The 144,179-nt window shown below is 44.8% G+C and overlaps 2 protein-coding genes and 2 long non-coding RNA genes across 5 annotated transcripts; 1 reads left to right on the forward strand and 3 right to left on the reverse strand.

The window, feature by feature from the left end:
• Positions 1-7,898: 7,898 nt before the first annotated feature.
• Positions 7,899-13,849, reverse strand: LOC125016991 (prostaglandin reductase 3-like). Its single transcript, XM_047599800.1, has 3 exons — positions 13,304-13,849; positions 10,170-11,089; positions 7,899-8,968 (listed from the first exon to the last, which is right to left on the reverse strand). Exons 1-3 carry the CDS (start codon positions 13,585-13,587, stop codon positions 8,790-8,792), a joined length of 1,383 nt encoding a protein of 460 aa, XP_047455756.1. The 5' UTR covers positions 13,588-13,849; the 3' UTR covers positions 7,899-8,789.
• On the forward strand, positions 11,134-48,278 carry LOC125016990 (teashirt homolog 1-like). Of its 2 annotated transcripts, none has more exons than XM_047599799.1 (3): positions 11,134-13,130; positions 15,249-15,830; positions 43,451-48,278. In XM_047599799.1, the coding sequence occupies exons 2-3, from the start codon at positions 15,791-15,793 to the stop codon at positions 46,984-46,986; spliced, it is 3,576 nt and encodes a 1,191-aa protein (XP_047455755.1). In that variant the 5' UTR covers positions 11,134-13,130; positions 15,249-15,790; the 3' UTR covers positions 46,987-48,278. The 2 variants fall into 2 exon arrangements, with proteins under 2 accessions (XP_047455755.1, XP_047455754.1); XM_047599798.1 differs by lacking the exon at positions 11,134-13,130 and adding an exon at positions 14,593-15,045.
• A 46,962-nt stretch (positions 48,279-95,240) lies between these two features.
• On the reverse strand, positions 95,241-99,541 carry LOC125016641. Its single transcript, XR_007113717.1, has 2 exons — positions 97,274-99,541; positions 95,241-95,965 (listed from the first exon to the last, which is right to left on the reverse strand). It is a non-coding gene; the product is annotated as an uncharacterized LOC125016641 (long non-coding RNA).
• A 24,561-nt stretch (positions 99,542-124,102) lies between these two features.
• On the reverse strand, positions 124,103-135,493 carry LOC125016694. Its single transcript, XR_007113734.1, has 3 exons — positions 135,436-135,493; positions 132,267-132,304; positions 124,103-124,669 (listed from the first exon to the last, which is right to left on the reverse strand). It is a non-coding gene; the product is annotated as an uncharacterized LOC125016694 (long non-coding RNA).
• Positions 135,494-144,179: the final 8,686 nt, after the last annotated feature.

Raw genomic sequence — 144,179 nt, forward strand, 5'->3', positions numbered from 1 at the left:
CCCGACTAATTATGTTATTACAATTCAGGAATCAAATACTCTTTCGAAAAAAACAGCACAGCTTGGATTTGTTTTTGTTTTTTTGCACCAGTGAGCAAAGAAACGACGCTGAAATCAAGATGCCTGGCTTCCTTCCCGTGCACCCCCTCAAACTGTCATTTATCCTCTCACCTCTGCGGATTGAGTTCGGAAAAGCCGAGGAATGGCAGAGATGGAGAGAGCTGAGGGAAGGGGGAGAATGAAGGTTTATATAAAGAAGAAGCGGCGCTTGACGGTAACTGGTTGAGATTAGCGCCTTAGGGGTACAGCGGTGGCTGTGATTTTGATACTGCGCCCCCAGCTAAACGCTGAAGGCCGCCTTGCCTAGAGGAGTCTGCCTTCACCCACAGGCAGTCAAAGATTGTTTTCTTACCAACATCTCCTCCTCCTCCTCCTCCTCCTCCTCCTCCTCCTCTCCACAGACACCTGTCATATCCAATGTCAAAACTCCGCACAGAAAAGAAAAGACAACGCAAAGAATAAACAAAAGAAACATGCTTTTCTTAAAGGCACCCTCTGCATACAGATCCGTGAGGGTGAGGCCCGTGTTCACCTGCTGCAGCCTGAGCCAACCCTGATTCAAAGTGCTGATGAACAGGATTCATCCAATTACCTTGTTTACTCATAAGTGGAGACTGTAAATTCATTTATCAAAACCAAAGTAAAATTTCTGTTTTTTTTTTACTTGTTCGTTTGAATTCAGTGTGCATTTTGTTTTTAATAAATAACAGTAGTTATAAGCAGCAAATAAAAACTAGTGAAATTGTACAGGGAATAAAATTCTTAGCGTCTATTGAGAAGATCAACCTGCTCATGATCCGATTCCTTTATCGATTTCTCCTGTGACTGTTTGGTCTAGAAAAAGTTTTGGGTTCTAAAGAAGACATAAGAGCTTGTGTAATTAAACAAATAGGAAATTGGTCACTGGATCCTCACTAGCTCTGCTCTGCTGAGACTTACAGATAGTTGCATTTATTGACCGGAGACTGTCAAACACATGGCACTCTTGTTTGAAGTTAAGTGAAGGTTTCACGTTGCGCTGTCACAGTCTCTTGTGGTGAGGTGAAGCCACTTCCGGCAGTTTCAGTCTTTCGCCATCTCGCCTTCTTCCTTGTTGCCACTTCACGTGAATGACGGGTTCTTCTTCTTCTGTTTTATGGCGGTTGGCAAACAACTTTTAGGTGCATCACCGCCACCATCCAGCCTGGGACGTAAAGACTCGATAAATAGGGGAAATCGCTATCATGAAGGCTAATGATATCGATGAATTTGACCAGTCAGTTCTCAATGCCCATCCCTACTCATGATATATATATATGGGTCGTTACGTGTGGTTACTGGAAATTCAGTACTTCTAGTTCCTATATTCATTAATTTAAATGAAAATCTCCCCAATCTGTATCAAATCTGTACATGCCGGCATCTTCTTGTGGACAAATTTAGGCAATAACCTGGTTTTGACAATATAATATAATTTGATTTGTGTGATAAATAGGCATCATGAGATTAGACAGAACATCGGGGGTGCTCCGGCTAGCCAAGACTAAATTGCCCATTTTGTAAAATAATCTGATCTTTTTAGCGGTGAGTCAGAGGTCTGCAAGCAGGCTATTGCGAAATAGTTTCTAAATACTTTTTGTGGTGTTTTTTTTTTTTTTTTTTTTTTGTTCCACCCCTTTGTATCCTTCCTTTTGTAAAAACAACACAAATGACAAAATCTCATTTGAACTCACGCTGGCTTTGGAAAAATTATTTTTTATCAAATCCACTGTGAATGACCTTTGCCACCCCGAGCAGACACAGCTGCCCGAGAAGCAAGAAACAAGTGAAGTGATCCCGGTGTGAAGTGGCCCTTGTTGTCTGTGTAGTTAAGCAGAAGTATGAGATGACGTGACACTGGCAGCCGTGCCAGGCGGTGTTGTTGCAACCAATGGGGGGCAGAGGACACAACAGAGAGTAATGGCTGCTACAAGCCATCAGCCTCACAGCGATAAAAACACACCGCCACATTTCGTCTGCCCTGTTTTTCTCCAGTTTAATTCCTTCTGTTTGTTTGTTTGTTTGTCGACCTTGCCGTGTCAGCTGACCTTCCTCTATCCGGGACCCCGAAGAGCGAGAGCGAGAAAAAAAAAAAAAAAGACACAACAATGAGCAGGACACTGACATTTCTGTATGGGAGAAGGAACAAACACCACATACAAAATGCCCCCCCCTCATCTTCTTCCACCCCCCTACGCTCCCCCTCAGACAAATTTACTCAGAAATATGTGCGTGTCTTGAACGTCCGAGGCTGTCCGGCTCTCGGCCACCATTGCCAAAGAAGTGTCACGGTGTCGTGACAACTTCAGCGACTGCGGTGCGATGGGTGACCCTCGGCCGGCAGAAGGGGGGCGCCGAATCCCCCACCCACCCCCGGATCCTGACAGATGTCATATACCTCCTCCATGGGCACCTTCTGTTTCCTGTTCACCTTTCTCCATCCTGCAGCGTTAGGGCTCCTGTCTCCACCTCGTCAAAGCGCACACACACACACACACACACATGCACACAGGCGCACACACAAAGGGAGCGAGACGGACGGAGAAGGGGAGACGTAAAAAAAATCGAGATGGACTTTTAAACACCGAACTAGCTTGACTGAAGGAGGTGGTGCCGCTGAGCGCTTTCAGACAATTATGACAAATATTTAACAGTTTTTTTGTTGTTGTTGTTGCTGTTGTTGTCGTGTGCGCGTCTGCTTGCGCCTTTTGTTTAAATACGGTCAGCTCAACTTAAAAGGCAAACGCGCTCCCTGGCATCGCCTTCTCAGAGGATGTTTCCTGTTATTTGCCAAAGGCTTTTCTCTGAGAACAGTTGGTATTTTAGTCTTAGCACACCCCACTCAAAACCTGTTTGCACAGATTTTCCCCATCATCCTTCAGACCGTAGTTTGACAGAAACACTTCAGCAAAATGAGATTTTGCCTCGTTACATTGTCTTATACTGTTACATCAAAAGTGTCACCAGCCCACTCCATGAATAACAAGTCTAACAAACCAAAAAGCCTCGTGATATTAGATTCCCATAAACCTTCTGCTGGCTGCCTCCTCGCGCCGATTGCGTATCATCCACTCAAAACGCTCTGCGAGATGGAAACGTGTGGACTAAATCTGATCACGGGGCGAGATAATGTTCACTTCTCACTCCTGAAACACAGACTTGAGTAGGAAACGGAGGGGATCCTGTGACTAACCCATCAATCACGGTGACATTTTGCTCAAGTGATGGATATTCTAATTTCCCTTTTATATACAGGTGCACAGGATGGATGGATGACGATTAATGGACGGGCAAGGCTGTTTCCACAAAACAAAGAAAAGGCGCAGCGCAGCCCGCGGCGCCACTCTGAAGGGCAGGGAGCTACATTTTTCCTTGTGTTTTGAAGACGATACCTCACGTTTGGGACTCGATGTCCCTGCAAACACGCGGAGACAAAGTATACATCCTGAGGTGACAAAGGTGTTGCTAACACAACAATTGTCTTCGTCTACAGGGACCTACAACAGGTTCTGCAGTCACTTCCATGACAGCCCTCGACACCTCACCTCATTTTCACACAACCTGCTTCGCACTTTCTGTCATTGCTATCACCTTCGTAATTATTCCTTAACTTTCACCCCTCCTCAGACTGCTTAGAACGTAATTTATTAGGAAAAAAAAAGCCTCCTTGGGCATCCCTTCCATTGCGTCTGCTCATCTGTCAAACTCTTCAAAGTCAGAGTTGTGCCAAACGTTCTTTTGATGAAGGAAATTGAATCTTCCTTAGCAATCTTTTATACTTGGTTTTTCCTCTACGTCAGGCGTTTAAAGCGAACACATCCTTCATTTTGGACCTTTCATTTCACAGTTTTCTTACTCTGAGTACACTACAATGAATAGGATTTGGTTTATTTGCACCAACTGGATAAAGGCATTACTGAAATACACTTAAACCAACAATTAATTTAGAAGTGGGAAAGTACACGAGGACAGCTTCAAATTTAATTCTAACCCCTAATTTTAGCAACAATGACTGATTCATTCTGAGATAGGCCTGGGCCGGCGAGACAAAGTAATTTAGATTCATTTCAGCGTATCAGGTGATCTAATTGGACTATTTTGAAGCGTTCCCAGTGATTTCCAGCGTTGACATTGAACATGGACATTCATAAAGCACCCGGCACTTGAGACTTTCCCTAAGACTTAACAATCCAGCCTGAGATCTCTCTTCCACCTCTGTCCTTCTACCTTTATCTCACTTTATCTCTCCCTCTCCATCCCTCCCTCCCTGTCCAAAGCTGTCCTCCCAGCCATCTGTCATGTGATGTTTATGGGCCCTTTTGCTTTTGTGTCCTGATGACCACTGTCACAGAGAGCTACCCATTACCGATGCGGCCTGATGAACGATGTTACCCAGACGCATCGCTGACACCCCTGTGTCCTTGGCCGCAGAGACGCCGCTTCACAAGCCAACTCAGGCCAGTAAAGAATGAGGACAGGAGGGGACCTGGGGGAGCGGGACTGAGGACCTGTCCGTCATCCTGCCGACAGGATGTTCATATTTCCACCGCCGTCTCCCTTCTCCTCTCCATCCAGCCAATGGGAAACGCGAGGCTGGTCAGCGCGGTGACGACGCTGTCATTAATCCTGAGGTGGTGAATCGTGCCCTTGCCTTTCACCTGAATATATATCTACATCTGAACAGACACAGCGAGGGGACCCTCACTCTGCTCCAGAGGCCACGGAAGACGCCCTGAAGGGTTAATGCAGGTAGAAAGCGATGATGAATGTTGCTGAGCGTGATTTTATCTGTCAAATAGAAATGTTTTTGATCTTTTATTCAATGTGTTTGCCGGCTGTGCATCGCGTTGGAATAATGTTGTGACAGTGGTAAATAAATGCGGTTCTTACATGATTTTTATCCGCACTGTTACGTTACGTTAAAATTCTTCGGGCTGCTCTTGAACCCGGTCACTGCCACCTGTGAAATCCTCATCTGTCAGATGCTGGCCAGTTTGGTGCGTTTGATCTGAACGTGTGGCACCGACATGCCAGTTTAAAAATACTGTAAAAAAAAAAAAAAAAGTATCAAGAGTCAGTTTGTAGCTGTTTATGTTATATACCTGGAAAGGGATGCAAGAAAAACCAAGCGCCATCATTTCTTTCAATTATCCATTAACTTCCTCCAAAATGCTACTACACTTACTGCACATTTACTAACCGAAACAATCTAAATTCAACATTTTCTGTGTCGCCTTTAAAACAGTTCTTCAGTTTTTTAAGGCACTTTGAGGGTCTGTTGTTGAGGACACAGCCTCTCTGGTCATTTAGGCTCCCTCAGAGACTCTTGTTGGGATCTTGATGTTGAGGTCAGGCCTTTGATGGGGCCCAGCTATATGTCGCAGGACCTTTTTGTCCTTCCAATCGGGAATTAATCAAGCAGCGCACGCTACTGTATATTCCACCCAAAAGCAGGATTTGCTTCACGTTGAAATACGTGTGTTGCTGAGACAACTGTCACGTAACCTAGACCACAAAGATCTGGGCCTCTTTAAGGGACTGTCAGAGGAAATCAAATCAAGTTGTAGGTTTTAAAAAAAATAATAATAAAAAAATAAAATAAATATTGTCTTCTTTAGAGCAGACACTCAAGTCTCACTTTTCCTTTGCATTTTATCACCTCGTCAGCCATTTCATTGTAAGAAAGAGTAAATAAAACAGGAAAAAGGAACATTAGTTTTTGACTGAGCGTCCCCTGTTAGCATCTAACAAGTGGTCATGAGCAGTCGCTGTTACATTAAGGACAAGTTTGGAAACCGCTGATCTCAAGAGCATTCGATTTCTGATGGAATTTAACCGTTTTCATCTAAATCTGTAGATTTACTTTGGTCCTCAAATCACCAAATACTTAGGTAGCGTCACACCAAAAAGATCAACCTCGTTAAACTCTGCGGGTCCGGACCGAGGAAATCGCAGTAAAGATAATGCTTTCACAATAGTGTAGCATAATGCGAACAATCTGTTGGACAAAATAAAAACCTCATTTAATCAGCGAGGCCTTCTCCCCTCTCGTGTCACCCTCCCCTCTCTCTTTCTGTCTCCCCGCGAACGTCTTTACTGGCCGGCGAAGCCGCTGATGAATTCTTAAGCAGATCACACTGATAATTGTATTTCATAACTGTCAGTTGTGCGAAGGCTGCCAGTGTGCCCAGGAGCTATTTGTGTCTCACTGTGTCCTCCACAAACCTTCCCCGCTCCCCCTCCCTCCCCCCCTCCCACCCTCCAACTCTGTCCAACCCCCCCAATCACCCGGGATGTGCTTACTGTCTCCGGCCCCGAATTACTCAATCAGGAGGACACATTTATGGATGACACCTTTATTACAATTAATCAGGGGAACTTGATTAAGAAAGTTATTCCTCCCCTTCATTGAGACTTACACAAGTGGCGTTGCCGCATATTGTAATTTATGTCCCACTGAGCTCCCGCGCCGCTGACAGACAGAAAAGCAGACAGATTGCCAGCCACGCTGAGACACGTGTGGACATTTGAGCGGTCGCTAGTTGTGGGCGGGCGCGCATGCAGCCCATCCAGAAAGAGAGAGAGCACGTGCGCGGGGCCACAAACAAACACGCCCCCCCCCCATCATTCTGTCACGCACAACTCAGGTTTCAAGAGTTTAATAAATGACTTTAATTGGCTGCAGAGACGTGCTCGCTAAAGGAGGCTCGAATATTCCATTCCCCTTTCTTCTTGTCTCTTTCTTTCACACACACACACACACACACGGGCACACACACTCCTGAATGAAGCCGTCTCTTTACCTTTACTCACAGTTCCTGGGTCTGCTGTGGCTAATTAGTTGAGTGGGGTTTTAGGTTTGGTAATTAGGCGGAGGTAGGAGTGATGGGGGCTCGGGGAGTTGGGGAGTTGAGGGGGTCTGACTGACTTGCAGAGAAAGGAACTGGACTGTCTGGATCCTGGCAGCACCAAGCAGCCAGCCTGTGTCCCTTAGGCGCCTGGAGGTAGACTACCGTCCCACACTATGAGGGTGATGTCTTTGTTATTTGCCACATACTCCGGCGAGGGGGGGAAACTATGAAGGGGGGGAGAAAAAAAAAGAGTTTAGTGGAAAGGAGAAGAGAGGAAGGCCTTTGAGAATTTCCCCACGGCGAATGTCTTCATGCAACAATACTGCACAGTGTTGATTTGAGCAAAAAAAAAAACTCTGAAATGGACTGGGGGGTAAAAAGTGGGGATTTCATTTAAACCGGTGATGCAAAGCTGGGAAAAAAAAAAAAAAAAAAAAAAGAGTTTTAATCTCAAAGTCAACGTGCAGCATTTACAGAGCAGCATTCGCTGTGGCCACAAGTGACAATTACAACCTAACAGTAATTGCTAAAACATAGTGGAAGAGTAGCACAGACAGAGAAAAATCATAACGTCGTCGGACTGAGTGTCAATTATGAAACAAATCCTATTATTTCCCTATCAGCGGCTAACAATAGCCGCAGCTGAACTACAAATCACTCAGCGCTGAGTATAACTGTGGCAGCGGAACTGATCAAGGATGCATTTGGAGTCAACTGCGTTGTTTCTCCTTTCAAAAGCCACAGTGTCAATTTAACATAAACTTGGAAAAAGGTTTCGCGGCATGAAAGTCAGCATGTTGCCTCTTTCCCTTATGAAAATAAAACATCCCAATTCTGCGCAATCAGTTTGATATTGCTTGTATTAATCTGCACACTTGCATTTACAGCTTTAACCTTCATCACTTTCATATACATACCTATTTAAGCTGAAGCCGTGTGTTAGTGACCCTTTCTGAGGAGGAACTCCTCTCACCAAAACGACGGAGACGCTTAGCGTAATTCCTTGAATGAAGAGTTCCTCCCACCAGTTCCGCCATCACACGGCAGTCCTCTCCAGAAGACCTTTTCTGTCTTTAATGTCTTGTTTACGCTCAGCAGTTCCCGGCTGCTTCAGCGCGATGCCAGTTAGCAGGCTAGGACTGCAACACAATCCAATTAAATAAAGAGTGTTGTCTCTCCAGGTTCCTGTGTTCTCTAATTGGGGCTGTGACTGCTCACTAATCAGCGGAGGTACAGGTAGGCCCCGGAGGACGCCGAGACAAGGCCTCTCCTGTTAATTGAAGAGATGCTAAACCTGGCCTCCTCCTCCTCCTCCTCGCAGTCCGACGTGGATGCACACAGTACTCAAGCATGCTAAATTCATCTAAACATCCGCGCGCATCACCACCTCTCTCACCTTTTTTTTTTTTTTTTTGTGGCTGGCATGTAAGAGCTTGCTTTCCCATTATTGCACCTGAGCAAACAGCATTGTTACAAAGGGGACGGCAACAATTTAAAGGTTGTTTGTCGGGCTGCTCGGTTAAACTCACCCTTCCGTGTCTGCTTTTAATTCAGTACTCTCTAAAAGCATTACAAGTCAGCAATATGCTAAACCAACTTTTAAATCTCGTGGATCACAAATGCAGCGTGTTCTACGGCGGGATGCTCCAGATCATGGATGTGACAGGGTGTTTTCATGTTTAACAATATAAGTGACTGCAAAACTTTGCACTGGTGTTTTTAAAACGTACAAGGGAAGTGATGTTGAAAGCTGGTAAATTAATTAGCAGTGTATTAAAAAAAAGAAAAAAGAAAGAGAGACACAGCAACTCACAGATGTTGGCACTCATCATAATTAAAAATAATTGTGAATGCACGCCATTAGATAGATAGGCTAAAAGGGGGACGCTGGAAGTGGCCGCTGTCTGTGCCGCTGACAGTGACTTTGACTGGTGCTCTCACTTCCTCCTCTCTGGTTTCAAAATCGCCATTGGCCTGGTGCGTTTCTGATTTCCTGCGCCGTCTGGTGAAGGTAGCAGCTTTGCATGCTGGGGTCACACCTGTAATGTATTTCACACTGAGTTATATTTCGAGTAGCCACCTGGATGAGGAAATAACATGTTCACGGCGCATGAAGACTACAGCCCTCCCTGCCAGGTAGGAACAGGTGTTTGTTTCAGATGACACGCAGTACATTAATACGACACGGGACCGTTATAACGTCTTGTCTGCTCCCACCTTCCTTAAATCCTGTTTTCCAAACTTTTCTTTTGCGCGCCGAGGTTTTTACAATCGCAATAACCACTTATCTTCTTTTGTGTGGCAATCGTTGAGCCTCACGCGGAAAAACAGCAGCGTGTTACTGAGCTATACGTTGCGCTTTAAGGCTTTGTTTCGCAAAACTAAATTAAACACACACAAAAAAAATGGAAATGAAAAAAAAAGTGTCAAAGGGCATTCTGCGGAGCATTCACTACGAGTGATTTTCTTTTCCCCCACCTCGAAAATAATGACATTTTCTAGTCCAACTCCTGGTTAGCTGGACTAATTTTTTTTTTATTATGTGCAGCTTCGGGGCATGTGAATGAAAAGATTGATTGTGTGAACGCCGCTTCTGTCAGCCACAAACAGGCAATGAAATGCCAAGCACACCTGGAGCAGCACTCACTTTTGACAAGCACATACCAACGTAAGCCCCTATTAGAAAAACAATGAAGTCTATCATAAAACATTTATGGTCGCTAAAGTGCTTGAGAGTGCTAAAAGCGAGCGCATTATGGCAGCAGGTCTAAAATAATTTCAGAGGTGGACAGAAGGTGGGGACGCCAGATTTGGAGACCCCATTAAAATATTTTCATACGTGAAATATAAAGGCCTCTGTTTTGCAGTTTTAATATGTGTGATATTATTATAAATGCAGAGTTATTTGCCAATTTAAATCATTACAAATTACAGTATATTCTAATATACTATAAAAATTACTTTATAAATACACTGTTGAAGATTTCCAATGACTGAACGCTCACATGCATGAAATCAATCACTTTTTATTGTACGCTTTTTGAAAATAAAGTATGTTTATACATTAATGTGTTTTTATCTTGGCTTCATCAATCATCTTACAAAAGTAAGGAACCCAACCTCTATTAAAAAAACTTCAATAAAGCTATAACAGTTTTGAAACTTAATCAGTCACATTCAAGTATGATTTGTTTTTTTTTTTGTTTTTTAGTGCAACAATCAGTTTAAATCACAGCTTACTATTACTAACGGAGGGTGGTGCCACTTCGACCACGACCTTTCCCAGGTTCTTCCCAGCGTACAAGTAGTCCACGGCCCGGAAAACTGCCTCCAAGCCCACGAATCTCCCCCCCTGTGCCAAGTCCCCACAGTCCACCTCGCACACCAGCTTCCCTTTGGCGAACATCTGCATCATGCTACTCAGAGCCTCCCTGTAGTCGCTGGTGAAGTGCGGCAGGAAGAAGCCTCGAACGCTGGCCGACCTCTGGAGCAGTTTGACCGGCAGCGTTCCCCCCTTGAAAGGTGGGATCCCGGACGCGGTCTGGTACCCCGAGATGAAGCCGATCACTATCAGCCGGCCTTTAGTGGCCAAACTGTTCACTGCGAGTTCTAAGACGCTGCCTCCGACGGACTCGTAGACGACATCTATGCCCTTCGGGTACTCTTTCCTCAGCGTGTTAGCCAGGTCTTCTGCGGTGTAGTTGATTGGCCTGTCGCACTTGAGGGATTTAAGAAAGCCCGCTTTCTCGTTGGACGAACAGGTCCCGATCACGTGGCAACCAGCCTGTTTGGCAAACTGCACGGCGAACTGCCCCGTCCCTCCCGCAGCTGCCGTGACCAGGACGGTCTCACCTTTGGCCAGGTCGCCCAGGCGTTTCAAGGCGATGTAGGCCGTGGCACCGCTGACCAGCAGGGTTAGGAACTCCGGTTTCACAGAGGGGACGGGCACACTTTCCTTGGCCGGCACCACTGTGTACTCTGCAAATGAACCGCTGCCGAAGTAGGCCACAGTATCCCCGATGGTGTAACGGGAGCTAGCGCTAAGGCCAAGGCCGACAACCTCACCAATGCCCTCAAAACCGGCATCAAAGGGAGGCTTCACCGTGGGGTCATAGCGGCCTGCTGAGTAATTAATATCAGAGGCGTTGATTCCAACAAAACTGAAAGAGAAAACAAAAAGAAATGAGGATTAAAATATGAAAAAATAAACCTACTACACCATGACATTAACATTCACCTTGGTATGCAGTAGGTTTAATGGGGTCGTTAGCGTGAACACATATTCCCTGAAATCCTGCGCGAAGGTCAAGACGTCGGCTTCCACCTCGGGACACGTGCGCACGGGGCACAAACACTCTGGTTTGTTCTAGCAATGATTCCCCTTTCCCTCGAAAAGCACAGTCCTGCACTGACAGCGAAAGGCTTGTATCACAGAACACATGGCATGATGTCATGATTCATTGTCTTCAGAGACACCCACAACAAACTGAACTTTTTAAAATCTTAGATAGCTGCTTCTTGCCTCAACACGGAGACGGCTGTTTTCATCTTACTTCTGTAACACGCTGGAAACAAATATGAGAGAAAGGAATGTATAAATAAATCATTTACTGTCTTTTAGAGCGGCACGCATGCTGAGCCTCATTACGGTGCATGTCACACGTGTACTTTGAGCCTGTAGCTAATGCTTCTGTGGTTCATAGATGGGTAAAGATGATATAACAAAGCACCTTGATTTCACTTCTTTACATCTGTGGAATCGGTTCCCCTCGCACAGACGTATTATTATTATCAAAAGGTAGAACCCTTTCGGATGCACGCAACTAAAAATACTGAACCACCGGAGTTTAAATAAATCAAAACAGGCAATCTGTTCAAACCTAAACCTTTGAAAAACTTTTTGGAACCGATCGTCACAAACACGGTTTTCTGTAAAATCACAGCGTGTCTGGGAAACAACACTCAGCTCGTGTTCTAACATTATAGTTTAATACCGCTAACATGTGGTGTAGTGTACTGAGGAATACTACATTGAAATGAAGCGCTAAAGTTCTAGTTTTGAGCACACAGAAATTAGGCGCCATAAAAATACTATGTCACCCGTCTTTTATGTGCATGTCATGTGCTACTACACTCATGTGAATGCACACACTGATCAGATGCGAGGCTTGAGAGCACACGCGAACCTTGCCACTGCGGGACTTACCATGTGCCACTTAGTACGTGTGACTTACTCCAAACCTGATCTTTTCGATCATCAATTTCTCCCTCTCAGATTCCTCATTTAACACTTCCGCATCTGACATTTTCCTTTCGCTGTGCAAAAGAGGAGAAAGGGCTCTCAGGTTTCAAATGACTTCCACAAAGGGATGCAGCTATTGTTGGTTTAAAACAGCTGCCACGACTGCGGTGCATCGCTAACGCATGCAACCTACCGGTCAAAGGTCTCAGTTCACGAGCAACTCATCACTGTCTCACGAGCTACTAAGACCCTAATGCAGCACGTTTTACACTCAGGTTAACGTAGAATTACATTTTATTGGCAGTAAACGCAACAGTAAACCCTCGGGCGTATTTGTGTAAAGCCATCTTAACATTAAAAAAAAAACACAACAGGCAAATACAGCTGCTAATGTGGCAGTAAATCAGAAGCAGAGGAAGATATCACCTCTAGCTGCGATCAAAAATACCACCAGCAATCCAACTCTTTTCAATCAGAGCATCCATTTATTTTTTTTCCCCCCATTGTAAACGAGCAAATGTTTACTTTTAGTGCTAGTCACCGCATTTACAATATGCCATGCTACAAAAGAAAAGTGTGTGTAATTGACTTCTGAATGCACTGCTGGCTTCGGCTGCTGCGAATGAAAGATATGATGCTGCAGTTCCAGCGCCATGTAACACCGCATCTCCTTCTCCATCATCTCCATCTCTTGATGCCAGTCTGAGCCCCCCCATGACTTTCTGTTTGCAGGTTGGTGACGTAGAGAGACAGGAGGACAGAGAAAGAGAGAGTGGGAGAGAGAGAGGGAGAGGGAGAGAGAAAAGGAGAAGGGGGAGAGAGAGAGATGCCGAGATAGATTGATAGACAAATGCAGGGAGGGCGGAACTTGGAATTACAGTACAGCGCTTATTCCTCACGTATTTTGCCATCTTGTGATGATGATGATGATCGCAGGTGCTGGACATGGGTAAATCGAGGTAAGCGCCCTATTTCTTACAACTTCTCAAGAATTCAATGGTAGATTGACATCAAATAATGATCCGCAAGCGGACTCGGAGCACGCTCCGGGTTTACCTATTGCCATTCCGAACGCGCCCCCCAGACAGCGGTGCTATCCGCTTGTGTTCACCTCTCAAAAACAACAACTTACCGATTTCTGACGAGCAAGTCCGCGTCTCCGGGCGTGGGAACGGCGACGGTCTGCACGGAAACGGCCTCTCTGAAATTGGGACTGAGCTTGGTTACGACCAGCTTTTTCATGCTGCTCGGTATGGAGGATCCTTTAAAATCCATGAAGTGCGCCGAGTAGGACATATCTATGATGAAGCGCCGCGCAACCGGATGAACTCCTGAAAGTGCGTCCGTGCCTCCGCTCCTCCCGCCGATCGCCAATATCGCTCTCCTGCCGAGCCTCGTCAGCAGCGGGGTGGACATGGCTCCGAAATGTGACAAAGTTCACGGGCAACTTGACGTGCGTTTGTGGCAGCGATAAGCCACGCTGCCATTAGCCTGCGCTGTCGGCTGTTTCCCTTTGCACATGCACAACGCGCAGACCAGACCAGATCAGACCAGGCCGGGCCGGGCTGAGCCGGGCCAAAACGCGCTTTTAAAAACAAACAAACACAACAAAAAAAACGCGATGCTTTTGCAGCGCGACTCTCTGTTATTTAGGCAGAAGCGACGAGCACTGAATCGAGTTTTTTTTTTTTTTTTTGGTGGAATTTAAACGTTGCACTGGTGCAGCCTGGTAAGAAGCACAGCAGCGCCCCAGACTTGTCGTCGGAGTCCCTCCCCTTCCCGGACTCACTTCCTAGTAAGGTGAAACAAATCAATCCTCATCTCCTAACATATCCTCAGCCGCTTCACTCCTACGAAAACAACGCCGACCTGACGGACATTTCCCCCCTCAACATATTTACAAATACAAACATAATTCGCGCGGCGTGCAGCGCAAATTCCGCTTATTTTGCTTTTATTATTATTATTATTATTTTATTTAGAGAGCTGTTGCAGAGCCGCGCTTGTGCTACACCTGTATCCAAAATACCCCATGTCGGAGATTTGTCACAGTGTGTTGCTTTAACTCCGTTTTGCTCGCATGTTTCGTGAGTGTTATCACATGGCTGTCAATTTCTGGAAGCATCCGGGCTGTTGGAAACCGTGCAACAGTATCGGTGGTTCATATTGGACCATTGGATCCTTGTCCCACCCTCAGTGGGAGTCAAACCCCGAACTCGTGCCATGTCACTGCTACACTATCTATAAGACGACACCTAAGTTGTAACAGCCTTATACTTATTGTAGTTTGTGACACATGCTCTTGTTGGACGTGCTCTCGGTCGCTCTCCCAATAAGTTCCGAAAGGCTCCTCCTTCGTCGGAGGTTTGGGATTTTTAAAGCAAAGGGAGAAGGGAGAGAGAGTGAGAGAGGGAGAGAAAGAGAGGGGGGAAAACAAGACAATTAAAAAGATTGACAGGTAGGCTCCTCTGTCAGGGGTGACGCTTGTGGAGAGGGGAGGAGTAAAAATGTAGCAGGAAAAGCCACTCGATGCGTCTGTCTATCAGTTGAGACTGTCTGAAACAGCTCCTGGATCCACCGCGTTTCCATTTTTTCTTTTTTAGAGAGACCTCGGATCAGTCCCTGGAGTTTCCCCCTCTTTTGTGATTTTATTTTTTCTTCCTCCAAAAAGAAGCGAACGTTTTTAGTCCATGTCGATCTGTTGTTGGCGAAGCTTGGATGCGCCTGCGTCTTGTTTGTTCCCCCTCTCTCTCAAGTGATATCCTCTCCAACCGCATCAACCACCCCTCCAAAAAAAAAAAAAAAAAAAAATCCCGACTCTGTCCAAGATGCGATGAGATGAGCGGCGGAAATCATTCTCACGACTCCTAAAACGTAAGTAAGAGAGAACGGCTGCTCGTCCCGTTTATTTATTTTTTCAATGGGAGAGAAAGAGGGCAGGAGGGGAGGGAGGAAAAAGTCTCCGCCGGACTGGTGAGGCTGGATCCGGGCTGAGGTGGCGTGGTAGTGACGGGATTGACATTAACCCATCTAATGCCTGTCTATCTATTTTCTCCTCTCCCCTTTCTCTCTTCCAGGTCCCTGGCAAAAGAAGAGCAAGGAACACAAGGATAAATTACTTATCAGAGGTGTGCGCTGCGCTCACGCAGGACTTATTTGTTTTGTTTCCGCCAGTTTATTTATTTTTTTAGTTTTGGTGTGCGTAAAAGGCGCAACAAAGTGTCTTCCCCCTCCAAACAGCACTGGAGATTAGGGGGATTTTTTTCCCCAGAGGGAGTGAACTGAAAACTTGGGTTCCAAGGTGCTGTTTTGCTGCTTCTTCTTCTTTTTTTTACGCTGCCATGAGAGAGATGAAGGAAGATGATTTTTAATGGACATGAAGGTTTCAGGAGCTGGCCGAACCCCTTCGTAATTTTCGAGCTTATTCTCGCCGAAGCCGACACAGCTACTAAATCCAAACAAGAGCTGCCAGTTTGAAAAGACGACTTGACATTTTTCAGCTCCGAAATCAAGCCGCCCTCCCATCTGCCCCCCGGAAACGGGATGTTTTTTCAAAACTGATAGACTTGATTTGTTTGTAATTCCTGCATGAGAAGCACCGTGGAACGTGACGGTCACTATGCCGAGGAGAAAGCAGCAAGAGCCGCGGCGATCAGCAGGTATAACCCGCCCCTCCTTTACGACCATTTCCCATTCCACTAACCAACTACAGTTTTTATTAACAAGTGTCACATGAACAATATCTCCTTCCACGCCACATTCCCCGGCTATGTTGCATGCTGCGTTATATTTTACAACTCACTTAAAATTATTTTTTAACCCAACGCGCAACTCAGCCGTGACACACGGTTGTGTGTAAAATGTATCTAATTGCATAAATGACGCACGCGTCCGCGCGGTGCCACTCCGAGAATTTTTTTAAATCCTCCTTTGCCAGGAAAGTTCTATTAGGAATGGTGAGATAAACTAAATGGCATGTTATGAGGGATAAAAGGGAGTTTTGAGGTTCAAGAGTGAGTAATGATGAATAATTGACTGGGAAAGAAGGGGGAGAAAACTGGTGAGAGCCGGTTTTTTCCTTTCTTTCTGTTTTATTAGAGGATTGCCATCCTTGATTTGATGCGTGATTGATCGCCTGTCATGTGGCAGTCTTTGATCTATTCATCCCTGATAAACATCAATAAAACCCTCCGTGAAGACAAGCCTGCTTCTGGTAGGTTTAGCCACTCAAACACACTAACCCTCCTGTTGTTTTAACCAGGGACTGAAGAGCTTAAAAAAAAAAAGTTGTGATTTACATGATGGAAAATAACCTCATTTGCTCTGATGTGCAGATGAAAGGAGTGTGTACGTTGAATCAAATGCAAGAAAACTCGACCCTAACGGCGGTTTTATTTTTTTTTAATGTGCCGTTTAAATCCCCTTGCTTTCCTTTTTGTTCTCAGAGATATATGTTGAATTTTTTTTCTCCCCCCCCCCATCCACATTCACCCCACATTCACTGTAAGAATCAGTGCTGGAATCAATATCCACCGCTGGAGGGGGAGTTTGATATTTGCGATGTGACCGGCTGATAAAACCAGGTGCTGGCAGAGGACCGACAAGGTTGACTTCTAGTGGTTTGGATATGGACTCCCCCTTTTTCCTCTCGTCTCCCTGCAGCCTTTAAACAAATGTAAATGAGTGACAGGGGTTTCTACCTCTGTGCTAATGAGGCAGAGCCTTTGAAGTTAGGCATTAACAACTGGAGTGAACAAAAGACAGTTACAGAATTTTAAAGAGATTTCTGAAATATGAGGTGCAAAGCGGGTCGAACAGGAGGGCCAGTCGACGGAGACTTTGAACTCAGCAGGTTTTATCATTTTAAGCAGGGAGCTGGTGAAGGTGGTGGTGGTGATGGTGGTGGTGGTGGTGATGAGCACAAGGAGGAGGAGGAGGATGAGTGTAGGACAGAGAGCATTCAACTGGTGCTCGCTGTTAACTTCCTTCTTTCTCCTTTGCCTTTCTAGTAAATCCTGCAAAGCAAGGTTTCCCAGACTTTGATATTGCTCTACTTTTTTTAAGTGTGTGTGTGTGAGAGAGAGAAGGAGCTGTTTTGGCAAAATACCCCTCTGCAGAAGGTTCGGCCATGGAGGGATCATAGTCGCTCCCGTTAGGTTGCTGCATGTAGATGAAGGCATGAAAAGCACAACATCGCAGTGACCCACTCCCCTCTCTTAACGCGCACACACACACACACACCGTTGATACACCGTCCACTGGGTGCCACGCACATCATGGGCTGTAATGGTCAATCACAGCTTGGCAGTTGGATGTTTTTCTCTTCCACGAACACGGCAGTCGGTCAGAGATAGCGTCCTCCACTCCTCAGTCCCACCAGTAAATAACCAACTCACAGCCACACTCATGTACACACACACACTCATACTCGCCGAGCTAGCCCGATGCTCCACTGGGAGCTGGTGCTGACCTGTGGCTTCATCACTGTGCTGCTCCTCAAAGAGGAAATTGCTCATGGTGTGACTGGGCATGGAAATCAGGAGTCAGACAATTAAAACAACAACAGCAGCAGCAGCAGCAGCAGACTTGTCTGCGCAGGTTTCTTTTTCTCACCCTTTAGCTCTCCTGGAGGATATTATTTGTTTTATTTCAGGGTTCCAAGGCCGAATCGTGCCCACGAATATCGTGTTACGTCAGGAGCAGTCAAAATTGCAATTGTGGATTTGTTGCGTTTCGCAAATGGATTTACGGTGAAATAGCACAATATTTGTACCACTCAGGCAGGTCCTTGTAAATGACATATTTATTTTCGTTTTATTGCTTATTTTACACAAACCCAACGTTTTCTTTTCAGTGATTTAATTGTTTATTTTGCATTTAAAATGTGCAGCTCCACGAGGATAAATTACACCTTTCATGAACAATTGCTTTAGTAATTTAAAAGCACAATTTTTGAAGCGAGTGTGCATCTGTGTGTGTGTGTGTGTGTGTGTGTGTGAGGCGTTAAGATGACACATAAAATAACCAAGGGATGAGATAACATTTGCTGCACACTACACTTGTTATCTTTCTTAAAATATTTTCACCAGGGGATTTTCATAGGGGAGGGTGGGAAACCAGACTAGGAAAAAACCAAGATGGACAGAAACTTGAAAAATCTGCATCAGGTAGTTTGGGGGGAAAATGTCGTACTACGTGGTGGAGCTGTTCGTGGACAGACGCCTGATCGTGTGTGTGTGTGTGTGTGTGTGTGTGATTACGACGAAAACCTTACCTCGTCACTGAACGACTCGATCTAAAGGAGGTGAGGACGTGAAGTTGACGAAAAGAGTGGTGCCGCTTTTCAACGAGGAAGAAGAGCAGATAAGATAGTCGCTCTTATTTCTGTGGAGCGTGATGGTTAATTATAAGAAAGGACGCTTGTGTGTGTGTGTGTGTGCGTGCGTGTAGAGTGGGGAAGGGGTGGTGGTGGTGGTGGGGGTAAGGTTGTTTCCCGTTGGCTTCATTAGAGAGAGCCCTAATTATCTGTGGAGCTGATGGATTTGTGACAGGCCCTAACGATTAATGCTGACAAATTCAGTAAGGTGTCAAGTCCGCAGCTGCCTTGATGTAATCAAGTTGATATTATACAGTCCCCATAGCCCCTAGTGCAGCACCAACTCAATTTGCCTGCGCAGGTGACAAATGGACTTTGCTACCTGACTAATCACGTCAGGAGACAATGCCAGTTAATGACCTCAGTAAGCCCCCCCCCCCACCACCACTCTTATAACCTTGTAATAAGCGGGCCAGACCAGCTACATCACATCACAAACGCTCCCTCTGATTTTCTACCGTCTCGTTCTTTTTTCTTTTTCTTTTTCTTTTTTTTTTCTCGCTTTCATTTGAATCCTTGCAGCCACGGCCGATAATTTCTGTGCCGAAAGAGCGGCCGCGTCCGCGTGAAGTTTCCCCATGTTGTCGGCTGGAATGTCAGGGTGGAAATTTTTTTCTTTTTTTTTTTTTTTCAACTGTTGCGAGGGATTTATTTATTTTTGTATTAATGACACGGCTCAGGCCTGTTCTAACCGCTTGATATATCGGCACTCCAGAGTAATCCCTGGAACCATTTTTAAAATCTCGACGTTCTGTTGAAGTTTTTACACTTTTGCATGTGTTGCAGCCCCTGCTAGTAAATCACCGCTACATCATAACACGGTCTCCATGTACTTTGGCTGAACGTCCTCCCGGCTCAGTGCTGCAGCCGCCTCGCCGAAGGCCTCTGGTTTACTCGGAGCTGGAGAATCACAGTGCCCAGGGATTAATGATTTTGCATGCCCGGGGCAGCTAAGATTACACAGCGACCTTTGTGCTCTTACCCGACGATGCTGTTATGCGATATTCTCCCCTCAAAATAATCAGCATGCTGAGATTTATGTGCCCCCCACCCTGCTGTCTACACCAGCGTCCTGAGGAATACAGCAACCCCTCTAGGTGTTTTTTTTTTTCATTCTTCTTCTTCTTCTTCTTCCACTTTTAATGTTGCTGGATTTGAATAACGCCCTCCTTCCTGAGAATTAGAACAGTGTTGTTTTGATGAAAAGTTGATTTTCAGTAAAGGAACTGGTGTCTCTGGCCCCGAAAAACTTGCAGCGGCTTATAACTTCCGATGGCTTAAAGGCTCCGCGGCTTCTGAGAAATGAGAAGTTTATGTTAGACTTTGATGAAAAATAAAGTGTGCGCGTGTTTATGTAAGTGTGTAAGAGAAAGAAGAGGAAAGAGACGAGAGCGGAGAGAGCGCTTGTGTGTGTGTGTGTGTGTGTGTGTGTGTGTGTGTGTGTGTGTGTGTGTGTGTTTGTAGCTTAGCACTGACCGGTGTTAGTTTTCCTGGAATGAATAACTCGAACGAGTGTAAGGGTAACCGCGCCATGTTAGTCATCCTCTTTAGCATGGCCTGCCTTCAGATCCCGTCTCTGCCCTCCTCCACCCCCACCCCCACAGGAACAGGACAGGCGGCCCGCTCTAACAGCAGCGCCACATGTTTCTCACTTCTGACTGTCATATCTTTGCACTATGCCCAATCAAACGGAAGGGTATCAGACAGAGCGGGAACACATATTGATCCACCGCAGCCTGTTTTATTTTTCCGCCCTTGGGCCGGGGCCGCATCTTCCCCCGAGCGTCTCCCCCCTCCACCCCCCTCCCCTAGTGCGCGCGTGCCCGTTTGGCGGCTGGACTCAGCTAGAGGTTGCGCTAATTGGAGCGGCAGCGTCGTTAGCGGGTGGCATCGATCGACCTCGTCGATGGCCACTTTTGCTCCCGCGCCGCCCCGCGAAACTAACAGTTAAATTTACATCTGGGATTTGAGCCGGTCAGAGGTCAAACGCGCTCGGCTCGCTCATCTAATGCCTCGAGTCGCCGCGGGTGCCCCCGAGTTTGCGTGTGTGTATTAGTATTCAATACATTAGTTGTGTTCATTATCCTTGTAGTTCTTTTTTTGTGCACAGAAACACCACTTTTTATTTTTTATTTTTTTAATTATCGGTGATTGGCTAGTTATAAAATGGGAGGTATTATGAAGCAGCTTTTCCTGTTCACGCCGATAAGGATATATTTCACACCGCAGCTCTAATGCCCCTCCTTGTCTTTTCCTCTTTCTGATTCTTTTCAGGCCATTCTCAACAAAAGCTGCCCTCGGGGCACTCTGCTACCATCACCAGCAGTGTGTTGCCCCCGCTGCACTTTAAACACATACACACTGTCAACCGTAAACACAGACAGCCAGACAGACAGACAGACACACACACACACACACACACACACACACACACCTACACCTAATGCTTAAGTGCAGCCAGCGTGTCTCTGTGGGAGGTCATAATGGAGGTGGCTTAGTATGATGGGAAATCATATCATTAAAGCAGCCAGATGTGCTTTGTTGCCTGCCTTGCAGCACATAAAAACAGCAGCAAGTCATGGGATCCAAAAAAGAAAGGAAGGGGAAGAAAAAAAAATATCCAAGTCTGAGAAAATCAAGTCTGAAACAGATAGAAAGCAGCCCTCTGGGAGTGGGCTGACAAGCAGTCTTACTCCTGACTGCCATAGAAAAACAACCCCCCACCCCCTAAAAATACTAAAAAAAAATAAATAAATAAAGCATTTTTGTTCTCATTTTTCTATATTGCAGCAGCATAACCAACTTTTTTTTTTTTTTTTTTTTAAAGTTTCATGAAATTCTGATAGGACAAAAGCGCTGATAAACGGCTTACTGTCGCTGTTATCAGCTCCCTGTTAAGTGTGCTTAATTACTATGTAATATTTGTGTTGTGCTGAGTAATTACATTTTGTTAAGGGTCCGCAGTAGGGATGTAAGGCTTAAGAGCTCATTAATGGAAAAACTGTTGATATGTTGTGTTTCTCTGCTTTTTTTTTTTTTTTTTTTTGCGCCCTCCTCCTCCTCCCCCTCTACTCTGGCACATAATTTGAGACATGAGGAAGATAAGAGGGGAAGCGTTCAGGAGAAGTAGTCATGCAGCATTTAAAGCGCAAAAATTGACATCTCAAATTTACTTAAGTAAAGTATTACATTTGCAGAGGGTAAATTTGCTCTCTTGATCAGCGCCGGGCCTCCTCGAGAGGCTATGGGAAAGTCTGCTAGAGCCAAATTTAACATGTTACTAGTATCAATAAAAGATGAGCAATTACAGAATATTTTGTCTAATAAGTATTTGAATTCCTCGGCGCAGGAAAAAAAAAACAAAAAAACAAACAAAAAAAAAAACATGTAGCTTACCCACTCATTACATCAGTTAGCAGGGGGAGTGAGAGGCAGCTCTTTGATGCCAACAAACAAACAAGACAAACGAGATGGGCCCACTACAGAAGAGCATGAAGCCCTATCCAGGGACACCCAACCCCTGCGCACTCCTCCCTCCCCTCCATCCCTCCTTCCTCTATGCCTCCCCACCTCTCTCGTCTCGTCTCTTTCGCGTACCTCTCATCTCTCCTCTCATTTCGCGGCACTCCCTCTCCCTTTATTTCTTTTGCTCTTTATTTTTTTTTCCCTCTCCCCAGCATGTTTCTCATCTCGCATCCTCCTCTCTTCTGGATAAATGCTACTACTTCTTTTTTTTCTTCTTTTTTTTTTGCCACTCAAAAGCACGACGGTTGTTGGGGGGGAGGTGAAAATGGGGATGTGTGTTTTTTTCTTTCTTTCTTCCTTTCTTTTCTTTTGTAACTGCTCGTTTCTTTCCTGGTGTACCTCATCAGACAAAGTTAGGTGGAGATTGTCGGGGGAGCGGGGAGATGAAAAGGGAACAAATGAGGAAGGCAGCCGGAGAGTTTAACCGTGCGCTGCTGACTTTGTGTCGGAGCCGCTTTTCACCAAATACTGAATCATCTCAACATGGTTTGAATACAGACAGCAACACAAATAGGAAATAGGTCTGTTTCTTGCTTCGTCTTCTTTTTTTCTTCTTCTTCTTTTTTTTTTTTTTGTCATCGCAATAATTGAATGCAGTCGTAAAAGATGGGGGGGGGGGGGGTAGGTGTTTGATGATGGCAGTGGGCAACAATGTTTAGTCCAGCGGCATCAAAGACGGGTGGTCCAGAAGAGGGGGTGACTAGGACGGGGAGGATTCTGGTGCTGGTGCTGGTGGTAATAGTTGGTGGTGCTGGGAGGGGAGTGGGGCGGGGGGGGTGCCAAGCTTTTAGGATGGGCATTAAAGCTGACAGATGAACGGGGACGATGGACAAATTCTCCCGCAACAGCTGTGACTGCCGCCATTATCCTGACAGGTGTCAATTAAGAATTACTGCCTGGCCGGCCGAATGCCCCTCCCGGCTCGCATCCCTCTATCCCTACAACACCACCGCCGCCGCCACTGCCGCTCCCACCCCCTTGTCCAGCTGTCGGCGTGCGAGAGAAATAACACTTTACCCTTGTCAGTGCTGTCACAAGCCCCGCAGCCCCGGTTCTCCCCCCACCCCTCCCCATCCTCCTTTTGCCAGAGGCAGACGCTCCCTGATCAATAGCTCGCAGTATTAGCGGTCACGGCGATGTGTGGTTTGGATTGTCCGGCGTTTTAAACCCATGCAAACCGCGAACTGGCGTTTGAAGGCCGGGTTTGCGCGTAATCAAATATTCCCAGACGGATGCCGCGACTTCAGACTGTTTCGCTTAAAATATAAAGCTTCAGATCAAACTGCTGTGCGCCATTCAAAGGTCCTCGTTTCATCCCCTGGTGCATGTTGAGTTGCACCTCCTGCAAAGCGGCGGGGGCGGCGGCGGCGGCCGCCACCGCGCACTAACCTCTCTTGATCCTCTGTTACTCGCCCCGATGGCTACTACAGGGCCGCTTTTATTCCACATTGCAAAGTGGGGAGTTGAGGTCAATGAGTGAGAAAATGAACAGTTGCCAATGCCCCGTCTTCAAGGCCCCCATCGTGTAAAACCCGCTGGCTGACAAACAAATTCTGGGGTGAGACTTCTGGCTCTGTCCAAAAAGAAGAAAAAAAAAAAAGGCTGAAATTTAAGAAGTGTGTGTTCAATTTCCCCCTTCATTGTAATACAATGCAACTACAAACCATTACATGTATTCATCGCGTCAAAAAGAGGGGAAAAGTTTAGGTTTACATACCATCGTTCTCTAATTGTAAATTATATGATTTACGATTACATACGTACATACGTACGCTCCCGCGTCGTGCTTTCGACTCGGCGGAGTTACTCCTCTGCTTCTGTAATAAATGCAGTTTTCAGTGTCGGAGCAGAATAAACACGAGAAGCTTCAATCGGTTGAAGGAAGAAGCAAAAACAGCAACACGAAAAAGCAACATGAGAGCGAGCGCAGAAGGCTCCCCAGGAATACGCAGATGGATTTGCATGTTCACTTGGGAGTTACAGTTTTGGATTTCCTCCCTAGAAATCATTTGCCACAGAAAATAACCGGGGAAGATAATATCAGTGTTATTTCGCTACTCCTGCTTTATTTGCATATCTCTTGTTTTAAATAAGGCAATCGCTCGGAGTGAAATTTGGTTTGTTTTTCCGAGCTTCAGTCTGCATCACCTCTTTTTTTTTTTTTTAACCCCCCCCCTTTTTTTCATATCATCGCAAAACCTAATGTCTCTCCCTTTCCTCGCTCTCCTCTTCTTTCCCTTTATTTAATTCTCTCTTACCTCCTCTCTTCTGTCTCACACTGGCACTACACTGCTCTGAGCGATTATCAAACCTGAGAATATTTTCCATCCCCATGCAAATCACCCTACCGTGCTCTCTTATCGTTCCTGCTTTGCCCCCCCACTACCCCCGCCCCCCACCACCACCGCCGCTGCCACCCCCAAACGGTTGTGTGTAATCAAAGTAAACGGCAGCTAAAGCTAAAAGGGAAATGCTCTTTGTGGAGATGGATGGAGGGATTAAATATTAACCGGATGCGGCTGACTTAAGGCAAGTGTTTTACATAGCTGCTCTCGCCATGGACGCCGCACATTGATCCCCTCGCCCCGGCGCCTTTTACTTGTTTGGCTGCCTGCCGTTAATTTTTCACCATCATCTCGCCGGCCAGACCTTTAGAACGGGGAAGGAGAGAGAGAGGGGAGGGTGGCGGTTCAGCCATCTACGCCAACCCCCCACCCTTCTGCTTTTAACGGGGGCAGGTGAGATGGATGATAGCAATTTGAAATTTTGTTTGTGCGTGTGATCATGGAGATTGTTCTCGGTATTACCATGGTGTAACAATCCGGGTGATTAATTGCGGCGGAGGCTCGGCTCCGATTGGAGGGTTTCTGGTCGAGGCGGCGGGCGGGGGGGGGGGTTACCGGTTCCCCGCCTCCCCCCGTTCTTGACTTGACTCGGACGCGGAGTTGGTCCGCTGACCTTGGAGTCTAAAATTGCTCCCGTCCTAAACACGCTCGCAACAACGCGTTCCCAGCATCTCGCCTTTCGCACACACTGCCCCTCTTGTCATGCCACTTCCTTCATTTCCTCGTTGCCTCTTTCTCCCTCTCCCCCAGCTGTGATTAAAGGAGAAAACCAAACCGCTCAAACCAAACTTTGTGCAAGAAGGAGACTAAACAAAAACAGAATGACTACAGTGGCTTCACTATTCGTGTACAAGGACATCAGTGGCAGGAATGTGCTTCCAGTGGCAGCGGCGCAGTGTGTTTTCAGTGTGTTTGTTGTCTACATGTGTCTGGCAATATCCTGTGGGTCTCGGAGGCAGCTTGTTAACTGGGGGGGGGCTAATACCGGCGGTGGTTCATCCCACCTCCCCTTCGCTAACCGCACATACACAAAGTTGTTGCACGGGGGCTGCTGACAACCTCGCGAAGGCCTTCTTCTGGCATTTATAAATGTGTCGGCCCTGCACCAGAGGTATGCCCCCACATCACACCTCCTCCCCGCCCCCCCCCACCCAACTCACACCAGCCAGAGTGCACATCTGACGGGGTCGGAGGCAGGTCACGACCCCCAGGTGGCCGCAGCCCGGGCCGATGCAGGTTCTTGTTTGCGCTCCCTCTTCCTCTCAGTTCCTCTCGGAGCTGACTTCCCGTACCACTCCGCCGCTTCAGACGTGAGCCCCTTGCAGCGGATGTCAGCGCGTCGCTGCTGGAAGGTGCAGATAGCTGGTATTTATAATGCTGCATGGTATTAATTTGACGATTTTCATGCCGCCAAAAATTCAAAAAATAAAAAAATAAAATAAAAATTCGCGTTTCGGCTAGAATTACATGATGTCAAGATGCTCTAAGCCAATAAGCCAGCAATAATAGCAGCGGTAATAATACGAACACTAAAAATATTGTTGCCTTGTTGTTTAATCCAATCAGAACGCCGCATTAAAATTAAATGCAGTTAAAAGAGCTTACCTGTCACGACATCGCAGTGTTTTATTTCACAATAAACGCGATGCGATGATGATGATGGTGAAATTTATAGGAGCCTTCCTGGACCTGCAGTCCTTTTTTTTTTTTAAAAAAAAAGAGAAAAATATTGGCAACAAACAAATATGTCTCTTCCTTTACCTCCTTTGTCTTTTGGATCGCCACCAACTTTCTCTGCAGTTTTCTTTCTCTTCTTCCTATTCTTCTGTGTCTTTCGCTCTTTTGCTCTCCTATAGTCAAAGTATCCCCAGTCCCCATAGCAACACATAGCGAACTCTTACTCGTTAGTGTGTGTTGCAGCCGGCTGAACGGCCTGAATCCTGTTCCTCATTCCTGTGATTTCATTCCAAGACAACCATCACCTCATCATTTTTTTTTCTTTCTTTCTTTTCTTTTTTTTTTTTAACCTGACTGCACCGCGTAAGTGTCTGTGAACATATCTGGACATTTGCTTGATTCCAGATCAGCGTGCCTGCCCTATAAAAGTGTCTGAATTGTGCAGCGTTGGAAGATTGAGAGGCGACACTGGGAAACGTCCCTCCGTCACGCCTGGCTCAACGCTCGGCAGTTTTTTCTTTTTTTTTTTTTTTTTTTGGCCGTTAAATCTCCAGTGCGTTGATAACAGGTCAGCCGTTGAGAAAGAAACAAGAGGGAGGAGGGGTGTAAAGAGAGAGTGGGAGGGAGGGAGGGAGGGAGGGAGGGGAAGGGAGGGAGTGGGGTAAGGTGAGGAAGAGGAAGAACGAGTATATGATTAGAGAGAGCGTAAGTAAGTGTATGCAAGGAGGGGGGGGGGGAAGAGAAAGATTGGTCTTTTTTTATGCTGGCTCACCCATTGCGTGGGCGGCGCATGGAGTGGAGAGGTCAATAGGATGCCGTGATAGGCTAATCTGCCAGGAAGGGAGGGTTAGGGCAGGCCTCATGGGAGCAGCTCATTGGCTAGAATCATTTGCCCTGTGAAATAAAATCTCATTGTGTCTTTGTTTTCTTTTCTTTCCCTTTTTTTTTTCCACGTTTTGAAGATTGATAGCACGGGTGTTTGCTCTGAAAAGTCCTTTGGTGTACTTAGAATATTTATCCCTTTACGCATATACGCGTATGCGCTGTGTGCGTAGCCCGTCTAGCCGCGTGTGTGTGGCATACGGTTCATCCCAGTTCCTGTGGGAGCGTGTATATGTGTAACATTTTCAGAGCAGTGCGTGCTCGTGCTCCAGTCAGACACATGGATGACAGATGACCCAGTGGGAGACACCAGCCATCCTGCCCAACCGGAATCTTGCCCCCCCCACCCCCCCCTCCCTTTGCCTCTAACCCCCGTTGCCTATTAAAAAGCGCGTACTTTGTTTACTTCCTCGGCTTTTTGCCATAAATCCTGGATCCACCTCCGATGTGGCGTTGCCCTCTTTTCCTCAGGTTACGGCTTTGAACACGATCATAATAGCTGCGTCACCGCCACTGTGTGTGTGTGTGTGTGTGTGTGTGTGTGTCTAAACGAGACAACAAACCAGCCGCAACCTGGCTGTATGCATGCCTTGTCTGTCGCTGTGTGTCTGTGTCTGTGAGGGAAGGTGGGGGGGCTTACTGGACCAGAGGAAACCTAAATCCTCATATAAAAAGGCCATGCACTCTCAGCTCGGGCCGAGGGAAGGGGGGGGAGAGGGAAAGAAGGAAAGAGAGAGGGAGGCAGTAACAGGGGGAGAGGGAGAGAGAGAGAGAGAGAGAAGGAAAAAAGTTGATTTCCTTTTTCAGCAGAGCCATACATCACAGGGCCTCCCAGCTGCAGTGTCACAAGCTGACAGAATGACATGTGTCATTTATCAAAGGGGCCAGGCGGGGGCCTTGGGAAACGTGCACCACAAAGCCTGAGAGAGTTCATTCCAACGCTCAACCCTCCCTCCTTCCCTCCCTGTCCTCCCTCCCTCCCTCCCTCATCTCGACTCCTTCAGCCCGCCCCCGCTGTTCTCTCTCCTCCTCGTTTTCTCTCCTCCCTGTCTCCCCCCTCCTCACCCGACCACCTCCACCCTCCCTACTCACTTTGCCTGGTGCCAAAAAAACGGCCCTGTAATGTTTCCTGTCTTCCCTGTACTCTCACACAGCCGCTGTGTGTGTGTGTACACACACTTGTGTGTTTGTGAACGCAGGGTTAACCCGATGAGTAATGGCACCAGCTAAAGTCAGTCCAACTTTGTTGAAAATCTTGAACCAGTTTAAAGATCACCCAAAACCAGATTTTTATATATATAATGTTTATAAAAATCTTTCTTAGTGTTATTATCGTCGCCCCACAGGGGATGGCTGTTTGCTCTCCGTTCGCATCATTCACTGCTTTTCATTTTTATCCCTTTTATCTCTTTATGGTCTGGAAACATTTATATGCACACATGCACGCGCCATACTTGCTACTGAAGGGTTGTTTGACAGAGAGATTACAGCCCCCCCCGGCCGATCGGGCCCCAGCCGGAGGTCCGCGGGGTCACGGCGCCGAACGCTCGGGGCCCGTTTAAGAAGGCATTACGTTGCAGAACAGCTTGTACATAGGAACGCCTGTCGAAGCCGATGCGTCGGCTACAATAGAAAGCGGTGTCAGTCCAGTCATGGCTTGCCTATCCACCACTCCGTGTGTTAATGTCTTACCTCACTGCATGCACTCCATTTCCAGCTTCCTCTCATCCATCATCGGCTCACCTTTCATCCCAACCCTTCATCCACCCCCATCATCAGCCTCAGCTAGGGTTAACTCCATTCCAGCCACTTCCAGAATCAATAAACTATCTCACCTGGGTGCCCTTCCCTTCCTCCACTTTGGTCAAATCTTGCCAGAATGCTGCAACCCGCCTCTGCACCTGAGTTCGGGCGCAGCAAAGCAAGTTGCGTCGCCATGTTTGTGAGCGGCGCGTTGATGTTGGACGCAACCGAATGCGAACAGATTCGTGTTCCGTAGTTCACGAGCGATAGGGATTTATCATTAAGTTAATGGTTTTCCAATACCTACAATCTGGATGCGTCTTTCACGCGTCTGTCTTCGAAAGCCGCTCTCAGCGCGCTCACTTTATCTTTCTAATGCCAGACTGAACGGAGTATATTTCTACTTCTAGCGCTCGCAGTCGTGCACAATCAAGTGGACAGCCTGAAGAGCAGCTGAAAAACTCTGGGTGGAATTCTCTTTTTAATAATACAAATCCAACTCGGGGCAGGATGAGAGTGAATTGGGAGGGAAGGAGGAGGAGAAAAAAAAAAAAAGCTGAAGAAGACGTGGGAGAGTCCTTCTGACAGTGTAGTGTTTCCTTGCTTTGTCTGCGGGGGTTAAAAGACGTGGTACATCATTAGGTGGAATATTCAGTGGCGGTGTCACCGAGGGGTGACCCCACTAGCGGGTCACGCACAGTTCACCCTTTAAAGCCCCGGGCCCACTAAATACTTCCCCTCCCCCACGCCGCCCTGTACTCACTGACATAGGTGTAAGTCCAAAGCTGAGAGTGGCCATTTTGATATCTTTGTTTTCCTCATAAACGAAGGGTAGTCAGCAGTGGAAGCTGAAGTTCTGCGTCCCAATAAAACAACATATTTTCTGGCCTTATGACTCACTCAATGTTGACTAAGCTGCCACCTGTTTTCAACAATACCAGAGTTCACGGCAGAATACGCGCTTCATATCCTTGAAGCACGATTACACCGAGGCATGCCTTCCGTCACTTCTTCTTCTTCCCTCTTCTTTGTCTTTTCCTCCTCCTTTCTCTGCCCTTCTGCCTGGATTTTTGGCTGCCTGCGCGCGGGTGTTTGTGTCACGGAGGTGGGGATTGGGGAAGCGGCTCCCTTTCATTTGTCTTCATAAGCCTCATTTATTTTCGTAGCCAGATGTGAGCTGACAGACATCACTCAGTGCCAGCGCCGCGTACGAGTCCCCGTCCTCCCTCCGTCAGCACCCTCGAGCCCTCCCCCAGTCCCCGCCCGTCTCTCCCGCTAGGAGGTCAGGCAAACACCCTACCACCTCAACCGACCCCCCCCCCACCCCACCACCACCCCACTTCCAACACCCACGCCCACCCTCCTTCCACCAATTCAGCATTACGGAAGATGGATGTGTCTTTAAAGCAGAGATTGATTGTGGATATCAGAGTTATGGCGCCATTCATCACAGCAGATATTATTCAGACGAGCGGGATTGAACAAGGAGGTGGGACACTGAGCCCATGGGTGAGTTTTGAAGGAGTGGGGGGTGGTGGGGGGGGGGGCGGCGAAGGAAGTTTAATAGATTTTAGATGAGTGTGCGTGTGTGTCATTTCGTGTATTTGGGATTGAATGGTTGTCCTTATGCACATGTACTCGCTCTTACCGTCATGAGTCCGCCTCACTTGGGAACTCTGGCGTGCGTTTGCCTGTTTCTCATCTCTTTTCTCGTCAGAGTGTGTGTTTGTGTGTGTGTGTTTGTGCGTGGAGCTGTCTGCATTGATCTCCACTGATGTGATCCTCCTTCAGAGTCTGTTCTCATCGGACTCTGATTTACGGCTTCATTAGGATCCTTGCGCTACCTCCCCTTCCTTTTGTCTCGCTCCTTTGGCCAGGTCACTCTTGGAGACTCGTTGCGCACTCAGACGCTCAGTCAACACACACACACACACACACACACTCTGCAGAAGCTGCAGCTAAAGGACTTTTCTTGGTTTGTTTCTGTTTTGTTTGTCATCTTTTTGAATAATCTCTCATTATTCATCAAGGCTTAGCACCTCATTGTGCCCCCGCGAGTTGAAGTGCTGTGGCGGTTTTGGAGGTGCTTCCCTACCCCCAGGCAGCCCCACTCGGGCTGAAAAGAGCCCTCATTGTGTGTCGTCTTTTATGGCGCTGTCTGAAAGAGAGGGATGCACTCCAGTCGGCATTGAAATGCACGTGGTAGAGCAGCCAGCAGAGCAGGACAAACACCACAGGTTGTAAACGCATTGAAAAGGAGTGTGTGTGTGTGTGTGAGTGTGTTAGGGTGCGAGTGCATGAGGATGTGTTAATGTGACTGAGTGTGAGTCTGTGCAGGCTCTTGACTGAAAGGTTTTCACTCTCTTTACCTCCACTTTTTCTCCTTCTGATACAGTTTGCCACTTACTTAACTGCCCCCCCTCCCTTGCCCACCCCTCCCTCCTGTCCACCTGTCTTCTGTAGTTGCCTGAAATGACTTTCTTCTTCCTCTACTAAGAAAAGAACCTCAAAGTTTTTGCTTCTCATGTTTTTTAAAATACCCACTGCCGCCATTATCAGGAGTCAAGTCATGCAGAAATGTAAAAAAAAAAAAAAAATAAGAAGGTAATCACACTTTGTGCTGGTGCTTTTGTCGTCGGTTCATGATGGAAATGGGTCTAAATATGAGATTAGAACCTGCCGGTGACTGATGCTATTAGGCAGATATGCCATAGACTTTACTATCTCCCATGAAGGATTAGCGCAAATTATACTGGGAGACAGGCTTGATTTCCCCTCTGCCTGGCTGGATGTGGGCATTTGAGGCACTCTAAGTTGACAGCGTCTGTCTCTGCTTAGTTCTCCGAGACAGGTTGTGTGACAGCTGATGCCAGGCGAGGGCTTAAAAAGTGTGTATGTGTGGGTGTCTATTTGTGTGTTGGACGATGTTTGGTCTGTGTGTGTGTGTGAGAGAGAGTTGGAGAGTTATAAACTGACAGGCGAGTGTGTTTGAATGTGATTGCGTGTCAATGGCTTTCCTTTTTTTCTCTCTCTTTTTTTTTTTTTTTCCTGAAAACAGGTTCTCTTTGAGTAGTGTGACAATTGCGAAAGGCTAATTTTAAGCTTGGTGGCTTCCTCTTTAATTCTACACTCTCTTATCTAGCGTTATTTTAAATAATTAAACTGTCGGTGAGGCTGTCCAGGTGAAGCTGCTTTTGTAGCTATGAATAAGTAAGAAAGCTGGTCAGACGCCCGACCAGGTGCTGGATTTCAGTTTTTAAAAAATCCATTTGTTGGAATCCTGATAAAAACAAGACCCAGATAACGCACTCATAAGTTTCTCAGCGCGTTGCAACCTTCACTTTGATACAGAAAGGTCCGTCACAACAGCAGGCCAATGGCATCCATCACGTAGAGCGTAATCTAAAAATGTTTGAACTATGATGTTGATATAACTAGAGGAAGGTGGTCGAATGGTGTGTTCACCTCTCAGGAATGTTTGAGGGAACATGCAAATGCTCCCTGTTTTAGCCCTGCTGTCTCCTCTCGGTGCGGTGATTTAGGAGGGTGACATGTCCTTTAATGTTGGGTAGTAAACTGGAGGGGTGGATTTATGGCCTGAAGCCCTGTTTTTCTCCAACGGTCTCTGTCCACTGGCGACAGAACAAGCTCCACCCTTACTGCGTTTGAGGTGTTTTTTAAAGTCTCTGCCGTATGGCCCTGTGTGGCCATATGTCACGCAGAAACCGGACGAAGCAGAAGCTTCCTGGTACAGTCAAAAAATAAAAAAAATGACTTACGTGATCAAAAATCACATGATCCAGCCCTACCCCGGCAAGCTGAGGTCATTTACGGTTAAACCTGCTATGAATTAGGTTAGCAACAAGATCAGGCCTAGAACAAAGACTCTTCCTGCAGCACATTCCTGACATTGAAGCTTATTAACCTTGTGATTTTTTTGTGGTTTACTTGATATTCAACTTGTGAAAATTTCAACCAAAGCGGCACTCGAATGCAACAAAGCAACGATTCAGGAGTTCGCCCTGAAATGAGGACCGAAGCGAACGATCTCCAGCGAAGGCCTTCCTCGTTTTTAGATATCTGCCCGGTCTTTCCACTCGTCATAACCTCCTCTCTGCTTTACTTCTCCTTATAGCCTGTGAGGTATAACGCACGGCGCTGCCTTGCTGTGTCAGCAGCTTCGAAACAGGTCAAAACGTAGGGGGACTTGGTGTAGCGGTAGACTGATACGCAGCACGCGTTACATATGGTGTAATTAAGACACTAAACATTTATGCCAGTGTGTAAATCTGACTTTCAAGTGACTTTTGGAATCACGTGTCTGGTGAAATGCTTTTCCAGCCTTGACAGGAACACGAATAAAAGGAAACAGGTGACTTTTTTTTTTTTTTTTGTAACACTGTAAAAGTCATGTCAGCACCACTATTGCCATATTAAAAGCCTGTATCAGTCTCCCCTCCACCGAATGTTCCAGATCAGTCTCATCCTCTCTCCTCGACACAGTTTGACTGATCAGCGCAAGGCCTACTTTGCTGCTGCCAGCATGGGACTCGATGTTCGTTTCTCTATTTATTTCCACGGCCCATGCGTTTTCCCCATATAAAGACAGTCTATGTCCGACCGTGTCATCGCGTGATGGATTGCATAGTCCTCTTCTCGCAGGAAGAGAAAGGGGGGATGGTGGAAAGAAGGAAGGAAAGAAGGAGGGAAAGAGTGAGTGAGAGAGGGGAGGAAGCAGAGTGGTGCGGTGCAGCAGTGAAGGACATGGCAGCTTAGCGCTGGCCAAAAAGACTGTGCTGAACACCTGCTCCTGTCTCCAACGCCCCTTCAACCTCCTCATTACCTGTCAATCTATCACAAGGCAGCCAGATCAAATGTCTGCAGCAGCCAGGACTCGCACAGGGAGGGAGTGGTGGGAGAGGGAGGGGAGGGGGGGGGAGCGAGGAAAGAAAGAAGGGAAAGAGAGGGACAGATTGCATGTCTGGGAGAGCAGAAAATGAAGGGGATGTAAATGGAGCAGCTGCGTGTGCATATCGAAGATCTGTTGATAATTTGGAGTAAACTTTGTTCAGAGTGCAATTATTTAAAACTTCTGGAGGTAGTTTGTCATGTTGCTAAATTTAGACGTCATGCAGCGCAGACGACTCGTCAGTCGGGTATGGATTTATGGAAATGCGTTTCATCATTTTCGTATAGGCGTCGTCAGACATTCTGAAATCAAATGAAAAAAGGGACACGTTAAGGTGCAGATCAGGTTTCGAAAATAAAATAAAAAATCCACACCGAGCAAAAATAATTTGCCAGCCTTAATACACGGTTGTTTTGTGCTTATATTATATCTATATTACCTATTCTGACCCGATCTACAGCACCTCCTGACCTTTGACCTGTGCTCAGTAAAAGCTGTGAATCTGTGACAGACACGTACCCTCTGCGGGAAGGCGGGGCGGCTAGTTTCAGATAACACGGAGACAGAGCTGTTGATGTGTGTGTGTATTTTAAGCACATTAGTGCAGATTTGCACCTTTTCGTGCGCCGCGCTGAGTGAACGAAGCTGCGTGGATCGTCCGCGTATGAGTGTGCGTCGATGCGCGAGACGGCGCGTCTGCGCCCCTCAGTGTGTGAGTGCTCTTTAAGAGGCAGATGAATTTGAGCTCATCAAGGTGCATTAGTGCACACATGACCAGTCCCAGCCCTCTAGTTCTGATCCCTTTCAGTCCCTTCTCACTCTCCCAGTGGCTCCCTCCCTACTTCTTTTTCAGTCTTTCTCCAGCTCGCTCGCTCTCCCTCTCTCTCTCCTTTAGTGTGTGAGCTGTGGTGATTTACGGTAATTATCCATCGTTGGGTCATCTATCAGGCTGGCTGTTGCTAGGAGATAGAAGCAGCTGCTGCTGGCTGTTGTCTTGTCAGGGACAGTGCATGCGTGTGCGTGTGTTTGTACACACTCGTGTTTTTGTGTGCGCTCCCTGGGATCCGGGCACGGACGTGCGCGCGGAGGTAGGCACTTCAGTGTGTATTTATTGGCAGCGTGCGAGCGTGTGCGCTCAGGTAAAATGGTCCATCCTGATGTGGGGGATTTAAAAGCGCAGGTGGTGCGAAAGAAAGAGGCGAGCTCCGAAGTCAATGGATGGAAGGAAGGATTATAGGAACGAGGGAGACTTTGGTGAGGGTGGGGTCAGAGGTTGAAAGAGGCCAGGTGGAATCTGAGTGCGCGCGTGTGTGTTTGGGGAGGGTGGGCAGCTTAAAAAGGCACAGGTGTGCGGTGATAGACGGGGGAGCCGTATGATAAATTTATCCAGGCAGATGGAAGTTGGAAGAAGTCGGACCTCGGGGAGTGGTTTTAGTGGCTGCGAAAATTGGAGGAGGTGCGGCGAAGTCTATTTTCTATTGGCAGGTGATCGTCCGCAGATGGGTGCTGGTTCAGATCCCCGCAGAGGGGCCTATTTCTCTTCATTTCGCCATTGTAATCCGCCGTAACCCATTGTGTCCATGGCGTTTCAGGTTTCATGTTCGACGCGCACCATTCATGCGTGAATGCGCCCACACACTCACACACATGCGCACACATTGAAAGGTCAACTGCAAACATTATAGCCTTAACGGTCTGCTTTCAGCGACAGTGTGTTACGGGGGGAAGTAAAAGCAAATAAATGTGGTAATATGATAGCAAATTAAAAATAAAATAAAATAAAATAAAATAAATGGCAAGAAATATATAAAAATTATTCACCACTATTTACTACCAGTTATAATAATGATAGGAATTAATAATGGTAGTAACAAAGAAAAAAAAATCTAATTTAAATGGCAATTTAAAAAAAAAAAAAAGAAAAGATTATAGACCTTTTCAATCAAAGCAATGCTATTGAAATAGTTAATAATAGTTATTCTGGCATCAGTGTGTGTGTGAATATTGAGCCCACTCCATATAACTGGCTGCCGGTGACGCAGTCTTCACTAGTTTCCCAGTAGTTTCGCTGAACTCCTGTTTGCTTAACCTGTTGGCAGATCGGCAAGCGGCAGCTGGATGCGAGCCACACGTCCATATGAGCCGCCGTAACTGTAAATACAACCTCCACTCCCGGCTCTCCATACCGGCCTAATTAGCTCCAGTTAGCATTTGTCATTGCATTTAGGGGTGAAGATTAGGAACACCTCTCAATTAATCTGCAATCAGCCTGTTTGTTAATTAGCTAACCTGTTCTAAGTGGCCTTCGGGGCTCTTGTGTAATTAGCTAAGCTGCTGAGAAGCGGGCCCGTGTGTTGACATTGACCTAAAACGTGCAAACGTGCACACGATACACACACACACAAATGAGCATACTATACGAGACACACACTTCGGTAAACGTCTCCAGTCATGGTCAAGAGGGACAAGAACCCCTGATTCCCTTAGAAATTATACAAACACACCTTCTGTCTTGTGTGTTCAGGAAAAACAAATGCTTGAATACGCATTCACATGCACGCACACACACACGCACTTTATTAGCAGTCAGTTACAAGCGTGCTACGCTCATCCAAAAATACATATTTGCACATCGTCATGCTTGCAGCGGTACACTGATTATTCCTCCCCTCACTCCACAACAAAACTGCATCCCTCAAAAGCATTCTTAGAAAAGGCGGGAGGGGGGAAAAATACATACTGTACTCCCCGTGCACCTACACTCTTTTGAACATTTCATCCTTTTCAAGTGCAACAACATCCCCACCAAAAATGAACAGCCTCTCCATTGCTGTGTCAAAGCCCCCCCTTTTTTTTTTCTTGCTCACTTCAAAGCCATTTGTTTACTCTGCTGCCTCCTGACATTGTCTGTGGTAATTAAAGGAGCGCACTGAAATTTATGGTTTAATTATACAGGCCTTGTTATGCAGAGAGGACCAGGATGGGCTGATATGCTCAATAAAAATAAATAAATTCCATACGGGTTTATTGAACCCGCTTTTGCGTGCACGGTGCAATCGTTCCCCTCCGCTCAGGTGTGTGTGTGTGTGTGTGTGTGTGTACGTGTTAGCGTGTTTATGTGTTCTTGCGTATGTAAATGTGTGTATGTTTATTTATGTGTTGCCTCGCAGGACAGCAGCGGCGGCGGCGGCTGCAGCTTAGTGTGCAGCGTGAGTGGGTGAGAATGAAATTAAAAAAAAATAAAAAGCCAGATGAATTGCAATCGATTGGCGCTGGTTCACCGTATTGATCCCTGAGCATGTTAAAGCCTGCTGTACTCCATGAAGAACACTCAGTCAGTCACTGTGGGCTCACCCCACCTACACCCCTCTACATCCCTCCTACGCCCCCTACACCAACGAACACACTGTATACACTGTCAGATTCCTCCTATATTGCTGCTGTATGCATGCGTAAAAAGCAGAGACGATAGCGACTGCAGCTCCGGCTAGCGCACATGCGATTTTTGTGTGTGTGCGTGTGTGTGTTTTGGATTTGTGCATATGCTGTAATGGAGAGTGATCTTGGCTGTGGCCCACGAGCAGCTCTTCTGAACTGATCTTTGAGTTGGTATAAATAGCGCTCGCTCTATAAATAAAACAGCAGCACCTTTCACGCTCACTCTCTCCCTCACTCTCGCGCGCGCGCACACACGCGCACACGCGCACGCACACAAATCTGCCCACTCGACTCTCGGATGTTACACCTGCCCAGACGCGATCACATTTGCAGCGCAAGTCGCACATTGATCCGCGTGTAGTTTTTCTGAAGGTCATATAAGGGGGAGTTTATTGGCATATTTACACAGGAACGTGACCTGTGCCAGCTTGACACCGGCTACCTGTCTGCCCCACTTTACGTCACAGAGCAACGATCAAGGTCAGCTGACACAATCAGGGGTTTATGCTTATGTTTTTATGCAAGCCGACCTGCATCGTGAGCAAACAGCTGCGGCATATCTTCCTCAGAATCTTGACAAAAATGCATTTGGCTGATAAGGACTTTGAACCTGAGCTCCTTCGGTAACAGAACGGTCTCTTAAAAGGCCGAGAAGATTCTCTCTCAACTTCCACCTCAGGTTGTTGCTGCGCCGCTATGCGAGGACTTGTCGAGATAAAGGCCAAGGTTTTAGAGGGACAAGACTGGCAGGTGGTTCATTATCGCCATCCGCATGCTAACAAACCGCTATCTAAAGCTATCAGCGATGTGACTTTACATATTGCCACTGGCCCAGTGTAGCTCGTCATGACTTGAAGCGTCTGCACAGAGCCGCCAGCGCAAACCATCGCCGTGGAAAGGCTGGTGGTTGACTCACCGAATACCTGCCAATAAAACAGAATTTCAACGCTAATCCTGTTTGCACAGCACTTATTCACTTTCACACCACTTTCTACGTCAGTCCATTATGTAGCTATGTGTCTGAAGAACAACATGTCCCATCCGCCACTGTCTGCGGAGCTCAACTCAAGCTAGGAGTGTTTTGAAATGGGGTGCGGAACGGGGAGGTGGGGGACGGGTGGTGGTGGTGGTGGTGGTGGGAGATAAATTGGTACAGCGAGCTGGAATGCTGCAGCAGTTATTTAAGGCCCTGTAGGTGCTGCCTAGGCCATATGCTCCCATTATTCCGCTTGGGAGGGGCCCATGTGGGCGTGTGAGCAAGGCTGGAGAGAGGAGGAGGAGGGTGGGAGGAAAAGAGAAAGGGTGGGTAATGGAGGGGAGTGAAAGGAGAAAGGTAGCTGAGGAATTATTTTAAGGAGAGCCCTCCTATCTAAGCGCGGGAGGAATTTTAAGAACGGGATACCGGGAGAAGCCTGAGATGAGAGCGAATTAGCTTCTCGAGTAAATGATCGCCTTCGCCCCCCAATATCCGGCGCTTTCACCATCGTCTTTGCATAATTCATCTCGTCAAATTTTGAGGTGCGACAGAGTATAATTCATGAACTCGTGAACTTTTCAGGTCGATAGCTGCTCTTAGGCTGGGGCTTCTCAATCATTTATGCCGTACACCGTGAAGCAGAGCTTAATAAGACTCTGTATGTGACATCACCCGTGCAGTTATTATTTGTTCACTTTTCACAAAATAAAAAGACATTTCCACAACTCAGTGCAGCTGAAAAGTTTTAAATATCAGGCTGTCACAGTTCTGTCCGGCTCAGACTGTGGATCCTCAAACTTTTTTTTTTTTTTTTTTTTTTGCTAGGGAAATAAATCTTGTGTCGTACAGATAGCTTAATATTTATCCACGAAGAAAACAAGGTCCAAATACAGCTTAGCTATTGGCTTCATATCTCCCTCCTATTTCTTCTTTCTTCCTATCTGCTCAGTCTCTTGTCAACGTGAGGCCTGTGTTCCTGATCAGGGCATTGCTCTCATGTTAGCCGCTTCACGGGAAGCACATCCCAGCATTCCCTCTGACACGCCGGCAGCAGCATTACCATAATTGGCTTTTCTACATGACGGGACAGAGGAAATAATAATGTCATTTTATTTACAGCCCTCTTGTCCCGGTCCGAGAGCTATCACCCCCCTCCTCCCTCTCTCTCCTCTCTGCACCATACACTGACGTGCACCCCCTCCTCCTCCTCCTTCTCTTCTTCTGTCTCATCCCCCCCCCCCCGCTCCCTGTGCAGGGCGCGAGTCGCGTTCTGCCACGGCGTGTAGGTCAAGCGATGGCTTTTTGATCAGCTCCTGTCCAAAGCCATCAGGGTTGAGAGGCACGTAATGGAGAGTGGGGTGACAAACAGAATCTGGGGAAGGAATAAGACTGCCAGTTTCCTATTAGGGCCCGGCCTAAACGGCCTCTGCCCCCCCCATTCCCGCTCCCACCCACCACCTACACCCCCCCGTCCTTCTCTGCCGCGAACCCACTCCTGCACTGCCTAAATCACATGAGTGAAGGGGGCCGTGATTGGACATTAGTGCCGCAAATGACTGCAGTGATTGCCCCCTCTTCCCAAACTCACATCAAATAAATAAAGAAATGTGTGTAAATAAATAGAAGGAGGGGTGTTGGAGAAATGCGGCTGCTGGTTGAGGTGAGGGGAGGCTGACTGGTTTCATCCCCTCCTTCTTCTTTTTTTTTTTCCTCCTCTCTCTCGTTTCATCGCCTTTCTGCCTTTCTTATCTGGTTTGTTTGGCTTTGACAGCGGCCAAATGGTGAAGCTCCGCGAGCCTGACAGAGAGTTTTATTGATTTAACAACCAGCAGAGTCTCGGCAAAGAAAAGGGAAAGGAGGGGGGGGGGGGGGGGGGGGGATGGGTAGGGCGGAGAAAGATAGCAAAGTTTTGAAAAGGAGTGATATGTCTCTGCTCTGCTCCTTGCCAAGACGCTGACGTGTCTGCCGGTTGTATTTCATTTGATATCATTTGCTAAAATCAAGTCATACAGAAAGTTGCGCCGCGTGTGAGGGAGAATGCTTTTGGGATGATCTGTACTGCTTTGCGCCGATCATGTTGTCCCGTTTTGGGGCCCAGTGTTGTGTTGAGGCCGGACACAGGGCGTTCACCACAGTCTTTCCATCAGAAAAAAAAAAAAAAAACATCATATCAAACGGCCTCTTGTTCTCTTGTCCACAACAGGAGACTGCACTCAGCTCTGGCGGGGCCTCTGAGCACTAACGTTAAATGCGCAAACCCTAGATAGGGAATGCAGAATCTGTCATAACACATTGTCTGTAATTTTAATATATAAGGTACAAAACAGGATCAAGAGTGCTTCACGGGTGCATTAGTTGGGAGTATGCCTTCAGGAACTCTCTCAGTTAGATAATAATAATAATAAATGAGACAGATGGGAACAAAACATACTTGAGTTCTTTCAAAGCTCGTATTTCTGCTCAAATAAGCCTCTCTAACCTAACCTAAGTATGTTTTCTAACCCAAAACATAAAAAACTTTGATAACACACGCATTACAGGACTATTAAGCGTACACGTTGCTCTATTAGTGCACTGTGCATTTATAAAAAGAGCTACTTTTTCAAACCTATTTTGGTCCTTACCACGTTTTAAATCCCTTTTTATTAGTGGTGCATTAAGTCGGCGTGTAGATATTGGAAGATCAGTGACACCTGGATGCTAATTCTAGCTTCCGTGGTGTGTGTTGTTGGTGATCTGGCATGGCTGGTGGCGGGCTTGATTGCTGCTGCTTCTGACAGTGAGTCTGCAGTCCTATCCTGGCCACGCTGCCGCCTGTCTCCTTGATGGCGGCACGTCCCCGAGCAAAAGTGACAGGCGCTTTGGCGCCCGTGCAGATGGCCCTGCTCACAGCCATCACCCACTCGGCAAACCAAACCGCCAGGGACGGCACGCCAGCCCTACCCCTTCCCCGAGCCCGCCCCTTGCTGCCGGTGTTGCTCCGCATATGTGCAGCCAGGACGGGAGAAGGAGCTTAATCTGCTCGCCAGTCAGAATCACACATCTTCAAGTCGCGGTGATTGAGCTGATCCGCGGCGCTTAATATTCTTCCCCTCTCATCCCTCATATTTTAGCATCTTGTCAGAAAACGCGGCGCATCTCCAAACAGATGGAGAGATCATTGATTTCAGACGCATTTCATCACTAACGTTGTACATTATGGTTTGCGAAACCGTCCACTTGGTCCCTGTGATTTTTACAGATGTCTGTATCTGCCAGTCTTTTGTCTGTGTGCTTTTGATATCTCCCTCTTTGTTGTTTCCATGACAACATGGCAGGACAGGAATTGATTGACAGGGATCGTCAAAGGGTTCCCTGGCGACCTGCTCATCGTTCGAAGCCCCTCCCTGCTGCAGTCTGTGTTTTGTCACTCACCCAGGGATATTTCTGATCTGCTGCTTCTCATTCCTGCTGTCTCTGTGTGTGTGTGTGTGTGTGTGTATGTGTGTTCATATTAAACACTGCCAGCTATTGGGGTTTAGCTATTTTGTTGGCGGGTGCTGACACGAGTGACTCACATAGGTAATTCCTACTGTATTTTTGCACTGTTCTTGTGGGCTTGTGTAGAATGGATAGCCGTTCTGCAGGATGCTTTGTATATTAAATGGCTGATATGTATTGATAGCCTCCTCTTCTGCAAGCGGGTTAGTGAGTGGGTAGGCACTGTAACAGAAGACGCTCTGCAGATGTGTTGTAGAGAGTACAGCACATAATGCTAATCTGCTGTGTTAGGGATTTTCAGGAGTTTTAGAAACTGTCTCGGTCTCAGTCTGTCAGTGGGATTGAAGCGCAGCCAGGTTCTCCTGTAGTGCTCTCATTTCACAGAAATCCTGTCAGGCGTTAGGGGAGTATGTTGCTCATTTGGAGAAGGGTGTATCAGTAGCACACGGCGAACTCAGACTTATAGGCAATATTATGGTCGGTGGGTTCAGGTTTGCACTGTAAGAGCAAATGTGCATGAGCTGAAAAATGCATAAAGCGCACACACACACGGGCATGGGAAGGTGAGCATGCGGGCAACGCACGCATTCACAAACAGGCACTTACAGAGGCACTCACACGCACACACATGCACATCATCACGCAGTCACAGTTGATGGTGCAGCTGCTCACCTCCCCCACCCCCTCCACCCATCTCCTCTCAGGCAGCAGTAAATGGTGCCAGTGTATATATATCAGGTATTATGTCCACTTAGATTATGATATGACAGGTTAGCGTGCCGTTTGAAGTTGACAGCACATCTGTTTCATCAGGAGAGACTGATACTGGCATCTAGGACACACATCTCACCATGCAGGAAGGAGATAAAGGAAGAAGCTAGGGGGCCGTCTTTCCTGTCTCCCTCAGCCTCTCTCTCTTCTTTTCTCTTAGAGCCCCTTTCCCCACCCAACAAACCCACCACCTCCTGCTCACTTTTTCTTTCTCCCCCACCTCTTCTTCTCATTCACTTGTTCTCTCTCTAACCAGCTCCTGTCTCTCTTACTTACTGATGCTTGCTGTATCTTCGCTAGCATCCACGCAAATAGTACATGCTTCTATCTCATTTGCCTTAACACATTATACTGATAAACCTGTTACATTGCAACCTTGCGTGCTTCCTTTTCCTCATGCCCCTTTCTTCAGTCCTTCTTTCCTCTTTTAATCTGTCTTCTTATTTGCATTGTCCATGCCATGCGCCATTAACTGTCCGCCGCAGACATATCCCTTCAACAATCCATGTGCCATTGTTTTGCCATTTCCTGCTTATTAGCTCAAATGAAAATGACCTTCATCTCATCAGAGTTGAGTTAGGAAAAGCTGTGATATCTCCCAAATCAGTGCTTTGTTTCTTCCCTCCTCGCTCAGTTGCATAACCTGAGCATGTGAGGAGCTGAACTTTATGGACTGGATGAGTGAGATGCAATAAAGCTTGGGGAAGAGAGAAAGAAAGGGAGAAAGGGGAGTTGAACATGCAAGCATGCAGCTGGCTAACAAGGCCAAACAGCCAGTCATTTCCTGGGGAACATGAGGCATGTGTGGAGGAATAGATAGTTGGGAAGGAAAAGGACAACTGTCAGAAGCTCAGTGATTTATTTTTCCCTTGGAGGCTTTTTTCACTGCTGGCTTTCAGAGCCACATGTGTGTAAAATACTCAAAAACTCATGCATGCATACAGGCGCACACACACTCACAGTGGATGAGAATAAAAGCCTACATTTCCCATCATTGAGTATTCATTCCATGTTATTTTGACAGTGGTCCTGTTAGTGTGCTGTAAATGTTTAATTTCACTAAGCTGACCTCTTTTTTCTCCCTTCTTTTTTCCCATTTTTGTCTTCTCTCTCTTCCTCTCTCTCTCTCTCTCTCTCTCTCTCTCTCTGTACTCCAGCGTATATGCCCGAGGATGAGCTTAAGGCAGGCGCTCACGATGAGGAAGAGCATCTACAGGATGACGGCCTTTCATTAGATGGCCAGGACAATGAGTTTTTGTGCAACGAGGAAGAGGAAGATGTGGATGGAGGCCAACCACCTAGCTACAGAGACTCGCCACTCAGCAATGGCACGAACCCTGATGCTGGATACGGGTCTCCACTCAGTGATGCCAGTGATCGACTCACAGACATCAAGAGCACCTCTTCCAGGGATGGTCAGGAGAGGGAAGGCACTGCTTTGCCCTTTCGTCCCAACAATGGCCTCTCTTTCCAGGATAGCCTGGCACAGATGAAAGCCGTCTATGCAAACCTCATCTCAGATGCCTCTTGGTCTAGCATCACAATGGACATTATGAAATCGAAGCCTGCTGCAGCTGGCAGTGTCAACAGTGCCCTCACCACTCCAGAGCCCGTCTCTACCGCCTCTGTCTCCACAACTACGACCATAAACAAGAGCGGCGGGGTCCATGTGGCAAGCAGTCACCATAATGGCAGGAGCTCCAGCACCACTGTCAACCACACAGGCAGCGCAAGTGGCACGACTAATGGCACGCCAGCTAGCGCTGTTAGCAGCAACAATGCGACCAGCAGCAGCGGAAGCAGCAGTGGCGTGGCTACTAATGGTAGTGGTGTAGCATACGACTGGCACCAGGCTGCACTTGCCAAAACTCTTCAGCAGACACCCTACCACCTTTTACCAGAGCCTAGCCTCTTCAGCACAGTGCAGCTCTACAGGCAGAACAACAAGCTCTATGGCTCCGTTTTTACTGGTGCAAGCAAGTTTCGCTGCAAAGACTGCAGCGCTGCATATGACACACTAGTGGGTTTGACAGTCCACATGAATGAAACAGGCCACTATAGAGATGACAACAAGGACAAAGAGGAGGATCAGGGGAAGCGCTGGTCCAAACCACGCAAGCGTTCCTTAATGGAGATGGAGGGGAAAGAGGATGCCCAGAAAGTGCTGAAGTGCATGTATTGTGGCCACTCATTCGAGTCTCTTCAAGATCTCAGTGTTCATATGATCAAGACCAAGCATTACCAGAAAGTGCCTCTCAAAGAACCAGTGCCAGCGTTGGCCACTAAGCTGGTGCCCACTTCAGCTAAAAAACGTGCTATCCAAGAAGCTATAATGTCTCCATGCTCCCCAGATTCCGTCCATGCTGGTAGTGGTGGTGGCAGTGTATCTCTTGGGGATGTTGGCAAAGACACAAAAACCGCAGCTAACCCCTATGTTACGCCAAACAACCGCTATGGCTACCAGAACGGTGCCAGCTACACATGGCAGTTTGAAGCTCGTAAAGCGCAGATCCTCAAATGCATGGAGTGTGGGAGTTCGCATGATACACTGCAACAGCTGACCGCCCACATGATGGTTACGGGACACTTTTTGAAGGTCACAAATTCTGCATCCAAGAAGGGCAAACAGCTGGTCTTTGATCCAGTGGTAGAGGAGAAGATTCAGTCTATCCCACTACCACCGACCACCACTAGACTCCCTGTTCCCAGTAGTGTTAAGTCCCAGCCAGTGTCCCCCGCTCTCTCTTCCTGCTCAGAGGAAAAGAGGGAAGGAGGTGAGGATGAAAAAGTTGAAGGTTGTGAGCTAATGGAGAGAAAAATAAAAGAGGAAAAAGATGACACGGGGGAGAAATCTGAGACAGACACTACATCATATAAATACCTTAGAGAAGAAGATCTGGAGGAGACGCCTAAAGAGGGTTTAGATATTCTTAAATCCCTTGAGAACACAGTATCCAGTGCAATCAGCAAGGCTCAGACAGGAACGCCCACATGGGGTGGCTACCCCAGCATTCATGCAGCCTACCAGCTGCAAGGTGCCATGAAGAGCTCAGCTACTGTCCTGCCCCCAACAGTCCAGAGTGTCCAGATGCAGCCAATGTTTAACAGTGGGCTACGAGGTCTTGTGAGTGACCCCAACGCAGTCATCCACTCACCTCGCAGCCCTTCCTCCCCTACTCCCCTCAGGAGCAATGTCACTGCCATGGAGGAGCTTGTGGAGAAGGTGACAGGAAAAGCTGCCACTGTGAAGAAAGAAAAGGAGGAGAAGATGGTGAGCCTGGAAAGATGCAGACCCCCATCTTCAGTAAAATCTCCTTCCCCTGCACTGAGAGAGCATAGAGAGCAATTAGCATCTCCAAATGACCTTTCTGTTGGTAAACCATCTGGTTTGAGAAGCAGCAGCCCAGGAAGCGTAGATTCCGAGCTTATCTGCAAGAAGGAGCCTAAGGAGAGCCTGGTAGATGGTCACAGCAATCACTCAAAGAATGGCTCTGAGGTGTGCCAGTCCCCGGTAACTAATGGCAACAGCCTTGGCATCATCACTGATCACTCACCTGAAAGTCCTTTCATCAATCCTCTCAGTGCACTCCAATCAATCATGAACACACACCTGGGAAAGGCCTCCAAACCAGTAAGCCCAGCTGCCGATCCACTGTCTATGCTTTACAAAATTAGTAACAGCATGATGGATAAGCCAGCTTTCAACCCAACTCCTCAGGGCAAGCCAGCTGAGCCCATCAACCACTTCCAACTGTATGAGAACAATGACCAGCCCATAGATCTGAGTAAACACAAGTCCACTACCAATAGCAACAACAATAATAACAACAGCAGCAGTGTGCTTTTGACAAACAATAATGTAAATGGCAACAAACCCCTCATTTCCCTCTCTGACTCAGTCTCTTCTCCTCTGAGAGAGAATGCTCTGATGGACATTTCAGATATGGTAAAGAACCTCACAGGAAGACTGACGCCGAAATCTTCAACTCCCTCCTCCATTTCAGAGAAGTCGGATGCCGATGGCAGCGCATTTGAGGACGCCTTAGAGGACCTCTCACCAGTGCAGAAGAGGAAAGGGAGGCAGTCCAACTGGAATCCCCAGCATCTTCTCATCCTGCAGGCGCAGTTTGCCTCTAGCCTGAGGGAGACCTCAGAGGGCCGCTACGCCATGACTGACCTGGGCCCTCAAGAAAGGGTCCACATCTGTAAGTTCACAGGCCTCTCCATGACCACCATATCCCACTGGCTGGCTAATGTCAAGTACCAGTTGAGACGAACTGGGGGCACCAAGTTTCTCAAGAACATGGACTCGTGCCAGCCCGTGTTCCTCTGTGGCGACTGTGCCTCTCAGTTCAGGACTCCCTCCTCCTACATCAGCCACCTGGAGTCTCACCTGGGCTTCAGCTTGAAGGACCTGTCTAAATTGTCAACTGAGCACCTACGGGAGCAGCAGGCTGCCTCAAAGGTGATCACAGATAAAATGACATTCGGCAGCCCCCTGTCAGCCTTGACCACGCCAGAGGACGACACAGGCTCTGTGTACCAGTGCAGACTTTGCAATCGGACATTCGTCAGCAAACACGCAGTCAAACTGCACCTCAGCAAGACCCACGGAAAGTCTCCAGAGGACCACCTGGTGTTTGTCACTGCTTTGGAGAAACTGGAGAAGCTAGACAAAATGGAGAAGGTTTAAAGCAAGCAAGTCTCGAGCTGAGGTTAAAGACTGACAGCTGTGGAACTGACTAGAATTTCATTGCACTAAAATGACATTGTTCACAGTTACTGCACTGGGCCGAACTGAGCCGTCAGAAAAAAAAAATCAGTCTTATAATTTTTTTTGTTGTGATAACTGCCTGACTGGACCATGTCTTTTCATGTTAATTTGTTTTTGTTTTGCCAAGCTTTTTTACACTTATTTTGTAATATATTTATATGCTATTTGTCTGATCTGTGCATGTATTTTAGTGAATCAAGGTTAAACACAAGATTTTAATCTTTTTCATGGCAAAAATACAACTACTGCTTCAATGGTAAAAGTGACGAGTGGGAAGAATTGGTGGAAGAGAAAACTGTATAATACTTGATATGAAGAAGGTGAAAATTACATGTATACACCAAAAGAATGAAAGAATATCCTGAAAGACTGAAGTAGCACCTTAGACAGTTGGATTTGTAAAGAGACCATGTTTTGAAATATCTTACATTTGTCAAAATCAGATTTTGAAAGATCAAGGATTATTTCCCCCCTTCTCCTTCTTGGGTTTCTGTCATTGCAATGTTTTTGATGATGAATGGCCTGCTCATAAATCTGTCAGTGTAATGGAAAAAAGAAGATCATGTGAACATTGGAAAAACTGAAATGCTGCTTCTGGTTACAAGTCAATCAGTGAAAATGAATGGCCATCAGTATGCAAGTTTGCTCAAAAACCTTTTCCTTGTTGTGAAGTATCACCTTATAGCAATTTTCCAGTTGTATGGTTTGTTACAACTTTCTCTTTCTAAATTGTGTCGCTTTATTCAACTGTAAAGAGAAAAGTCCGTTACGTGTAAATGAATACCAGTGAAACGTCAGTACTCCATAAGACATATCTTACCATTTGAAACGGCTCCACATTCTTTGTATCTTAAGGTGTGTGCATTCTCTAACTTTTATATTGTCATTTTATATACAAAAATGATAAAAAATAAAAACAGATGGTGTACATAGATATATGCTGTAGAGCTACAAAATGTCCTTTTTTAAAGAAAAATACAAATTTAGCTTCTTTGGCTTGGTTTACAGAAATGATTTTAATTATACTTGCATCCAATTTGATGCATGAAATGGTGTGGAAAATAAATAAGCGATGCACAATGACTATACATTTCAATGTTTTATCGACAATATTGTAAAAAAAATACAAAAAAAAACTTTTTAGCACCGATTAGTTTGTTTCATTTCTTTCTCAATTGTAAAATAAACCCCAAAGCAGTTGTTAACAGTCATGCATTTGTGGTTGTGTGTTCTTTCGACATGGTGGTGCACCAAAACTCGACGTGTACAAAAACTTAGCTCTGTAGAATTTGCTCTCCGGCAAATGAAAGCACTCGCGCCCATATCAAATCCTAACCCCGGCGTAATAAGATTTGCCTTTATGGTTATGCGTTGAAGAGGTAAGATTCAAAGTGCCTCACTGAGAGTACTCAGTTTGTGTGCTGCGGCGGGCCTGCTTTTATGTTTGCCAAATTTTTGGGGAGAAATAGAAAAGTCACTGGTGTCATACTTGCAACTGATGACTGAGCCGCATCATACCGCCAATGATTATTATAATGATGAAGATGAGTGGGATGATAAGCCCGTAAGGGTGCCTATTGTACTGTAAGAAACCCATGCTAGGCTTGTGACTGGCCTTCGGAGGGCCGTTCTGAAAGAATCAGTGTTGTATTCATGACGGTAGTGTATTTATCTCCGTCTTCTGGGAACAAAATCAGATGGGTGTCTGTTCTGCTTAAATAAAACTTGGCAGTGGGGGAGGCTATAGTCAAACCTCAGTCCTTACTTAATCGTCACATTTAATACACGGCTCAACACAGTCGGTTTGCGGCCTGTGTCGTTCATACAGCCAAATGTTTTTAACGCACCTTTTTAGCTTTTAGCAGATTTTAGATACAATAACATTTCCCAGGACGGCGTCACTTAACATTGCAGGTTTATTAGGGTTAGGGTTAATTAAATCATTTAAGGTCATTTAGAGTTGCTTTAACTTCCCACTTCGCTTTCCACTTCATTATCTGCTTTATTTCGAATGAACAACCAACACGTGATTTTGGCCCATTTTCAGCAAATAAAACAGCTTCCACGTGATCAGTTATTCAACCTTTTTACGCAATCTGTCACATTTTTATTTATTCGTGTGCAGTAGTACGTTCTTATGCTTCAGTGCTGGCTTCATTAAACGCATACCACTGTTTTAACATCCGTCTGGCTTGAGAACTGTGAGTAATTCATTGTGCGCAATGACCTCTACATGACCACCAAACGTAGGCCGCAAGTTGTGGGGTTTTTCTACCACTGGCAGCCCTGCAGGTGAAGCGTCTGCATCAGGAATTTGATCTCTCATCTCACCCTCATGGCTCAAGTTTCTGATGGAGTACTTACAGTGCCAGCCTTTGTATGCATGAAGCCATGCTGCAGTGTTATGACTTCCATTCCTCACACTCACAACATGTCTCGTGTCAGCTGAGTCAGTCACACACACTCACTCTCCCAGCTATATTAGCATGAGTGTCTTTGTGCAATTACACACCTCCTCGATCTGGCTGCACCTCGCTGTGTTGATACATGGATTCAGTGACAAAGGAAACACAGGCAGAGGGCAGATTAGCCCGGCCGAAGATGCAGCATTCTCGGAAAGGGGCTGCTGGAGTTGGGTTATAAAACAAACAAGGCAGATAAACAAGCAACATTTGGAGGAGATAGTGTTCCCTGCACACCAGAAATAAAAAACACCTTGTAGGTTTAATACCCCACAGCTAAACCTGTAATTTTGCTGTGCCGTCAGATAGCTCCTGAGCCGATAGAGACTCTTCCCTGCTTTGTTAGAGATCAGTGCACTGTTTCCTGTGCGTATTCTATGTAAATTACATGCGATAATCGCCACGCACGGCACAATGCTGGTTCCCGTGGTGCAAACGGAAACCGAGGGTAGATAAACGCAGGCTGGGCAGATTTGCATAGCCTTTGTGTTTTGGGCGCTGCTGAACGTGAGCCCTGAGGATTGGTAGGGATTTCCTCAAGGTTTTGTATAAGTAAATGCCTGCTTCCTCCCAGGGCTGGGACCATTATGTACAGCAGACAGGGGTGGGTGTAGACAGAGGGCACAAACGGAATAACAAAATTACCTGTGCTGGTGGGAACATTGGGAGGGAGCATTTGCCTCCATACCTCACATCTGCCTCTGCATAGATAGAGCTGGCATTTTGGAGTGGACGAGTGCTCTGCCCTACTCTCTGATTCTGGACATTACAAATATTCTGTGTATATTTGTGTGATCTGATAGAGAGGTGTCTCTCTAAGGTTAGGACTTTTAGAGAAGGGAAGTTAAACAAGAGAGGGCGTGCTTGTGTTTGATCCTTTCTCCGAGGTGTGTGTTATTACCTCAAATTGTATGTATGTTCGTATGCTCAGGGGAAACACACCTGTGCTATTCCTGACAAGTCTTTTGTTAGGCTTCGCATGTTCTTGGTGGTTGTTCCCTGTTTGTCTACGATAGCGGCGTGAAGATCATTGTCAGCCACAAAACAAAGACAAAGCTCCTGCCAGGGATCCCGATGCGTGTCTGCAGTCTGTAAAACCTCCAACTTTGCACACGACTCCGACGTATGGTTTAATACCCTTCCGAAATACCTCAAACCAAACAAACAGTGTCTGACAGAGAATCAACAAACAAGGCGACGACGACTGAGAGCCTTTGTGACGGATCAGAAACTAAAGTCGCGGGAATCTGTTCGGATCCTGATAAAGCGCCTCATTGTGGAAATTGCATTCATGAAGAAGTTATCGGCGCTCACATTTTGCAGAGGATACTTGCCTCTGTCTATTTCTGTGTTCGTATAAGTCACTTCGTGGATGTGATTTTAATTATGTTGCTAGGTTTCAAGCTGGGAAACGTGCAGGATCTGTGGCAATCCTGCCTTCTGTTCACACTAACAGAAAAGCGCTTTGTACAGTACTAGCGCTGTTGGTCCTAAAATAAATGCTTTTGTGAGCATGAGCGTCACCTAATTCTTGTCACAGAATGCACTAAAGGAACATTAACATTATATATTGAGATAGTATAACAAAAACACTATAAGGCTTGTAGGCTTTAGCTTTTCCATAAAGCAGAACCATGCCTGGGAACCAGCGCTTTGTTTTAACCCTTCATATACTTGATATTGGCCATTATACAAAGGAGATTAATTTCTATAAACACAACCTTTACAGTTTATTAACCTGTCTACATTTATTAGAGCCATGCCACATTTTTTCAGGTAGCACAGCGGGCAGAGTCATCCCACTGCAGCTGAGAGCGCAGCACCCCCGCTGGAGTCTCTAGCAGTGTATTTGTATTTTTTTTTCCTTTGATGGACACGCGGCAGTCTTTCATCAAGGTGGGTTTATTTTGCAGTGGGAGGCTTGATGTGACAGAGTTGTCTTTAGAGAATGATGGTGTTTGACAGCGGCAGGCGAACGGACGTAGGAGATCATCTCAGTCTGCCAAGCCTTTAGTTATGATGTGGTGGTGGATGAGATCTGCAGGTGCGAGTCGCCAGGCCCTTCATCCATCACAAGCCCGGACAAAACACAAAGCATACATGGGGGGGATGAAATGTTTCCTCCATCTTGGTGGATGAGGGATGTGGTTTTACAAAACAAGATACGATGCCTATCCATTCTGTTCTTACGCTGTCATTTTTCTTTCTTCGGGGAGTGGGGGGGGGGGCTGGGTCCATTTGTTTTGTTGTGAGACTTTGTTTCCTCGACTTTTTCCATCTCTTTCCAGGAAATACGTATTTAAATTCCTAATCTCCGAGCACCAAACATGCAGTATATGTGTTTTTCTATGCACACCTTCTCGGCTAATTTATCTCCATTTGCATGTTCACCTGAGGACATGTCTATAGCTACAATAATAATCCATGTATGAAAGATTAATGCCACATTCCCCCTTATCTGTTGTGTATATGTATGATTTAATCATTGACCTCTCAGGGTTTTCTTTCCTCTGAATATGAGAACTACCATGTTCCTGTCATTTCCTATTTCAAATCAAAGAGGTCAACATAGAAAATGTCTCAAAACCAATTTGTGTTTCAAAAAGACCCTTGAGAAATAGTGGCTTGTGCTGTGTTTGATATGCACAAAGACACTTATCCCTTATCTATCTTTTCAGAGAGAAAGAGAGGGAGATAGAGGGTGAAGTGCTCCAGGAATCAGTGCTGCCTCCATGAGATATGATGCTGCTTGATTTTGATCATTGACATTTGCTTTTTCATGCATCCCGAAAAACAAGGCCTCCCTTCCATTAAGGAATTATTCAAATGACCTTCAACAGTGCATGTTTTCCTACAGTTTTGTTGTGGGAATATGAGAACACATACTGACATCTCAATTACTTATGCAAGGCTCAGAGTGGGCCCAGTGGATGCAATCACCGTGTGTGCAATCCTCAGTCACTCCGAATCACAGAAGCTCCCGGACAGACACACATAATTCAGACAAGTCAGACAGGATTTGCATACAAAGACTAAAAACAAAAAAAAAAAAAAAAAAAAAAAGAGGGCATAAATAAAAAATGCACCATCTTGAGCGGCAAGAGAAGGTAGAGATTTGAGGGGAGGGCAGGGCGGGGGAAGGAGGAAAGGGGAGACCGGTAAATTGTTTTAAAAAGGTCTTCCATGTCATGTTGTGTATATAAAAGGGTTAGAGCAATATACCGAACTGATCCCGGCCTTTGGCATTTGGTTTAGTGTTGTATGTCATTTAATAATAATAATAAAAAAAAGGCATCTGTACTGGAAATAACATATTTTTAATATTATTGCTAATGGCGACTGATTAATTTTTTCCAATTCACCCCCCCCCTAAAAAATATTTGGACAGAGATGATTTTATGGTGCAAAATATGACACGTACACGTAAAGATAGCAAGTACAGATACTTAAAATAACTACTGACCTTCATACATTTACACTGATCAAACTTTTTTTTTTTATCTAAGGGCACTCATCCATCAGCCACTAGAGTCTCACAATGGACAAAAGCCTGTTGTCCATCTTTATCCTTTTTTTTTCTTCTTTTTTTTTTATCTTCCGCCCTTCTGGAGGTGACACACTGTCTCATCGTTGGTGATGGGTGGGGGGTGGTAAAGGAGTGGGTGAAGGGGTGGAAGGGTTGTGGTGTTTGGCGGGGGGGGGCAGGCGGCGGAGAGGTGGGGTGGGGTGGGGTGCATCGGAGGCTAACCCGGCATCCCGTCATTAGCGTTGTGCAGCGGAGATGCAGGGGCACCCTGACACATGTCACGGACAGCCAGCCGAGGGCCCACGTATGAAGCTGACACGCTGCGCATAATTTATCCCGTGACACGATCTGCATGTCGAGTTGTTGATCTGTTGTGTTTGGTTTGGACATGGGCGCTCTGGCAGGGAAGACAGAGAGAGGGGAGGGTGGGGGTGGGAGGGGGGTTATTATTATTATGCAGGTGGGGTGGGCGGGTGGGGGGTGCAGGAGGAGGAGAGCGAGGGCGAAGAGGTGGCTCTGTGTGTGTGTGTTTGTTTTTGAGGGGCGGGAGGAAGGCGGCATCTTGGCGTAGCACACTCTGGAGGGGCGACACATTTGTCATGTCCACTGAAAAGCAACATATACATAAACAAGTGCATTCAAAATCACTAATGCAGACACACGGGCTATATCTCTGTCTCTCGCAAAACACGCACGCAAGCACGTTCACACTTTTGGTGGCATGTATGTTGAGTCACAGCGAAATCGCAGCCATAATCTTGTCCCTTAAGACATCTGCTCATGAGTGAAAATGACTAATATTGTTGAAATGACCCTGTGTCATTCCGTTGCGTGTGATTGTTTTCCGGGCCTCAGCTGCAGTGTGTTGTTAAATCGGCGCTGACACCACATCTCGTCAGCCTCACATGATTTTTGCTTCGGCGAGCATTTTGAAGATGAACATGGAGTTTCTTTTTTCCTCCTTTTTCTTTTTTTAATTCACTAAACCATTTAAAGCGTTTGAAACAGTACTGAAGTACTGCTGAGCATTTGTGGGCCTGATTATGACTAGCTTTAACTAGAATGTGTAAACCTGTAAGTGTGTTGGTGTTTTACAAATCACCAAATAAATACATTAATATTAATATCAGTTAGGAGATGGTTTTCTTTTTCTTTTTTTTTTAAATGTTTTATTGGTAAATTCTTGTGTGCACGTGTGTGTGTGTGTGTCTGCGGATGTGCTCATCAACCATCAGCTTCTCCTGCCCCCCACCTAGTTTGGCTCATTTACATGAATTATGCATATGACCAGTCTCGTTAGAGGAGCCCCTCCCTCATCGCGCTCCTAATCCCCGCTGTTGCCGCGGTAACCAGATTAGACATGACTGTGAGGTACAGTACGGGCCCTGGAGGCCTTTTTCTGGACAGGCCTCATCCTGGGCAGGCATGGATGAAGGTCTCGGGGTCCGATAGGCCTGTAGGTCACCTGTCCACTGATATTACTGCTCTGATGCTGGAGGTTGATGGCAAATATTCATTTCTGTGCAGCTAAGTCTGTTGCCATGAGGCCAAAAGACTGTCTAGGAGTAAGAGAAGACTGAAATAACAAATCCATTCTCTAAGAATTATAATGTGATGCCGTGTTATTGATACCTTCAGCTGGATACAAACATGTGAGCGTTGCATTCCTCCATCACGAAAGGAAAAAGACAAACACAACTGTCATGCTTTTTATTCGAGTGTCGGACATTCCTATGATTTGATTGGCATTGTGTTCTGTTCTCAACTTACGTACGTTAGGTAGGTTTCGTCTTGCGTTGAGTCCATACATTTCAGAGGATGTAGGGGATTTAAAGGCAATGACATTCACATTGTCAGTTGGAAGCTTGGTGCGGTCAGAGCGGATGGAATTTAGAAAATTAGCTGTAGGCTTTTTATAGGCTACAAACTGGGCTATGTTTACAAAGCTACCGTTGTTTTTCGAGCATGAACTGCGGATGCAGTGCCAATGGAATAAAAGTTCGCTTGTGCCAAATACAAAAACTTGGCAAGAAAACACAATATCCATTTAGTTCAAGACCCTTATTATGAAAGACAAGATGTTAACTCACACAGGGCAGGATACAGAAGATCTAACCTTCTGCGTGTGGTTTCTCCCCTGACCACACTAGTCAATATGTTTTTGTTAATATTACTTTAAGATTAGATGTGTGACCACAGGAATAGGTCCAGAGTGGAGTGGGGGAATTTTTTCATTTTGGAAAGCCTGCAATGAAAAGTTTTTTTTTTTCTTTATTTTAATGGATTTTACTGGGGATTTTTAGTGTCCTGTAAAAGTCTAAAAGCTGTTTCCAAGACTTGTATAAACTGATCATTTCCCAGAGGATTTGGACCTCCGGGGCACGTATTGTACATTTATTCCCCTTCTTTAAAGAATGGTACAACGTGTTTGGAAGCAGTACCCGTGCATTGCCCATACCCAAGTCAATCACTGCTCTCCTGCGATGCCCTATTAACAATGTGGGTTGAAGGTTTTGTTGTCAGAGGTTGCCAGGAAGAATTTCTTGGTTTGCAAGGAAGAAAAAACACTATCAAGAGAGGCGTTTGGTGAATACATGGGCCTTTGTTTGGCATGAATGCTGTTGTTGTTACGTTTAATGAGCTGTGAGGCGGGAAAGATTTTTTTTTACACCTGATATAATTCAAAACATTTTCATATAAAAGTTGGTTGATTTATAATTTACCCTCAACCCTAAACGATTAAGTGACTGAGCTATGAAAGAGAAACCTCTGAATTTAGAGTGTAACCTTTGTGTGGACCCCAACGAAGGCAACCCTGCGGTGTCGGTTTGAAGAAACAAAAGTAAAATCGAGGGAAAATGAAACAGGCTGCCATTGTAGGCAGCTTGCATGTAATCGTCCTGTTGTTATTTCAAGCCTGTTAGCTTCACAGCACCAGTTGGAGTTGTCCATCTGTTTATTAAAGGTTAACTGCCTCCACACTTCTGAGGCGCACGTTTCTCACGAACTTCGGAGTTTACAACATGCAGTGGGTTGTCTCTGACGGATTTTTAAAAGTTCCCTTCTTCTCTGATAAAAATAAAAATGCCAGGTTTCCTCAGAGTTTGTGTGGTACAATCAACTGAGGGAGAAACTGTAAATCAAATTGAAGGATTTTTACTCGTCAATGAATGTCCATTGTGTTCCACCCCTTGCCACACAAGTTTCCAAAATGTCGATTGGGCTAATCTCTCTGTATTTCACAGTACACCAGAGTTTTAGATCTGTTGTCTGTGACAACATTCCCCTGCTGGGGCAATGGCAGTGATGCGTTTCATGCGTTTCAGTTATGTCAACTAGCAATGATTGTTTGTCAGAGCTCAAAAAGGGAGAAAATGTAGCAATGGAGACAGGGAAAGCTCAATAACAAACAGGGGTTAGGCAGGACATGTGGTGAAAAACCGGAGTAAAGACCATAACTATGGTTTTATGAATTTTATGAACGTAGGTCACGTCCAAGAAGAGTTTCGGACAGTCAGGATAAAAATTATGCAGCAGAAGCCATTGGTTTGGCATAGACAAAAGTACCACTAAGTAGCTTTTGAAATGACAAGATAAGTAACAATTATAATGACATATCTGCATGTGACATTTTTATTTTCTATATCATATTTATTATTCATATAAAAATATGCATAAGGTCACACAACCAGTGTTGCAGTATGTCACAATGCTTTCTTGTAATGGAAACACACCAACGTATCACTCCAACGGTTCATAGGTAGGAAGCTGAAATTCCTGGATGTGAAGTTAATGGAAAACTGGTCCCTTCTTGTTTTTTACGCAAGAGTTTTGTTTTTTCCACCCACTGTGTATGTGTGTACATTATGGAGAGTGACTTGAAGTATGTAGGCGGATAGAAAATGAAGGGATATCTTACTGCCACTTTAAAATTATCACAATTTGACCCAAACTACTGTATGTCCTTAAATTAAAGAATGACATGGTAGGACAGTGCAATTCAACTGCGATAACCTAAGGAATAAACACAGCTTATTCGGCCATTTGAGCGGAACAACTGCTTTACTTATTGTCACACTTAACGCACACGTCCACCCAGTCACTTGCACCTCTTTACACAACCATTGCTTATATCCTTAACTAAACTCCAAAGCCAACCAGGTATGAGCTGATGGGGTATGAGCAGGCATCAGTTCCTGGTGAGGTGTGGGTGTTGACGTAAATCAAAATGTTTTTTGGGGAGGGGAGTGGTGGATGGAAATGCTACAACCATCATATATATATATATATTTTTTTTAAAGCATTGATTGTATATTGTATAGGCTGTAAAACCCTAATATAAATACACTCATTGACGTATATTGGTTCTTTCTATTGCATTGGTTAGTTTGACTGATTTCCAACACTAATGTGTCTGTGGTGTATTTTTGTCTACATAAACAGAGTAATAATACTAAAAAGAAAGACGCTTTTTGTAGTGTTTCCAAAGCAGCTCAGCTGAGCTTTGTTCTAGCAGACAATCATGTGATCCGTCTTCTTAAAACACCCTGCGAAAAATGGCTTAAGGCAAGAGGATATTTGAAAATTTCCAGACAAATTAAGAAATGACTGCTGCCACTGCCACTTGTTGACAATGTCAGGTTTGTACAAAAACTCTGATTGCACGTACTGTAAATGTATCGGCCGTCTCTTACGTTAAAATCAACCTGTGTGTGCACAAAACCTGCACCAGTGTAAACTGTGGCTTATAATCATCTAAAATCCGTTGCTCTGTTTTCATCAAAGCAATACATGAGCATACAAGAAGAAAAGTTTAAAAGAAGCCGGTTGCTATGGTGACTTTTGCCCCACAGATTATGTGAATCCTGCTTCCTGTGGATGGAAGTGACACCATGACTGCGCTACCAACACATTTTCTCAACGACTAGCCCCACCCAGCCTCCGACATCCGGCACCCAGTATCCCCCTCCACCTCGACACCCTGCTTCTCCTTTGTTAAGCCAAGCTCGGAGTGCCATAGACACAGATGAAGGCGTGGAGAAAACACATGCCAAAAAGGCCCCCCTGCCACTCTCACTCTTGCACAGCGACAATGATAGGCTGTCATCACACAGCGATCAGCACTGTCACCCACAACATTGCAGTGCACAAACACACACACACACGTGTACAAGCGGGCGCAAGCACACAGACACACACACATAAACATGCATATACACAGGCGTACACACACTCATACAGGACCCACGGCTGTGAAAATCCGCACCATCCTCGACAACACTGACAACCAAGTCACTGCTGTCACTTCAGTTATTTTTACACTGGAGCCTGACAACACATCAAAAATCCCTCTCGCTATGGGAACAACATGAGACCACTGCATCAAGCCCATTAGACGCCACGTGTCACATCAAATATCTAATTATCTGCTATTCAATATTCCCAATTAAGTTAGAAATGTTCGCTGTACACATTCACACAATAATTTACCACAGTGTTGTGTACGCTAACTGAGCTGATAAAGCTAGTCTAGCTGTAAGATGAAGAAAAAAAATAAAATAATAATAATAATAATAAAAAAAGAAAAAGCACAGCTGCTTTGCTGTCCTGGTGACAGTGAGGAGGCTGAGGTGGATCCTGGGGAGAGTGATCGCTTGCTGTGGTTCAATCCTGTTTTCTGCAGATAAAATCTGACCAGAAACAAAGAGAAAGACAGACGGAGAAAGAGCCAGCTATTCTAGTATTTTTGTCCAGGCTGGTGGAGCAAGAGTTAACTTTTTTGGCCCTGGCTGCTGTCAGCAAGCAGAAGGCAGCTATCTGATGAGTCTGATTGGCGGCCGATGGCGGTGAGATCAGTGGCAGGGCTGTGCGATGGATGCCATCTTGGACGGCTTGTGATGTGCAGTTTGTCGCCTGGGCTTCACTAGGACGGAAAGCCTTGAAAATACTGCTGGCTGTCACTCAAAGACAAATGTGCTGTGGTTCCAAAAAGGAAAAAAAAAAGGAAAACTTCACCAAATACCTTTTTTGTTTGCTATCAATTCTTTTCACAGCCACTAGGATGTGAGTGTTAAATGAAAAGGTGAATAAAGTACTGTTGATCATAATCTCAAGGATGAACAGCAATGAATTTTTCCAACATACCCTCTACTGCTTTGCTTACTTTTACTTATTTTACATACTTTATCTCAATTTGGTTTGGTTTTTGTCAGAAAACTCAGGTCAAGTAACTACCTGTAAACCTGACCTCCTCACCATGAGTATTTGTGCCATCTGACAGTGTCTTTAGGCAAATTCAAGAGGCCACTTAACATAAAAGTGTAAATATTCTCATTTTCGATACAGGTTTTCAGTTAAATATTAGATCTGGTCTGCGTTTTTAAATAGGTAGTTGATTTGGCTGCGTTGAAGAGGTAAACCACCAATGGTTTTCCTCCATAAGGACCCCACCCCTTCTCCTTCACCCCCTTTTCTCCCCATTAGCCCCTTGTTCGCCATGACAGGGTGGGATTAATCACAGTGTAAAATGTTACACTTCTGTGCATCACCCCTTTTAAATTTAGTGACAAAAAAGACAAATTAAGCCTTTGCCCCATGCAGCCTCGCACCAGCCCCCCTTCCTTCCTCCACCCGTACACCCCCCCACCCTGTATGTTTGTTGCCTGAAGCGTAGATCGGCGCTTCATTGCAGACAGTTGGAAGAGGACGGCAGGGTCAGCTTTGCCTGCGGGCTCGGGGCCCCCTCTGAGCCGCGGCCGCCTCTCATTTCAACCCTCAAACGGCATCAACAAGAGCCGAGGCACTGGCTGCATCTGCTGACCAGGAAGTAACACAATAATAGCATCAGCAAACCAAAGCGGACGAACGAGGACAGGATCAACGTCTAGCATTATGAAAGAGGTTACATTGCCTTTAACCTAACACGGTATGTGAATAAAATGGGAACACTTGAGGAGGCACTCATTTAAGCAGAAGAGCTGGAGCGCTTCAGAATATGCAGCCATGATCCAACAGTTTTGTGATGATTGGCAGGAGTTTGATGTGTGTTTCGCTACACTTGTATTGCAACAACAGGTTTCTTTTTTTCTTTTTTCCCTGTCTGTCCTTGAAACAGCCCGAATGGCCATTTAGTTTCGTTCCTTTCATTCAGCTGATACTGTGTTCATGTTAGGGGCTGTGGGGTTATCTCATTTTGTTTTGCATAAGCCAGTTAGTCATAAATAGGGGTTGCACGAGTTTAGATTTTTTTTTAAAGTACACTGTTGTGTGATGAAAGTAATGCTTTGCAACATACAGCCCATGCACTACACACTGAGTGCCACGAATCGACACCATCAATAGCAAATGTAATAATACTCCACAGCATGTTATAAGATAGGACAGTTTAGACAGGTTGAAATTGAGTGATTTGCAGACTCCACTCTGTTACCGTGGGGCGTTTGGTAAAGTCGTTAATTGACTGTTCCTCTGCTGGTGTTAGTGGATGCCTGTTCAGTGCAGTAGTACTTCTGTTGTATTTCAGGTGTGACTTATTCTGCATATCACGGTTGTAGGTGCTTCATCTTTGGTGAAGTATTTCCACACACTTGATGAACCGTTGCTAGCTTCTAGCTAATGACCCACTGGGCTCCTCACCTGTCTTCTAGGAGGCTATTCTAGACAATTCTTAAGTGACATATCTCTGTCTGATGTCATTTGTTGCACCAGCAGTTGGGTTTTGGTCACTACAGCCAAAATGTATTCCAGTTTAACAGGTCACCAATGGTATCCAACCTATTTCTCAAACTGTATTTTTCATGGATTCAGTTAGGGAGATAAGTGGTACGATTATGTCCATTTCCCACCTATGCAGCTCTGATAGCTCAGCTGTCTCTCTGACTCTCGGGAACAGTCATCAGTGGCAAGGACATCAGACATAGTTGAATTTCTGAGCATCAAACAATCAAGGAATGATTCAGAGCCCTGATGTGTTTCTTGAGGCAAATACGTTTATTGCGGCCTCAAGATTTTCATTTAATGAAAGAACGAAATAAACTGTGAGCAATACCGGTGCCATGTAAAATCATGAGGTGGTTATCAGTCTTAGTCAGTGCCTCCAAGAGCCTCTTGTAAAACTGCCACACGTTACAGGAAACAAACGTCAAAAAAACAAACAAAAAAAACAATAATGGGGCCTTCAGACAGAACGCGAAGATGCAATGCTGCGCTCCGAAGCCACTTATTTCAAACTGCTTGCGTCACGCCATGACAATTTGACACTCGGGCAAGCAAAGTACAAATGCACTTCCCACTCGGCACACACGGCAGCAAATCTGATCACTTTGTGACTAAAACCAATATAACCAAAGTGAAGCAAAACAAAGCAACCAGTCAGTCACCGAAGGCGAAAAAAGCTTTTACTGACTGAGTTCGTATCAAAACTTTGAGAGGAAAGCCCTATCTGGAAAACAGGTTTCCACTCTAGTAGCCGTGTCAGGTGTATTTTAGCTGTTGGGTAGCATGTTGAAACTGGCAAATAGATATAAACGTAGCTTAGGTTTGTTGTACATTTCCACATAAATAGCTCTACTACTGGAGTAGTGAAGTAAAAAATGTTAGAAGTTTGCCTAGTTTAATCGGTCTTCTGCGATTCCCTAGAAGAGTTTGCTAATCCCAGCAGCAACCGCAGCACAGATTACGTTGTGTCTGAAAGCGCCGTAATACAATCATCAGTTTTCTATTACGCAGTTCCGAATTATTGCTTGTAGACAGGATTTGTTGATCGCTGATGAAATCACCCAGTCAGTTAATAACGCGGCAAACAAACGTCAGCACAGTCAAAGTGTTTGCATGGCTTTTTGTTGCTGGCTATAGAAACTAAATGAAGGGCATATCTATATGCCTTTGGTCTTTAATGAGGCCTGTTCTGGCTTTTTAAAAACGGAGACAAGGTCCTTATCAGACGCTTTCTCCCTCAGGATTGTCACCCTTTGCGGAGTACGTTTCCACGTAAGAGAGATTTCCCTGACACAAAGGCATCTCTCGTCTATCTGCAAAGCTTCTTGAAGTGTTTATCCACCAGAACTGACAGAGAGCTGACTTTAATTAGCACCATCTCCCTTTTTATCCCCCCCTCCACCCCCCACCACCCCTTCCCTTGCCAGCCACCCTCAGCCTCCACAGCCCCCCAACCTCCCAACTCTCATCAGATTGCATAACTTCGAACCGGTTCGAACGGTTTTATTCACTGAGCTTTTTGAAGGACCAGCTCGTAGCGAGGAGGAGAGCGAGTCGGCTGCTCTCCTCCTCATTTATGGCACATAATTAAAAGTAAATGACAATTCCACTCTGCTATTTAATTAACCACTTTAGATAAAGCAAACACACATACAGTATGGTACAGAAAAGCACATACACATCACTCACAGACACTCAAATGAGTACACACACACACACACACATGTAATAACCACAACCAGAAGGCACACACACACACACACACACACACACACACACACAAACCCTCGCAAAGAAACAGGTCACACCCCCCAAGTCTTATTAAACCCCATAATATTTCAATCTGGGGCTTTACTGACTTTGATAATATTCAAAAGGGAACGCCGCCCCTCCCCAGACGCCTTTTTTCGGGGGGTGTCACTCAAGTTGACACCCTGTAAATACTCTTTCAAGCTCCCGTTTCAGCTATTCCCCCCTCTGTCCAATCATTTGTGAGTTTTCTCAGTGTTAATGATGAAGGGTTTAATTCATCATAACAGTATTCGCACAACCTCTAATTAGCAGCAACACTCGTACAACAATGCCAGCGTTATCTCCTCATGCAAATGAGCTCAGTCTGTTGCGTTTGCTAATTTTATGAAACGGCAGGGTGATAACTACGCAGGCTGTGCTAATCTTCCCTGCGTTTAACCCTGGTTTTCTTTTTAATCCGCCATCCATAACAAACAAACAACAAACAATAATCCTATTATCGGCTTGATGATTCTTCTTCTTTTGACTTTTTTTTTTCTTATTTTACTCTAATATAATCTCAATTACGGGCAGGGAACAACATTGACTGACATGCACTTACTCTGTACATTCAGATTTTTACTCCAGATCAGCTTATTGAGTTCATCAATACAATCCCCCTGACAGAGGCCCGGCGATAACATCGATATAATATTGTGTGAATGCATAATTATTTGCCAAGTTGTGCCTCATACCACTGTGGAGCCTGAAGTATAATGAATAAAATTTAATTAGCACCAGACTGAGGTGTATTAAGGCGTGTACAGTGCACACAATCGTTGCCATTTCTTTCTCATATTGTGAAATTATATTCGTGACGTTCGTGTGATGAAAGCCGAAAAGCAACGTGCATCCCAGGCAGTGTGTGTACTGTGTGAAGGTGGAGAGTGTGTGTGTGTGTGTGTGTGTGTGTGTGTGTGTGTGAATGTGTGTGTGTGTGTGTGTGTGTGTGTGTGTGTGTGCGGTGGGTGGTAGGGGTCTGGCTTGTTATGACCCTGGGTTCGCTAACCTTGTCCGTATTGACAGCTCCTGCTATTTGGGGCCATAACTGTGAGGGATCCCTGTGGTTAGATTAGTGAGAGATGAATGCTCTGCGCCTGTGTGAGAACACGCGAGTCTGTCGGCATGTGTGAGAGTGCCTTTGCTGTTTCTGATTATGCACTTTACCTGTTGTCACTGCGCGAGAAAATATCAGACATTTCCTCATTCGCCTCAGCGACACTTTCAAATACACTAAGATTCACAGTGTGAAGTCTTTAGTTAGAAGGGAAAACATGACAAAATCATGCAGTGCTCCACATTTCATTACTTTGACTGCATGGATGTGTGTGTGTTTGTGCATCAAGGCCTACATCACACTCCACAAACACTCTGGTGTGACAGGTCATTTCCATTGACCTTATAGAAATTAGCCCGCTTTCACAGACATTAAATGGTCAATAAGCATTCAACTGAATATATTATATACTCTATGTACATTATATTATATTATACTTCGCAGCCTAGCAACACCCCCAAACGTAAAGATCTATCTCCAGCAACTAGAAGAAGAAGGGGTCATGCAACACATAGTTTGCCACTCACAGAGCCTTAAATCATCTGAGTGCAACAGACAGAAGTAATTGAGACAGGCTAAATTCACAGAGGGATGATGGCAAATTCTCCAACATACTTGGAACAAGCTACCTGCCAAATACCTTGATGAACTGTGAGGAGATTAAAAAAGGTTGGTAATACCGAATATTGACTTGACCTATGTTATTCCTGTTCACATACCATTCCTGGCATTTTTCTTTTGAAAGCATCCTTACTTCAGGTTTTCTGCACTAAAACATTTACATAGTGCTGTATTGCTGCAATGACTCTAATCTTCAGGATAGGCCATGACACTTTTTTGTTTTTTTACCACTGAAACATATGAAGGTTCAGATGTCATTAAATGACAAATAAGATATGTATTTCTCTAGAAATAATCTACATTGTATGGCCTAATACATCCCGCAAAACAGATGATTTTGGACTCAGTGCATCTCATTGTGTTATTGTTGAAATGTGTGAGCTGAAATGCCATAAACCGCAACATCTGTATAACATCACACACAGTTGTCCAGTTTTTCATTGTTTCGAATCTCGTCAGGGTGTACCCAGACTCTCGAGCCAGTGACAGATTCATGGTACTGGAAGTATGAATCTCACTTGTTGAACCATTGTTAAGCACATATTTAATAACTATGTGAAAAGGTACAGCCCCGTGTTCATTAACATCAGAATATTCAAAGCATTTTGTCAAGAAATAAGCAAGAAGAACCAAAAAGGTTGACATCTATGTGGTTTATGGTTGACAAGGGCTGGACCAGCATCCAAAAAGAACAAATAAAACACGATTTCTGATGAATGAGGAAAGAGGAAAGATTAATTGGTGGTTATAAAATTCTTAAGGACTGCTAGCTGTATTTCATTATAAGCCATGTTTCAACTAATAAACATTGGGCAGACCTACTACAACCAATCGGAGACATTTTGTGGTAAACACATCCATCCACATGGCGCTCACATCACTTCTATGTCTACGTAGCTGTTACTCTTCGCATAAATGCCTTGATTGACCTGGCAGATCTTTGCTGAAGCATCATCAGTGCCCTATCAGTTCCTATTGAACAGCTTGACACCATCTTTCTCCCACAAAAACTGTGGTTGGATGTGTGACAATATTAAAGATATTCTTTACAGTTAATACATTAATATGGGCATAAAAACCTCTGTAATTTCACCTTACATCAAATGTTGAGAGAGAATCTTTGTATTTGTGTGTACGGCTTTGGATATGAGCATATTCACGAAATAACGTAATGATGTCAAATCAAGGAGCTGTCGATTACATGTTTGCCTTTGTTAATAACACTCCGAAATCATTACCTGTTGAGGTGAGGCCTCGAGATGATGTGACAAAGCCATGGTTTGTTTATTCGTTCGGGTCAAACGAGACAATTACAGCTTTAGGGTGCTGGTGTCAAAGGGTGAGACGTTAAAGAGGGAGGGGGAGGGGGTTTGTTGCTGTGGGGGTACGAAGCGCGACATCTAATGGATTGGCGCTTGTGTTGATATGGCTTCTGATGACATCCTCCTTCCTCTCTCCGAGCCCACCAGCCATTCCCTTAAAGATGTAATGACATCTCATAATTAGCATAATGTGCCAACTTGTCTGCTGCTTTTAGCTGTCACACTGTATTTGTCTGAGCCCGGCCAATTACGGCGGCACGGCGGGGGTGGGGGTGTACAATGGGGGCAAAGAGAGGCTCACATGATCGGCCACATCCCACTGACTGTTACTCACAATTTAAATGTAGTGCAGTGTTAATTACATAAAACTTGACAACAGTCTGTAAATCAGCTGAAAGGAAGCTTTGTTGCTTGTGCGCGCTCAGATGCTCAGTGCAGCGTTAAACTGGCGTATAAGATCATTCATATGGGGTTTGCATCGAAATTATTAGTGTCACATGGTCCATGTCACACAGAACGGATGACTTTGATGCATTCAATTACATATTGACTGTGCAACTGAAGGAAAATAGTGGCTATGTTTTACCTCTAATTCCAATGTGACAATTCATATGGAGGGAAAATGTTATAATTTAATTGTCTGTGATGGATGTTGCTACAGTCACACTACAAGAACGGGTTTTCACTTAAAAGCCAGTTATAGCACCTCTAAATTGTGCTCTACAAGCTTCTCTGTGTTTTCTCGATCATGTCCTGCCCTGACATTTCCGTGAAGTTAACTGAATAAAAGCTCGCTAGCAGCAAAGGAGGAAAAAAAAGAAGCTCTCAGAGCTGCAGAGCTGATAAGCTGACAATAACTTGCAAAGCTGTTTAGTTTAATGGTCACAAGTGGATTATGAGAGACAAATAACAGCCGACCGGTTCCTACATTTTTGGACTCTTTATCCCCTCAGAGGTCAGAGCAGTGACAGCTCGACTTGGTATTTGGTCAGAGTTGCCAATTTTTATGTAAAGTTCATCGAAAGTCATCCTCCTTCTTGAAAGATTACCCAGTGATTGCAGCAGTTCCAGCCAAACGAACTGGAAAATGACTTTTCTGCAAAGTTTCTGCAGCTGATATTGTGTTTTATTAACAGACTTGTAATCCTGTTTAGTTTTGTTTGTTTTTCCTGTTCCCATATCGAAAGTTTCGAAAGTGCTTTACTTCCTGTGTTTTCCCGCCATCTTGATTGTTTGATTGGTTTCTCTTTGTGTACCCCGCCCTCATTAGTTTCACCTGTGTCTTGTGTCTGTGTATATGTAGTCCTGCCTTTGTATTCCTAAGTCGTCTGTGTATTTTTCCTCTGTGTTTCAGTTCAGTTGCAACTGCTTTCTGAAGTTTTTGTCTAGCTTTTAGGTTTTGGGTTTAACCTGTTTTCGGATCCCCTTTTGGATCCCGCAGTGCTTTTTGTTTTCTAATTTTTCAATAAAGTTATTTCCTGCTCCTGCCTCCCATTCTGTCTTCATTTGGGTCCTACCTCCTCATCATATAATATTTACATTCCGTTAAATAGCATGGCCAGGCCTTAACATCTTGAGACCTGAGCTTTTATTTGCTGTGCATTTTTAATTTCTCTCAGGTATTTTGAGATTAATAGGACATAAGACCTATAAAAACTAAGCATCATCTATGAACAGGAAGTAGTTTTTGTAAAAATGTATGTCCTCATATGTGGACACAGGGATCGTTTCACTATATATTACAATAAAGTAATGTAACAGTATGTAACAAAATATAAAACTGAACATGGCTGTTGAGTTAAAGCCCATTAGTGTTGATAGAATTTGTTAAGTTTGCGTGTCATATTAAACTAGAAAAGTTAAAAAGCATGAATAAACAAGTTTCAACTGTAAAATTTGATGAGTCACGTGATCGGCTTTAGAATGAATCCACTCAAACGCTCGCTATCATGTTTTCACACAAACTAGTATCTAATTATGAGGATAAAAGTCTAAATGACGCAGAAGAAGCATCCACAAACCTCAAACTTAATGTCCCCATATGAGGATGCAGGGTCTCAGGAGGTTAAAACACATAACAATTATTTGGTAATTTTAGTCCACAAATAGCAACATAGAAACTGTCTTCAAAAGCAAACATTGAACCTATCCCTCTGCATCTAATGCAGCAATGTGTTCTGTAATTGGGTGCAAGTCTCAGTTGTATAAAGCCACCATTTAATAGCATCTGATAAATCTGATCACTGTGATGTATTCCATACTGTCTTGATCATAGCGAGAGAGGAGCAGCTTGTCAAGAAGCTAAATAAACCTACATGGAAATTGTCACACGGTGAAGATGCTCTATTCATCAGACGTGTTTTAATCCATCTCCATGCAATTCCTGCCCTCCCTGCTATACATCCAAGTCTCAGCAGCCTTATATATAATGTATCTGAACAGAAAAGAAATGGAGGTGACAGAGTCAGTAGTTACTATGATCAAATATCATAGCTGGAGGCTAACTGGGCATCAGGGCCCACTGACAGACACAATCCACAGGGAACGAAGGGATAGAAAAAGAGGGGGCGAGAGAGAGAGAGAGAGAGAGAGGATGTCTGTAGTGTAAGGTAAAGGATGGCTGTGTGTCGGTATAAATCACCATTGCGGAGGCTAATCTCTCAGGGTCTCTGGCAGGATAAATACTTTGCTTATAGATCCAACACGCCTCAGTCTCCGCCACTCATTGGGCACGCTCAGTAGGCACAAGGCCTCCCTGGGCACGGTGCTGGCTTTCCCCTTTAAATCATCCCTCATTCTCATCTTTTTTCACTCCCTCCTTTCGACACTGAGGGGCTGAGAGGCTGGCTGGGTGACTGGAAGAGGGATGAGAGAGATATTATTCTCATTTCTCTTTATTTCCTCGCACTTCCCCCTCACCACGAGAGGAAAAAAAAGAAAAAGCAAAGGCTTTTAATCTCATATCTGATCTTAAAGTCTTCCTTTCCCTCAAATGAGAAGGTAATTTGGACGGCGAGGATGAGATGATTCCTTGTTACTACTTGCAGCCTCGCCTGTCATTGGATTTTTGCTACAAAGGCGTCGCGGTATCTTGTAATGCAGATTACTCCACTTGAAAAAGTAAACCGAGAGATATTCTCGTCTCTGTCCTGCATGATGACAGATCTTGTTTTGTTTTTTCTCAAGAAAATAACGATAGTACTAAGTAAAAAAGAGTCACCCTTTTGCAACGCTCCAGTCATTAAAATTTCCCCTTTTTCTCCCTTAATTTACAGTGGCAACACTAAAATAAAATTAGCCTCTTTTTAATTTCTCTGCAGTGACAGGGAACGTTTCCTCGAGTACAGTTCACTCTATTGTTCAAAACCTTGCAAATGCCTTGCTCTCCATTTCCTACATTTTGTATTTGCATGTCCCCTGCTTCACCCCTTTCATCACACTGATGGTGAGGTAAAGATATCCTCCCCCCGCCGCCTCCGTTCCCCTTCTCTCCCCTAGCCTCCCTCTTCTTCTTCTTCTTCTTCTTCTTCTTCTCCCTCTCCTTTTCTTCATCCCTCCCTTGTTCCCTCTCTCGGTAATCTGGTCCTGTCTGTAACAGTGGAGTCGCTGCCTGATTGAAACAAACGGCCGCTGATTGCTGATCAGCCAGCTGTAAAGCCTGGCAAGGATATGAGCTAATGAAAAAAATGGACCTGATTTGAGAGGCACCGAGCGTCGCTCACCCTGCTAGCCCTGCTGTCCCCTGCTGTTACCCTCTATCCCTCCGTTCCTCCCTCGTCTTCCTCCCATCACCTCCTCCACCTCAACCTGTCTGCCCATCATTGTCACACGTCCTTACTGGGAGGGAGAGAGAAACAGAGGGAGATGTAGAGGATGGGTTGGGGTTGGCTGTTTAATGAAAGGCAGAAAAAAAAAAGAATTAAGAGGTTGTCTTTGAAGATCTGTTTGCAGATGTACCAGTCGGCTGTGCTCTTTTTGCTTAAAAACCAAATGTCTTCAAACTGCAACTAAAAAAATCCTTGTGTGTGCAAATGAACAGGTTTATGAGATTTTTTGCGTTTGAATATGTATACACGAAAGAAGGTGACACATAATTGACCAATTTGCTTTAATGCTGTAAAAATAGGCAAAAATAAAATAATATAATGAACTAAGCAACACCTGATGTATTTTATAATCTCGCTTGAGAAATAATTTTTTTTGTAGTGAAAGAACAAAGGGTGCCATAATCGCGTACAAAGAGAGATTTGTTCACATAATGGACCACTTAGGCCACAATGAACATCTTGTGTTTGTTTTTGCACATTTTGATAATTCCCCCCCTCCCCACTTTGACGCATACAAAAGCACAAAGTAACACACTCTGACCCCCTCATCTTGTAGGGTCAGCGCTAAAGTGGGCAATAATTGCCAGCGGCGACTCATTAGAATTGGTGATTTGGTGAAAGTAAAGTTGAAAAATAAGAGAAAACCCGCGAATAAATGCGCACACGTACACACGCTGCACGCGCCGCCACACGTGCACGTACGCAAAAGCAGGCGCACGCGTATCTACAATGCCAAGACGATGAATTAAAATCTTCATGACCCTGTGTACACAAAATTAGCCACGGGGCCAACAGACCTGCATTAGAGCAGTGCACAGTAACGGAGAAGAACTCTAATTGGGGGTCATTATTTAAGCTGAGAGAGGGAAAAGGCTGAAGACTCTCATATTCACTCCTCTTTCTCCCTCTTTTTTTTTATTTGACAGGCGCAGTAAATTAAGAAAGTGGTGATATTTAATACCTTTTAACCTCCCAGAGACAGTTTTCTGATCAATTACTAGAGCAGGCTGTAATTGTTAGCCTGGATAATGATTCCACATGTGAGAGAGCAGCGCTAAGATGAAGCCCTGAGTGCAATTACCTTAAACCCTTCAAGTGTACTGGTGTCTGGAGAGGACATTATGGAAAGAGGGAGTTCGTAAGACAGCCAGAGAGAACCTGCAGAGAAGGAGGCTGCCATTTGAGGGAGAGGATGATGTGAAATCATCTGACAGTGAGGAGTAAACCCTCCACATCAACCTAAAACGCACTGACTGATCACATGAAATAACACGCTGGGGCTCGGCTTTGCTTTGGTTTGTTAATATGACGGGAACATTTAGCATCATAAGTACTCGTAGTTAACGCAGCAATTGCTAAAACAGAATTAATGTCAGTTGTTTTCTCGGCTAATAACCAAACACTAGCATGCTGAACATTACGACGGCGGTAAAAATATCACTGTGAACATATTAGCATGACAGCATTAGCATGTAACTCAAAGCATTGTCTCCTAATGCTCCATTGAGATGAAACGTTGAGCTTGTGGCTATGACATGAGCAAAATACTTGCTGTTCAAGTTGTAAGGTTGGTTGGAAAGAAAGCCACTGCCAGGCAACTGGCAGCATCTAGAAGCTACCGAGGCTAAAGTGGTGTCCACATATAACGCGATTAATTGGTTGCCCATGGGTTTGTAGCGGATGTTTGGTTACCAATGGATGTTCCAGGGTCTGGTTGCCTAAGTCACGCTGTTGTAAATTTTCTACCCCCAAATGTGTCCAAATGACATGAACAGAACATAAAGGTTTTGCAAGTGTAAGGACAGAACCAGCTCTTGTTGCATTTGCAATTTGTTGGCAGGAACCAGCGTTATGGAAGGTTCCTGCAGTTAACTGTGTTGTCACCTTAATCGTATCGCTTCAAAGCTAAGGTAGTTCTGAAGACGAACTATACAATTAAATAACAATAGTTACCTTATCATCATCAGAAAAGTCAGCATACATGTCACAACTTGTGAACTTTCAGAAAATTGCCACTTTTGAGGTTGTAAATGCTACAAAACGATAGCGTTTATATGGTCTCTTCTCATGAACGTGGTAAAAACAACTGAAGGTACCATGAGTGGTCTCATAGAACAGGAGTTATGACAGTGCAATATTTGTATTGTTACTGTCCTTCACCTTATTAGTTTTTTAAGTCCACATATTTAACGTTTGTATTAGATGTCTCAGCTTTCCAGCAGTATGTGGTCTGAGCTCTTCCTGCTCCAAATGGCAACAAAGTGAGCTACTATCAGGTGATAATAGCAGAATTTAGCAGCTAAAATGCTAGTCGAGGGTAAGATGTAAAGAGGCAGCTACACGAGTCAGCCACAACATTAAAACCACTGACAGGAGGAATAAATGACATTGACCATCATGTGACAATACAATGTTCTGCTGGGAAACTATTGGACCTGGCACTTGTGTGAATGTAACTTAGACCTGTACCACCCACTAGAGTAGACCAAGTACACCCACCCCATAGAAATGACACTGTTTTCAAAAAAAAAAAAAAAAAAAACATGAAAAACAACGCGAGGTGTTGATCTGGCCTCCAGATTCATGGACATATACCACCTTTATTGACCGCTGGTGTTCACCATTGTTCTCCATGTTGACATTTGCTACAGCTCCTAAGGAACTCATCTGACTTTTCTGACAGTAAAGAGATGGAAAAGTTGATAACATTATACACGCGACAAAATCAGCTTGCATGGAAGACGAGACATTGGTTCTCTGTATGTGTTGCCACATGCTGGCATACTGGCACCGACAGTAATGTGTTAATGTGTATGTTTGCATACAACTTTTCAGTTATGTACTGAAAAAAAATTATTTGGGTGCGCCTTTCTTGGCCGTGAAAGTCGTATGTAGCCAAGTAATTCAAGATCAAATTAGATCCCACAGAAGGTTTTGCTTGGTCTGACAGTCCCTCACATATTAAATATTATTTTAGTATTTTTTTTTTATTATTGGGGAAGCTTGGGTGCACTTGAGAGCGCTCCCATTTTAAACGGCACCTTTTAACACAACACACGCACAACAGCGACTCTCTGTTACACCACTGTTCCAAAAAGGAAACATTACCATTCACATTACCCGGCTTTAATTTTTACCGCCCTGACTGTGGCGTCGTGCATTTTCTCACTAATCTGCATGTTTGGAGTTTCACTGTTGGAATGCATCACACTTTTGAATATTCATGATAAAGAGCTACAAAGAAGCGCTAAAATGTCCCACTTGTGTGGAAGAATTGCTGCTCAGCTGAATATTTCATAGTGTTGTGAAATACAGCAATTTACAGCAGTTTAAATGAAGTAAAAATTGATACAGAAGATATTTTGAACTTGAGCATGTGAGTGAACGTACTGCAACTTTTCCATGTTACTTAACAAGAAGGCATAAAGTCTGAAACTAGTTTTAGGGGCTACTCACTTGAAATATCACAACTTTGACAAGCTTTTTTCAAAAATACACAACTTGTGAAATGTGTATTCCACAACTGGAACTCAGAACATAGAAAAGAACAAGAGTCAAACTATACATTCATCACAGCTCGTAAAGCTCAAGGATACAAAAGAGATACTGCTTTACAGCTTTCAACAAAGCCTTAATTTGTTACTTTCCACCCCTGAACTGCTCCACTGTTTTGCATACACTGAAAGATTTATCAGGGGAGGTGTGGAGGATGCGAACAAATAGTGAAATTTCAAACAAACAGAATGCTTGATTTCTTCAAATATTGAACAGTTGGTGGTGTTATCTGGCTCGGTGACCCAGCGCTCACAGCAGGCAGAGCGGAGTGGCATGGCCTGACCTCCTGTCTGTGGCAAGGCTGGCTGGAGGCTGAGGAGAGCCGAGAGAGAGAGAGGGAGAAGGGGAGAAGAGACAGGCAGAAAAGGACGAGGGCAAATAAAATACCAGACGCCTGCCCAAGAAACACACACAAAACTAAACTAGCATGAACCCGCTGCCACCCTCGCCGCACCCCCCAATATCAAATATGTTAAGGCCATCTGTTTTTTTTTAACACGAGTAAACAACAATGCACTGTCAATACCAAAAGGGCTGCGTGAGCACCCTTGTTTAATACTGAATGGAAATAAATTGCTGTGGTTGTACAAGTTAAAGGTACCACTTTAGTAGGATTAAATCCATATTTGTAATTCACTCCAATATATTTCATATATTAAGCTTTTTATGAAAATGTTTTCCCATCTGCCTTTCACCACCTTCACCATCAGGTATTATCAGAAATGAAAAAAACAGGTATCCTTTCTTAATCATCTGTAGACATAGACTGTATGAAAATGGACTGGCTGCAGTATAAGCTCCACCTTCTCCGTGTTAGTGGATGGGACTTGGGACAAAATAAAACAATAAAGTACAAATCAAAATTTTTTTTTTCTCCAAGGATGGTTTCAATTATTTTATGTAGTTATTTTTAATACTGATTCTTAATCAAGCGTCTATTTTTCCGATAAGTTTAGTTTTAGTTTGTTATTTGGCGCTACAGAAATAGGATGTGACATAAAGACAACTACAAGTTACCAGGCTGTGAAGCGGTCTTGTAGAACCATCAAAATAGCAAATAATAAGTAAGTACAGTGTAAAATCCAACATTTCTTTGTGACAGGTGGACGCAGAGCAGACTCCAGTATTAATTAAACAAAAACGTGAGCTTTTTAACATGGGGGTCTGTGCGGATTTGCTCCCTTTTGGAGCCAGCCTCAGACGGCCACTCGGTGAACTGCAATATTTTGCACTTCCCCATGGGCTTCTTCACTCAGACCTGGAGGTTGCCGCTTGTACTACACAGACACCAACTCCAAAGTGGCAAGATGGCGTCTCCCATATCCCTTGACATCACGCATAGATAAATATCATCCTCAGTTTGTCAGTACCTACATGATTTTAGCCACATGTATGAAAATACATTGCAGAATACTGAATTAACTCTCTTTAGGTGACAGCTGCATGGGGTTCTCAGTCATCCAGGTCATGAGATGTCCAAAAAAAGACAAACATTGGAGACTCTGTCCATTAATGGGACATTAGGGTAACATTAATTGGAGAAAACAGGAAAATAAATTCCTCCAACTACAGGGGAGTATCCGGTTCTTATTCATGTTCTGTTGCATTGAGTTTACTCTTCGGGCCTGTATTTCAATATTCTATCCAACCCAATTGTTTAAAATTCTACTTGAAAAACCCACAGATCATACAAATTTGAGTCATTTAATATTTTACTGACAACACTGTGGTTGAATCACCGCCTTTGTTTTACAGTAGTGAACAAGATGCATTTTTATCACATCAACTAAACTGAAGTAAAATGTCATGTGAAATTAACCCCATAATCACAGTTTACCGTTGTCTTATTACTGTATTTAATATAAAATGCCGCATACAATGCGATTTATTTCCATTTTCTTTTTCCAACTGCTCACTATACAGTATCCTGTGTTTGGCCTTATGTGCATTACTTTAATGGCGAGCAACACACAAAAACAGACAGCTGTTTCTGGCTCCAGTGACTAAAAAGTAAAGTGACGTGATGGAACAAGTCAGCGAAGTGATGCTTCACATTCAGTAGAGTTGAAGTCCCCTGACTCCCCTGCCTTTATAATAGAAACAGACGAGTTTGATTTACCATCGCAGCCACTGAGATGATCCATGCAGCAGATGTTTTACACTTTCTGACCATTTATTTGTAGAGTGGGAACGGAGGGGGGCTTGGGAGGGGTATAATTAGGATTTATGGAGTGAATCTGCAGAGTTGCAAAGGCGACTGATGATCCCTCCCGCAAGAAGTGTCTTTGTCTGCTAGGTGAGGGATAACGGACGGCGCCACGCTGACAAGGGCAAGGACAAGAAGTTAGATGTTTTAGCGTTGATCACCGGGTCCCTCATCGGCTTAGCGCAGATGAACACACAGATATCCAGACGGCGAACGCCTACGCAAACACACAGCTCACACATGTGTACGTGTCCATCTACTTAAGACATGGAGGTAGTAGTGTTTTCTTTAACTTAAACATGAAAGACATTCATGAATATACTATAACACCAATCTGACATAACATTATGATTACCCTCACAATATTGTGTAGGTTTCCTTTGTACCTCCAAAACAGATCTGACTCATCAGAGAATGGACATGGGTCTTCTGAGGGTGTCCTGTGTTGTCTGGCAGCGGACTGTTGTTAGAAAGGGCCTTTGGGTCCTGTAAATTGAGGGGAGGGTCCTGTGGATCAGGCTTGGTTCAGTGCATCCAACAGATACTTGATCAGTTTGGGATCTAGGGAATTTGAAGGCCAGGTCAACACCACGCATGTTTTTTTGAGTTGGAATGACTCATCGCTCTGGGGTGGGGGCGTCTGGTCGGGTCTAGGTGGGTGGTACATGTCTAAGTTACATCCACACAATTGCCAGGTGCAGCAGAACATTGCATTGTCACATGACGGTCAATGTTATTTACTTCTCCCTCTCCTTCTCAGTGGTTTTAATGTTGTGGTTGATCGGTGTATATTACATCTACGTTTAAAAAAAGGTAAACACACACTCACATGTATAAAGAATCTATTTCAGTTTAGAAGAAGATCCTTTGGAGTATGTACAATATGTGCTCATCTAACTACGGATCCAAGAATAAACATGAGTCGCCGCACACATCCAAACTTCAGTGTATCGCCTAATGTGCTCTAGTCCTCCAGCTTGTCGCTTTTGAGGTTATGGCAGCGACAGATCCCCCACAGTCCAGCTCAAACACTCAACATTTGTCTAAAGAGGAAGTTCTTCTTATGTAAATGTGCTACTTTTGTTGTTTGAGTGTTTTATTTCATGGCATCACATGAGCGTGGCTCCAAAGTACCTCTGCTACGTTGGCCTAATGGGGAGTCAACCAGATGACTCACATTTGTATTTCTGTTTCTCTCTCCGAGCCTTTGGCCTGTAGCCTGAAGCTTGCCAGCGGTCATTAAATTGGTTATTTACAGTAAACAGCGCTATAATCCTGTCACAGCCTCTCCCTCGTCTTCCACAAAGCCACAGCCAATGTTTGGTGGCGAGGGGAACGAGTGTTAAATGGGTATTGAAGTGACGTTATCTGGATTTCTTTCTCTTTCTTTTTTTTTCTTTCTCAGATGGATGTGGAGCAGGGTTTGTTTGTCTAAATGTTAGCACTTTGGAAGAGCTCCACAGCTGTGGGCGCCTAGATCACATTGGAGGTTTCACTGCACGCGCACACACACACACACACACACACACACACACACACACACACACACACACACACACACACACACACACACACACACACACAAAGATAGACACACACATGTGCACTGCTCACTCACACTCTGACAGGCAGCCATGTTGGGCTGGCAGCTCAACAACACAAAGCTTTTATCTGTCAGTGGTCAAGCCTGACTGAACCCCCGCTACATTATAGGCACTCACACACACTGACTCTCTCCCAAACACGCACGCGTACACACATGCACTTTGAAAAAGTGCCATTTCTATTTTTTTTTTCTCTTTAAAACCTGGCTCAAATCTGCTCTTTTCCGGAAATTAGCCATCTGTGCTGCCCGTGAGTGACAGAATGTTCATATCAATCCTTCCAGGAGATGATGAGCGCCCCGTCTGCACAGACAACACCCACACACACCCACCACAACACACACACACACACATGCACATGGCCACATTTCCAGGAGCAAGTCATTTGTGAATTTGTTTTTACTATGGATAACGGCATGAAGTGAACCTTCCCTTTGAAACAGATGAATTTTGTACTGATTCCCGTGGCCACTCATACAAACGCAGCACTTTCACGCACAAACACACACATGACCACATGCCACGCGAGACGAGAGCGTGTGGGAGAAGCAGACAAACACACAAATACACTTTCAGGATTCCTGCAGGACAAAGATGGCTGGTGGTTAATGAATCTTAGTTAACGCCATTAGATTGAAAGATGAGAGCTGTCCGAATGCGCCTTCCTGTGTATGTGTTTTTTTTCTCCCCATCCTGTCTCTCTGTCTTCTTCCTTTCTGCCTCGATTTTTTACGCTTGAATTTCGACGAATGGCTTTCATCAGCAAAGCGCATCTCATTAGCGGCGATGATGCGCCGTATGTTGATCATCATCATCTGTGAGTGGACTGATGAGCGATGAATGTCAGCCGTAATGGAGGCGACAACGCTGCGTCCCGTAAACCCACCGCGACACACACTCTCGCTAATTACTCCATATAGCGCCGTTACCGGCAGCAAAACGACTGCAGCGGCACCAGTAGGAGCAGAAGTGGAAATGACAATCATAATGAAGCATATCAGGTGCATCAGTTCACTAAATGCAAGCTGTGTATGGTACAAAAAAAAGAGAGAGAAAATCACCAGGCCTGAATTTCTGGGGACAACTTGGAGAAATGCTATCACAGATGACTCATGGAAATTAGGATTTGGTCAATAAGTGTGGGATGTTCAAAAGTACATTTCCTGATGCACTGTAAGCTACATTACCATCTTCTACACATTACTCCATAACACTTCTATTTTGTGACATTTGAGAGTGAAATACTGAACTTTCTAAGGCGCACTACGTAACATCTATAGAATAACTTGAGTTCCAAAATCTTCAAAATTGGGCTGAACAATTCAAATGCTGCTTTCACATTAACCACCCGAGACCCTGTGTCCTCTTATGGGGACATTAAGTTTTAGGTTTGTGGCAGCTTATTCTGCTTCCTTTAGACCTGTTGTCCTCATAACCACCACCTCATTACATTTTTGTACATACTACTGTTCATATTTATGCTCATATTCATGTTCATACTCTTTTTCAATTCATGTTCATATTCACTTTATATACTATATGCAGATGCATAGATGTATATACATATACAATATATACAATTTTTTTATTCTGAAAGACTATTTATGTTGTACAGTATTTCTTTTTTTGCATACATTTTTACTTTTTATTTCTATACTTAAACTTCAAATTACTTGTATGTGTTCACATACCTGGCCAATAAAGCTGATTCGGATTCTGAAGTGGACACTTTTGTCTGGAATCTAGTGGTAGCAAAGGGTCAGTACATCCATTCTACGGCCAATCACGGGGCAAAAGTGGACAAGATACAAATCCTCATCAAGTTTTATTTATTTTAACTTTTCTAGTTCAACATGACATGCAATTTCACAAATTCTATCAATAGTAACGAGCTTCAACATCACTTATTAGCAAGTACTCGTTTGAGGATGCTGGGATTTCATTGTTTTTGCACAGCGATGTTCAGGTATTGAAATAGTTTTGTACATTTGTTGCACGAATTTATTGTATTACACAATGAAATAATCCCCATGTACTAATACATGTAATACTTCCCACTCAAAGACGACACTGTCAGGCCGGGACTCGAAGCAGCACTCAGGACTCAGTATGCAGAGATGACTAGGGACTTTAATTGGAAGGTACAGAGATCCCTTACAGAGGGACAACAAATGGCCACAAAAATTCCTGGACGTAATTCAAATCAGGGAAAACAAAAAACTCTCCAAAGGGAGGAAAATTCAAAATGAAGAAACAATTCACAAAATAAACACAAAACACTCCGAATGGAGGAAACCTCAGAACTGAGGGAAAAAAGCTAAGAAAAGACTAAATAAATCAAAGTAATCTCTCCGAGAGGATTCACAGGCTTACGTGAAAAATGCTTGGGAAGAAAACATGAAGCGAAGCACGAGAAGGTTGACGAAGACGACACTCTGGCACGAGACAAGGGGAACACAGACTACTTAAACACATGGAGGGAAATGGGGGACAGGTGGACACAATCAGGAATCAGGGAAGACAATCAGACTGGTGACACATGAGGAAGGGCAAGTGACCTGAAACAAGAGGAGAGTTACTTTTCAAAATAAAACAGGAAATGACATGACAAAACAACCCCAAGACAAGACACCCTCACCACGGTGTGACAGACACTAGGTTTTTATACTTCTAGGTTCTACTAATCCTAAATATCATGGAGAAACTAAAAGTGTGTCGCAAAATAAACTTTGGGTCTCAAGAGGTTAATGCATTTGTACGAATAATAACAATATAGCTGCCACAAGTGTTATTTGTCTGTATTTAGCTGGAAATACTGCACTTCATGTAACTTTCATAGTATTTGTATGAGTGTTAAGTTGCAACAAATCCCCCAAATTAAACAGCAAAGCAGATCATTTGCCCATGAGCTTTTAGACACGGCGTCACTAATTGTAGGGTTGCATTATATTTCTGTGCATAACAAAACCCTTAAAACTCCCAGTAGAAAGATATGTGTTATGATGTGTTAATATTTTAGTTCATTGTTGTGTATTGTTTTTTGTTGTTGAAGACTCTGTTTAAGATCACAATTACATGTTTTAGTAAATGTGCAAAAAACATTTTGTTGACTCATTTATCCACCCCAACCTCCTCTCTATGGACAACACTTCCTCCTTGTGCATAAGATATGTTTACATATTCCTCCACAGATTTTTTGCTTCTGTTCGTGTTTTAGAAATTCATATCTGACAACTTTAGTTTGAAGCTAGTGTCAGACGGGAGGCACACAGGTTCAACACGTATGTAAAGAAATGAAAATTCTTTACATTGACATAACATGAAAAAAAGAGTTTTTTTAAAAAGAGATTTACTCAACGACGTCACATATCATCCAGGAAGAAGATAGAATTAAGTGAATTCACTACTTATCCAAGCTTACGGTGTTGATCTTAGGTAGCCTGACTGACACCCACATCTTCTGCATTATAGATATATACTAATCGTAGGAGCCACCTATGAATATTTACCATACAATTATGCCACCACCATCCACCAGCTCTCGTGCATCACAGGTGTTTTTCTTCACAGGTGACAGAAGGAATGCCGCGATAGCAATATATATTTTTTTTCTTTGTTTGAGGGTGTTTGTTTGTGATATCGCACCTCATGCTAACTTGCAAATTATTGAGAGCCAGGGTAACAATAGCAGGCGACTCTTTTGTCCTCTCACCACTCGGGTTTCGACTGCTGATGCTGTGATTCTCATGAAATCCACTTTGGCTGCAGCACAAATGAGACAGAGAGAGAAAACACCGTCTGGAAAACACCCTCAAGGCTCCCGTCTCTGAACCAGTGGTCAGTCTGGAAGCTGTGGGAGGTTTTGGCCAAGACAACTGTTATTTTTCAGCCAGTTCAAAGCGTGTGCCATTTAATTTTTCTATTGTTACGTGAGAATATAAAAAGAATGCACTAATATTAATACTATTGGACCACTTGCTTTTAGTTGGTTGCATGTTACCATGCTTTCAATTTGGTGCTTTGGCAATTTGGCAACTGTGGGAAATACAAAAGCTTTTCTGGAACCTGAAAAATCTATTGTGCACGACCAAAATTTGCTCTTCCGTTCCTTTTTGTTGCTTCCATATGCGTATTCCCAAAATTCAGCTAGCCTCTCCACTGTGGTTTTGTCTAATCTGAAGTCTCCAACTTGTGTGAGAGAGAGAGTGTTGGAAAGAAAGAGTGTGTACCTCCGCTCCAGTTTGGAGAGATTTATGAGTGGACCAAACCAAAGAGTCTAAGAGTGTATACTCAGAGAGAGTTTGGGAGGAGAGATTTACGATCAGCTGTTTGGGTCATAATTCAAAGTTCATGCTCACATATATCACATTTTGAATCACATAGATTATGAGAGAGAAGAGATTTATCATACACAAAGGTAGCTCATGTACAGGCTCCAAAAAGGCAGAGAAAAGCAAAAAAAAAAAAGAAAAAAGAAAAAAAAAAACAAAAAAAAAACAACACACGCTCACAACTCAAGCACCAGATGTTTGCTTCATTTTAAGGCAACACGATCCTTAGATACACTGAACCCAGTGATATGATGACTTGAAATTAGTGCCGGTGATTGCATTCATCTATAACATGCAGAGACTATTAGTCTTTTTTATGGATAAAATAGAAAATCTGGCATTATTTATCATGTTTAAATAATCTTAAGGCGGTCTTTCAGTCGTCTCTTTGTGATTTATAGTTTACATATCACTTTTTTGATTCCAATAAAAAAACAGCTGAATGTGTTTAAAACCTGGAAAATAAAGGTCATGTCACATCCAGCCAGGTGGAAGCTCTTTTACAAGTCTATCTTGATGTAAACTTTACTTTTCTATTTCCTATGATTTACTGTTTGGAGTGTGTTAAATGTTTCATGTGCCACGGAGGCCACTCTGCAGAAACCTATTCAGCTCTGAACACACAAGCAGACCATCTATTTCTGTTCCTGTTTGTTAAATATTAACCACACATTCCTGCTGTCTCATCCACTGTGTATAGGTGTAAGCGCGTGGGTGTTCGTGCGACAGAGAAAGCTACGCGTGCAACCTTTCTATTTGTGTCCGCGTTTGTACGCATGGATATGCGGCTCGAATGTTTGTGTGGTTTAAGATGGCACAGTGCACTTGGGTGCGTAATAGGGAGGACGCTCCTCAGACCAGTTCTATCCTGGGCCCCCTTTTCTCCTTTTAAAGACTGCGCAGACCACACTGTAAAAAAAAAAAAAAAAAAAAAAAAACGAAAAAAGAAAAAAGAAAAAAGAAAAAAAGACTTTTATTAATGCTGTGGTCAAGCGCTAATTAGCCAGTTCTGATATTTCTAATGCAATTAATGACTTCCACTAGATTGGGTATGCTATGGTGGCCCCCTAAGGACTGAGCAATCACAAGAGTGAAAACACTGAGAGCAATGGAGCAACCATGAAAACACACACAAACAGGAAAAACTAATAAATAAATTATCAAAGGACTTGCTGAGATAAGACTGTGCTCCCTAGGATGACGACAGACCCTTGGTCAGCCGGTCATGTCAGGAGTGTTGAAGTTGTGTTGAAGCTCCTTACATGACCCAGTGGGTGGGCCGCCACATTGCCGAAAAAACGTTGCCGCATATTTTGAAATAGGAATTCTTTAGCAACAGGGAACGTGACACATTCATGGACAACGTTGAATTTTGCATTTACAATATGTGTCCATTGTGTTTCAATAATTCCCCTTCCTTCAAAACGCAAGAGTCCGGATTTTTCCATAAGGCAAATGGGTCGATCTGCGGAAAGACATATTATATACAAACTGTTCTAGCCTAATATATAAAACATCCTAACACTAACCCACTTCCATAGGGTGACAGGTTTCAGGAGAACACCCAATAGGCGGTTTATGCTTCTGCATCAGTTTGAAAGTGTAGCTACAGCGACAGCCCAGACCATACGCAGACCCTAATGGCATAGCCTGACATGCACCTCCACAGAAATGTAACCACAACCCAAGGTTATGCAGACCGCAAGAGTTCTGACTGGTCCACTAGGTAGTAACGTATCTCTGCTTTAGTAATTCCAGCTGCTTCACCATCGCGGCAAGTTTCAAATCGATCGTTTTGGATCAATAAAGATCGACTACACCAGAAAACAAATAACTGAAGAGGTTTGAAGAAGGTTTGTTGAAAGTGAACTCAAATGACAAAAAAAAAAGACAGCGCCAACTAGCGCTTTCACGCAGAATCAAACTGACGAGCCCACAAGTATAAATGTTAAAATCTAAAGCAAAGAACATACCACCGATTCCCTTTACTATTAGTAAAGAAGCAATTTTCCACTGGGATCAATAAAGTAATTCTGATTATGATACTCAGTAAAATTCAGGCCCATACTTTGTGAAAATACACCATAATGTGTCTGGTAAATCTAAAAAAAAAAAAAAGAAAGAAGAAGTAGTATTTCAAACACACAAAAAAAGAATAAGTAAAATAACAAGACCATTAAAACGTTTAATTAACAACTACTATAAAAATACAAACTTGTATCTCAATTCTGACAGGTTTGTTGTGTTGTCACAACTCAATAGTTTAGTTATGAATGAAGGCTTTATTTCTAAAAATGAAAAACACACACATCACATCCTGTTATGATATACATTACCTTGAATGACTGAAGTACCAAATGTATCTGTAATTTGATTTGAGAATCGATTATAAAGCACAAGGATCTGGTATTGGAGGTATCGATATGTCAGTACACATCACTACTTTTTACATGCGTAGTAATGCTCCCTACAATCACAACAAAACTTAAAGATCTGTGGGGTTTTGTGAAGCGTTGCGTGCTTCTAAAACAGGAATTGTAAGACTGAACTGGCAAAATTGAATACTTTGAATGCTTATTTTTGTCAAGCATAATCTAGAGCATATGCCATTCACTCAGCATCATGATAACAGTAATACTCAAGACGTAACCCTCGCTCTCGAGTGTTAGTAAGTTTGTTTTGTGTGCTCAGTTCAGGTGGAAGAAAAACGCGAGATTCCCCATGTAGATGATGCAACGTTACTTTTCATCTGAACCCGCTCGCCGGCCCGCGCGAGACAATTAATGAGAGTGTTTTGTTTTCTGGAGGCTCAGTTCTTGTGAAAGTCAGTGTGATGAAGCTCTTGTTTTTTATCTTGACCTTGTTGGAGCCTCCATCACCCTTCCAAATTAATATTCAAAAGCCCTTAATTAAAAACCCGCCACCCCGTCCTCCTCTGGAGCAGGATAAACAAATCTGGGGCTGTGTTTGTTCCCTTCTGGCCCATCCTATACTCTATTTTAATGATTTCACTTCAACCTCAGAAAAAAAAAAAAAAAAAAAGCGAGATGGCACGATGCAGCAGAATGTGACATAAAAAGATGAAGACAAGACATAGCTGGGGGTGAGTGAGGAGAGAAGTGGTGGTGGCAAAGGGATTGAGGGGGGGTGGAAGGGGGTGGCGTACTGTATCTCAGAGTCGTAGTTAATTACAAAAAGCATTAATGTTTTATTAACCCCTTATCAGTAATTAATCATGGGTCTTTGATGTAAAGTTCAGCTTACAAAAGCACCAGGAACAAATTCTCTCATCCATATTAGCCCATTAAGCCGGCTGGTATGGACCAGTCTCGCTAACTGCAGAGTGCAGGACAGCCTCCGCAGGCATTAAAGCATTTGTTTTGACAGTGCTGTTTGTTTTCTACTCCCAGAAGCCATTGCAGTGCACCTCCAACTCCCACTAGTCTCTCACCAAAAGAGCCAGTTTGCATTTCAAATATGATGGAGCTATTGCATATTGTGCACAAAATTCTACCTTTTTCCCCAATGTTTCCCTCCATTCCTGTGCGTAACATGTTATACCTGACTGCAAGGCGAAATTAGATTTTGTTTTGCCCCGCACACACACTGTTCAGAAATGCACTTTGTGTCTTACAACAGTGACTCGGCCCATCATTGTGTTGTGTCTGCGGCGCAACGGCGCAAACTTCCAAGAACGTCACCGGAATCAGCAGAGGAGTGAAATAAGAGCTGACAAGAATATAATAACGTGTTGAACTTGATATAGGCCTATATTGAGAATCTGTTTGGGAATCTTGTTATGTGTCTTAGGGTCTGGGCTGTCATAGCTACCTAAACGGCCAATTAACGTGAAGTGAGCTAACACCTAGCACCTAGCCAGAAATTTTTACTATGTGTCGCAGCGACGCAAACCCCAAGACCTGTGATTGGTCCGCTTCGTGGTAGCGTATTTACACGTTGGTATTTCTAGTTGCTTCTCCATCTCCACAATTTTCGATTTGATAGCTTTGGATCGATAAAGATAGCACGCATTGAGGAAAGGTTAACTAGGCGAAATTTCAGCAAATGTTTCAGTCGCCATGTTTTAAAGTGAACCTGGAGCCAAAAACAAAAACTAACTGAACTGGCAAATAAAACACAGCGCCGACTAGTGTTTGGGTGATGTTTCTACAGAGTGAGCCAAACTGTTGAGCGCACAAGTATTTATGGCTCACACGGGTGTAGGTGCTAGATCTTCTCGGCTGAGTACCCGGCGCTTCCAGATGACATCACGATGTAGGGGATGCTGACATCACGTCTTATAATTGGTTGAACAACAGGAATAAGCGGAAGACAACAGTTAGCAGTTAGTAGTTGTTCTCGAAACAGACCAATTTATCAGTTTTGTTTTGTCCTTTTATTCTGTGGATAAACTGATAAAAGCTGTATTTTTATTTCATCTTTTTCAAGATAAAACTTCTTAAATCCTTTTGTGTCTTCTATACAAATTAATGGATTGAACTTATCACTTTTTTGTTTATGAATAGCGTGCTGTCATAGTATTTTTTGTGTGTTGTGGAAATTTTTTTTAAAAATGTTTTTTTTTAATTCATTTTTTTTTTATTTTATCGAGCTACTTCTTCTAAAAACATTGTGAAAAATAAATTAAACTGGTGTTGTCTAACCACGAGCCGATCTCGCAGTCCGAGTTGAATGGAACCAAACATAGTCGAACGTACAGGGTGGTACCTACACTGTTGTAGGATACGGACGTAGGTTACAGCATCTAATGATTTAAATGAGCCTTAAATGCTTAAATTGCTTGTAGCACAGTGCATTTCACTTTTCCTCCCAACACAACCCTGTTCTGCCCCCGGTCTTTAATATCACACGTAATCAACGGTTTTATAAGCTGTCCTGTGCTGTGAAGGGGATTTGTTGGAGCCCGCTGAGAGGAAAACGACCATCGCCTTTAACCTGCAACCCCCCTTTTCTGACTCTCTCAGGCTGCCGTCTGAGGTGATCTGGGGGTCAGGGGTGAAAGAGAGGCCAGCTGGACTATGAGAGGGTGATCATGAGGTCAGCAGACCCTAGGAAGAAGCCCTGGTGTGTGTGAGTGTGTGCATGAGGGAGTTGAGTAGGGGAGTTGGGAGTAATATTCGGGGTGAGAGTCAGGTCAGGCCGCCTATGTACACTAAAGCTGGGGTGTGCCCTGCGGGTCAATCAGTGGTCACTTTGAGGAACTTGCTGGATGCTTTGTGTGTCTCCATGACGCGAAATGTGTGCTCAGCTTTCTCCTCATCCGTGTTAATCAGTTAGCAGATGATGGATTGACAGCAGCATTATTTGCATGTTGGTGGGGGGGGGAAACACCGAACTAAATGTCAGATCCTCCGCAGTTTTCCTCCCGCGTGCTTCCGCTTCGCAGAGAACCGAAACCCGAGCACACGCGCACGCCTTTTTCCCCACATCCGCGGCATGTTCTCCGCTCTGCAAAAGTACGACAAGACACTGGAGGCCATGTTACCATTGTTGATGCTTTTGTTGTTATTGTTCCTGCCCGCGTTGATTAAATTAGGAAATCCTTTAAGTCGGCAGAAAAGAGGGGAGCGTTGTTTTATTATTAAAGAGGAAAGAGACACCCCGGCAAACGTTACGCCGGTTAATGAGAAGTACAGCAGAGTGCTTCAGGACTTGGAGATTTCAATAACATGGCAGAGCCGCCCTCACCCCCACCCACCGCCCCCTCCCCTGTGAGGAGGATAATGCAACAGCCCCCCCCCCTCCCCTCCCTCTGGTTGCTCCTTCCTTGTTTTCCTAGCTGGCAGAGCAGACTGTAGGTGCTGTCTGAGAGACAAATGTAGTTCAACAGCCTTTAGCTTTTCTTGTAAACCCCCTCTGCTGCCATTTTTTACAATACGGGTTTCAGGAAGTTCACTAAAAAAAAAATCTGGAAATAATGAAGAGATGGTTTTATTGATGGTGTTAGTATTGAAGATTAATATTACTGATATTTTAGACGTTTTACCTTCATGCACAATAACGGTTCTCACACAGGAAATATTCACTCTCGTTAGTTTTTACCTCAATTTCCATAAATCTCTCTTGAGAGGAGTTTAAAAAGTAATCCTCGGAGTAATAATTCTTCACTTTTAAAGTTAGAACAAGAGCCCATTCAGGATTGATTAAACAAAAAAACTTACATTTTAAACTGGAGTAATGTACTCCCCTAATCTAAACTTGAAATCTCCACAAACTCAACCGTCAAAACTCTTCTTTGGCTTTTCAGCTCCTGTGCCATCAGCTCGCAAGATCTAGACTTCTGTCCAGGCAGCGGGCGCCAGGAAAATTTCATCCAAAACGAAATGCCATTTCGAGAAGAACGGCCGCCTTTCTTGCTTTCTACCGTCACACAGATTGTAGCGTAGGTGGGTGCCTCTGCCGGGGCAAGGTCGCGTTCAGTGCATGTATTTTGTGCATGTGCGGCCGCATGCGGATGCGTTTTCGTCTCCGCTAGCCGCCGCGTGTGAATATGCCAGAGTGTGTGTGTGTGTGTGTGTGTGTGTGTGCGGCTGCATCTGTTGTTTAGAGGGTCATGTCAGACTGTGGCTTCATCAGACACACTACAACTGCATTCCCTCCTACACGACTGCTGTTTTCCCGTACAGGCATCACGGGTGTGTAAATGTGTGTATATGTGTGTATATGTGTGTATATGTGTGTGTGTGTGTGTGTGTGTGTGTGAAAGACAGCACATAATGTTTACATACACACACTCTTGAGTCTTTGACCAGGCAAGGCAGTAAACAGACAGCAATCATACAAACATGCTGTTGATCCCTCATTGTGTTTAATCAGAGGACACCAGCGAAGGAATCTGAGCGTATATCATTATAGTTGTCTGTCAAAGGTGGCAATACAACATTACCATCACTCGTACTGCTTTTTAATGTAACAACTTGTAGTTCTGCTGAGTATTAAGTGCATTTACCCTAGTGAAAAGAGGACTTTTTTTTACATATAATATTCGGACATCGAGGGCTTTCAGGTGGCTCTGAACGCACACATAGCAAGTCGAGTAAAGATAGACCTCTTAATCAGATCGATAGAGCTGACTGTAGTGTGACAATTTGGAAATGGCAGTGTTTGCTTTTTCCAAAAAAAAAAAAAAGAAAAAAGATGTAAAATGTAAAGCTGGCATTAATTAGCCAAACCAAATAGGGCTATTAAAGTCAAAGCTACAGGGGGACGGTGTTCCCTTTCTACTTTCTCTTAACACCCTTCTTCCTCATTCCCTAGCAAGTTTATCAGTGAGACACGGTGCCAAAGGTCAGACAGTAGTCCTCTGCGTGACCCCCGCCCTGACCCCACAGTGACCCGGTGACTTGAGATTCATCAGGGCAGTGTTACCGCTGAGTTCACGGGGGTCATCTACTGTTCAAAGACACACACGGAGCACCCAGCAGCCATGTATGCGCTCAGATCATTATTCCTAAAAGAGCCATCCATACTGGCTGAGCATCCTGGCCCGAGCAGCTTCCGCACTAAAGGGCAACCGAGCATCGGGTAAACTACGGTACAAAAAAAAAAAAAAAAAAAAAATACAAAGGGAAGCGCCCGTCGCTGCAGCAGTCTCCTTGCCAGCCTTTATACCGCTCGGCAAAGAAATTAAATGTGAAATGTTGACTTCTCATGATGAATTATCTGTTTCTGCTTCATCGCGTTGGAGTTTGTGTGCTTTGCTTGTGCGTTCTGAGAGCATTATAATATGCCATTTAAAAAAAAAAAAAGAAAAAGAGAGAGATAAATGTCAAAGCACGTTGACAGCGATACAAATATTTGTTGCTTCCCTGGTGTTTCAGGTTGACAGAGCTACAGGGGCCACCCCTTGACCTTTTGACCGTGCCGGGCCTTATGGGTAATGATGATACTGATGGCCTGACAGCCAGCTTACCCAATGGCCATCTGGAGCAGCTGTCATGGTGGCTGATTGAGAAGGAGACCCACCACCGGCCATGCATTGATTTTTTTTTTTTTTTTTTTTTTTTAACCTGGGAGACCGCCCCTCCTCTCAGACCCCTGCTGGTCGGATCTTTTAGCACCGTGCTCACCCTGAACTTTGACCTGAGAGAGAGTGGAGCTGGAGGTCACTGTCATTGCCTCCGCTTCCACCACTTCCACTCAATAGTCCCCCCCCCCACCAAAAAAAGACAAAAACGATTTACAAATGGAATGATCAAAACAAGGAACACATGTTATTGCTTTGTGTTTTGGCATTTTTGGCGAGTTTACTTCACGGCGCATCGGAAATAAGAGCATTTACACGGCTCGGTGGTTAAAGCACATCTTAGAGTCACATCTGGAACGCATTTATTTTTTTTTTATTTCTTGCATGTCATACACTATGGATTAACTATCGGTGCCAACATATCGAGTAGTGGTTAAGCAGAACGTCTTCATTCACTACAGTCAATAGTACCAGTGTGACCCTGAGGTTTGAGTTCATAGTACAGGGATTAGCATAGGAATTGTCAGCTGTATAAGGAGAATGATAATGATCTGCTGCAGACGGTTCATGTTGAATGTAGAGAGGGGCAGAGCAGATTGTAACCATGACCAGCTTTTCTTACAATGCCCACCCCCCCCCTCCCCGCTACCTCAAACAACACCCCCCACCCACCCCCACACACACCCCTTAAACAGACACCTACACATACCACTGCAGCCGTATAGTGATCCGTATAATCCGACAGGCTCGGGGAGTGACTGATAGCTATTGTTGTGTTGGAAAGCTTTTGTCACCTGACAAAGAGCTCTGGCTTTGGCCCTCATCCCTCCGCATCATCCTCTTCCTCATCCTCTCTCTCACGGGGATATGGAGGGGCCTCAGCACCCCATCACGATGACTGATGGAGCCTCAGGAATGGGTGAGGAAGGAGAAGATGGGGGTGACAGCACACTCCAAGGGGCCATCTTCATCGCAGGGAAACTTAGAAAACTCTCTGCGGCGTGTAATGGTAAATAAGAAAAAAAAAGGAGACTTAAAATGCAGTATGCTTCAAAAAAAAAAAAAAAAAACAGAAACAAAACAAACCGATGTCCACTGAGAATTTACCAGGTGTCTCGACTAACACGTTGAATGAGGTATTGACATCATAGCAGAGCCTCTAACCAGCCACCGCTTTTTTTTTTCTTTTTTGCAGCTCTGACACTTTTATTTTTGCTCATTTCGCTTGTTTATTGTCATGGTAATGAAGTCACAGTGTTGGTGTCATCAGGAGAAATCTAGCATTTTGGCCTGGTTCCACTGCTAATGTATGCAAGAGCTACTTTTCCCCTCTCATCACTGTCAGCGAGCCTCTCGCCACTAAAATGGCTCCTAATTGAGCGAACTGGAAACAGTAAGCCAAGAATTGAGCTGTTAATGTACCATATTCAGTTATACATGCTGTGGAGTTTTAAATTTAGCTGTGAAATATGCTCCTCAATATGCTTCTGTGATCACCAAATCGCTGCACGTGATAAAACGGTTTTGTTTCCCTGTTTGTTTGTTTCTTCGTGACAGAGAGGATTTCAATGTAATGAGTGGGAGTGACAGAGCACTACTGACAAGCTTAAAGCATTATAAATGTTGGGACAATACAAACTGGCAGACCGAATGCTTGAGGTTTCTCTCTCTGCGAGGCAAAGACACATTTTTTCCCCTCCTTTCCTTTCTTCCTTTTTTTTTCACTCCTTTTCTTGTATTCATGCCATTTATCTCAATGGCCCCTCAGTGCACTGTGGGAATAGCAGCAGCACTTGCGCCATGTGTGAGACAAAGAGAAAGGTCTGTTTCAACACCATCAATCCCACAATCCCACACAGTGACGAGCGAGAGATAGTCACCATCTGTGGATGTGTTTCTCATCACTTTGCCTAAAAGTAAAACTGTACCCAGCAAAAAGTTAATGTGTGAACGCCTCAATGTGGCGTTTGTCTAGGTGTTTTGGAGATACCTCCCACTATATTCTGCCTTGCCTTATTTTTGCATGGTGCGACATTTGCGGCAGCCGTCCACATGCGACGTGGCGGGTTCGGTTAGCTCGCGTGTTGAAGAACAAAAAAAAAAAAAAAAAAAAAAAATACAAAGACATTTTCTCCCTGTGTGCGTCCGTGTCACTCTGCCTGCCTCCGCTGTTGCTGTCTGTCTGTTTTGCCCTCTTTCTCTCCGTTTCTCCCTTCCCCTCATTCCCTGTCCCTGGCTGCAGCGCAGCAGCCATTAGCTTTACAAATCCAGCCTTTGATCTCTGATTTGGGCGGGTGCCTAGGAGAGGAGGGGTACTCTGCATGTGTGTGTGTGTGTGTGTGTGTGTGTGTGTCGAGCTGTCTATGTAGGCCATTGGAGGGCTAGCTGGCACTGCAGAGGAGGAGGGTTCACGACCGGTCCACTTCTGCCGAGGTATTACAGAGGGAGTCGATTTCCAGGGAAGAGGCCGTGATGATAATGCCGCTTCATTTGCATTTGTACTGAGCGAATAAGCTGCCTAATGGTTTAAATATAACTCACTTACTGCGCACTCCAAACTCCAGTCCTCTCTCCTGAACCGCTGTTTCTCCAACACCCCCCGCCCCACCGTGCTCTACCTTACCTTCACTTATCTCACCCTTCATAGCCACTCGTCCCGTCTTATCCTCGCCTCATCTCTTCGGAGGATATCGCCTTTTCGCGGCCATGTGTCTAGATATTACATTATTGAACAGAAATCACTTTCAGCTCTTTGGCAACATTCAGGGGCTGAATCGGTCCTAGACCGCTGTTATCGCACGTACCAAGTGCTTCTGTCAAGGCTGATCATTTTGGAGGCACCGGCGTTTTCAAACTATTATGATTTCACCCGTGTTCTCTTAATTCTGTCCACTTGTCCATCTGTCTGTCTGTCTATCTTACCTGGCCTTTTCTCCTCCTGTCCCCCCCTCACCCACCCACCCACCCTTTCTCCTGAGAAGTAATGAATGTCTTCCCTCACTGCGGCGGATTCACCTGTTTCTGCTTCAGCCTTCCTCCGCCGCATTAAGTGGGGATTTATGGAGGCGGCTTCCCATTGAACAAAACCATTTGTCTTCCAGTTTGGTTTAACAGCACTCTTTATTCCCTGCAGATTTAAGGATAGGAGGCCGGGGGTGGGTGGGGAGGGGCAACGCCATTAAGGGCTACGGCCCTCCCAATTTCTCTCGCACTTACATTGGGAAGGCAAACAGCCCTGAGCGGTCTGCTCCTAAAGAGACCTCTGTGAATAGATAGATGCCTGATGGATCAAGTGGAGTGCTAACACATGCAGGAGGACTGTCCCATTTCTGGCTCTTATGCGTGGCAGGAGCTGCTGGATTTCAAATGGGACTTAAAGTCGGAGCAGTTTTATTCCTCACCTAAGAATAGAAATGTATAAATGAAATCAGAGGCAGGTCTGATACACCGGGGATACGGCAGATGTAACAGCAGGCCGCGGAGACATTTGTCCCTAATAGCGAAACTATTACTGAATCCTTTATTGAAATTGAACCGACATGCTGGAGACTCTCTAATATCATAACCTATAAAACTGTGATGTTTCATAATTATTCAGTGGCAAGCGTATTTGGGTGAATCTTTTAACTGCCAATGACTGTGTCATATGTAGCTGCATTAGCGTCTCATTACTTTGGAGATAGGGCGAAGATTCCTTAATGCCTCTCGACAGGCCATGATGTAATTACACAGTGTTTGTTGCAAGTCAACATGATAATTTGTGTTTCCAAGGGATCTGTCATACGCCCGGGACGCTGGGCGCATAAATGATTCAGCCCCTCATAAATGTCCTGATTGAAAACAAGCTGTTGCCCAAACCAACTTAACTATCTTGTCACCGTGGCCCTTGTGGGCTTAAAATACACAACCAAAAAACAAAAAAAAAAAAAAGAAGAAGAAGAAGAAGAAGAAAAAAAGATCATCACAATATTTGGCGCTGTAAGGCAGAATTATGCATGAAACTAAAAAAAAAAAAAAAAAAAAAAAAAACAACTTACCTTTCAATTCTTCTATTCTTCTTTCTGTGTGTGTGTGTGTGTGTGTACGAGAGATCAAGATAGGGAGAGTACGATGGCGGAGAGAGTTTAGTGTATGTGTGAGAGACTACTTTGCAATTCCCCAGAGGCTGCAATTGTTGTTGAATTTACCCATTCCCACCCTCTGAGCTCGACCTAACAAGACTACACAACATCTGCATGGGGGCTGCAGAGTTTAAGAACACGGTAGAGGCTGTGTTTGAGAGAGAGGTGTGTGTGTGCTTGTGTGTGTGCGTTTGGGGGCGTTGATTTTTGTTTTTGACTATCTGTTTTGAAATCTGTGTGGTGGGCAGGGTATATTAAAGGCAGAGCGAGGTGTTGCTGCGTAGCCGCCGGGTCCGCTGCACCTCTCCAGCATTCTGACTGTGACCCCAGCCTTCGGGTGTATATGTGTGTGTGTGTTTTCATTCTCTTTGTACACACTCTCTAAGATGTTTTCGCTCTCCACCTCTTTTCTCCTCTTTTTTTTCCCCTCCTCCTCCCTCCCTCCCTCCCTCCCTCCTCCTTGTGTTCCTTGCAGAACAGAGCCCCAGATACTGAAGATATTGCCCCTGGTTTATTTGGTCTGTCTCTCCTTTTTCTCCCTTTCTCCTGCCATATATATCCTGATTCTCCTCTCTCATCTGCTTTCTTTTTCCCTTTTATTTATTTTCCGCAAGTCCTCTCACTTTGCGATCAATACATCCTTTTTCGCTCGAAGCCTCGCGGCCAATATGAGAGGAGCTGCAGGATTTTTGAAGTTAAAATGCTAAACATGTTAAACAGCGAAGATGTTTTGAGAATTTGGGATCATCGGAGAGATGTTAAACGTCTGAATGTGTTTTTCCCAGCTCCCAGCTGAGCACTGCACATGCATCAGACGCTATAGCTTTTTATCAGCAATCTTTGATCTTCCGCGGCTTTTTATATAACATTTCTGATTCTTGCATTTGAAGCTATTAGCGAATCACTAAATCAGGGATGTAGCGGTTATCGTTACAAAATGAACATGTGATATGCATATTTATATATTTATAAATTTACTTTGAAAATCCGTTTGCTTCACTTGAAGCCGACACCGCTTCGCGAGCTCTTCGGCATGCGGGCTTTCGCATAATTCCCGCACAGACTTAGTTACTCCTTCATATGTTCAGTTCATAGAAAGCGTACGTGTCTGCTGTTTTTTTTTTCTAATTTAATAAGGTTCTCCAGTATGAGTGTTTAGAGGCAGTACAGTCTGTGTTTCTTTGAATATATTCCCTCCCCAGAAAAATATATTTCTCTCTAAGAGTAACTTCTTACAGGTTAGTATCAAAAACCTGTATATGATGATGATAAAAAAAATATTTAAAAACATACTACAGGCAGTTTTTTTAGGCAGTTTACCTAAAGATAAGATAAGATATATTCATCTGTGGGGACCTGCGATAGAGGTAATCTGGAGACATTGGCAAACGTTAGTGAAATGGAAAAATTACAATTTCATCCTCAACTTTTTTTGGTTTCATGTATGTTTTTTTCCTCCACTATACACGATGGTAGCAATGAGGCCACACCCCCATTAAGGTGATAACAAACCGCCAGCAGCAAATCTTGCTAGCATTTGTTGGCTGGAACAGGTGAACGTTAGTCAGGAAGACGCGTGTATAAGGTCGTTGTCACATGATTATCAGAGGTATCATATCCGTACATTTACTCTTACCTCACTGAATTTCTGGGTAATATAACATAGTATGACATCCTTCATCAATTCATAATCATTCCATAATTAATTCATCCTGACATAAATACAGCATAAAGCTAATCCTTTTGTTAATGTAATTCTGTGTTCTGTTGTTATCTACTGTCAATTCTGTTAAGCATCAACATTAATTACTTTGACTTTTTAACATGAATTTAGATTTTTTTTTTTTTTTTAACATTATAACTAACAACTCCGATGACTGACATGAATTTCTTCATTTTTTGTCTCTCTGTCTTGAGGGGAGCACAGAAAATCTGTTTTACCTTTTAAATTGTTCGAAGAACAATACACCAACACAGTGGCCGTGGTTTGACAGGCTAATAAAAGCTCAATCTTTCAGTATCGCCACATATAAACTACAGCTGCCAGTAGATTTAAATATTTTATTGCGATTAATCTATAATTTAGCTAATTAACCTGCGTTAATGCAGATATAACTTATTTGTAACTGAGAGGGATATTTTGAAGTTTGGATTACTCTCACCGACATCTTAGCATCTTCGCTCTGGTCACAACGTTGCAGTTCATGTGCGAGCGAATGCTGATAACTTTTGTTCTTGTTGCGAGAAGCATCTGGCAGGGCTCTGAGTTAACTTGCTGTTTGAAAGACCCAAGGGTCAATCAGTTTCTTCTTGCTTTTTTTTCTTTTAGAATTATTTACTACAACAGCACTTAAGATTCTACTTGCTTTCCACCCCGTTACTTCATGATTTTCCAAACGATCCTGAAGTCATAATAATGTGCGTGCGTTAATTGTGCGTTAAAAACCATTTATGATGTTAAAGAATTTGCGCACTATGAACATGTTAACTTTGCTGCTTCTTTATGCCTTCGATTTGAATCCAACATAACCTGGACCCCATACCTGGCCAGGTAGATACAGTATAACTGTCTCTTTGTTATCCTCTCTCTTGATCTATCTCTCCACTCAGTCCTTCCTCTTTGTTCCCAATTTTCTGCACCTGCTCCTCTCGCTCCTACTGTCGAATGGAGGCTGCTACATCCCTGATGACTGTCATCATCATCATCGTCTGTCCGTCCGACCGGTGTTGATGAGCCAGGAAGGCAGCGAGCCAGCTAGCCAGACAGCAGGGCTGCGGAAACAAATGCAAACCGCCCCATGTCCCCCGGTCAAATCCAACTGTTAGGCAAATAATATGCAAAACTTTTGATATGTGACCGAAACGGAGAATGTGAGACAGCATCCTTATCAAGTGGATCTGAAGTGAACGCATTTAAGTCATGAATGAAAACAGTTCAACTCTGCAAATTATTAATATAAACCGGTCAAGTTGTTATTTCTCTACGGGGGTTCTTCAGGGGTTCATCAGATCCTGCTGTAGTCAGACTTAGCTCTAATCAGACCTATCTGGGTACACAATGCTTCAACTGGTGAGAATAAACACCTCTGCAAACAACTGGATAGTCCCACAACCTACCAGAACCGTTTAGTCGTAAAGTAAATTCAAGCCCACGTTGCTGCTACTCCAATTCATGCTGGTATCGGCAATACTGATACCGACACTGATACTTCGTGTAAATACATCCTAATGTGTCTGGTAAACCTAAAAAAAGTAATGTATTTGAAATCATAGCTTCATAAAGAATAGAAGAGATCAGAGTGATTTATTTAGTTAGTTTAAATTCAGAAGTATATTGAGGTGGCGGCCTCATTCACTACACAGCCGAGCTAATAGAACAACAGAAAAACCAATCGGTACAAAACATGTGAAAAACACTTCACTTTCAAACTCAAAAAGAAATAAGTAAAATAAGATAAAATATTGTTTAACTATTAAGAACTACTATAAAATGAAGACTTACATCTTAATTTTGTCACAATTAGTATGAAAAAACCTATACGCATAGAGAAAGTTGTTATCTGGCTTAACGCTTCCACACGTACATTATTTAACATACACAGGTTTTTATTGATGAACCTCAGGTGACGGGGGGCGGAGGGGGGGTTAAACCTGTTCTCTGGTGGTCGCGAGTATAACACGTCTGTAGCGATCATTGAACACTGTGTTTTTCAAAGTGTGACACTGTAAGTGATGTAAGTGAGGAACAAAGGGAGAAGAGTGAAGGAATGAGAGTGGGGCCGAGAGAGGCAGGCGATACTGAGGAGTGATGGGAGAGAGGGAGGGAGAGAGAGAGCGAAATTCAGGCATCAGTGCTTTTCCTCCAGGTGTCTTTGGCCTGCATGATTTCATCTGCGAGGCCATAATAAACTTCCTTAATGAAATAAGTAATTAACATATTATAATTGTGCAGCGGATGATTTTGACAGAGATCATTTTCCATATCTAATGCTATGCTAATTTAATCTGTTCCCCTCCTCTGCCCGACACGACCCTTTCTGTGATTAAGTTTCATGGCATCTCACTTTCGCTTTTCCTCACCTCGCCTTTTTCCAACACCCACCCCTCCGCCCCCGTCCATCCTTTCCATCCTTTTACTTCCTTTCTCCGTCTCTTTTCTCTCTTTCGCCCGTGATGGATTGACTCCTCTGCGGAGGTTCAGGGCCTTGTTGTTGTGGAGTTGCAGGCAGAGGGACGTGCACAGATGGCGGGGGAACTGGAGGCTGGGGGTGGAGGGTGGAGGCCTGGATCTGTATGTGTGGTCTGATCTCTCTACGTCCTCCGCCTTCTCTGCATGGAAAAAAAAAAAAAAAAAAAAGGAGAGCACGTAGCAGGAAGCGTAGGAGGTGGGGGTAACAGCGCTGATTGAAATATAGCTATGGTGGTCATGTGGACTTTCTGCCTCCAGTATTTTCGCTCTTGAGTTCATATCTTAACATGAAGTTTAGACAAAAGGCAATTGATAGCTGCTAAATATCAGGAACGGCAGTATCTTAAGAAAGTGTTTGCGATGAAAAAGAGTTACGCTGTCAGAAAGGAGGAAGACATCTTGCAGGGGTATGCAAAACTCAAAAGTTCAAGAATTCTGGCAGTTCTTAAGGTGCAAACACTCAATTTCAAGGAGTCACTACACATAATAATAAGTTCTTTTCTTTCAGCGACAAGTACCGAAAGCTCTTAGAATTTACTGGCAGACACTGAGTCCAGTTTGGATAAGATAAAATATCTCAAAAGCTGTTAGATGGACTGCAATACATGTTAGCACATGCGTATTTACAGTCCTTCGAGGATGAATCCTACAATGTGAGCACCCAGACTTTTCCTACTGCAACTTTGGCAGTTCCACAGTGTTCTCCAAATTTGGACAAATTTAGAATTTGCCTTTTTTTTTTTCATTTAAAAAATGTTTTGCAACACTGACGAAACACTGTGAAGAATATGAAATACTAAAATGTTAACAAGGCACCGGTTAAATGCCACACTCGCTAAACATCGGCACGTTCGTCACTTTACATGCTGGCATTAGCATTTAGCCCAAAGTGCTGCTCTGCCCAATTGTTTCTGCAATTAAACAGAGGAAAAGGCACACGGTGAGAAAGGCCTCCGAAAGGAATCTGAGGTCAAGCACAGTTGTTAAAATCCCAAATAGATAGCTATCCCGGTTGGCCTTTATACACGCAACCACCCTAGATTATATAATAGCCAAGTGGTTGAGATCATAGAGTTTTAGATCACAGCTGGAGGTGCTGGTAAAAGAATGTGTAAAAGTCCTAATCCTAAAGTTTTCATTACGAATGATCAACAGGCTGAATGCTGAAGAAATTATGATCTCCTGTGTTCCACAGCGCCTCTGAAAGAAGAGAGAGAAATGGAGGGAGGTGTTTCAAGGAGACGGAGGGGTGGATGTGTGTAGAGTGGGAGGCGAGGGACGAATGAAATCAGCCAGCTGTGGTTTGATCTATCCCATGTGATGGCCGAGCCCCCCGCCTCCCCACCACCAACCCTTCTCTCACTCTCTCTCAGTCCCTAAAGTCTTTCTCCTCTGGCTTCTCTGAGCAGAAGGAGGCACCCACTGGGGGCTCTCCATTTTCTGTCACCCATGAAATGATGCGTACAACACAGCCCCAACACAACAACCCCTCCCACCACCACCACTACCACCACCGCACACACAACTCTCACCCACTTCCCTTTCCCTTAAATCCCCAACTTTGGCACGAAGAAAGGAGAATTCATCACCCTGCAATTCAATACACAAAAACTATGACTTTTGTCTTCTCCTGGGATGGGAACACAGGCAGTAGGAGAGTCAGTGAAGATCAAGACCCTGTTTCTTTTTGCATTGGCTCTTAATATTTCCCTAACTCTATAGGCTTATTTAATGTACTGCAGTACAGACAGCATATCCTACGCATGTAGCCTAAGCTTTACACTCAGTTATGTTCGTCAATCTGGCTTACTCTGTAAAAGAGCCTCCCAAACGCTAGTGGGCGCTGCGTGTTTTGCCACTGCTATTTTTCTGCTTCACTTTCATCATTGCAGACTGAAACTTTTACCAAAATTTCGCAGAACACAAGACAAACATTTGTATCAATGAACTGTATCAATGAGCTGCACGTCAGGCTACGTTACCTCTGCGTCTTAACCATGAAGCCCATGTGGAAGTACAAAATATTGCAGTTCATCGAGTGGCCACTTGAGGCTGGTTCAAAAAGGTTCCAAAAAGGAGCAAATGCCAAAAAGCCCAACTTGACAGCAATATTTAACATGTTTACATCCTGGTACAATTCCGTTCTGTTCCGGTGAGTGATTTGTTTACTTTTTTTCTTTATTTTTTTTATTAAGGTTTAAAATTCTGCATAATTAAGTGGTTCCCATTTTGAGTGACAGGTGGGGTAGCCCGAGCTAACACACAGCAGAGTGCTGAGAGGTATATACTGCGTATAACCTGTAATCTATGTGTTATATTTACAAACGTAAGGTGGCACCTATAGGTGTTTTAAAGTCCTTGCAAAGTAACATAGTCACATTTTAATTTACAATAACGTGGATGACTTAAAGTAAAAGTACAAACTTTAATGTTTTTGATTCATGATTGGGTCAGTTGACACCTCTCTGTATTGTAGAACTCTCTTTAGATTGTGCGATGTGAGGTCTTTAAGTTATTGTTATTATTAAAACTATATCATAGTCTAGATCATGTAATGCAAGATTTCTCCACGCTCATGTTCAAGTGGTGCTTCAAATGAATGGTGAGCCGAACAACAAAGGGTAAGATGGGGTAAATAATGCATGGGCAGTATTTTGTAGAGCAATTTCTCCCATTCTAAGTTAGAACACAGGAACAACTGAGATGTATAAATATTGAAGTGCACAGAGGCTTTGTTTGCCGGGAACACACAGCTGTTTTGTGCGCCTGTGTGTGTGTGTGTGTGTGTCAGAGAGAGGTCAGCTGGGGCAAACAGTGGATGAGTAATGTGAAAGAGCTCAGATGTGAACATGGCCAGTAACAGTGAATGAGTGACAGGACACATGCCACTCGATAATGAGCAGTTCACACCTGCATCTAACCCTTTTCTTTCTAAAACCAAGAGCCCCCCCCCCCCCCCCCCACACACACACACACAAACACACACACACAGACTGAGACCCCCACCCTTCAACGATCCACCTCCCCCACTCCAGGAGTGCCAAATGAAGGTTAAAACCTTTCTCAATGACGACTCCACCGTTGCCCCGGACGTGGCAGTCATAACAAGACAATCTGTGGTGAAGCCCTAAGGGCCAGGCAACATCTTGCTTCAAAGTTTGGGTACAAGATGCATTCTCCTTTTGATAGAGATGGCGTTCTAACATGCATATAAAGGCCAATTCAGGGTTTTTCGGCATTTGCAGAATAATAGCAGCAAACATTTACACATCATTCTGCTGCATGAACAGGTTATTTATTGTCATTTTCTGTTGGATATGAGGCGGAATTTGTAACAGTTTCTTGCCAGGAGTTTAACGCCATCTGTGTGTCATTGCACTTTTTCAATGATGAATCATAAAGGTGTGGGTAATCACCTCCTGCAGCTTCTCCCTAAAACAAGCTGTTCTCCCGATTTCAGTGCGTCACAAATGTTTGAGCCACGTCTGCAGACACATCCGCGTGGAAAATCTCAGACTCGGGGCGGAGGTAAAATTTACATCACAAGGACCCATGCGGACTCTCGTGGACACGTGGCGATGCGTGATTTGGCCTCGGGGCTGTCGGGGTAAGGATTTCTATAACAAATTTTATGCCACTCAACCCGGCAGCGTTTTAATGTGTGATCAGTGTCTTAATTGATTTCCTTATGACATGCAGTGCCGTTTGAACACAAATAAAACAATCGAGTTTTTTTTTTTTTTTCCCTTCCGCCCACGCTGAATGAATGGTGAAACTGTCATCGTAAAGATACTGTAGCAGCACAGAGAGCGGAGATATTGGTAAGGAGACGTGCCGCGGCACAAAGCGAAATGTTAACACGATACGAGTACGGCGCATTGTGACATTTTACAACGCAACCTGAGACATCAACCATCCGCGCAGATGTACTTGAAAAAGCAGCAATGAGAAAGAGAATCTCATCTGATGATTTCAAGTGACTCCGAGCAGCGTGAGGCATTTCACAATAAAACACACAAAAATAGAAATGGCCTCTCTCACGACTGGGGGACTATTTCCTCTATGAGCGCGTCAAGCTGAGCGCATGCAGTATTCTCCCCCCTTGGAAATACCTCACTGCCACAAACCACCGTCACAAACACAACAGGTGCTCAAAGAAGAGGAAAATGAAATCAGTCGTTTCTGTTTCAGCGCCGTACTCCCTACGTCTTTTTGTTCATCGAGACGTCGCTGGGACCAAATGGTAATCGAGGGCTGTCACCTCAGTCAAAAGGAAAACATCCAGCAAAGCACGTCACTCTGCACACGTCAAGGACAAGAGTGCACGAGAGAGAAGAATGGGCCGCGCACGTCTCTCATTGGAATTCCGCTCAGTTGTGGGAGCTTTGATTTGGCCTGGTGTGGGGCTTGGGGTACGTAACACAGACCATAATGATGAGACGAGCACATTGCTTTCAAGAGATGCACATAAGGCAGGGGTCTTCAACGTTTTTCAGGCCAAGGACCCCCAAACTGATGGAGAGATTAAGTAGGGACCCCCCTACCTACTATATGTGTTCTTTATTAAACTAGGCCTAGTGCTATTTATAAATATACATTATTATTATGATTTTACAATTCACTATTAAGCTATTCATTATCCCTTTACTAAAATATGTTGGATTCATGTTAATGTGTATTTAAAGAAATTCAAATTTGTGGGAGGAAATTAAAAAAATATACAAAAACTGTAATCAACCAAAGATTTTGCGACCCCTCATGCAGTGACTCTGCGGAACCCGTAGGGGTCACGGTGCCCCTGTTGAAGACCTATGACATAAGGTATTATATAATATAATATAAGATATATCAGATACATGAGAACATTATAAAAGCCTTTTAAGGATGTGATAAACTTTGATATGACAATAAAGAAATAGGCGACTATTAAGTAAATTACAATGTTTAAGTCATTAGGCTACAGTCAGTTTAAAACTAGATCACAGACAGAGGATCACTTAATATCTGGCACATTACCACAAAAAGTGCACAACTTCAAATGGTGGCAAACAAACAACTGAGAAACACAATCATTTCTGGCTGCACATGAAACCTAAATATCATCCCAACCCTTCCTTTTCCTTTCTTAGCGTCCCCCCCCCCCTCCCCCCACCTCTCACCCACACCCCAAAACCATCTCTCAGTGTGTCTGTCCTCTTTATCTCGGTCTTACTGTTTCTCTCTGGCTCGGCTCTGATGTTCACGGGGAGATCTCAACATCCCTAAATCATCATCAGAATGAGAAAGGAGTCCCAGGGCTAATGCAATGCAGATATGTTGTCTTTTGTGTCGGAATATGAGAAAAGGAATTTATGTGAGGCGCTCGGCGAGTCAGAATTCATTTCTTGCTCGAGCTTTTGCCCTGCAGTCAAACGTAAACTGACTGCAGACTCAGCTGGCTGACTGAGGGAGGACACACACACACACACACACACACACACACACACAAGCTCACACAGACCGAGCGAGGACAAGCACACACGCAGACGTGCAAACTCAACCCAGCCAATATACACGCATGGACTCCCTAAACGCTCAGCACAATCATACACTCACATCCGGCCCCAGTAGTCGCTCTGTCTGTGTTGCTCAGCGTGGCCTCTCCATCCTTGAGTGATAGGTGTACATGGGTGGCACAATGGCCGCCAATACTGTCCGGAGACCATGGTAACAGTCTCCAGGGAAATGAGCAGCCTCTACGTCGACGTTCTTCCGACATGAAAAGAGAACATTTCAGGTGGCAGTGAGGAGACGAAAAAAAAAAAAAAAGGGAGAAGAAGGAAAAAAAAATAACATTTTGGGGGCTCGCGCTAATCAACATTGCCGCCGGCAAGCGCTTTGATAGGGAAAATGGATTCTGATCCTTGATTATAATATAGGGCGCACGTGGAGCTCGAAAAAAATAAAAGAAATAAAAAGCCAAGCTGAAAACCAAGAAAATTGTCTCTGCTTGACCATTAGATACATCATTCAGATCTTTTTCTTAACGTCTGAGGAAATAAACACGGGCGCTCCAGTGGAAGCAAGGAGGACATCCTCGATCTGATTCTGCGCAACGCGCACAGGACGTACAGAGCAGAGTGAACACCAAGGGGCGAATATTAACAACGAAGGGGTCTTGTTTCCAGCCGAATCCTGCTCTTCGTGACCGCGTTGGGGCGTACCCCGGATGAACCTGACTGATGATTAAGAACGCTAAAAGAGACGGCTAACAGTCTGTATGGTGCATGTGTGTGAGAGAGAGAGAGAGAGAGAGAGAGAGGGACGGATAGATAGAGAGAGAGAGGAAAAAATAGAGAGAGGAGAGAGGGAGGGAGACAGGGAGTGATGTACTCTTATCAGTCTTCCCAGTCCTCAGCAGCAGCAGATAAACAGAAGTGTGAAGGGCAGTTGCGCTGCAGGGGGCTGATTGACATGGCTGGCTCCCAAAGATTTACACACTCACTCATACACAGACACACACACACAGACACACACACGCGCGCACACATTTGCCTTTTGCCTTCTTCGCTTGTAGCAAATTTCCACAAATGCACCATGTAGGCGTCGTCTGGTGACTGTGGGTGAGGCAAGGCACTCAGCATTAGTGCAGTCCAACAGGTAAACTATAGCATTCAGTGCACCTTATTATCAATCGATCCAGCGCGCACGCAGCGATGAGCCGGAACATTATGACCATTCCTGCTGTCGTGCAGCCAAAACAGCCCTGGCACACTGAGGAATGGACCCGCCAAGGCCTCTTTGGGTGTGTCGCAGTATCGGGCAGCAAGATGTCAGCAGCAGATCCTCAAACTAGTGTCTTTTGGGTGGCGGGTGTTTAAATGATGCTTTCAAGTGGTAACAAAACTGAGGTAATATTTTTTCTGAACCCCTGCCTCTCATCTAAAGATCAACTCCTCTAACTGATTTGTAGTGTGGAGCACATAGGTTTCTATAAAAGTTGATAAGACGAAATTCAACCCTGGTATTGTTTCCCTGTGGTTCATTGTGCTCTTTTAATGTATGACAAAAAATAAAAAATAAATAAATACCACCGTATCATTCAGTTGTGATGTATTTCAAATGAAATCAGTCACATAAACATAGGCTAATTCTGTGTGTGTAAGATAAACTCAGTACCGGCAGCTGAAAGTAAATAGGGGATTAAAGCTGAGGGAAGAAAAAAGGACTGGCCCATGTCTGAGGGAGGACAGGGGGAGAGTAGAAATGACTGAGAGAGAGAGGGAGTTGATGGACAGCTACAGTGCACCTTGTGTGCATATATTCTGTGCACTTTCGCCGTGCATCATGCATGTACGCTTATATGTGTTGCACATCACGTTGCCGCGTGCCGGTTTGCATTTATGCCCCTGTGTATGTGTGCGTATGTGTGTGCTAGCAGATTATTGAGCAGGAATGCCCCGTGGCTCCATGCTGCTCCACACCAAACAGTGAAACCAATACCTTTTTGTCACTGATAAAACTGGATGGCCAGAGATACATGCATATTATCACGCATGCACACACACACGCCGCACAGCCAGAGCTGTTTTATGTGTGTGTGTGTGTGCGCACGCACTGAGCTTACACGCGTTGGCTCTGTGCGTGTGTAATACACTCCTTCAAAGACACCATACACTCTCCCTCCTACACTTCCCACTTCCCCAGAGACAAAGTCCCAATTTCTTTATTGCCTGCAGTCAGAGAGAAGGATGGGGGGAGCAGGAGGAAAAGAGCGGGAGAGTAACGAAAAGAAAACCCAGATGCTATCAGCCCACAGAGAGTCACCAGGGTCATTGTCATGTGTCAGTCAGTGTAACACAACTCTCCCAGATAAGCCGGGCCGATTGCGGCGATTGGCCACGATGGGTGACAGTGCGATACCGCTCTTTGCCGGCGCTCCTGACGAGACACGAAATTAACCCCCAGCGCTTTGCCGATAAACATCTAAAATGGTTTTGGGACCCCAGGGGCTAATGGGAAGAGACGAGAAGCTATCAAAATATCAAATGTGCGTGACAAGCGGCACAAGGACCAGGTCTGTCAAACGCTCGCCTCTCGGAGTGAGATTTAACTCCGTGTCTTCCCACAAAGCCTCGGCCGCGTGGCGCTGAGAAAATGAGCCGCGCGTCGCCTCTGTCTGCACGCGGCGAAGTGATATTTTAATAGACATTTATATAGCCGAGCCAATGTAAGGTTCTGGGTTTTAATTAGGTAAACAGCTCGTTGGGAGGAATCAATGGCGTTCCTTTAATGAGGGTCGGGCCCGGCTAATAGCGGAGGCCACTTTTGTCTGAAATCCCTCGAAAAGGAGTGAATGCAGTCATCGCCTTCTGCCTTGTAGCTTGGTAACGGACAGCTCTATCACAGAACATGTGCAGAACATGTGCACCTGAGCGTGTCTGTGTATACGCGTTTCAGGTTCACGTCCTTGGCGGGATATTTGAAGGACAGGAGAGCAAGTGGTAGCGGACAGGGGAGTCTGCGTATACGCATGTGTGTGTGTGTGTGTGTGTCCCAGCCAGGTGACATGTGAAGGTGATGGGTGTCACCGGTGTCCCTGTCGTTCGAGGGCATGTCTCTGCCTGCTGGCTGTGACACCAGCCTGACTGACTTATGATCAGGATTCATCATCTTGATTTATGACGGTTTGTCCCTCTCACAGCCGGGAAGACAGGGAAGTCTGAGGTTTGTGTTTGTGTGTGTTTGCATGCGAGTGAAATAAGATACAGGAGACACGAGTCCCTCCTCCACGACAAATTCATTCACCAAGTTCGCCCGATTCACAAATCCTAATAGCGGAAACAGTTAAGTGCATAGTACGACCCTCTGCAACTAAGCGGCGCTGTTTTTAACATCCGGTGTGAACGCGAATGTGAAGCGGGGTGTTGCAAGAAGTGAAAATGATGCTTTTGTGTTTCCCTAGATGAATGAAGGTTAGAAAACATATTTCAAAACTGAGTGCTAATTGAAATGACTTATTAAAATGTCGGAAAACTGTGAACGCGGCGCCCGGGTAGAGCACACATTGCATGTCACCACGGCAAGCTATGAGTCATTTTTGCTTTCATATTTTTGCTGTAACAGGCAAGCAGAGTCTTGACTACTAAATGCCCGGCGCAGGGACATGGGGGCTATTTAGTAAACATTCTTCAATTCCATGCCAGGCGGCCGGCAGAGCAGCCGGGCAGCCTCTTAGCTCCTTCCCTTCAATGTTGGGATGCAGGGAAACAGGCCGTCTACAGACCCAGGGGATGGAGGGATGAGAGGGAAAAGAAAGGGAAGAGGAGGAGGGGGTGAACAGAGAGAGAAAGAGAGAGAGAAAGAGGGCACTGGAACACATCCACAGATTAACCCTCGTGGAGGAGATGGAAAATAGAGCGGAACAGAACGTATGTGTGTGCGTTTGTGTGTGTCTGTGCCGAGAGAAAGAAAGGGAGGCGGGGAAGGGATGAACTGCGACATTCAGATGTGTCTGGGCACCACAACACAGGGGTGTCCATTATGTCACTGCCACGCAAAGGACATCGGTGAAAGAAAAAAAAAAAAAAAAAGAAGCGGCAAATGCACTCCTTTAATTCTTCAGCTCCTTTTCTCCCCCTCCACATCTTCCTTCCAGCAGACGCCGCTAATCCTCTCCCAAATAAAAGCAGGAGGAGGACAGGGCAGTGACGGAGGCGCAAAGAGGGACTGATTTGTCCAGAACCTTCATCCATAAATAGGGTGTAAAGTTCAGCCTGATAAGAGAAGTGCATTTGCATGACAGGAAAAACTTTGCGTGTGCATATTTCTGCGCAGAAGTGAATTGTGGCAAGAAGCAAGAAACGAGCATCAAGCACAGGCACAGGTCGCAGGAGGCATCATGTTACAATTACAGAGTTTGGGGTCATTCATTTAGCAAAAACGAAATCAATAAAAAACACAATTACAACTATGAAAAATCCCCAGAAGAGGAAAAAAATCCCCATTTACTTTTGCCTGTTCATTACTAATGGAAGCCTTTAAAATGTTCTGAAACGGCATTAGGTAAAACACATCTAACAGCAGCAGGCAGCGTTCCAGCACAGCATCTGTTTGCACAACATTCAACTGCACGCGAAACTAATACTCAGAGCTCAATAACTATGATCTAATCAGAAAATACCAGGTTTGCACAGGGCCTGTGAATTAATGCATGTTAATGAAACGTCCACATAAGCAACGTCCATACAAGTTTAAATGTATTTGTATGTAGCCTGCACCCTCTACGTCATTTCTTCATCATTGGCGGATGGAGTTTAACATATTTTCCTCTTAATTGCACTATTTGCTCTCATGTGATCAATTTTAGTCGACAAAACTCAGTTGTGTTGTGTGTCATAATCTCTCAACATTGTGTGAAAAATTTTTTTTGGATAATACAATAAGTATTGTTATGCTATTGCATGAGTCACTGTGTGCATCATAAGAATTGGCCAAAACATAACATGACCACTACTCATACTACAAGAACTGTAACACTATTTAACCACGGCTACTTTTTTTAATGTGTGGACACAGAGATTATTTAACTGTATATTACAATTTAAGTCCCCAAAGTGTACTAAAATATGAAACAGTCTATTTTAATGCAAAAGCAGAATTGGAAAGGATGAAATCCCGACGTCCTCAAACGTGTACTTGTGAATTTGTTAAATTTGCATGTCGTGTCAAACTACAAAAGTTAACAAGTATAAATACACAAGTGCATTGACCCTTCAGTACTAGTAGTACATGGCGGACTAAAGTGTCTCCATACAAGGACGCAGGATCTCACAGGAGGTTAAAACACAATCATCATTATTTGATGATACTGATTTTATTAAACTGTGAGTGGAAAAAAAGAGAACATAATTGGGTCATTGGATCCAGTTTGAGAAAAAAAAACATATTGTTCTGTATCAGGAAAAACATTTTTATGCCGTATATATATCAAATACTTAATGCTAATCATGTTTTGGCATTTAAAACCCAGTACTTCAGTCCTTAACGCAGCTCAACAACGTTATAAAACCAGCTGTTAATATTTTATCATAATTATGACACTATAAAAACTTTAAATTGTTGCCATGCCATTAGGAGGTGTTGCGTGTTGTTTCACGTTGGCATTGGTTCTAATGCTCTTACACAGGAAGATTACTTCTGTGTATGCCGCTATTTTCACCAGGTATTACACTAATGGGCGGTAATCAAATTATGTTGCCGCACTGTTCAGATTAGGTCATTAAATTGCATAAGGGTTTATTTATCCTCACACAACCAGTTTCCAAGCGTAATGAATGTTTACTTGCCTTTGATATAATGCGTTTGCTCGTACTGCTGATCGCATGCTCCCCCGCTGTGGTGAAAGCTGCCTTGTGTGTGTGTATGTGTGTGTATGTGTGTGTGCTTGTGTGTGTGTGCGTGTGTGCATATACGCTTGCTGTATCTTGAGCTGTGGAAACAGTGAGCACTGTACGGATCCAGATACACAGTCAGATACACAGGGGAATAGCTGTGAGTGAGTACTGTTGGTTTGTTTGACAGGGACCTCTTACCCCTGTCTCTCACACCTCCGATAGAAAGAGACAAATACACCGGGATGGCAGATAGAGGCAGATAGACGACGATTGAAAGGGAGTGCGGAGGGAGAGAAGGGGAAAAACATAAAGATAGACCACGAGGTGTTGAAGATGGGCCTGGGGAATAGGAGGCGTAGCATAAAGGAGCGAGAGCAAAGCGCCAAAGGAGGGGCGACAATAAAAGGGTTGGGGAGAGAAGGAGAGAATTAAGGGAGGAGAGGGGTTAGAGAGAAAGGGAGGGGAAAGCGAGAGATAAGGAGGGAGAGAAAGCTTGGCACTGCACCGGGTAGTGGAGGGTTTATTATTCTCTGTAGCACTCAATCAAACGCCGGCCCTCTGAACAGAGAGCAATGCTGGCGAATCATCCTGGGGGCTTTCTCCTCTCTCTTTCTTTCTTTCTCTCCCTCCATCCCTCCCCTCCTCGCACTCCCCCCTCCGCTCTCTCCCGGTCCCTTTTTTTTTTTTTTTTCCTGCGGTGTATGAGTGCTATCCATCTGTCAGCTGTCAGTGCCAGTGAGCGATATACAGAGCTGTCACTTCACGTCAGACCGGGTTTGGGAGGGCCCTTTTTTTTCTGCAGCTGCCGGTTTCTACTTTCCCTACGGCGGCGTAAGAGCGCGGCTATTAAAGCACAAACACAAGCGCGCGCACAAACACTGGCCGCGTTGTTTTAACGACGCCGGCCTTTAATTTAATACCTGATACAAGATCAAGAGGATGATTAACATAATTATTACTGAAGTTATTCAAATACACTGCGGTCTTAATACTGACTTAACCTCTGGAAGTTCTTTGGTACTTTAGCAACTTTTAGAATTTAATATCCTTAGGGAATATGCATAAAAAAAAAAAAAACTGTTATCGACAGTCAAAGTAAAATGGTGTTCTGTTTCTGTTTCAGAGATATGAAAACCTCATTCAGAATCACTCTGACCTCAAATAACTCAGACAATTAAAAAGTCGATCTTGGAACAGAACCCAACAGAATATCATGCGATTCACTGAAATTTCAGTTTTTAGCTGCCTTCAGGAACACTCTTACCCAAAAACTATTGATCATCGTGGAAAGAAAGCTATGACCCAACAGAAAGGGCAAGTCCATATGCTAATCTAAAGGCTAATTTAAAGTACAGAGGGACATAGACATAAACCATTTATACTTGTAAATGACAATAAAGCCCAAAGTGGGCGGAGCACGCGGTCACCATGTTGGATGAGCTTTAGTCCACCCACACTCTGATACTCTGAATATGGACATGGGGGGTCGTGTTGGACATTTAGAGCTGCCCACCCAAAACTACGCTAAAAAAATTGTGGAGATGGAGAAGCAAATACTAAAGCGTAAATACTCTACACTACACTACTGAATGCACCAATCACAGCTCCAATCACAGCGGCCGAACTGTGTCGCCAAGACGCGAAGTTATATTCCTGGGAATTACATTTTTTTCTGTAATAATACAAGAGTTTTGCAGAGATTGCTGAAACACTGGTAAATGGCTTATGTGCTCATCAATTTAGGATGACGTGAGTATCTGTCTGGCTATGCTAGTAATGTTTTATGGATGTTGCGGCATTTGTTCACTAAAAGGCGTAAAGAAAGACATAGACAGGTGTTCTTCAATGATCCAGAGTTTAAAAATTTGGCATAAAACACTGGACAACGTTAAAACGGAAAAAAGAAACTACTAGCCATCAAGCCATGGTAAAATTTGTCCTTGTGTTTTCTGTTACACGCTGGCGCTGCATCAAAGTCCCGAACAAAAGCTGTTGGGTTTTGTCTATCGTGTGTGTCAGCGCCTGGCATTAGTGGGGTTAACACAAGAGGACTGCGCTGCCAAACTCAAAGGGGGCTTGAAAGGATAGGATAGAGGGGTAGGTGGGGTTAGGATGGATATGTGCATGTGTGTCTAGATTTGTGTGTATGGAGAGGGGGGGGGGCAATTACACAAATTAATTGCAGTCTTCTGCTGACACGATTCAGGAAGAAGACATGAAGGGTACACATGTGTGTTCTATGACAACAAGAGAAAAGGGGATGTGCGTAGCTTCCTTCCATGCCTTTCCATTTGTATATGTTGACAAGATTGCCGGGTTTTTGTGCCTATTGTGCCACTGCTGCCATTCCAGCGCCAATTGTGTTGGGTTTTGGGGCCTCCTTATTAGAGGGTGACAGTTTCTGGGCGGAAACAAACACGACTCTGACGATTAACACCGTGTCACAATGTCAGCTCATACTGTAATCCTGATATTCTGTCTATCGCACATGTGTGCAGAGAAAGGAAGGGGGAGGTGAGAGGAAGGGACAGTGAGAATATCATAGGAATACAGAAGGAGGCATAGCCCAGATCCCATGAGAGACAGATAAAGCCGTGTCGTTCATCGAGGACATTGTGTACGCGGCGGTGTGCTGTAATGCAATGTTAACATTCTTCCCAATCCAAGGCTCTCCACGGGGAAGAGCAAGGCCTGCTGGGGGATCTGTTTAGTTGATCAGACGTGCCAGTGCTCTTGCCAGGCTCGGGAACAGACTAGTGCAGGATACAATAAGAGAGCAAGGCGTGACAGACAAGGATGAGATAAAGGATATAGAGAAGAACAGCACTGTAGGACTAAGCATGAAGGACAAACCAGTGTAGTATAGTATACTTTGGATTAGACTATGAATATGGTACGGAGGGCATCATGGGTTAACATAAATGAGGGCAACACCCAGTGCTCAGTGTGGTGCAGTGTTTTGTGGTGTTAAAGCTAAAACGCCATACTTCCTCTTGGCATGTTTGCTATTTAAACAAGATTTCACTTAGAAAAGAGGGAGGAAACGTGACGGGATGATAAAATGTTTATACAACAATATACACCGATCAGTCACAACATTAAAACCACTGACAGGAGGAGTAAATAGGACGCCCTCAGAAGGCCCATGTCCATTCACAGATGAGTCACAACTGTTTTGGAGGCACAAGGGAAACGTACATGATATTAGGAAGCTGGTCATAATGTTACGCCCAATCGGTGTATAGATACTGTTTCAGAACAACACACAAGCTGCAACACAGGCTCATGCATAGATCAGTTGTGGAAGTATAAACCGAACGCTAACTATTTAAAATATATATATATTTTCAGGACATGGTTTGTTTTCACATTTGCTTCTATTTTCTGTTTCTTCTCTTTATGAATCTACTTCCTCCATCTCTTAACGAACACACACACCCCACCGCTCCCTTTGTAAAGTTCTTATTTTACACTGTGTCAAAGCTGTGGTCACTTTCTGACCATTGTTTCGTTGACGCTTTCCATAGCGCACTAATGTATTCCCTTCACATGGCTGAGGAACAGCAGGGAAACAGTATATGATACATCACTGTATGGCAGGATAAACTGTCTTAATAGTCAGATCGTGTTTAATGGTTTCATCCTTGGCGCTTTGATTGGCGTCACAAATACACAAAGGCAGCACACAAAAGGGTATGATGGGATGAGATAGGAGGTAATAGTTTTTTATTGCATTGGACACAGTGGCTTTGCACAGGAAGGTGAAGCTAGGCCGGTTTATCTACAGGCATTTTTTCTATCAGATTGTAACTCAGCAGCACTCCGACTGCAACTCCAACGCCACTGCGGGCAGATTGGCTTCACCTTCACACTCTCAATCAGCTTTTCTATCATAGAGGTGTCACATTAACATACATGCATGCACACGCGCCATACAAAATAGATGGCAACTTGCAGATGGGCATGTTTGTGTGCAAGTAAACACACACGCGCTCTCTACCCCCTCCTCCAGCACCTCTCAAACCCATTATTGGCAGCAGTTCAGTGACGGCTGTGTGACTGCCAGTACTGCGGATCTGCTCCTGGAGCGAGCTCTCCCCATCAGCGCTGGCTTGATTACCCTGATGTATGCACACCCAGACACTTGACAATCTCTCAGCATTTACATATGCAGCCTCAGCACTCCACACTACTTCTGATGTGAGGTGTGTGCGTGTGTGTACGTGTGGGTGTGTTTGTGAGATTTACCGTGTGCGAGAGTGTGAGCGTTGAGGAGATGAGGAGAAAGGAGGAGAGAAATGGCAGCTCTCGCTCGCTAAACGTAAAACAAACAAACTTTAATCCGACGCCGAGCCCCTGCTCTTCAAAGCCGAGACGGGAAGTAAGAAAGAGGGAGGGGGGGTGTGTGGGGGGGGAGAGATGGAGCCGCCTCACCTAAGGGCGCGCAACGTCGTAAACACACAAACAGAGCGTTTACCAGCCGGCCCGTTATTCACTCTCATGTCAAACACATAGCACTCAGAACTAACTAACACACACACACACACACACACACACACACACACACTACCGGGGATAGAGCTGCGTTAAAGCCCTCACAAAAGCCTGCACTTGACTGATGTTTTTCTTTCTTTTCAAATGAAAAATCATCATACAAACAACCAGCCCTCACCTCACCCTCCCTGCCTCCCTCCCCCCAAAAAAAAAAAAATTCAAAGGGGTCCTGCCTCTTGTTCTTTCTTTCTTTTCCATCTCTGTCAGTGTGAGGGAAGTACCGATGAGAGGCAGGAACAGACAGAGAGACAGAGAGGGAGAGAGGGAGAGAGGAGGTCTGGGGAGTTGCACTGTGTCGATCCTTTTTGGCTGGCGCTTCACAGGGAAACCGGGCTCGGCTGATCATCATTAAAACGCACACAACTTGACATGTTTATTTAATGGCTGCTCCCGGCGAAGACGGCAAGCTGCTGCTATCTCTCACCGTCACATGTTGATCTACCACGGTGCCATGTGCGACTGCAAGTTTGTGCGAACGAGGAGAGGGAGAGCGAGTGCGTTGCGTTGGCATTATTCTTTGCGTGCCTTCGACTTCGTGCGTTTGTGCATCGCGCTACGTACAGGAGGACTCGCCCTTACTCTGTTCTGTGCAACTAAAGTGAGTTCGGGCCACTTTGCGTTGGAGTTAAGTTGGAACGCGGCGCTAGCTTCTGGTGCCGTTGCAATATTTTACGCTGCATTTTTGTGTGACTGAGCACGCAATACGGACTTCCAGCCTTCCCCAAAATCTCTAATCTAAACAGCGCGGGCTTTTAGTTAACACGCCAAAGCAGCGCCACCCCGCCGCTCTCTTGATTTCCGCCGTTACTGACAGCTTCCACAAATACCTCTGATGGCTTCAGATCACGCTGGACGACAACTGTGGAGCGCTACAAAATGCACGAGTGAAGCCCACTGCGATCAGAAGAGTTTGAATGTTTGCTGCAGCGGCTGAAAGGGCGTTTAATATACATGTATAGGCGTTTAAACAGCAAGGAATTGCGCGTTTTCAGGGATTCGGACACATTTTATAGAATTTTATGTGAAGGCCTACATTATAGATTTGATGGAAACAGATTTTTTTTTCTTTTTTTTTTTTTTTTTACAAAGGCATCACCAAATGGCATCTTGGATTAAAGACCAACAGTGTGATATCAATGAATATTTAGCATACACCATGAGATGACATATGTGAGAGTTGGATGAGCAATACTTTATTTATAATAACAAGCTGTGAAAATTAATACCGCCACCTCAGAAAAACAGCAATTAGCATTCGGTTTTTACCATTTCGGCGGTGGTGCTGTTGACCTCGATGTTCGCTCTCCTTTTAGCTCCCTTTTAGCCTCCTCCCAGCCGCTAAATGCTCGGCTACGTCGACCAAAAACGTTTGCAGGCTCTCAGATCAAAGCAAATAACTGACAGACACCAAGGATCCCCATGGAACTGAGGAGAAATGATAATTTTCTTGAGGGTTTGTCTGCAGATGACACATTTTACGTTGTGTGTCATCTGATCCAATATTGATTAGAGCAGCTTTCAGGTAAATTTAAGAAGAGCGCCTTAGTGGAGAAAAATCTGTGAAACACAAAGAAACGAGTCTTTGCCAATGCTTATACTGAGGCTGATGTAAAATATAAAATACGATTAGGGATGTACCTCCTGCTGTGGAATTTAAAAATATCAAATTAGACGACACCACACAACTGGCTGTAACAAACCATTTAGGATGTCACCCCTAACAATGGCTCAACCTGTTCGCTACAGCAGTCAGTAAAACAAACAGAGAACAAAATGTAATGTTGAGGTAGGTAGGGCTTGTGGGGGAAGCAGTAAAGAGAAAGGAGACACATCAGAAGTACAGAACAAGAGGGTGTGTGTGTGTGTGTACGTGTGTGAGAGTGAGTGAGAGACCGCGGGGTGGATTAAGGCGACACACTTCCTTTTTTGTTTGTTTGCGTGTGTAAACGCGGTTTTGATGAAATATTAATGGCGCCTTCCAAAATGCCTTGTAAAGGATCCTCTGTCTTTGACTTCTCCATCTGTAGCACCTCAGGTAGGCATTTAGTATGCCGTTCTTTCTGTCACGGGGGAACCGGCAACCCTCCCTGTGTCGAGCTGTCAGCGCGAATCCGCCGCCACCCCACCCCACCCCACCCCACCCCACCCCTTCCACCACCACCACCACCTCTGTGACACACCTTTAGTCCGGAAGTCTGCGGTCCCACCCGCACGCTCACCTAATCGCCGACCAACAAAACTTTCAGTAAAACATTCGCTGTTGCGCTTTCAGGATGACAGACGGGCATCACAAAAAAAAAAAAAAAGGCAACCGACAGAAGAGTGACGGATACGTTTTGACGTTCACTTCACATTTCCTGATGGAAACCGTCTTCTCTTCTCGCCAAATAAACTAAGACGTGCTTTCTTCTGAGGTGGATCGGGTTTGACGAGGGGCCTGATGATATTGATCGCACTTGAGAGGGCTGCTTGATTGGCAGCTGCCAAGGATCTGAGGCACTTATCCCACCGGTGCACGTAGCCAGGCATCATCTCCGAGCCCCCACAGAGGAAACAGATACACCAGCCGTCCCTCATCTGCTTGCGCTCCCGCTAATACTGCCTGGCTGAGGAAGGGGTAAGCGATAGCGCTTGTCGACAAACAGGATTCTCGCTTGTGGTTTGGCCGTGAGGGCTACGTGTTGGTGGAGAGGATCGGATTTAAAAGGCAAAGCCTCTGACGTCTGCTGGCGTTTAGTGTCTTGTGACGACGGCGGACACTTCGAGTGATCTGCCAGTCACTCGCCCTGCCGTAATTGCAAAGGTGAAGCGTCCCTCGCCGCCAACGCGAGTGGTCAGCCGCACGCCCGCAAGACTTCCTGTCACAGGGAACGGCTAATTATAGCTCTTACAATACACGGTGGGGAGGCGGGGGGGCTGCTTGGGCATGCAGGCCTTCACAATAGGCCTCATTTATAACACAGACGTGCACATTTCAATCTTGTGACTTGAGGCTGAGGAGCAGGAGCAAAAAAAAAAAAAAAAAAAAAAAAAAACATGATACAAAAAGTTTCAAGAGCTGCTTTTGAATGAGAGGGTGAACTCTTGCTCCTGTAATTTATGTGTTTTCAAGAACGACGGTTGAAGTATTTCCCTGCCCTCAAGCCTCATTCAAAGACAGCGTTAAAAAAAATATATAAAATAATAATAATACAAAGAGAGAGAGAGAGAGACAGAGAGAGAGAGAGAGGGGTAGAGAGAGAAAGATGGTGACTGTTGCCTGAGGAGGTATGGTTGTCATAAAAAAAAGCTGGGTTGGGATTTGTTGGTGTCACTCAATAAATCAGTGGGAGTTTAATTACCAGCCTGGTGTAGAGGAGCGGTGACAAGCAAAAGTGTGTGTGTGTGTGTACGTGTGTGTGTGCATGCGTGTGATTGCAGGTTGAGAGTGGAGGAGCTGTGACAGGCACTAGCTCTGTGAGTTAGCATTCCTCCTGGGCCAGACCGTACCAAAAGCCTGACAGGGCAGAGCTACGAACTCGCATTCAGGACCGTACCATTCCCCGCATGGAAGGGGGTGGGATAGGTGTCGGGGGACTGAAGGGTCTGCTCTCAGAGTCGCAGCTCAGCGCTCTCTCAGACTAATCCCCCCACCTCCACCCACCCCAACTCTGCCCCCACGAACCACCTCCGTCTCCCCCTTTTATGAACTGAGCTGGGTAGGAACTTTGGAAGCTAATCTCTGCCCCATAGTCCAGCGCACACAGACTCTGACCCTCAGTCTTATAATCCTGTAACCAGAGAAAAGGGCGAAAGAAAACAAAACAGAGAGAGACGGAGAGGGAGGCAGCATAGGATAAACCATGAGAGGGGAGACATGCGAAGATGTAATGTAACATAAACAAGGGGTAGCACGCACTCGAGATCGTCGCCATGCCTTCAATGGGATCTGAATTTTTTGCCGTTTCACGTTGGCATTAGACACTATGAACGCACATTTAACAGAGATTTTATAATAAAGATGTCTCAGTGTGGGAAAATTGCCATTTCGCTTTGGCAATATTGTACTCAGACGCCGTCAGAGCCTTGAACTGAACGAGAAGGTGCACCCATTCAAGGAAAAAAAAAAAAAAAACAAGATAGAAAAAAGAAGAAATAATAAGGAGAAGAAAGTAGCGAGTAGAATAAAACGTTGGCCAAGAAGCAAACACGGGTTTGACAGAGGCAGGAGAGGTGACGATAAGCAATAGGTAATGTTTTTCTTCTCCAATTCCTTTTGAGGTAACATCCAACAATTTGAAGGTTCAATGGGCAAGATTACAGTTCTGCTGGAGACGAGTTAAAAATACAGGGTGACTTGTAACACTGTCTGCAGTGAGTGAGTGACACGTGCGCACACACACACACACACACACACAGAGGCGCCATCAGCGTGCTGCAGTGCTGCGCTCGCTGTTATTGGCTGTTTTCAACTGTGGCACGGATGAAAAGAGTCAGCATTACAGCTGTCAATTCAGATGGAGATCAGGTGGCGGGGATGAACGAGGAGACAGCAGATAGTGGCTCTCGTTTGTCTACGCACACGTGCGCGCACGTGCGCGCACGCACAAGGCATTTATGCGTGCATGAACGCATGCATGCAAAGGCATTTGCAGATGCTAACCCATAAAAGCAAATCCTAATTTGAAATCCTCTTTATTTTTTTTTTTTTTCCTCCCGAGTCAAAGGATCCTACTGTCACTATTTACTGATCGCTTGTTTTTGTTCCGACTCTTTAAGACTGAAACACAATGGCAGCTGCGAGATGAGATATTTGTCTCATCGTTCAGCACTTAGAGCACATTTTTCCACGAGCGAATACCTGCCAATATTTCACACATGCTTTTCATGCTTTGCAATTGATACGATTCAAAGTGTTCAACTGACAAAAAGAGAAATTTCCCAAAGAGAGTAATTAATTTCCTGGCACCTCAGTTTGGGAGCTTGTAAGGCAAGTGAAACAATAAGCGTATAAAGCAACACTGTACTGTGGATTTCAATGCAAACAGACAGATGCCAATCCTCTCCGTTACACCCCCCCTCCACCTCCCCGAGCCCTCCTCCACCCACCCCGCTAGACATGTGTGCTAGTTGGCTGAGAGACATTAGCATTTGTTTTACCCCCCTATCCCATGTGCTAGAGCCTCAGGCGCAACAGTCAAAGAGACACCACCACCACCTCCCAATATCTCATCTCGTCTCTCAGTATGCGCGAGTGTGAATGTGAGACAGAGAGTGTGCTCTCACTCTTGCACATAAAACACACACGCTGCGGCTTTTGATATGTGCTCTGTGATTTGGAGAACTCAGATCTTGCAATTTGCATGAGAAAATTCATAAAGACTGTACATTTCACTCGCTGCTTTGCTTTGGTTGAACTGTTCTAATAGAAATCAATGTCAATAGGGACCTCCCTCGTGTGCGTTTGAACCGGTGCATGTCCTCAACGCGGCATGCGTGTGCTAGTGCGCCCCCTAGCTCTCAGCTGAGGCCCGTCTCCTTTTTTTTTTTTTTTTTTTTTCCTCCTCCTGCTGTTCCTCTCTTGCCCTACATATCAGTCCCGGGGAGAATAGACCCGTCTAACACCCAGCTTCACAGAGACGCTGTTTTGTCATGTTTTATATCATTCTACTAATGGCAAAAAAGCAGGTCCTCTGACTAAAGACTGCGGTATCCCTAAAGATCTCTGGTAACAAATGCTCTGGAATAAAAAAAAAAAAAAAAAAAAGTGACGACTCGCCTTAACTGAGCTCTCTGTTCAAACCAGCAAAAAGCTCTTGTTTTGTAAACAGTCTGAGAACGGCTGCGTTTTTTTTTGGTTTTTTTCATTTGTTTATTTTTTTATTTATTTTGATCCGCTTTTGTAATAAAGGAGAAAAAGCAGACAGACAAGCAAGAAAGAAGAGAGGCAGAAGAGATGGGAGGAAGAGGGATGGAGAGAGAAAAAGAGAGAGATCCAACAGATGGTAGATTTGGCGAGGCCTCTGCCATGCAGTTTATGTAAAAGCCTGTCTGGAAAGAGCACAGACCCCGAAGCATCGCTCACATATTGAGGAGTCACAATCGCGGCCAGGCTGCAAAGCGAGACGCCCCTAATATCGGTCATTACAGAAACACTACTGTTTTTATTCAGTCCCAATCACCTGGGAGCTTTCAGCTAAATAAGAATAATGTTACTGGGGTAAAATTACCGGATAATAATTAATCACCGAATTATTCTCGAGCCAAAACTGGGGAACTGGGCAAGTAGTTTATGTTGGATTTTTTTTTTTTCAAGGAGTGTGGAGTGCACACGTCCTCGTACAGCGTCAGACGTGGCTCTTCGGGTTGTAATTAATAGTCCTTTTGATTATTTTTCTGCAAAACGCACATTTGCAACATATTAAAACATTCCAACCAGGATTTCATACGCGGCATTTCGTTTCTCCGTTTTTTTTTGTTTGTTTTTTTTCCAAAAATTAAACTCATTACTAAAATAGTTTCCTTTTATTTTTGGAAGTGGCGTAAGCTGCAATAAAAACGCACGCGTGCTTTTGAACGCACTTTGCTCTGAAACGTCCCCTCTTGACCCATATTATTGCTCCAAAGAATTTATTTGAATTTTTAGGATGACTGTATTGCCAGCCAGCGCCAAATATTTAGCACAGAGTGGGAGGACACGCATCCTCTGAAACACACACACACACACACACACACACACACACAGCCCCAAAATGACCTATTTGTGAGCATGTGTGACCTGCGACTGTCGATCAGTGCAAATTTGCGAGGCAATGAAGCGTGCAGGAGAGTCCCGTCAGAGGACAGGCTAGACATCACCCCCATCTCCTCCATCTAGAGGAAAGCATGTGTGTGTGTGTGTGTGTGTGTGTGTGTGTCCTGTCTGTGCGTAGGTGGGGTGTGAGGGGACGGGACGGGGTGAAACGGTAAATGTAAAGGAGCGAGAGGAAGTGAGAGCGGAGGAAGAGCGGCTGACGAAGGGGAGGCGGGGGAGGAGGGAGCGAAGCTCATCAAGCGGTGTGATTTGATGTCATCTGCTGGCTCGCTAAAGCCCCCCTCTATCCCTGAAATGTTGGATGGAGGAAAAAAAAAAAAGAAAAAGAAAAAGAAAAGGACTTCTATTCAAGCTGGCATATTTTTATTCCTCCTCTTCTCTCTCATTTCACATGGGCTGCAGATGCCTTAATTGTGCTCGCTCTTCAAGGCAGCCTTTTCACTTGCTCTTGATAAGTCTTTGATATTCTGTGCTTCACTAATTGTAGTCGCTGCAGTACATCTATCTTTTTTCAATTTCCTGATAATTAGCCTCTAACTCTTTCATCTGTCTTTTCAAGTGCACTAAATCTCCTTCTCTAATGAAAGTTACACTGAACCCAACAAGGTTGACGGCTGGTAAAGAAAAAAGAAAAAAAAAAAAAAAAAAAAAAACACTGACGTCTCCCTCCCACCCTCCCTCCGTTCCTCTCTCTCTTTTTCTCTCTCTCTCTCGCCGTGGGCAGGCCCTGTCCTTGGGTTTCTAACGTGAAAATATTCGACCAAAAAAAGAACACAGGAGCTGTTTAATAAGAACACGTTTCAAAATGACTCCGGTTTAATGGATGGGAGATGTAAGGTGAGCGGAAGCGCTAACCTGGAGCGATCTGCTAAAAAGATCAAAAAACTCAGAAATCACTCAAAGCCACCGCCGCACTCCCAAAAGACCGCAGACACATCGAGAGGCTCGGAGTAATGAGCCAGATTGAAATATTACTGAGGAAAGAGAGAGAGGAGGTGGTGGTGGTGGTGGTGGGGGAGTGATGTTATGTATATGATAACATATTAGCACGGCATCATCTGAGTGTGACAGCCTAGTTTGTACTCCGGAGCCCTCGCGCAACTTCTGGTTCGGGTGGATTTATTTATTCTCCCTGCATATTCAAAACCAGAAATCCGAGAAGCGGGATAAAGGAAAGGGGGAGACGGAGATAAAGGCTATTTGAAGTACGAGGAGAGTTGCTGTAACTGTAGGTAGTTTTACGCCGTTTGATTTCGATGGCGGAAAATGTGTTGCCGAGAGCCTAAATGCAAACACAAGACTGCACGGGAGGAGGGCGGAGAGGGGGAGAAGAGGAGAAGGGGGGGGGAAAAAAAAGAAAAACAGGCATCAAAATTGATTTTTCAATCATGCTTGCTGTTTCAAGAGGGCGTCACATGTTCTAATGACCTCATCCCTCTTGTAGTGATGTGAGTTATTTCACACCGGGCCATTTTAAACTAAGAGGAGTAAGGTGGTGGGTGGAGGAAGAGGAGGAGGAGGAGGATGAGGGGTGGGGGTGGGGGGGTCAGCGCTGCCGCTAAGTAGGGCTCAAAGCAGCGAGGGGTTGTAAAGAGGAGAGGCGGGGTGGGCTAAGGGAATGGTTAACAGGGTCATTTAGATTGGATGGGAGATCGATACCGAGAGGTAGAGAGGAGGTGCATCTCTGTCACTGTGATGTGTGGCTTCGGTGTGATTGTTCTGCAGATTACGTACAAGGGAGGGGAAAAAGAAAAGGGAAGTGCTGTCTGCGTGAAAGTGTGTGCGTGTGTGTGTGTGTCCTTATATGTGTGTGTGTGTGTGTGTGTGTGTGTTGTGAACAATCATGTCACCGTTCTCCTGTGATTTAAAACACATTTCATGTTTTTTTGTTTGATATTCCATCCCTGCAGAGGAGGAAATGAAATGCAGTGAATGTTAAGCTTATCAGGGTTTTCTTTTTCTTTTCTTTTTTTTTTCTTTCAGAGATCAACTCCCTTTCTCTTTTTTGAAAAGTCAGAGATGCCGCGATGATTAGTGGTGACCAATCTCTTCATTTATCTTAAGGAGCGATGATGATGATGACGAAGACGACGACGATGATAAGATGCAAATTAATTTGTGCCTGTTGATGAGAAAAAAAAGTCATGAGATCTGACAAGACAAAGGGGGTGGAAGGATTGATTGAATTTGCAAGACACTGGTCAGCCACAACATTAAAACCACTGACAAAAGATGTAACATTGACCATCTTGTGACAATTCAATGTCCTGCTGTTTGGACCTGGCATTTGTTCAGATGTTCCTCAGACATCTACTACCCACTTAAACCAGACCAGGCACCCTCACCCCATAGCAATGACACTCATTGCAGCAGGATGCAGCCTGACACAGACACAAAAACGATTTAACAACAGCTTAGCACAAGGTGTTGACCTGGCGTCCAAATTAGCCTACAAACTGATCAAGTATCTGTGAGATGCACTGGGACAAGCGGAGGCCCCTCCCCTCAACCCACAGGACCCGAAGGCCCCCATTAACAACACTGTGTTTCCAATCTCTGATGAGTCACAACTCATTTGGAGGCACTACACAATATTAGGAAGGTGGTCATAATCTTTTGCCTGATTGGTTTATGCATTCCCAGCTATGAAAAAATCACACTAAAAAAAAAGTAATTCTAACAAGGAATCCAGCAGATAAAGCGTGAGCAGCGTCAGTATGTAAATGCATGTGACCGGCTGGGTCGTGTGATGACTGTGCTATCCCTGTTACTGATGTCTGATGTTTGTTTTCTCATGTTACATCTGCATCTCCCGCGTTCCCCCCGCGTCTCTGTGCGCTCCAGCGCTGCCTGGAGCATTTCCTGCAGCGTTTCGGAGGCTTCCAAGCAAACACGCGAGGCCTTGAGGTAGAGCTGTTCACGCAACATCAGCAGAAGGAGAAATAAGTAAGAGGATCATAGCAGAAAGATTTCCTGCAGTGAAAATCCCCCCACAGTCAGTATGTGCAATATGGACGCGTAGTACTCGGCATGGATTTTTGTGACTGTAAACTGAGACTGATAAACAATCGAAAAACTCCTCCTGCAAATCACGCAGTTTTAACGCATGAGAAATGTAACAGGACACGTAATGATTAATCTTTTACCATCCCCAAATAGTTTACTGGCCAGTGTCTGAGATTTCTAAGCCAGTTGTGGTAAAGCAGTACACATGCTCATCCTCATGACAGTTAAAACTTAAGTGTCATATTAAGTCATAAGACACGGTCAATCTGCATTTCTATTTTTATCTCTAGACCCACAGCCCACTAGTGACTTTTCTTAAATTCCACCTCGAATCAGCTCGTCATATATAGTATTAATCATAATTTAAGATGGGCCATAGGTCATGTTTCCTGCACATCTGACACTGACAAATTTGTGAAAGATGTCAAAGTAAACCCGATCGTTATCAACCAGTCGCCTTTCCGTCGACCTCACCCAGGCTTCTGGGATATTCTGTTGCTGCAGCATGACCCAACACATGTTTTAATAAATGCTGAAATAGTGTGGCCGCGTTACGTTAGCGTCAAGGTGTGATATACACTTGTTGTTGTTACTGTGGAGGGACAAAAGAAGCACCTTTTACAATAGAACAAGGAAACTTGACATACACGTCTGAGGTGCAGTCGAGCAAGGCACACAACCACCCAAACAGCTCCCTGCGCGCCAGATGGGTTAATAATTTAGGCTTAACAATGTCATTCATTCATTCATTCATTCATTCATTCCTTTTCTGTGACCGCTTGTCCTCCGGAGGGTCGCAGAGGGCTGGAGTCTATCCCAGCTGTCACCGGGCGAGATGAGGGGTCAAGCATTCACACCTACGGCCAATTTAGAATCACCAATTAACCTAACCAGCATGTCTCTGGATGGTGGGAGGCAGCCGGAGCGCGCTGAGAGAACCCACGCAGACACAGAACATGCAGACTCCACGCAGAAAGGCCCCAATCGGCCGACGGGTTCGGAGCAATAGCTTCGGGGAGCTGTGAGGCATCAGCGCAAACCACCTGTGATCTAACACATATTGTTGGGCAAAACTCTACTTAAATATAACCAATCCACACATTCGCATTATGTTATGATTAGTGTAATGTGGTGTACATGCTGTCAGTGTGTGCTGTGTTACATTTGTACTGCCGCATTTATAAAGGAGTCAGCTTCGAGTTAAATCACTTGAAACAGGGCTCGGTAAAATGGACCGGAGCCACTTACTTCCTGCACATTTCTTTAAATAGCCGCAGCCGAGCAATAAATAACCGCCTGAATATGTACGCTCACTGGAAGCCGCATTAGCGGTTAACAGTCTTCTAATATTAGAGCGGTGTGTTTGCCGTGATCGGAGAGACTTTTCGAAAAACCCTGCAATACCTCAGCGATCGCCGCGGGGACACACTGCGTGCTTCTTTGGCTTCTCGGGGGTCGGGGGTCAGGGTCAGCGGCAGAGCAGCTTGTAGGGACTCGGCGCGTTGATCAAAGGGCCGTCTGCAGGCAGGATGCTTGCTGACACAGCTGCTCAGCTCCAGCTGAAGGACACAAACACACGAAGAAAAACACGACTCGCTGAAGAATATTTCTGGATTCCTTCTCACTTGTCTGGCGCGGCCTCCGCTGTATCACAGAAACGGTTCGAGGATACTTGAGCTTTGTTCGTGGAAGAAAATTCCCGCAGTTCTCAGCGCAACTCTCTAAATTCATTCAGGAGCAGAATCTCAATTGACAGTAATGTAATAAAAAGGGTTACGGCGGCGAGTAAACAGCTGCAGCATCGCGTAAACTTTTGAGATGTCTTTTACTGGACGTGATCATATAGTATCTTCTCCAATAACAGCTGTGCGGCTAAAGGCTTAATCTGTTGTTAGGCCTTGTTACTGTGTCTCAGCCCCCCCTCCTCTCATATCTGCACTAAAGTGGCCCAGCTCTTAAATCAAAATAGGTGGGAGGGGGGAGAACTGAGGTTACAGGAAATACAGCTCTCACGTCTTAAACTCTCTCTGTTGTGAGCGCTGGGATCTGACTTTTTTTTTCTTTTTTTTTTTTTCTTTCTTCTGCCTGTGCCGGGATGTGGGAGGCGGATCAGATATCACTGCCTTGGGTGTCCGCCAGCGCCGCTAGTTCATCACGCACCGCCCTCATTCCCTCCAGGGTTTCTGGGAAACGATGGACGGATGGACGGCTAGGGATGACAGGTGTTCCTTCTCCGAAAGAACACAACAATCAGGTGCTCCAGACCCGTCACGACCCAGCGTTGTGTAATTTGATACCGTTTCCTGCGGCTCATTAGTGAATCTGGATCAAAATGCTCTTTTTTTTCTTTTTCTTTTTTTATCGTTCCCTCCGTTTTGTTTTTATTTATTTTAGAACAAAAGTGTGCCACAGCAGTTCTGGCGTTAGCTGACAATTTATTTATTGTATTGCACAGTTTGTGGCTTGGAAGGCCGCCGCGTTGCTCAGTACACAGACCCATCCCCGTGTCTACTTTTATAATGAGGCTTTTTTTGGGGACTAAACGTTAAGGGACTCTGCAGGGACTCTGGCAGAGTCTGTAAATCTGGTGTCATTTGCAGCTGACACTTTGTGACCTGCTCATACCAGTAATATATCAGAGGACTGAAGACATTATTATCTGGGTGTAGTTATACGTTTAAAACTTTTCTCGTCGTCAGCTCATACTACAACAGGGGTCTACAATGTTTTTCAGGCCAAGGACCCCAAACTGATTGAGAGATTAAAGAGGGACCCCATACCTACTGTAGGTGTTCTACATTAAACTCAACCTAGTGCTATTTATAAATATACATTATTATTATCATTTTGGATTCAATATTAAGCTATCCCACATCCCTTTAGTAAAATATGTTGGATTAATGTTAATCTGTATTTAAATAAATTTAAAATTAAAATATAAATATATTAAAAAAATGTCTAATCAACCAAAGATTTTGTGACCCCCCCGCAGTACCTCTGCGGACCCTTTAGGGGTCCCAGACCCCCTGTTGAAACCTATGTACTAGAAGATGAAAAATGAACTAAATTTCAAATCTCACAGATATTAAGGCAACTGTTTCGACACTAATAAGAAAAAACAAAAAAAATCATGAAACGAGACAATCATGTGGAGATGAACGAGCTCGTGACAGCTGTGACTGACAGAAACGTACCGACAGAAAATCTGGAAGTCTGTCTCTGACGGTGCCAGAGTCGTCTGCAGAGTTCTTCAGAACATCTCGGAGGAGCATGATGAAATGCGACAAACTCATTTCATGTTCGACACGAGGTCAAACTGAGTTAAACGCACACAGCTGACAACGCTTCGGCTGACAACGCGCCTGCCAAGTTTCCAAATTGACATATATATAAGCATGAAGTCCCCACGCGAGCGCACGACGCGCCGACAGCGTTCGACCACCGGGTTTGAATGGAACCGCGTGTGCTTTGCAAAGCTACAAAATAAAATCTTTTTTTATGAAAAAAAAAAAAAAAATGAAATGCTAAAGGGCAGCAGACCACGTCACATCTGCATGTCACTCACTCCCGAAGCTTATTTTTATCACATCGCGAAGGCATCAGGTAATTGCGCTGTAATTAATTTACAGTCAAAGCGCTTTCGTAAAAAGTGTGTTGTGAAAAGTACAATGTGAAGTGTTGTGATGGCTGTCAACGTGTGAGCAGGCGGCTCGAAGTGATGCGAACGCCGAGCAGCCGCTGGAGACGTGGGAAACGTAGTTTGCCATAGTTTGACGGATAATTTTGCTTCTCATTTACGTACTAACTTGGACTTTGCTCCAGTCTTATATTGAAAAATACGAGAACTCAGACTGCTGAGAAACAACTTGGGTGTCAAGCTGAACTTTTACGGACAAATAGCTGCATTTACTGCACGCCTCTATTTCTTTTTTTGCCCCACATGGTTTTATTTGAGCTAATTTAATTTCTTTCTCAAGGGCGGGAAAAAAAAAACTAGCTGCCTCTTCAAACTTTCAGAGTATGTAATTTGGTGTAAAACAGTAGCACTTTAGGCGTTCTCCACCAGTGAAATTAAATGGGACCCCGCGGGGTTGTGTTGCGGGGTATTAAGTAATGTTTATTGATGTTTATTCTCTGAGGGAGCCGAGGAAATAAAAAAAAAAATCACTCTTCAGCTTTGATTAATTTCCCCCCTTGCTCCACGTAAACGATGAAGCTGAAGCAAAAATCGCTCTTTAGCCATGACTAAGAGAGACTCAGAGTTGAGCATCTCTCTGCTGTTGACTGCGACCGTGAGGATTTTTCTTTGAAAAATGATGGCTGGAAGCCGGCGGCACGATTCATCACCTATGAATCTGAACAGATGGTACGTCTTCTTTTTACTCTTTGTGGATGTAGATCACATTTAAACAAGACAGCGGCCTGAGTCGAGGTGAATTCACTGTTGTTTTTATCATTTTAATGGCGGGTAAACATCAGACTCAAGGTGAAACTTCCACCTGAACAGACACCGCCAAATTTGTAAAGCCTGAAAACTTTTAATTTTTTTTTTCGCTCTCTGTTCCCAGCAAAACAGAATGTTCTTCTTCTAATACTAAATTGGTAAATTTGTCAACTTCAACTCCACCAAATTCAGTGAAACGCAAATGAAGCACAACTAATTCTCTGTCCATTTTAGTCCTTGTAGTACATAACAATCAGTGCTGTCGCCACATTCGAGACCTGAGCCAGTACAGGGACTTCCGTGGCGGGAGGGGTTTCATGTAAATCTATGTGCGATTATGCGTCTGTATTCGGAAGCTTTTGGTGCCGCGTTCAATTCAGTTAAATCCGTCTATTATTCCAGAAAAAATGCAGGCAAATGCATAACACTTTTTTACAAAAACAAGAAAACACCTTATGTGCCTTTATTCGCTTCCTCCAGGCTCGCAGGGAAATTTAATGCAGAGCTTCTGTTTGTTTCCTCTTTGAATCACCTTTTCCTAAGTGTTCCTGTGTGTTTCCGCTCGACTGGCTGCAGGACTGACACCTCTCCCCAGATCCAAGCATGTTCAGTCGCCATCTTGCTTGCCCCCTGTGCCAGCCTGTCATCCTTCCTAACCCATCACTCTCTCACAGCACAACAAGTCCCCACCGTCACACACACACACACACACACACACACAAAGTAACTTCTTCTCTCCACTCCATGATAAATCAAAAGGCTTAAAGAATACAATGGCATTGTTGCTATGACGACTTCAGGCAGAAACCATACATTTTCATCACCCCCCCCCCCCCCCCCCCCCCTCCAAACTCCAACACTGCCGCTCCCCTCTTTAACACAAATACGCATTCAGACGAACCTTTGATCCTGCGCATAATATAGAGGGAATACACAAATACAAGCTGAGGGCCACTTGCGAGACAAATATTCCGTCACCTTGCCGCCTTTTTCCACCGCGCGCTCCTCGTTTTTCGCTATTTGCGGTAAAAGGCGGGTAAAAGGTCTTATTTGATGTTAGCCATAAGCGGTGAGAGGCAGCGCTTTACAGAGAATTTAGAAGAGCTAAGAGGTGCTGTCGGGCACAACGTGAAGCGGAATCTGGAAGCTGCTCTAAAATTGCTCTGAAGCGCTGCATTGAGTGGTTTATACTGCTTTTATAAAAATGACTTTATGCTAATGTTAATGTTCTTCACCGGCGTAATCCGAGACGAGATTGGCCTGGTTCGTTAGAAAGCCTTTATTGGACTCTTATTAAAAATGCATTCTGCTGTGCAAAAAAAAAAAAAAGAAAGATTACAGTTTGGTCACTTTAATTTTCTGTTATTATTTATAATACGGTAAAACCAAACCCATCAATCAAATACATAGTGAGCATGAGGAAGAGCTGTGATAGCTTTTTCACAAAGTTTCGGATACTGATAAAAACAAAAGATGGTTTTAAAGAATTAACATTTCATATCTATGCATCTACAGCCGCATAGTGGCATTCCTCATTTACTGCATGAGCCGCTTCTTCTTGAGCGTGGCGTGCGGAGATTAGCCTCCTTTCCGTGCCAGCATCTTGTTTTTTTTTTTGTATTTCTTAACCTGCCACTTGACGGGCGTTAGAGCATCTTGTCAAAAAGGACGGCGGCTCAGAGGGCTGAGGAATGTTTTGCGTGGTACGTAACAATGAAAGAAAACAAAGCGAGCGAAACCTCCGCGAGTCGCGTGCGTGCGCTGCCACGAGCCTGCTCAGCCCCGCAGCCAGCAGATGCTGCCTTCCTAAATCCTAAAACACGCCCACGCGAAACCGGAAAGGCCTGACAATAAGAGACAGCTGTGGTTGCGAGAGGCCAAATCTGCTAATGACCCCCTGTCATATTCATTAGGGAGCCTCGTCAGCGTCTGCACGGCTGCGGCGATTGTTGGGCAGTTTACCTCCTGTCGCTAACATCTGACAGTCGCTTACGCCTGCGCTGGGGCTTACAGGTGCACGTGTTTCATTTCCCCTCGCTGATAAAAGAAAATCAAGAAGTACAATTCGCGCTCTTTGGCATCTTTTGTCCTCACGTCCACATTTAGAAACTTTCACTTCAGAAGAAAAGGAAAAAAATAGAAAAAATATACCTGATTTTACTTTTTTCCACCCCTCTCCCTTGACCTTGCCCGTGCAGGACCTGCCCCAGTTTGGTAAGTAAGCTCTTCTGCACCAAGCTGGGGAAGCAGGCGATGAAATCAGCGGCTGAGTAACTGCAGTACAAAGTCAGACACCACAACCCCCACCAGCAAGTCAAACTGCTCCACATCACACTCAAAGAGAATTTCAGTTGCAAACTCTATTCATTTGATAGAGGAAGAGGAAAGCGCTAGTTGAAGCATTATTTCTTGCAGGAGAGAGTTGCATCAGTCCTTCCACATCTGACTGAAGTCAATAAGAGGCACGTTGCCTCATACCACCCCCCCCCCCCAACCCTCACTCTGCACACTGCATTGTGGGATATCCTGCTCGGTTCATCTTCCTCTTCCTCCGCGTGTCTGTTGCTTGTCTGAGCATCAGCCTTGTCCGAGTTATGCTCTGCTCTTTCTCCCTCCGCCCTAAAAGAATGACAGGACTGTGAAAGGCCTGGCTGTCACGATCCTTCACTAGCAGCCGGCTAATTGCTGACCCTAACAGGCCCAATTAGCACTTACAAGCTCGGCGCGGGGGCCCATGGGAGCCGTCTGCGCAGACACGGGGACGGGACGTGGCCACCGCTGCAGCGTCTGAAGCACAAAGAGCGGCCTCGCTGCTGCCGTCCGTGCGGCTGCTCCCCTTTTCTATCTAGCTTCTCTTGGCTTTATTACCCCTCCTGCCTCTCTCTCCATCTTTCACCCATCCTTTAGTCTCGGGCCTGCCCAGCCAGGCTCTTTTGCTGAGGCCCCCAGAGCCCTCCTCAGAGAGATCCCTTGAAGTGCAGGGAATCAGAGGCAGAAGAGCGCTCTGGGAAAGCTGGCTGAGCAAGAAAAAGGGGCTCCGGCGCCTGAGCTGGTATCACGACAGCAACAAGCATGTAATCAGCCCTCTTTTAAAGTGGCTTCTCAAAGAGCATGAGGGCTAATGTGCACAACTTAGACTGATATTTTCGATAAAGCCCCACATTTAGTAACTGGCAAATATATCAAGCTGGCTGTTCCCTTTTGAGTGTGAAATGTGATAAAGACATACATCTCCCCACTGATAAGGAAAATGCGGGGAGGAGCAGGAGTGGCTGGCACACAAAAGAGGTCTGTCAAGACATCGGGAGTTCGGTGATTTTACAAGCCATAATTCTCCCACTGAAAAAGGAGGAGAGAAAAAAAAACTGCGGAGAGGAAGATGATTAACGTGAGCCGGATCGCTCGTCCCTCATCTATTCTGTTATCTTCATTATTTGGAAGGCATTAAAAGAGGCCAGGGATGGCAGCTCGGGGAGAGGGGCTCAGGAGGTGGGGGAAGTTCTATGTGCTGGGATACTAATTACAGTGTCCACTAATAGCGCCTCAAGTAAACCAGGCCAATGCATCTTGCTTGATGAGAACATGCATCAACCAGCTTAATTGAGAGTAAAATGAGGCAGGCGTGCCACAGGACCTATTAATCAACATTGATGAATGAAAGTGTAATTAGATGTGGAAATACACAAAAAAAAAAAAAGAGGGGGAAAAGGAAAAGCAATCGGTTAACTTAAAGTTAAGGCTACAGTTGTTAACGAACACGCTGGGATATTGTGCGCATTAGGCTTTATCTCCCGGGCGCCGCTCCATGCACAACTTTTTTTTTTTTCCGACCACGGGAAAAAATGTATAGGTAAGAGTGTGTTTGCTGAGGCATCGTTTTGATTACGTAGATTGTGTACTTCCCCGCGCATTAATAGTGAGTATTGCTGCACCTGCAATACCGACTGCACCTGCTGCAGAATACACACTCCAGCCTAATTAGTTTATTCAAAGCAACTCCCTCCATCAACTGCGGTACTTGATGCATTCATCTCTGCTGCCCTCTAAGCCGCGATGATCATGGCTAATACGGTCCAAGTCTACCTCTTCTTCTTCTTCTTCTTCTTCCAGGACTGGATTAAACAGGTGTGACTTCACTCAACTACCCCATATGAAGAAGGTCTCGCATGTGGCAGCACACTCGAGGCGAAAAACCATCGTCGTTTCTTTCTTCTTCTTCTTCTTCTTCTTTTTTTTTTAATTTAACGTGATCATGTCAACACTTTCAAGGGTTACTTAATGTCATGAGACTCGGGATCTGCGCGTGATGCAGCGTGACATATTCAGCCTTAATCTGCGCTTATTGTTCATCATATTTATCTTGTGTTGCAGCGTTTTCGCTCCCTGACATTGACATTCATTGCCGGTCCTGCGCAGCCCCATGAGCTATGTGAATAAACACAGCAAACACAACACCCTTGAAACGCCATAATCCCTTTTGTTTTGGTGGAGGCTCTTTTCGCTGTGTATGCAAGTGGGAAAGCCTCTATCTTCGCACACGCACACGTGTGCGCTCGCAGACGCACAAACAAGCTTCGCGTGCACAATTCGGCACGGGCGCGCGAGCACGCGCGCACACACACACACACACACTTTCTTCTCTCGGCTCACTTTCCCTTTCAAAAGCTCTTATCTATTTATAGACTTTGATATGTAAACCTATGAAATCTTACCTCAGGCGAGACAATCAGGCCTGTTCTTCTTCAATCCGCTGGAATCAAAAGACAGAAAGGGGAACAAAAAAACAGATGAGAAAAGCGAAACACAAAAGAGACACAATGTAAGAAGAGAGAGGCAGAGGCCCGGTTATAGTACGGGGTTGATAATTACAGCCAAAGACAAGGCAGATTAGGACGACGTTTTCGCCAAATGCTTCCTGAAGAGGAGACTGACAGAGGGAGCAATGCGTTTTATTTTTGAACCAAACGCTCACATCGCCTCCCATCCCTTCGCATTATCGGAGCTGGATGCCGCGGCTCGGCTGGTGGAGGCCGGCGATCTGTCATGGGATGGTGCACCCGGTGTCTGAGACGCGCCGTAATGAAGTGGACACTCGGGGAAATAAATGCGGCAGATTTACCAAATTTGGTGAACAGAAAGTCTAACGCAGCATAGCAGCACGGGGCATGAGAGGTCAGCTCCATTTTCTCCCGCGCCCGCTGACATCATCTAAAATGGCCTGGCTGAAATTAGCCTAACCCCCGGAATGACATATCTCTCCGCATAAGCCGTGCGGACGCGACGAGCGGCTGAACGTGAAATCCAAATCAACACATTGTTTTTGCGATGTCAGAAGCAGCCAGGGAGCGGCCATCACTCTCTGGCTCGGGGATATTTGTTGTCAAAACGGTAGCTCTGCAAACTGTTTGAAATAATCTAATCCGCCGAATCTTGACTCGTTAGGGTCATTATGCAGGCTTGACCTCGTTCTGTAGGGATGGATCTCAGCACAGCGAAGGGGAAGCGCGGCCAGACAGGGCCGTCCGCTGGAAAACACGTGGAACTTTCCTCCGTCAATAAGTGTGACGCACGCTGGCTTCAGAGACGGGTGGCTGCCTGGTGGAAGTAGCGCGACACCCGTTGACTTTAAAGCCCTTCGCGCCCCCCGGCACCAAACAAGACAACACGGATAGAGTCAATTTTAGCGAGGCGAACACGCATCGTGGGGCTTAAGAGCAGTGAACTATTGTTCTGTCCGAGGCTCAGTATTAAAACGCGGAAAACTCTTTCTTGACCCGTTCGAGATAACACATGGCATTAACGTACAGATACTGTGTCTGTATGTTAATGGTATGTTATACATCTGTAATCACTGTATTTATGCTACTTTTGCTATTTCTCTGCTACGATTGGTTATTGGAGACTTTGCAGATTGAGATGTGACGTAAAAAATAATGCAATAAACACACTGTGTAAAATCTGCTGCATTGTTAGACATTTGAAAACACTACACAGGGGAGTAAACACAAGATACAAATGAGCAGAACACTTTAATGCATCGAATGTATTCATCAGTCCTTCAAATACAATCTTCATGTTTAATTGAATGATTTAAATCCTGAAGTTGTACTATAAGTATTGATTTTTAGAACTGAACACAATAGTGACACACACAGTTACATTCACATTATATATGGGCCAAGCAAAATGAGAGTAAAAGTTCAATTTAGGCCTCCCCCGCGCCACACATCTCTGCCAGCCTGCTAATTTCACCATCATCTCCATCACTGTACCCTTATGTGGCTAAAGGAAGAGGCAATCCTCTCCGCTGTCTCCTTGTGTCTCAGAAATAATAAATACTCTTTTTTTTAATGGCTGACTTTATGTTGCTTTTGCAGCAGAGCTGTCGCTTCGGTAGTAACACTAAAGATGCAATCAAGGCGGTCGGCGGGTGGAAGATGGACGAGTGAGCGGGACAGGTGGACAGGTGAGATAAGGAGGTTTTGTGAGAGGCAGTCAGGCCTGGATTTGTGTGGCTGTCCACTGCCGGACGCTTAATAGCTGATGGCAAGCTGTGATTGTGATGAACATTTTAAATCTCCGATCCAGTTTACCTTGACCTTTTTTTCCTTCTTCTCTTGTGGTGTATCACATTGCTGATGGCTCATCTGCTGCGGAATTAATGTCTTTGTTTCACTGTACACGACAGTACGCACTCCAAATTAAAGCTTTTTTTTTTTTTATCTGTCCAGCTCTGCTCTTTGCTGTTCATCCAAATAGTCAAACATTTTCTTACCAGCTTCTACTGATGGTCTATCCATGGAGATAGTTTTAGTTTATCAGAAGTATAGGGAACTCCTATAGTGACTCATCAATGAAAAATATTATTTAGTTCCACATTTCACACGCATTTTCCACCAAGGGTCTTTGAGGGACAATTTTTTATGTGGTGCATTATAATTTCTTTACCCTATGACGGCCTAAAAACAAGATTTCAACCATGAAAACTACTTCTAAAGCAGCATTAACGCTTCGATATAGAATCGTGAAATGCATACGTCCTGGGCTGTGGCTGTGGGTTGGTCTGTGGTGACCAACAACATCAATAAAACTTTCACTCATAACAGGAAACCACCATCACCACCATTTTTGATAAGAAGTTTTCCTCAAACATTTTTCTATTTGTGCTAATTCAGAATAAAGAACAGTTAACTTTGTCAATTTAACAAAGACAATATCAAAAAATAATTTGATATATACATTTACAAGATTTGTCTAATAACATCATACTGGTTAGTGTAAATGGGGCACCAGACAAGGATAACACACCAAAAGGTCCCATCGTCCTGTATGGTGCAGTGGTGTTAGTGCAAGCATGGATGACAATGCAAGTCATTAGCAATATTAGCAATATTTTTTTTTACATATATATCAGGGGGCAACCTCCAGGTCTGAGCGATGAAGCCCATGTATAAGTGCAAAAAATTGCAGTTCATCGAGTGGCCACTTGAGGCTGGTTGCAAAAGGGAGCAAATCCCCATAGAACTCCATGTTAAAAAGCCCAACTTTACAGCATTATTAAACATGTTTACAGCCTGGTTCAAAAAGCAGTTTTGGTCTCAATGGTTTATTTCACTAACTGTACGGGGGGTGAATTTTTCTAACTCGTTCAGTTAAGTTTTATTAAGGATTCAAATTCTGCATAATTAATGGAATTTCCGCTCTTAGTGACCGGCGGTATCCTGAGCTAACTGGTAGCGGAGGAGTAAAGCTCATCCAACATGGCGACGGCGTGCTCTGCCCACTTCGGGCTTCATTTTCGAGGTTCAGAAGCCAATGGGTGACGTCACGATGAGTTTGTCCATATATACAGCAGTCAATGAGTCAATGTTCAGGGCTCACCTCTTTCTAGTCATCTCCTCCAGAGGGCAAGGATGCCAAACGGTCAGACAGGTGGGTCCAATCCAATCACATGTTTAGAGTTCCTGGAGCAAACCATTGTAATCAGGGGCGAGACGGAAGCAATGTTAACCTGTATAAAGATGCTTAACATACAGTACGTGTAACTGAATTATTTAAATGAACCTGTATTTGTGTAATTTTCCCATGCTTTGTGTTCCATTTTTGCGATTTGTTTATTTTGTGCAAACATTTAGGGCTGCATATGACCACTTATGCCTAAAAGTGGACTCTCCCGGTTGATCACATGAAGCAGGGATGGTATAAAATGCAGCTAGCCGCTAACAACTAGCTGTTGATGTTGAATTTGCTGTGTGTGTTGTGGGATATGGCTATGTGAAACAGTTTGCGTTTTAAAAGTAACCGTAGTCTTGTCCCTCTTAGGAAAAGTGGTTAGGCCTCCATCGGATGCTCATGTTGCTCACCAAGTCCCAGGAAGGCTTTCCCCTCCAGTGTGGTCTTCTGATGGTACGTTCCTTCTTTGATTTGCAGGGGGAGTTTTGCTCAGTGCAGTTACGCATTCATTTCATACTGACTCCAGAAGAGCTCTGTTTCCAAACCCCTGAAATTGTAACTTATAGAAAGTTTAGATGCCTCAAGCAAACAACCCGCAAACTCTTCCCCAACAATGGCTGCTCCAAGTGTCATCACTTGAATGGGTTAAATGAACAGAATGAATTCCTGCCTGGCAAATAAAGCTGATTTTATTTTTATTTGAAATATTACCACTTTTCATTCTGTCTTCATTAAATTAATTTGACTTTGTCAAAAGCATATCTTCCAAAATATTTTTCACTACAACATGCCCTGTTAGTCTTTTCCTTAAAATTGATGGCTAAAGGTGTATCTTAAAAGTACTTAGATTGGTCCTCCTCTGAAGCAAGTTTTTAAGGCCAGCATTCAGGTGGGATGATTACAGCAAGCAAAACCTTTATAAATTTCAATTTCTTTTCAGTTAGTAAAAAATTATTTTAGATACTTGGTTAAATGTTCAGTATGAAATTCCTGAAAATCAATAAAAGGCTCCTCCTAAAATGGAATTTGTACGGGAAAAGTTCCATCATGCAGAAGTATATTAAATATTGAATAGTATTTGAAATATTAAACATAGAACCACTTTGTTTGTTCTGTTTTATTAGAATAAAACAACAGGAGAATGTTTGTTTCCACTCAACCTTTTGTTTGCGTCACATGTGCGTTTGTTCACATTGTTTCAGCACTGTTTTGGCTAAGTAAAAGGAAAGTTGTCAGAAGAATGGACACTTGAGTATGCATCAAGATTATAATAACCCTCTAAGATGACTGAAACCATCCTTGAAATAAATTATTTGTCGTGTATTTTAGTGTTTTAGTTTGGCTAAAGTCCCACCAGCTAACATGGAGGAGGTGGAGCTTATGACTTGTACTGCAGCCAGGCACCAGGGGGAGCTGTACTTGCTTTGGCTTCAGTTTTGAGGAGACATTCCACCGTTCATCGTTATACTGTCTATGTTTTATGTAGTTCAGTTTCACTGTTCAGTCTTCCCCAATTCTCCGTGGACTCCAACATAAATTACGTCAGTAAATCTGTTGCCAATCAGGAGAAACTGCTCAATCAACTCAACAGAAGATTGTTTTTACTAATCTGCAGATACGCTACATTGTTACCATCCCACAGATGGCTGCAGATTGTTGAATAAGAAACTGCATTAAATCAATAGTTGATTCATTTGTAAATCGCTCATGCCCAATTCGCAACGCGCAGTTTTTTTTGCACGAGGACTGTTTCTCCAGAAGAAGCGAGTGCCACTGAATCGTCTGTAAATGGCAGTCGGCTGTAATTTTCATTCATTTTCATAACAAACAAGTCAGCTGTACTACAATCAAATAATTAATCATCCCTTCTCTGATTCATGAAGGCTTTTACGTTCCCCATAATAAATACCTCCTGCCACTTAAGCATTTTACTGGAAAAAGTTGTCTCTAGTGAAGGGGAGGGTGGGGGTCTGTTTTACATTTATGGGAGTATTTACAGCGGTTTGTTATAAAAGACGACAGAACACACACACACGGAAGAAGTGCTTGGTGGTTAGCAGCCACGGCAGCTATGGCTGATCAGATCGTAAAAAATGTTAACTACAAGAACTTTACCCACAAAAAAAGTTGGACGCGCTCCACACTATTTGAGTAATTTAATGGAGAAACCAAGCAAAAACAACACATCTTACATAATTGTAAACAGTTTTGTGTAATGTAAAACAACTGCTACAAGTGGTGCGAATAAGTTGTTTGAAATCAATCTAAAATGCAAAGCGGGTCCGTTGCATTTCCACCCATTACCACTTAACCTCTCGCTGGTGATCGATGCTCTCTGGCTCTCTGGTCTCTGATGAAAGACTCATCCTTTTGTTTTGCCTTTCGCTGGCGGATTTGAGCAAAGTTTGATGGATGTGGGTGGACTCGTCACACGTGGGCGTGTTATCTCTTTGTTGTGTGAAACGGAGACAAAAGGAGAGGAGTGGATGAGAAGACTGTGATTTTTATCTCTTGAAGTGCAAAAATGTTTCTCGGCACAACACGGGAGGGAGTGGGAGAGAGATTAGAGCTGTTGAGGAACAAAAATAGATTGATCAGATAGCGCGATAAGAATAACGGAGGGCTTTGTTTGTTAATTCTCATTGGAGTTTTTTTTTTTTCCTTTATTTTTTTCTCTCTATGTTGTGTTTAACATTTCCCTGATCCTCCCCCTTTTGTTTTTCCGTAGCGTTCTGTTTTTGGAGCGGTAAATATGGAAACGTCTGTATTTACACCTTGTAGTAATTAAGCTCCTTGCCTCCATAGATTAAAAAAAAATAACCTAATTAGGAATATTTTTGTTTTGCTTGGCTCTACACCTGTGCTACGAGCCTCTATTTGTGTCTGAGCGGTTACTGTGTGCTTGTGCGCTGCCCTCCAGGGTGGAGGTTAGCCCGCCCGGCGTGAGCCCGTGGCTCCAGGGCCTCCGTGACTCACTAAGGGGAGTCAGATGCGGCCTCCCAGGCAGCCGGGACCTGGGCAGGGAACACACCCTGGATTTACCTGCGCTTAATCCCCACAGAGAGGTCAGGTCTCTGTTCCTGCAAAATCTCCTCTCTCATGAGGAAGAAAACACCTGCGATCCATTTACTTCTGAGAACCAATGTTCTTAAAGAGGCCCCACGGGATCCCAAAAACATGTGTGTAAGGAGAAGAGGGGGGGCTGTTTGTGTATATTTACAATAAAAGGCCCAAGCCACATGTGGGTGTGCATGCATATTGTGTGAAAACTCCACATTTGAGCGGGAAAGACTTGATGTATCGCGGCAGACAGCTCAAATTACTTTTATGACTTTACTCTATCATCCCGAATTTGCCCGCGCGAGTCTTCTTTCCTCTAACCGTGTAACCTTTTACTCAAATCTGACAGATGTGGAAGTAATGATGCCTTCTACAAGCGAGGCCTCGCAGTCTACAGACCTGCGTCTCCGAAGGCGCCGGCGCTACCTGAGGGCTCTGATAGAGATGATTTCAATTCTCCTCAGCCGTTTAATGATGGATGAACCTGCAGCTGCAGGAGCATTTGACAAGCCGCTGTCAGCGCTGACAAGCGGGACTGAGTGAATGAAGGCGGGAAGGTGCAGATGCGCGCAGCCCGAGATGTGCAGACAGACCGCAGACGATGGCAGATGGAGTGAAGGGGAGGATTGTAAAAAAGATCGCCGTTCAATCTGTGGCATTGACAATACGGTGTCAGCCCCTTGCTGGGGGAGACGTGACAGGCTGGCAGGTGGGCCGCTTCTGTCTGTGTCACTGAGTGGGAGATCAGGGCTGACACGCAGAGATTCCCGCGAACCCAGGCTCGGCGTTCTGAAGCTTATGATTGCAGACGAGGCCGCGGTGACACGTGAACTCGCGGAGGCGTGCGCGTCGAAGGGGCGCACGCGCGCCTACACTCCCGCGCGCACACACACTCTCCGCGGGTGTAAAGTTACATCGCCTATCGCTAATTACCGCCACAGTGCCAGCATTCGGAGCCGGGGCTCCAAATTACACGGCTCAACCACAACAAGGGCGATGTGCCCAGCAGTCATTTGTCAGACTAATTATTTGTCTTGGGCTTGTAATTGCAGTGAGAACAGGTACTCAGGTAATTGTGTGGTAAGCTGCAATGTTAAGTGATGCTTTCCCTCCATTTCCAGGCGAGATGAAAGGAGTAAAGATTGCAGTGCTGAAATACGCGGTTCAATCCGGCCTCCCAGTCAGACGCTCGGTCTAAAAATATATGCCACGGATGAGTCTCAATTTTTTTATTTTATTTTTTGAAACAGAGCAGCACCTCGATGTTAGGATTGTCAGCATGGGTAATGTTTCTTTCCGTTTGACTGGCTACTTCCTGAATATATGTGAATAATCAAGTCCCTGGTGTATGCTGCTTTAAAATAGTTAATTACTCTCCAGCCACAGTCAGCGAAGGTAAAATACTACGGATGTACAACACAGCGTAGTTCAAATCAGTCGAAGGAACATATCTGCGAGCAATAGCCGCGGTAATCCAGAGGAGCACATTTTCACTTTGTGCGGTATTATGCAGCTGCATACAAATATAAACACACAGGCCACTGTCATTTGCGATGATGTTTGGCTCAGTAACACTGTCACCTATCATCATAATTATGACTGCGCTCTCTGTTGTTCTTATTTTTAAATATGTGTGTCCCATGATTCTCCGCAGAGGTTACGCGGGGCCGACTGGGCATGATGTCAGGTTGAATATTATAATGAGCAGAAAATAAACAAGTATAAGCAGAAGAATTGTCGTATTTGCCCCGAATCCAGTCGCGGCCCTCCCGCTGTCTGCGAGAGTTGTCTGATCTGGACAATGGTCACCGGAATTCCTCCGTGTCGCCTCCTGACGAGCGAATCTGTCTCGCCACGCGACCGTCTCTCCGGCCATCCTGTAATGCGGCCGCCGCGCGCGCAACATCGCCCGGGGGCCTCCTCGTTCTTTTGTGTCAGGGAACACGCAAGCCCCCTGAGAAGGATCCATAACTATCAGCGACAGCCGGGGCCGAGCGCGGCCGGGTCTCATGCAGGAAAGGCCACTTGTACATGAAAAGGTAGAGACGTGGAGTCCTCTACCTCCCCTTACCTTGCTTTAATGCGCCGAGTGCCCCGGTCATGTCATTTTTTTTTTCTTTTTTTTTATGATCTTTTTTTTTTGTCATGTTCGTTGGGGCCAAAAAAAAAAGAAAGAAAATAAAAGTCATCTCTATCATTAGCATCAACAGGCGCGCTGAAAGTCAGTCTTCATAAACAAAATGTTCCCTCTCGTGAACAGAATGTGTTTGGGTGTCCGTCAGTTTTCAGACACCACCTTTAGCTTCCACTCCAGGATTAAGTGTTTTGCAGCTCAACGCAGCCACCGTCTGTGTAATGCGCCTGATCAGTGTGTCTGTGGAGGATGAGAATAAGGAGTAGGCGTGTGGGTTATTTTTTTTTTTCCTCCTCTTTCTTTCTCCTTTTCTCCCTCTCCTTCTCTCTTTCTTCGTCTCCTCACGGCGGAGACACCACGGTGCCATCTGCTTTGCATTTGTTTAACAAAGATTTATTGTGCAGCACGACACTAATCCAAAACACACACACACACACACACACTCACACACACGCACGCACATATCTCGCCTTCTTCTCGTCACAGGCCGCGAAGAAAAAAAATAAAAAAAAGTGAGGGATGTGGGATTGGAAACGCTTGGCGCTCTCTTTGTCAACTCTCACTCTGACGAGGGGAGAGGGAGCCGGCTGGCACACAGAGGTAGGAATGCCAATTATGGCCTCCTCTGCCTCCATGTGGCGCACACCAACACGCCGATTTGGAGCTACAATTATAAACTTGTCATACACGTGTTTATGGTGAGGCGGAAGCATAAAAGTACACGACTTTGAGCGGAAAAAAATATAAAGGAAGAAATCAAAGCAGGGGCGAAATTGCTCATCTGTGGCTCCGCGGTGACAGGATTCACTTGTAATGTGCCGCGGAAGCTGTTCCACACTTCCGCATCAAACGTGCTTCAGGAGGCAAAGGATTATCCTCTCCTCATAAAGGGAAAGCAGGTCAAAGTGGCTCTCAAGAACAGCTCTTATCATGTCAGCCCCGGGAAGCGGGGCGATGTAGCTTGCCGTGTTACTCCTCTCCGTCCTGTCCAGGTGAACCCTCGTATCCGCTGACTCCCCCTGCCCTCTTTGTCACCCTCATGCCAGGCGGAGAAGCGGGGTCCCGAGGGCAGGGGCTGTACTCCCCTTCGACTGGAAAAGGCCACCGCGGAGGCTTGGTAGGGCCCCTCAGAGACGACAGAGAGGTTAGAGGGCCCCTAAGATGCGCCGGTGTAGAGCCTGTCGAGCCTCTTCCGAAACACTCGTCAGCATGTTACCCCCCCGCTCCGAGAAAGGGCCGAGGGTCCCCATCTGCCAAGTGGTACTACCAGGGCGTTCATCATTTAGGGGCTAAACACCGAGTGGCACAGCCATACACACAAAGCAAGGCACATATGAGCATGTGTTCTTATGTATATGCACTTGTACAAACCGAAAGTGAGCACGCTCGCTCGCTCGCTCAGAGGAGCGCGCGCACACACGCGCTCTCAGTCAGGATGTATCCCAGAACCCCCGATCCTGTGCCAGTGTTCAGCGCGGAGCCCTCCAACCTCAGGGTGAAGCCCCTGCCAGTTCACCTGCCAGGGCTGGACAAGCGGAGCACTTAGCGCCCCAGAAAGGCCACCCTCACCCCCGCCCGTCCACACCCACCGCGTATCCCGGGGTCAAGGAGGCTTCACCCACGCCCCCCGTTCCCTCCTCTGCCAAGCGGCGCCCCGCGTCAACCGTGTGCATGCGCGCACCGCGACAACCCACGTTCCTTAAGCCACTCGCTGTGTAAATGCTACATTTGCAAGCGGCTGCTTCCTGCTGCTCCTCTTCGCATTTGCAGGAAGGAAAAAAAAAAAAACAACAACAACTAAAATACGTCTTTGGTGCTTTGTTTAAGTCTTTATCAAAAGGAAGAGCGCGTCACTCATTTCAACGAAATCGACCACATAAATCACGGCGAGCGCACCGGAATATTTATGCTCTGTGTTCGCACAAAAAACTGTACAAGAAAAACAAAGGATCGCAATAAAGGAATGACTCCATCTGTGTGGTTCTCCAAGCCAGAATACATTACTTTAACTGTGGTATTTACTGCCTCGAGAAAGAATGCCTCCGCGTCTCCCCTGTGTTAAATTAACCTGTTGTTGCGGCGCGCAGCGTGCTGCGCGACGTCGCATTGCTTAGAGGAGAGCCTGAAAGGGACTGAAAAGGAAAAGACACGACTGAGGAGGAGATGTGAGATGATGAAAAGAAGGACATCTAGCCTGGGAATGCAAGCAAACAAGAGGATGTGGCCGCTTTTTCTCATGACCCCTTTGTCGTGAAGGGGAGAAAAAAAAAGAAAAGAAGTGCACTTTTTTTTTTCTCGTCTTGGTAATGACCAGAGCTTTTGTAAATTTCATCCCTAATCAAATTTGCAATCAGTCACTTTGAGAAAGCAGCATGGTTTCTTGAGGAATTTGATCTGGTTAATTAGAGTCGGCCAGCCACGTAGAACTAAGACTCACATGTTGTTGTAAGGCGGTTTGCGTACACTTTATTACAGTGATATTTCTTCCGAGAATCAACTTATCCTCATGGGTAGAAGTTGACATTTTGGGTCTCGAATGTGTATTTTTCCGTCACAAAATAGTATCTTATCATGATGTACAAATGAGGACGTTTCAACAAGATGTTTGTTTTCTTTCTTCCACATGAGTAGGTACATATTTTCCCTACTGTATTTAATAGCTGTACTTTTATACCAGTTAAGTTAAGATCAGTGTTTTGGAAACACATTCTTTTTTTTTTCCTGGGAGGAGAATATTGATGCCACTCTGTCAATATGAAGCCACCTGCTAAAAAGCTTAGCAAGAATAATGGAGACAATGGGAGTCAGTGTTGGTTGTTGCTGTAAGGTTGCCAGGCAACCGCGCAGCGCTGCCTGGAGGTTGTTGGTGCCACTGTTGCCCTTAATTTTGGACAGAACAGATTAATCCTTTTCCCGTTTTTTTACGCGTAGCTAAACAACTGCTACTGTGTCTTCCCGTTGTAACAAAACAACTAATAGGCACGTTTTTCCAACATTCTGAAAAAAAATTTGCTACGTGTGCAGCAGCATACAAAATGGAGCTCGTGCTTCACTTGTGGAAGTCGGCCGGGTCCGTCGGTGTGCTGTATACAGCGTGGTGTTTGTACTTGAGGGAGTAGGCTCTGCAGGGAGACATGTGCAGCGGTGGGGGTCCGCGCGCTGACATGGGATGGTGATTGCCGTCGGGAGGAGAGTGCTGTTGTGGCAGGTGGTGCTGCAGTGATGCACCAGAACTGTCTTCCAGAGGGTAAGATGTCAAATAGATGCTTGTCCGGCCAGAAAGAGCCGGTAGCCATATTTTGTTTGCCCTTTTCTTTTCCTCTGCCATCCTGCAGGACTTTGATGGAGGGTAGGCAGCAGCACACTAACCTCTCAACTTCTCAAATGACATCCTGTGGTGCTGAGGAAAGGCAGAGGCATTACGGCTGATGTAGTTAGACCACGCTCCGCAGTGACATGTTGACATGTTGGCCATGGT

Source organism: Mugil cephalus, chromosome 11, assembly GCF_022458985.1.
Source record: "Mugil cephalus isolate CIBA_MC_2020 chromosome 11, CIBA_Mcephalus_1.1, whole genome shotgun sequence".
Lineage (NCBI taxonomy): Eukaryota > Metazoa > Chordata > Actinopteri > Mugiliformes > Mugilidae > Mugil > Mugil cephalus.

Bases quoted from the DNA above. Each gene is read 5' to 3' on its own strand.
- LOC125016991 (XM_047599800.1), bottom strand. From the start codon at position 13,587: ATGTCCACCCCGCTGCTGACGAGGCTCGGCAGGAGAGCGATATTGGCG. The intron at 11,090-13,303 runs GTAAGTTGTTGT...TTTCTCTTTCAG, and splicing joins GACTTGCTCGTCAGAAATCG to TTTTGTTGGAATCAACGCCT. The intron at 8,969-10,169 runs GTAAGCTGTGAT...AATACATTACAG, and splicing joins ACCACCCTCCGTTAGTAATA to GTGTGACCCCAGCATGCAAA.
- LOC125016990 (XM_047599799.1), top strand. From the start codon at position 15,791: ATGCCGAGGAGAAAGCAGCAAGAGCCGCGGCGATCAGCAG. The intron at 15,831-43,450 runs GTATAACCCGCC...TCTGTACTCCAG, and splicing joins AGAGCCGCGGCGATCAGCAG to CGTATATGCCCGAGGATGAG.